General features: G+C 33.2%; 18 protein-coding genes and 1 pseudogene across 26 annotated transcripts; 6 read left to right on the top strand and 13 right to left on the bottom strand.

Annotated features, from left to right (window-relative positions):
* Nucleotides 1-7: 7 nt before the first annotated feature.
* LOC11417762 (TITAN-like protein) lies at nt 8-3423 on the bottom strand. Of its 2 annotated transcripts, none has more exons than XM_039830519.1 (8): nt 3369-3423; nt 2247-2584; nt 2032-2158; nt 1803-1886; nt 1569-1701; nt 1377-1450; nt 988-1036; nt 8-721 (listed from the first exon to the last, which is right to left on the bottom strand). In XM_039830519.1, the coding sequence occupies exons 2-8, from the start codon at nt 2555-2557 to the stop codon at nt 282-284; spliced, it is 1218 nt and encodes a 405-aa protein (XP_039686453.1). In that variant the 5' UTR covers nt 2558-2584; nt 3369-3423; the 3' UTR covers nt 8-281. The 2 variants fall into 2 exon arrangements, with proteins under 2 accessions (XP_039686453.1, XP_039686454.1); XM_039830520.1 differs by having other exon boundaries at nt 9-721; nt 988-1033; nt 3369-3422.
* Nucleotides 3424-5056: 1633 nt separating this feature from the next.
* Nucleotides 5057-8314, bottom strand: LOC25486599 (TITAN-like protein). Its single transcript, XM_024776994.2, has 7 exons — nt 8268-8314; nt 7145-7482; nt 6930-7056; nt 6466-6784; nt 6274-6347; nt 5885-5930; nt 5057-5619 (listed from the first exon to the last, which is right to left on the bottom strand). The coding sequence occupies exons 2-7, from the start codon at nt 7453-7455 to the stop codon at nt 5180-5182; spliced, it is 1317 nt and encodes a 438-aa protein (XP_024632762.2). The 5' UTR covers nt 7456-7482; nt 8268-8314; the 3' UTR covers nt 5057-5179.
* A 1814-nt stretch (nt 8315-10128) lies between these two features.
* LOC120578181 (TITAN-like protein) lies at nt 10129-13198 on the bottom strand. The gene is made up of 5 exons (XM_039830518.1): nt 13174-13198; nt 12051-12388; nt 11836-11962; nt 11371-11689; nt 10129-11252 (listed from the first exon to the last, which is right to left on the bottom strand). The coding sequence occupies exons 2-5, from the start codon at nt 12359-12361 to the stop codon at nt 11131-11133; spliced, it is 879 nt and encodes a 292-aa protein (XP_039686452.1). The 5' UTR covers nt 12362-12388; nt 13174-13198; the 3' UTR covers nt 10129-11130.
* Nucleotides 13199-14758: 1560 nt separating this feature from the next.
* On the bottom strand, nt 14759-15844 carry LOC120578180 (TITAN-like protein). The gene is made up of 2 exons (XM_039830517.1): nt 15705-15844; nt 14759-15438 (listed from the first exon to the last, which is right to left on the bottom strand). The coding sequence occupies exon 2, from the start codon at nt 15428-15430 to the stop codon at nt 14999-15001; it is 432 nt and encodes a 143-aa protein (XP_039686451.1). The 5' UTR covers nt 15431-15438; nt 15705-15844; the 3' UTR covers nt 14759-14998.
* On the bottom strand, nt 15176-18134 carry LOC120578179 (TITAN-like protein). Its single transcript, XM_039830515.1, has 5 exons — nt 18085-18134; nt 16962-17299; nt 16747-16873; nt 16286-16604; nt 15176-16167 (listed from the first exon to the last, which is right to left on the bottom strand). The coding sequence occupies exons 2-5, from the start codon at nt 17270-17272 to the stop codon at nt 16046-16048; spliced, it is 879 nt and encodes a 292-aa protein (XP_039686449.1). The 5' UTR covers nt 17273-17299; nt 18085-18134; the 3' UTR covers nt 15176-16045.
* A 3477-nt stretch (nt 18135-21611) lies between these two features.
* Nucleotides 21612-26955, bottom strand: LOC11418341 (ubiquitin-like modifier-activating enzyme 5). 2 transcript variants are annotated; one of them, XM_003595373.4, is made up of 14 exons: nt 26747-26955; nt 26483-26551; nt 26278-26391; nt 25134-25262; nt 24659-24727; nt 24390-24542; nt 24272-24308; nt 23774-23856; nt 23436-23510; nt 23161-23235; nt 22885-22971; nt 22675-22790; nt 22446-22492; nt 21612-22000 (listed from the first exon to the last, which is right to left on the bottom strand). In XM_003595373.4, exons 1-14 carry the CDS (start codon nt 26834-26836, stop codon nt 21861-21863), a joined length of 1284 nt encoding a protein of 427 aa, XP_003595421.1. In that variant the 5' UTR covers nt 26837-26955; the 3' UTR covers nt 21612-21860. The 2 variants fall into 2 exon arrangements, with proteins under 2 accessions (XP_003595421.1, XP_039686448.1); XM_039830514.1 differs by having other exon boundaries at nt 26483-26513; nt 26747-26943.
* Nucleotides 26956-30031: 3076 nt separating this feature from the next.
* On the bottom strand, nt 30032-32021 carry LOC11423097 (uncharacterized). The gene is made up of 4 exons (XM_039830516.1): nt 31666-32021; nt 31576-31630; nt 31351-31455; nt 30032-31248 (listed from the first exon to the last, which is right to left on the bottom strand). Exons 2-4 carry the CDS (start codon nt 31621-31623, stop codon nt 30724-30726), a joined length of 678 nt encoding a protein of 225 aa, XP_039686450.1. The 5' UTR covers nt 31624-31630; nt 31666-32021; the 3' UTR covers nt 30032-30723.
* A 1901-nt stretch (nt 32022-33922) lies between these two features.
* LOC11425586 (TITAN-like protein) lies at nt 33923-38573 on the bottom strand. Of its 3 annotated transcripts, none has more exons than XM_039830511.1 (8): nt 38351-38573; nt 37591-37928; nt 37376-37502; nt 36912-37230; nt 36720-36793; nt 36331-36379; nt 35643-36064; nt 33923-34514 (listed from the first exon to the last, which is right to left on the bottom strand). In XM_039830511.1, exons 1-8 carry the CDS (start codon nt 38438-38440, stop codon nt 34491-34493), a joined length of 1443 nt encoding a protein of 480 aa, XP_039686445.1. In that variant the 5' UTR covers nt 38441-38573; the 3' UTR covers nt 33923-34490. The 3 variants fall into 3 exon arrangements, with proteins under 3 accessions (XP_039686445.1, XP_039686446.1, XP_039686447.1); XM_039830512.1 differs by having other exon boundaries at nt 36331-36376; XM_039830513.1 differs by having other exon boundaries at nt 37591-37922.
* Nucleotides 38574-58665: 20092 nt separating this feature from the next.
* On the top strand, nt 58666-60206 carry LOC11422326 (F-box protein At5g50450). Its single transcript, XM_003595366.4, has 3 exons — nt 58666-59039; nt 59130-59292; nt 59385-60206. Exons 1-3 carry the CDS (start codon nt 58894-58896, stop codon nt 60108-60110), a joined length of 1035 nt encoding a protein of 344 aa, XP_003595414.1. The 5' UTR covers nt 58666-58893; the 3' UTR covers nt 60111-60206.
* Nucleotides 60207-63726: 3520 nt separating this feature from the next.
* On the top strand, nt 63727-66691 carry LOC11437763 (uncharacterized). Its single transcript, XM_003595364.3, has 4 exons — nt 63727-64057; nt 64249-64497; nt 65220-65298; nt 66570-66691. The coding sequence occupies exons 1-4, from the start codon at nt 63821-63823 to the stop codon at nt 66659-66661; spliced, it is 657 nt and encodes a 218-aa protein (XP_003595412.2). The 5' UTR covers nt 63727-63820; the 3' UTR covers nt 66662-66691.
* LOC112419482 (uncharacterized) lies at nt 66659-68538 on the bottom strand (annotated as a pseudogene).
* Nucleotides 68539-70135: 1597 nt separating this feature from the next.
* On the top strand, nt 70136-70913 carry LOC11439255 (auxin-binding protein ABP19a). Its single transcript, XM_003595362.2, has one exon. It carries the CDS (start codon nt 70171-70173, stop codon nt 70798-70800), a length of 630 nt encoding a protein of 209 aa, XP_003595410.1. The 5' UTR covers nt 70136-70170; the 3' UTR covers nt 70801-70913.
* An 8168-nt stretch (nt 70914-79081) lies between these two features.
* Nucleotides 79082-81115, bottom strand: LOC11444981 (1,4-dihydroxy-2-naphthoyl-CoA thioesterase 1). Its single transcript, XM_024776572.2, has 3 exons — nt 80732-81115; nt 80217-80408; nt 79082-79531 (listed from the first exon to the last, which is right to left on the bottom strand). Exons 1-3 carry the CDS (start codon nt 80870-80872, stop codon nt 79379-79381), a joined length of 486 nt encoding a protein of 161 aa, XP_024632340.1. The 5' UTR covers nt 80873-81115; the 3' UTR covers nt 79082-79378.
* Nucleotides 81116-82140: 1025 nt separating this feature from the next.
* LOC11438171 (protein SET DOMAIN GROUP 41) lies at nt 82141-86868 on the bottom strand. 4 transcript variants are annotated; one of them, XM_003595359.4, is made up of 5 exons: nt 86037-86868; nt 85916-85961; nt 85037-85140; nt 83461-83559; nt 82141-83283 (listed from the first exon to the last, which is right to left on the bottom strand). In XM_003595359.4, the coding sequence occupies exons 1-5, from the start codon at nt 86754-86756 to the stop codon at nt 82276-82278; spliced, it is 1977 nt and encodes a 658-aa protein (XP_003595407.2). In that variant the 5' UTR covers nt 86757-86868; the 3' UTR covers nt 82141-82275. The 4 variants fall into 4 exon arrangements, with proteins under 4 accessions (XP_003595407.2, XP_024632338.1, XP_024632337.1 ...); XM_024776570.2 differs by having other exon boundaries at nt 85037-85137; XM_024776569.2 differs by having other exon boundaries at nt 85916-85958.
* A 3622-nt stretch (nt 86869-90490) lies between these two features.
* Nucleotides 90491-92970, top strand: LOC11440286 (uncharacterized). Of its 2 annotated transcripts, XM_024775609.2 has the most exons (5): nt 90491-90881; nt 90971-91021; nt 91098-91231; nt 91482-91588; nt 92382-92970. In XM_024775609.2, the coding sequence occupies exons 1-4, from the start codon at nt 90624-90626 to the stop codon at nt 91567-91569; spliced, it is 531 nt and encodes a 176-aa protein (XP_024631377.1). In that variant the 5' UTR covers nt 90491-90623; the 3' UTR covers nt 91570-91588; nt 92382-92970. The 2 variants fall into 2 exon arrangements, with proteins under 2 accessions (XP_024631377.1, XP_003595406.1); XM_003595358.4 differs by lacking the exon at nt 92382-92970 and having other exon boundaries at nt 91482-91882.
* Nucleotides 92971-93242: 272 nt separating this feature from the next.
* On the bottom strand, nt 93243-95496 carry LOC11441252 (1,4-dihydroxy-2-naphthoyl-CoA thioesterase 1). Its single transcript, XM_003595357.4, has 3 exons — nt 95229-95496; nt 94849-95040; nt 93243-93562 (listed from the first exon to the last, which is right to left on the bottom strand). Exons 1-3 carry the CDS (start codon nt 95367-95369, stop codon nt 93410-93412), a joined length of 486 nt encoding a protein of 161 aa, XP_003595405.1. The 5' UTR covers nt 95370-95496; the 3' UTR covers nt 93243-93409.
* Nucleotides 95497-106061: 10565 nt separating this feature from the next.
* LOC11443695 (agamous-like MADS-box protein AGL29) lies at nt 106062-106625 on the bottom strand. Its single transcript, XM_003595354.1, has one exon. The coding sequence runs from the start codon at nt 106623-106625 to the stop codon at nt 106062-106064; it is 564 nt and encodes a 187-aa protein (XP_003595402.1).
* Nucleotides 106626-107191: 566 nt separating this feature from the next.
* Nucleotides 107192-109756, top strand: LOC11443297 (malate dehydrogenase 2, peroxisomal). The gene is made up of 6 exons (XM_024777530.2): nt 107192-107509; nt 107994-108050; nt 108292-108320; nt 108717-108806; nt 108898-108981; nt 109267-109756. Exons 1-6 carry the CDS (start codon nt 107470-107472, stop codon nt 109309-109311), a joined length of 345 nt encoding a protein of 114 aa, XP_024633298.1. The 5' UTR covers nt 107192-107469; the 3' UTR covers nt 109312-109756.
* Nucleotides 109757-118978: 9222 nt separating this feature from the next.
* On the top strand, nt 118979-120019 carry LOC11441690 (uncharacterized). The gene has a single exon (XM_003595349.4). It carries the CDS (start codon nt 119145-119147, stop codon nt 119379-119381), a length of 237 nt encoding a protein of 78 aa, XP_003595397.1. The 5' UTR covers nt 118979-119144; the 3' UTR covers nt 119382-120019.
* The last annotated feature ends 20665 nt before the right edge of the window (nt 120020-140684 follow it).

Below are 140684 nucleotides of genomic sequence, written 5' to 3'. Positions count from 1 at the left end.
CTATATTTTATTGATATCATCCTTCTTTAAACCAACAAAAATTGTTTGGAGTAGCCAAATAATATATCAATGGGGTAGCTACATACAAAACTATACTACATTATTCAAGATTTTTTTTTTCTTTTGGGGTAGCAAATGCTACCCCATTGATATGAAACCAACCGCCCCTGACTCTGCCCATTTTGCAACCCATATACCAAACATGCCAAGCTTGGGCTCGGTCAGGCACAAAGCAGACTGGTTTTGACAGACAGTTTTGAAACAAATCAAACCCATAATATTTAGAATGTAAAACGCACCATTCTTTTGCTAACATAAGGTTGTATCTTGATTGGCATCTCAGGTTGAGCTTCAACATTTGACAACTCTTGTTTCTCCTTTTCAAATTCTTTTCTGGATTCTCTTCTGCTGCCAGATTGCCAGACTCTACCAAAATTAGGAAGCCAGCTGGCATCACATTCGTTCCTCACAGTCTCTCCCCTCTTTTCCATCTCCATTTCAATCTTTCTCTTTTCTGCCCAAGCAGCTCCAACGCGTTTAGGATTCAACTTTTTGTGCTTCCCTGACTTGTTTGAATGGGAGACAAGGTCTCCTAAAACAGGCTTCGGATGCATCTGAACTCCCTCAGTTGTTTCAAACCAAGGCGGAGGTGCTCCAGAATGAACATTTCCACCACCATTTTCAGCAGGCACAAAAGAAATCCGAGTGAGCATTTGTATACCTGAAAATGCAGAGTCATTAGTAGACAATGCATCATGCACACTAGTTTACCATCACATTCACAGCCTCCTCAATGTTATCTATCTAAGAGCAAGTCATAATGCCACAGAGAACTTTTTTTTCTGCATTCAAGTCTTCAAATATTTTGCACATAGGTGCAAATGCAATAGTGCTATGAAAAATTACATATTCAATTGGCACATGCTCCCCAACTTTATAGAATTATAAGAACTTAAGAAAAATATATAGTTATAGATAGATGAACACCTTGCGGACCACTCTCTCCGCTGACCACTTTACCATTATCAAGAACCTGCTATATTCATAAGAAATGCAATGCCTTTATCAGTGTTTAAATTAGACATTAGAAAGCTACAGAGCAAGAGGGGAGCAACAATCAGAATAATGTGAAAATAGAAATTAGAGATTATAAAATATACAAGCATGCATTGCGAGAAGCAAACTATAATCCTTGATCATGAAGACAAGAAAATTTTAGATAACTTTAGGAAAAACTTTAGATACATTGATCTTACAAACCAATGAAATCATCAACCAACAATTGCTGAAAGTCTGAAACTCAATAGTTAGATTCTCAAGCAGAAGAGTCAAAGCCTAAGAAACCCTCCCCTCTTCCCCCCAACACATAGACTTACCGCTTTATTACATGAGTATCCATCACTTGACCATTGTCCACTATTATAAGGGAGTTTGTGACTTCTCCGTTCAGCTGAGACACAAAGCATAAGCACACGGAAGATAAGTCTCAACTTTTTAACAAATCCCGCAAGTGACCGATAATTGTAAAGAATAAGGAATGACATTTCCAATAGACAGGGTAAGCATACCTGCAAAATCCTGCAAAGCAAGGGTATTCGCACTGGAGCATGCTTCCGAAGGTAAAGAAGATTTACCAATATCTAAAAGGCCGGTATTTCCAACTCCAGAGTGACCTGAAGAGGATACCTGATACTCATTTGTGTAGCAGTGTAAAGGCAAAACAACATTCGAGTTCACAGAATTGGAATAAATATTATTTTTAAAACTATCAATATTTTCATTGTTCGATTGATTATGGATATCACTTGAAGGTCCAAAAACTGCTCCAGGACTTTCCTCACTTTGCAATGAAGCTTCTTTTTAAGGTTTGCGCACCTCTTGTCCCACTGCACTAGCAAAGAAATGACAAATGATGAGCAAATGCTTTTTTGTAACTTAATGAGCAAATGCATTCTATATAATGAGTTATTTTATATATAAAAAAAAAAAAAAAAATCCCCTAAAAAACAGACATAAGATTTTATATGGCACCTTTGCAACGTCATTATGAGAAACTGTAAACACATCCAGCTGATCCACTGTGCCACCATATTTCCAAAAGAAGTGCTTCAAATTATTCACATGTTTTACACTTGCTAGGTGACGAATCGCATTTTCACTGCCTCGAGAACAAGAGAACGTTCATTACAATTTAGCTAAAGAAAACCTGGACAATAGTTCATAAATTGAAAACAAAAAATTGATACCAGGCAAAAGAACTGGAGTGCTCATCGATATCTTGGTCACAGAAAACACACCAGAAGCGATTGCCGGAAGCAAGTTGAGGAGTAAGAGGAGAAGGTGTTTTGAGGAAGAAGCGAACATCGGAGAGTTTGTTTTTGAAGCGAGAGAGGAAGGTGGAAAGGGATTGTTTGTGCTTAGGGAAATACTTGTGGCGAAGACCTTGGTCATGATTTATTTTGCAAACCTTGCAGAACTCAAACTCACTTTTCTTCTTCTCCTTTGTGCCTGTTTTAGGCTTGGCACTCTTGCTCTTGTTCTCAGATTGCTCCCTCATTATAAATGGATTCTCTTTCGGCTGTCCCTACGAACGAAAACACCATGGTGAATTTAACTTATCATTCACACTTTCTCATGTAGACAAGAATGTCATTTCAATGGTTTGAATGGTAAAGTAACAATGACAATAAAGTCCCAAATGGCAGAGTCTATATTGGGCAAGGCCGCACTACTCAACCAGCCCAACATTAGCCATGGGAAGTGCTCGTAAAGCCTAAAAGCTGATAACTCCAACAGCCAGTTACAAAATTAGAAAAACAGATAAATATTGAACTATAGATGCAATTATTGCAAGCTTCAGCACCTTACTTATTTACTATGGGTTTAATTTTGAGTTTTTTCTAATTAAAACTCGAATGGACTATAACTTTTTTATTTTTTCATATGGTGCGACAACAGCAATCAATAACAACAAGAACACCATTCAAAAAATAAATAAGAAAATAACAACAACAACCAAGCTTTATCCCACTAAGTGGGGACGGCTACATGGATCAAATTATGCCATAATGTTCTATCATAAACCATATTATATAGTTTTTCTAGGTCTTTGTCTCTAGTGATCTAAATATCCTCCATCTCATATACTCTCCTTACTGCAGAACATACAGGTCATCTTTTCTATTGTATGTGGTACCCCAACCATTAAACAATTCAAAAATGATGAGTAACCCAGTACATTGGTTTCATAAGAAAAGTTGAAGAAACAATAAGTGTGTGAATAAGGGTAGTATCAGAAATTGAGCAAACGTATTCAACTATTCATTAAACAACAATGATTTGAATAGGAATCAGATTCTCCCAGGCACCTTTTTCAATCGTAAGCCCCTCCCCTCTCTTTCTTTCTGCGACGCAATTCAATCATTAGTGCGTTGCCTTTTGAGGGGTGACCATCGCGGTGGAATCGCATGCTACAGGAGAAGGGAAGGAAAATTCTAATTTATTAAAAAAAAAAAGGAAATTTAGAAGGAATTCCTCACAGTTTCTGATACACGGACAACTCTGGTGTGTTTTCCGGCCAGGAGAGTTCACTGTGACTCCAATTTGTATCTGATGCAATGCAAGGGCGAAGCAGCACACAGCTCCTGAGTTTTGTGCTTTTTCGATCAGATTATCTCAAATAAACTTTTGAGTCGCTATTACTGGGTTACTCATCATTTTTGAATTGTTTAATGGTTGGGGTACCACCTAGTCTAGGGGTGGACAACGGGCGGGTTCGGGTCTGAAAGCTCGACCCAGCTCAACCCGCGGTTTGTGTGTACAGACCCATTTAAGCTAGCTTTTCTTCTTCGGTTTGCACGGGTTCGGGTCTTTCGGGTTGCGGGTTTACGGGTGGGTTCACGCGGGTTGAGAAGATTCATAATAGAAATTTGAAAAAACAGTAGCCTCACCTCAGATCTACATCATTCATCAACCAACAAAACATCAAGAAGAAAATGAAAATTGAAATAAAAACTGAGATTTGAGAAGTAAAAGAAGATGCAGAAGAGAAAAGAGGAGGGACGTAGTCAAAAGAAAAATAAGGGAGACTAACAGAACATGGTGTTAATGTTTGAAGAAAAGTAATTGATACTGATGGAGCATGGTGGTGGTGAAGAAGCCGTGAGAGAGATGATGTTTTGCTGTAACGTTTCAATGGAAAACATAAAAGGAAATAACTACAAAGTAAAATCCTAGTAGTAAATAAAAATAAATGTGATATAAAATAGTATTGAATTGGTCAACCAAAGGTGTTATTATATTGCTAAAAAACTTGCACCGCAAATGAAAGTAGTTATTACTCCCTAAATGCATTTGATTATCATCAATTCCCATAAATTATTTGTATTCGCGGGCGGGTTCGGGTACCCGCGGTTGAAGTTCATCTACCCGCATCTGCCCAATTAAACTCTTAAATACCCGTGTTTATAACCCGTAGACCCGTTAACCCGCTATAACCCGCACATATCGGGTTGTTTCCTCCGGTTTTTTGCGGGTTGGGTCGGGCATGGTGGTATGATCAGTCTGAAGTTCATCTACCCGCATCTGCCCAATTAAATGCATTTGTTTTATCTGTATACAATTGATACCACCATTCTAGACATGGTGGTATGATCAGTCTGAAGTACTCTGCAAAACGGCGAAGCTAGCACAATATTTATGAGGAGGCCAAATACAAAAAATATATATATATTTTAAAAACTAATATATTGAACTTAATCAATAACGATAACTTTTACTTATATTTAATGAAACGACAGTAAAGAAAATAAAATCTAACAATAATTATTTATAAAAGTTGTGCTCTATGAAGTTTTAAGTCAAATTTATCTATAATTGATACTAAACTAAATAGATTATCTATATTTTATTGATATCATCCTTCTTTAAACCAACAAAAATTGTTTGGAGTAGCCAAATAATATATCAATGGGGTAGCTACATACAAAACTATACTACATTATTCAAGATTTTTTTTTCTTTTGGGGTAGCAAATGCTACCCCATTGATATGAAACCAACCGCCCCTGACTCTGCCCATTTTGCAACCCATATACCAAACATGCCAAGCTTGGGCTCGGTCAGGCACAAAGCAGACTGGTTTTGACAGACAGTTTTGAAACAAATCAAACCCATAATATTTAGAATGTAAAACGCACCATTCTTTTGCTAACATAAGGTTGTATCTTGATTGGCATCTCAGGTTGAGCTTCAACATTTGACAACTCTTGTTTCTCCTTTTCAAATTCTTTTCTGGATTCTCTTCTGCTGCCAGATTGCCAGACTCTACCAAAATTAGGAAGCCAGCTGGCATCACATTCGTTCCTCACAGTCTCTCCCCTCTTTTCCATCTCCATTTCAATCTTTCTCTTTTCTGCCCAAGCAGCTCCAACGCGTTTAGGATTCAACTTTTTGTGCTTCCCTGACTTGTTTGAATGGGAGACAAGGTCTCCTAAAACAGGCTTCGGATGCATCTGAACTCCCTCAGTTGTTTCAAACCAAGGCGGAGGTGCACCAGAATGAACATTTCCACCACCATTTTCAGCAGGCACAAAAGAAATCCGAGTGAGCATTTGTATACCTGAAAATGCAGAGTCATTAGTAGACAATGCATCATGCACACTAGTTTACCATCACATTCACAGCCTCCTCAATGTTATCTATCTAAGAGCAAGTCATAATGCCACAGAGAACTTTTTTTCTGCATTCAAGTCTTCAAATATTTTGCACATAGGTGCAAATGCAATAGTGCTATGAAAAATTACATATTCAATTGGCACATGCTCCCCAACTTTATAGAATTATAAGAACTTAAGAAAAATATATAGTTATAGATAGATGAACACCTTGCGGACCACTCTCTCCGCTGACCACTTTACCATTATCAAGAACCTGCTATATTCATAAGAAATGCAATGCCTTTATCAGTGTTTAAATTAGACATTAGAAAGCTACAGAGCAAGAGGGGAGCAACAATCAGAATAATGTGAAAATAGAAATTAGAGATTATAAAATATACAAGCATGCATTGCGAGAAGCAAACTATAATCCTTGATCATGAAGACAAGAAAATTTTAGATAACTTTAGGAAAAACTTTAGATACATTGATCTTACAAACCAATGAAATCATCAACCAACAATTGCTGAAAGTCTGAAACTCAATAGTTAGATTCTCAAGCAGAAGAGTCAAAGCCTAAGAAACCCTCCCCTCTTCCCCCCAACACATAGACTTACCGCTTTATTACATGAGTATCCATCACTTGACCATTGTCCACTATTATAAGGGAGTTTGTGACTTCTCCGTTCAGCTGAGACACAAAGCATAAGCACACGGAAGATAAGTCTCAACTTTTTAACAAATCCCGCAAGTGACCGATAATTGTAAAGAATAAGGAATGACATTTCCAATAGACAGGGTAAGCATACCTGCAAAATCCTGCAAAGCAAGGGTATTCGCACTGGAGCATGCTTCCGAAGGTAAAGAAGATTTACCAATATCTAAAAGGCCGGTATTTCCAACTCCAGAGTGACCTGAAGAGGATACCTGATACTCATTTGTGTAGCAGTGTAAAGGCAAAACAACATTCGAGTTCACAGAATTGGAATAAATATTATTTTTAAAACTATCAATATTTTCATTGTTCGATTGATTATGGATATCACTTGAAGGTCCAAAAACTGCTCCAGGACTTTCCTCACTTTGCAATGAAGCTTCTTTTTTAAGGTTTGCGCACCTCTTGTCCCACTGCACTAGCAAAGAAATGACAAATGATGAGCAAATGCTTTTTTGTAACTTAATGAGCAAATGCATTCTATATAATGAGTTATTTTATATATAAAAAAAAAAAAAAAAATCCCCTAAAAAACAGACATAAGATTTTATATGGCACCTTTGCAACGTCATTATGAGAAACTGTAAACACATCCAGCTGATCCACTGTGCCACCATATTTCCAAAAGAAGTGCTTCAAATTATTCACATGTTCTACACTTGCTAGGTGACGAATCGCATTTTCACTGCCTCGAGAACAAGAGAACGTTCATTACAATTTAGCTAAAGAAAACCTGGACAATAGTTCATAAATTGAAAACAAAAAATTGATACCAGGCAAAAGAACTGGAGTGCTCATCGATATCTTGGTCACAGAAAACACACCAGAAGCGATTGCCGGAAGCAAGTTGAGGAGTAAGAGGAGAAGGTGTTTTGAGGAAGAAGCGAACATCGGAGAGTTTGTTTTTGAAGCGAGAGAGGAAGGTGGAAAGGGATTGTTTGTGCTTAGGGAAATACTTGTGGCGAAGACCTTGGTCATGATTTATTTTGCAAACCTTGCAGAACTCAAACTCACTTTTCTTCTTCTCCTTTGTGCCTGTTTTAGGCTTGGCACTCTTGCTCTTGTTCTCAGATTGCTCCCTCATTATAAATGGATTCTCTTTCGGCTGTCCCTACGAACGAAAACACCATGGTGAATTTAACTTATCATTCACACTTTCTCATGTAGACAAGAATGTCATTTCAATGGTTTGAATGGTAAAGTAACAATGACAATAAAGTCCCAAATGGCAGAGTCTATATTGGGCAAGGCCGCACTACTCAACCAGCCCAACATTAGCCATGGGAAGTGCTCGTAAAGCCTAAAAGCTGATAACTCCAACAGCCAGTTACAAAATTAGAAAAACAGATAAATATTGAACTATAGATGCAATTATTGCAAGCTTCAGCACCTTACTTATTTACTATGGGTTTAATTTTGAGTTTTTTCTAATTAAAACTCGAATGGACTATAACTTTTTTTATTTTTTCATATGGTGCGACAACAGCAATCAATAACAACAAGAACACCATTCAAAAAATAAATAAGAAAATAACAACAACAACCAAGCTTTATCCCACTAAGTGGGGACGGCTACATGGATCAAATCATGCCATAATGTTCTATCATAAACCATATTATATAGTTTTTCTAGGTCTTTGTCTCTAGTGATCTAAATATCCTCCATCTCATATACTCTCCTTACTGCAGAACATACAGGTCATCTTTTCTATTGTATGTGGTACCCCAACCATTAAACAATTCAAAAATGATGAGTAACCCAGTACATTGGTTTCATAAGAAAAGTTGAAGAAACAATAAGTGTGTGAATAAGGGTAGTATCAGAAATTGAGCAAACGTATTCAACTATTCATTAAACAACAATGATTTGAATAGGAATCAGATTCTCCCAGGCACCTTTTTCAATCGTAAGCCCCTCCCCTCTCTTTCTTTCTGCGACGCAATTCAATCATTAGTGCGTTGCCTTTTGAGGGGTGACCATCGCGGTGGAATCGCATGCTACAGGAGAAGGGAAGGAAAATTCTAATTTATTAAAAAAAAAAAAAAAGGAAATTTAGAAGGAATTCCTCACAGTTTCTGATACACGGACAACTCTGGTGTGTTTTCCGGCCAGGAGAGTTCACTGTGACTCCAATTTGTATCTGATGCAATGCAAGGGCGAAGCAGCACACAGCTCCTGAGTTTTGTGCTTTTTCGATCAGATTATCTCAAATAAACTTTTGAGTCGCTATTACTGGGTTACTCATCATTTTTGAATTGTTTAATGGTTGGGGTACCACATAGTCTAGGGGTGGACAACGGGCGGGTTCGGGTCTGAAAGCTCGACCCAGCTCAACCCGCGGTTTGTGTGTACAGACCCATTTAAGCTAGCTTTTCTTCTTCGGTTTGCACGGGTTCGGGTCTTTCGGGTTGCGGGTTTACGGGTGGGTTCACGCGGGTTGAGAAGATTCATAATAGAAATTTGAAAAAACAGTAGCCTCACCTCAGATCTACATCATTCATCAACCAACAAAACATCAAGAAGAAAATGAAAATTGAAATAAAAACTGAGATTTGAGAAGTAAAAGAAGATGCAGAAGAGAAAAGAGGAGGGACGTAGTCAAAAGAAAAATAAGGGAGACTAACAGAACATGGTGTTAATGTTTGAAGAAAAGTAATTGATACTGATGGAGCATGGTGGTGGTGAAGAAGCCGTGAGAGAGATGATGTTTTGCTGTAACGTTTCAATGGAAAACATAAAAGGAAATAACTACAAAGTAAAATCCTAGTAGTAAATAAAAATAAATGTGATATAAAATAGTATTGAATTGGTCAACCAAAGGTGTTATTATATTGCTAAAAAACTTGCACCGCAAATGAAAGTAGTTATTACTCCCTAAATGCATTTGATTATCATCAATTCCCATAAATTATTTGTATTCGCGGGCGGGTTCGGGTACCCGCGGTTGAAGTTCATCTACCCGCATCTGCCCAATTAAACTCTTAAATACCCGTGTTTATAACCCGTAGACCCGTTAACCCGCTATAACCCGCACATATCGGGTTGTTTCCTCCGGTTTTTTGCGGGTTGGGTCGGGCATGGTGGTATGATCAGTCTGAAGTTCATCTACCCGCATCTGCCCAATTAAATGCATTTGTTTTATCTGTATACAATTGATACCACCATTCTAGACATGGTGGTATGATCAGTCTGAAGTACTCTGCAAAACGGCGAAGCTAGCACAATATTTATGAGGAGGCCAAATACAAAAAATATATATATATTTTAAAAACTAATATATTGAACTTAATCAATAACGATAATTTTTACTTATATTTAATGAAACGACAGTAAAGAAAATAAAATCTAACAATAATTATTTATAAAAGTTGTGCTCTATGAAGTTTTAAGTCAAATTTATCTATAATTGATACTAAACTAAATAGATTATCTATATTTTATTGATATCATCCTTCTTTAAACCAACAAAAATTGTTTGGAGTAGCCAAATAATATATCAATGGGGTAGCTACATACAAAACTATACTACATTATTCAAGATTTTTTTTTTCTTTTGGGGTAGCAAATGCTACCCCATTGATATGAAACCAACCGCCCCTGACTCTGCCCATTTTGCAACCCATATACCAAACATGCCAAGCTTGGGCTCGGTCAGGCACAAAGCAGACTGGTTTTGACAGACAGTTTTGAAACAAATCAAACCCATAATATTTAGAATGTAAAACGCACCATTCTTTTGCTAACATAAGGTTGTATCTTGATTGGCATCTTAGGTTGAGCTTCAACATTTGACAACTCTTGTTTCTCCTTTTCAAATTCTTTTCTGGATTCTCTTCTGCTGCCAGATTGCCAGACTCTACCAAAATTAGGAAGCCAGCTGGCATCACATTCGTTCCTCACAGTCTCTCCCCTCTTTTCCATCTCCATTTCAATCTTTCTCTTTTCTGCCCAAGCAGCTCCAACGCGTTTAGGATTCAACTTTTTGTGCTTCCCTGACTTGTTTGAATGGGAGACAAGGTCTCCTAAAACAGGCTTCGGATGCATCTGAACTCCCTCAGTTGTTTCAAACCAAGGCGGAGGTGCTCCAGAATGAACATTTCCACCACCATTTTCAGCAGGCACAAAAGAAATCCGAGTGAGCATTTGTATACCTGAAAATGCAGAGTCATTAGTAGACAATGCATCATGCACACTAGTTTACCATCACATTCACAGCCTCCTCAATGTTATCTATCTAAGAGCAAGTCATAATGCCACAGAGAACTTTTTTTTCTGCATTCAAGTCTTCAAATATTTTGCACATAGGTGCAAATGCAATAGTGCTATGAAAAATTACATATTCAATTGGCACATGCTCCCCAACTTTATAGAATTATAAGAACTTAAGAAAAATATATAGTTATAGATAGATGAACACCTTGCGGACCACTCTCTCCGCTGACCACTTTACCATTATCAAGAACCTGCTATATTCATAAGAAATGCAATGCCTTTATCAGTGTTTAAATTAGACATTAGAAAGCTACAGAGCAAGAGGGGAGCAACAATCAGAATAATGTGAAAATAGAAATTAGAGATTATAAAATATACAAGCATGCATTGCGAGAAGCAAACTATAATCCTTGATCATGAAGACAAGAAAATTTTAGATAACTTTAGGAAAAACTTTAGATACATTGATCTTACAAACCAATGAAATCATCAACCAACAATTGCTGAAAGTCTGAAACTCAATAGTTAGATTCTCAAGCAGAAGAGTCAAAGCATAAGAAACCCTCCCCTCTTCCCCCCAACACATAGACTTACCGCTTTATTATATGAGTATCCATCACTTGACCATTGTCCACTATTATAAGGGAGTTTGTGACTTCTCCGTTCAGCTGAGACACAAAGCATAACCACACGGAAGATAAGTCTCAACTTTTTAACAAATCCCGCAAGTGACCGATAATTGTAAAGAATAAGGAATGACATTTCCAATAGACAGGGTAAGCATACCTGCAAAATCCTGCAAAGCAAGGGTATTCGCACTGGAGCATGCTTCCGAAGGTAAAGAAGATTTACCAATATCTAAAAGGCCGGTATTTCCAACTCCAGAGTGACCTGAAGAGGATACCTGATACTCATTTGTGTAGCAGTGTAAAGGCAAAACAACATTCGAGTTCACAGAATTGGAATAAATATTATTTTTAAAACTATCAATATTTTCATTGTTCGATTGATTATGGATATCACTTGAAGGTCCAAAAACTGCTCCAGGACTTTCCTCACTTTGCAATGAAGCTTCTTTTTTAAGGTTTGCGCACCTCTTGTCCCACTGCACTAGCAAAGAAATGACAAATGATGAGCAAATGCTTTTTTGTAACTTAATGAGCAAATGCATTCTATATAATGAGTTATTTTATATATAAAAAAAAAAAAAAAAAATCCCCTAAAAAACAGACATAAGATTTTATATGGCACCTTTGCAACGTCATTATGAGAAACTGTAAACACATCCAGCTGATCCACTGTGCCACCATATTTCCAAAAGAAGTGCTTCAAATTATTCACATGTTCTACACTTGCTAGGTGACGAATCGCATTTTCACTGCCTCGAGAACAAGAGAACGTTCATTACAATTTAGCTAAAGAAAACCTGGACAATAGTTCATAAATTGAAAACAAAAAATTGATACCAGGCAAAAGAACTGGAGTGCTCATCGATATCTTGGTCACAGAAAACACACCAGAAGCGATTGCCGGAAGCAAGTTGAGGAGTAAGAGGAGAAGGTGTTTTGAGGAAGAAGCGAACATCGGAGAGTTTGTTTTTGAAGCGAGAGAGGAAGGTGGAAAGGGATTGTTTGTGCTTAGGGAAATACTTGTGGCGAAGACCTTGGTCATGATTTATTTTGCAAACCTTGCAGAACTCAAACTCACTTTTCTTCTTCTCCTTTGTGCCTGTTTTAGGCTTGGCACTCTTGCTCTTGTTCTCAGATTGCTCCCTCATTATAAATGGATTCTCTTTCGGCTGTCCCTACGAACGAAAACACCATGGTGAATTTAACTTATCATTCACACTTTCTCATGTAGACAAGAATGTCATTTCAATGGTTTGAATGGTAAAGTAACAATGACAATAAAGTCCCAAATGGCAGAGTCTATATTGGGCAAGGCCGCACTACTCAACCAGCCCAACATTAGCCATGGGAAGTGCTCGTAAAGCCTAAAAGCTGATAACTCCAACAGCCAGTTACAAAATTAGAAAAACAGATAAATATTGAACTATAGATGCAATTATTGCAAGCTTCAGCACCTTACTTATTTACTATGGGTTTAATTTTGAGTTTTTTCTAATTAAAACTCGAATGGACTATAACTTTTTTTATTTTTTCATATGGTGCGACAACAGCAATCAATAACAACAAGAACACCATTCAAAAAATAAATAAGAAAATAACAACAACAACCAAGCTTTATCCCACTAAGTGGGGACGGCTACATGGATCAAATCATGCCATAATGTTCTATCATAAACCATATTATATAGTTTTTCTAGGTCTTTGTCTCTAGTGATCTAAATATCCTCCATCTCATATACTCTCCTTACTGCAGAACATACAGGTCATCTTTTCTATTGTATGTGGTACCCCAACCATTAAACAATTCAAAAATGATGAGTAACCCAGTACATTGGTTTCATAAGAAAAGTTGAAGAAACAATAAGTGTGTGAATAAGGGTAGTATCAGAAATTGAGCAAACGTATTCAACTATTCATTAAACAACAATGATTTGAATAGGAATCAGATTCTCCCAGGCACCTTTTTCAATCGTAAGCCCCTCCCCTCTCTTTCTTTCTGCGACGCAATTCAATCATTAGTGCGTTGCCTTTTGAGGGGTGACCATCGCGGTGGAATCGCATGCTACAGGAGAAGGGAAGGAAAATTCTAATTTATTAAAAAAAAAAAAAAGGAAATTTAGAAGGAATTCCTCACAGTTTCTGATACACGGACAACTCTGGTGTGTTTTTCGGCCAGGAGAGTTCACTGTGACTCCAATTTGTATCTGATGCAATGCAAGGGCGAAGCAGCACACAGCTCCTGAGTTTTGTGCTTTTTCGATCAGATTATCTCAAATAAACTTTTGAGTCGCTATTACTGGGTTACTCATCATTTTTGAATTGTTTAATGGTTGGGGTACCACATAGTCTAGGGGTGGACAACGGGCGGGTTCGGGCGGGTTCGGGTCTGAAAGCTCGACCCAGCTCAACCCGCGGTTTGTGTGTACAGACCCATTTAAGCTAGCTTTTCTTCTTCGGTTTGCACGGGTTCGGGTCTTTCGGGTTGCGGGTTTACGGGTGGGTTCACGCGGGTTGAGAAGATTCATAATAGAAATTTGAAAAAACAGTAGCCTCACCTCAGATCTACATCATTCATCAACCAACAAAACATCAAGAAGAAAATGAAAATTGAAATAAAAACTGAGATTTGAGAAGTAAAAGAAGATGCAGAAGAGAAAAGAGGAGGGACGTAGTCAAAAGAAAAATAAGGGAGACTAACAGAACATGGTGTTAATGTTTGAAGAAAAGTAATTGATACTGATGGAGCATGGTGGTGGTGAAGAAGCCGTGAGAGATATGATGTTTTGCTGTAACGTTTCAATGGAAAACATAAAAGGAAATAACTACAACGTAAAATCCTAGTAGTAAATAAAAATAAATGTGATATAAAATAGTATTGAATTGGTCAACCAAAGGTGTTATTATATTGCTAAAAAACTTGCACCGCAAATGAAAGTAGTTATTACTCCCTAAATGCATTTGATTATCATCAATTCCCATAAATTATTTGTATTCACGGGCGGGTTCGGGTACCCGCGGTTGAAGTTCATCTACCCGCATCTGCCCAATTAAACTCTTAAATACCCGTGTTTATAACCCGTAGACCCGTTAACCCGCTATAACCCGCACATATCGGGTTGTTTCCTCCGGTTTTTTGCGGGTTGGGTCGGGCATGGTGGTATGATCAGTCTGAAGTTCATCTACCCGCATCTGCCCAATTAAATGCATTTGTTTTATCTGTATACAATTGATACCACCATTCTAGACATGGTGGTATGATCAGTCTGAAGTACTCTGCAAAACGGCGAAGCTAGCACAATATTTATGAGGAGGCCAAATACAAAAAATATATATATATTTTAAAAACTAATATATTGAACTTAATCAATAACGATAATTTTTACTTATATTTAATGAAACGACAGTAAAGAAAATAAAATCTAACAATAATTATTTATAAAAGTTGTGCTCTATGAAGTTTTAAGTCAAATTTATCTATAATTGATACTAAACTAAATAGATTATCTATATTTTATTGATATCATCCTTCCTTAAACCAACAAAAATTGTTTGGAGTAGCCAAATAATATATCAATGGGGTAGCTACATACAAAACTATACTACATTATTCAAGATTTTTTTTTTCTTTTGGGGTAGCAAATGCTACCCCATTGATATGAAACCAACCGCCCCTGACTCTGCCCATTTTGCAACCCATATACCAAACATGCCAAGCTTGGGCTCGGTCAGGCACAAAGCAGACTGGTTTTGACAGACAGTTTTGAAACAAATCAAACCCATAATATTTAGAATGTAAAACGCACCATTCTTTTGCTAACATAAGGTTGTATCTTGATTGGCATCTCAGGTTGAGCTTCAACATTTGACAACTCTTGTTTCTCCTTTTCAAATTCTTTTCTGGATTCTCTTCTGCTGCCAGATTGCCAGACTCTACCAAAATTAGGAAGCCAGCTGGCATCACATTCGTTCCTCACAGTCTCTCCCCTCTTTTCCATCTCCATTTCAATCTTTCTCTTTTCTGCCCAAGCAGCTCCAACACGTTTAGGATTCAACTTTTTGTGCTTCCCTGACTTGTTTGAATGGGAGACAAGGTCTCCTAAAACAGGCTTCGGATGCATCTGAACTCCCTCAGTTGTTTCAAACCAAGGCGGAGGTGCTCCAGAATGAACATTTCCACCACCATTTTCAGCAGGCACAAAAGAAATCCGAGTGAGCATTTGTATACCTGAAAATGCAGAGTCATTAGTAGACAATGCATCATGCACACTAGTTTACCATCACATTCACAGCCTCCTCAATGTTATCTATCTAAGAGCAAGTCATAATGCCACAGAGAACTTTTTTTTCTGCATTCAAGTCTTCAAATATTTTGCACATAGGTGCAAATGCAATAGTGCTATGAAAAATTACATATTCAATTGGCACATGCTCCCCAACTTTATAGAATTATAAGAACTTAAGAAAAATATATAGTTATAGATAGATGAACACCTTGCGGACCACTCTCTCCGCTGACCACTTTACCATTATCAAGAACCTGCTATATTCATAAGAAATGCAATGCCTTTATCAGTGTTTAAATTAGACATTAGAAAGCTACAGAGCAAGAGGGGAGCAACAATCAGAATAATGTGAAAATAGAAATTAGAGATTATAAAATATACAAGCATGCATTGCGAGAAGCAAACTATAATCCTTGATCATGAAGACAAGAAAATTTTAGATAACTTTAGGAAAAACTTTAGATACATTGATCTTACAAACCAATGAAATCATCAACCAACAATTGCTGAAAGTCTGAAACTCAATAGTTAGATTCTCAAGCAGAAGAGTCAAAGCATAAGAAACCCTCCCCTCTTCCCCCCAACACATAGACTTACCGCTTTATTATATGAGTATCCATCACTTGACCATTGTCCACTATTATAAGGGAGTTTGTGACTTCTCCGTTCAGCTGAGACACAAAGCATAACCACACGGAAGATAAGTCTCAACTTTTTAACAAATCCCGCAAGTGACCGATAATTGTAAAGAATAAGGAATGACATTTCCAATAGACAGGGTAAGCATACCTGCAAAATCCTGCAAAGCAAGGGTATTCGCACTGGAGCATGCTTCCGAAGGTAAAGAAGATTTACCAATATCTAAAAGGCCGGTATTTCCAACTCCAGAGTGACCTGAAGAGGATACCTGATACTCATTTGTGTAGCAGTGTAAAGGCAAAACAACATTCGAGTTCACAGAATTGGAATAAATATTATTTTTAAAACTATCAATATTTTCATTGTTCGATTGATTATGGATATCACTTGAAGGTCCAAAAACTGCTCCAGGACTTTCCTCACTTTGCAATGAAGCTTCCTTTTTAAGGTTTGCGCACCTCTTGTCCCACTGCACTAGCAAAGAAATGACAAATGATGAGCAAATGCTTTTTTGTAACTTAATGAGCAAATGCATTCTATATAATGAGTTATTTTATATATATAAAAAAAAAAAATCCCCTAAAAAACAGACATAAGATTTTATATGGCACCTTTGCAACGTCATTATGAGAAACTGTAAACACATCCAGCTGATCCACTGTGCCACCATATTTCCAAAAGAAGTGCTTCAAATTATTCACATGTTCTACACTTGCTAGGTGACGAATCGCATTTTCACTGCCTCGAGAACAAGAGAACGTTCATTACAATTTAGCTAAAGAAAACCTGGACAATAGTTCATAAATTGAAAACAAAAAATTGATACCAGGCAAAAGAACTGGAGTGCTCATCGATATCTTGGTCACAGAAAACACACCAGAAGCGATTGCCGGAAGCAAGTTGAGGAGTAAGAGGAGAAGGTGTTTTGAGGAAGAAGCGAACATCGGAGAGTTTGTTTTTGAAGCGAGAGAGGAAGGTGGAAAGGGATTGTTTGTGCTTAGGGAAATACTTGTGGCGAAGACCTTGGTCATGATTTATTTTGCAAACCTTGCAGAACTCAAACTCACTTTTCTTCTTCTCCTTTGTGCCTGTTTTAGGCTTGGCACTCTTGCTCTTGTTCTCAGATTGCTCCCTCATTATAAATGGATTCTCTTTCGGCTGTCCCTACGAACGAAAACACCATGGTGAATTTAACTTATCATTCACACTTTCTCATGTAGACAAGAATGTCATTTCAATGGTTTGAATGGTAAAGTAACAATGACAATAAAGTCCCAAATGGCAGAGTCTATATTGGGCAAGGCCGCACTACTCAACCAGCCCAACATTAGCCATGGGAAGTGCTCGTAAAGCCTAAAAGCTGATAACTCCAACAGCCAGTTACAAAATTAGAAAAACAGATAAATATTGAACTATAGATGCAATTATTGCAAGCTTCAGCACCTTACTTATTTACTATGGGTTTAATTTTGAGTTTTTTCTAATTAAAACTCGAATGGACTATAACTTTTTTTATTTTTTCATATGGTGCGACAACAGCAATCAATAACAACAAGAACACCATTCAAAAAATAAATAAGAAAATAACAACAACAACCAAGCTTTATCCCACTAAGTGGGGACGGCTACATGGATCAAATCATGCCATAATGTTCTATCATAAACCATATTATATAGTTTTTCTAGGTCTTTGTCTCTAGTGATCTAAATATCCTCCATCTCATATACTCTCCTTACTGCAGAACATACAGGTCATCTTTTCTATTGTATGTGGTACCCCAACCATTAAACAATTCAAAAATGATGAGTAACCCAGTACATTGGTTTCATAAGAAAAGTTGAAGAAACAATAAGTGTGTGAATAAGGGTAGTATCAGAAATTGAGCAAACGTATTCAACTATTCATTAAACAACAATGATTTGAATAGGAATCAGATTCTCCCAGGCACCTTTTTCAATCGTAAGCCCCTCCCCTCTCTTTCTTTCTGCGACGCAATTCAATCATTAGTGCGTTGCCTTTTGAGGGGTGACCATCGCGGTAGAATCGAAAGTTTATTTGAGATAATCTGATCGAAAAAGCACAAAACTCAGGAGCTGTGTGCTGCTTCGCCCTTGTATTGCATCAGATACAAATTGGAGTCACAGTGAACTCTCCTGGCCGGAAAACACACCAGAGTTGTCCGTGTATCAGAAACTGTGAGGAATTCCTTCTAAATTTCCTTTTTTTTTTTTAATAAATTAGAATTTTCCTTCCCTTCTCCTGTAGCATGCGATTCCACCGCGATGGTCACCCCTCAAAAGGCAACGCACTAATGATTGAATTGCGTCGCAGAAAGAAAGAGAGGGGAGGGGCTTACGATTGAAAAAGGTGCCTGGGAGAATCTGATTCCTATTCAAATCATTGTTGTTTAATGAATAGTTGAATACGTTTGCTCAATTTCTGATACTACCCTTATTCACACACTTATTGTTTCTTCAAATCTTCAACTTTTCTTATGAAACCAATGTACTGGGTTACTCATCACTTTTGAATTGTTTAATGGTTGGGGTACCACATAGTCTAGGGGTGGACAACGGGCGGGTTCGGGCGGGTTCGGGTCTGAAAGCTCGACCCAGCTCAACCCGCGGTTTGTGTGTACAGACCCATTTAAGCTAGCTTTTCTTCTTCGGTTTGCACGGGTTCGGGTCTTTCGGGTTGCGGGTTTACGGGTGGGTTCACGCGGGTTGAGAAGATTCATAATAGAAATTTGAAAAAACAGTAGCCTCACCTCAGATCTACATCATTCATCAACCAACAAAACATCAAGAAGAAAATGAAAATTGAAATAAAAACTGAGATTTGAGAAGTAAAAGAAGATGCAGAAGAGAAAAGAGGAGGGACGTAGTCAAAAGAAAAATAAGGGAGACTAACAGAACATGGTGTTAATGTTTGAAGAAAAGTAATTGATACTGATGGAGCATGGTGGTGGTGAAGAAGCCGTGAGATAGATGATGTTTTGCTGTAACGTTTCAATGGAAAACATAAAAGGAAATAACTACAAAGTAAAATCCTAGTAGTAAATAAAAATAAATGTGATATAAAATAGTATTGAATTGGTCAACCAAAGGTGTTATTATATTGCTAAAAAACTTGCACCGCAAATGAAAGTAGTTATTACTCCCTAAATGCATTTGATTATCATCAATTCCCATAAATTATTTGTATTCGCGGGCGGGTTCGGGTACCCGCGGTTGAAGTTCATCTACCCGCATCTGCCCAATTAAACTCTTAAATACCCGTGTTTATAACCCGTAGACCCGTTAACCCGCTATAACCCGCACATATCGGGTTGTTTCCTCCGGTTTTTTGCGGGTTGGGTCGGGCCGCGGGTCCTTGTCCAACCCTAGCTATATTATGGCATATAGATTATTATTATTATTATTATTATTATATAATGTATCAATTTATTATATTAATTAATGAGTTAAAAACACATACTATTTTATCATAATCGTTAATGTATGTGACAACATAAAAAAAAAAATGCATCATTAAATACTTTTTCAAAAAATGTGAAACAATTTCCCTGATTCCAAACTCCAAAAAAAAAACCTAAAAAACAAGGTATATAAATTGAACTCTAAAGTAAAAGTATGTTTGTTTATTTTTTGTCTTTTAGTTTATGACGATTGGCATCTTCAAAAGGGAGTGCATTGAGCTTGGCGGCATAATTCCATCTCTTTGCTTTTTTCTTTTTTTTTTATCTAAAAATTATAAGTAGATTTGAAATTGTGATTGTCATAAAATAAAACGACACTAAATTTCATGTCTCGGTAGCATAAATTGTTATTTTACATGCGTATCCAATCAAATCATATCAGATGGATATTTTTAAAAATATGAGGGAATCAATCTAAAAAAGAAGTATCACAATGTAATTTGATTGGATACTTGCATAAAAAAAATTGTCTGGTATGAAGGAACCCAATCTAGAGAAGATGTATTTGTCCCAAAAGATTTACACGTGTTATAATTTTACTTTTGGGACAAAAAATCTTCTCTGTAGTGATTAGGAAAAAATGGATTTAAAGAACATAACGGTGTGTGTTTGGGTTACCTTTGGATAAAATTGATTATGACATAATTGATTATGATATAACTGATTTTGAAATAATTGATTTTGAGAGAATTGATTTACGTTTGGATACAATAATGCAAAATTGATTAAACCCACTAAATGTCATGTGGATATTTTTGATCAAAATTGTTTTTAAATGTATAATTACTAAAATAGACATAGCTAAATACAAATAAGTAGGCATGGTTCAATGTAGATCAATATTAAATGTAGATATATTTTTTAATTTAAATAAATAAAATTTCTATATATTAATTTAAAAAATAAAAAAATACGATCATTAAACCAATTTTTTTACAATTATTTGTTCATATATTTTATATTTTTTTATAAAATATATTTAAGTTAAATAATACTAAAGTTAGTTGCCAAAAATGATTAAAAAAAAAATATATATATATATATATATAGCTTAAAAGAAAGGTAAAAGAAAAAATACAGTAAATCTGAACGGAAACGCCGTAAAGGAAAATCCAAAACTTGGTAACTCATAACCATAAATATTTTCTGGAAGCTAATTTGGTTCGTTAAATTTGGTTCATCAAATCAAATTAAATACAAAGCAAAACGGAGAATTGATAAAGGACAATAAAGGAAAATAATAGGTTGTAATAATCAAAATATAAATTTTATTGGAGAATTGATTATAGTTAACTCAAAAGTTAAGAATTGTAACTTCACCTAAAATTGCTTTTAGAGATGAGAATTGATTTTGAGAAGTTAAACCAAACATGTTGGAATCGTTAGTTTTCACTTTTGAAACCAGCAGAATTGCTTTTAAAGGATGTAGAAGATTATCAGATCTGTTGCGATTATATTTGTGATCGCAATTGTTGAAATTTGGGGGCCTAAATCATCCTTACAAAACCGGCTTGTAAGGTGTGGATTGCCTCCTCTTTATAAACTCTTCTCAAGAGTCTTGTCTATCCGATGTGGGACTTGGGTTTTTCCCAATACACCCCCCTCACGCCCAGCACTCTTTGGGCTTGGTGCGTGGATTGCCTCCTCTTTATAAACTCTTCTCAAGAGTCTTGTCTATCCGATGTGGGACTTGGGTTTTTCCCAATAACAATCAATGTAGAAGCTAAAGCGTTTATAAACATATCATTTCACTTCATTTGGTGATCTCTATGAGTTCCTATATGGGTTCAACCACTATTGCTGGAAGCCAGAGTTAAATCCCTCAAAGTAACAATGTTATAGTATGGGTTACTTTGATTACTATGAGGTGTCTCAAACTATTTATTTTTGTTAAAGATGTCAAGGAATGCAGCTGCTGTGCTGTGGCTGCAACCCTCGATGCACAAAAATCAAAGCTACATAAAGATATTCAACAAACTTTAGTGAAAAAATTTAAATGTGAAATTGCAAGCTTCCTTTTTTGGGTGAAGATTGCATGTTTCATTGTAGTCGTCAATATGACAATATGGCCAAATAATTTTAACATGTGAATCGGACAACTTGTATATCACTTCCAACAATCTAAACGAAGCAAAACAGTCAAATAGAAGAGTTGAATCCAAAAATTATAGTTAAACCTGCTTGCCTTAAGTATTAAAACTCAAAAGTTTTTCTGTAGATAATTTAAAAAACCATAACTGACAACACTATGCAGAATTAATTGCTTCAAGTTGCTTTCGTAGTTCGTCAAGGTCATCATTGTCATTTCTTGGAGCTTCTCGAGTGACTAGGTTCTGAAATTCATCCGCAGTAGGAAGTTCATGAGTGAGACCTTCAGGAAGGGCATCTGTAATAGATTTGGGGACAAGAGGTTACTAGTTTAAATACTAATTGTAAATGAATAATAGAATTAAAACAAATCTAGAACCCTTCAGCAATAAAAGTAAATGTTTCTTTCTCCAACAAATATTGTTAAGAAAAACTAAAGAGACACGAAAGACACATGAACTGGCAAAATGAATAACTGTTAGTGATGTTTGCTTTTGCAGTGAAGGTGCAATACAAAAGCATCATATTTCCTGAAAACATTTCCATGAAGGAGCTAGATGAAACAAAAGTCGCTTGACCAAGCCCATGTAGCTCAATAGAAAGAATTAACCAAACATCAAGAGCTTTAGAGTCAGTATTGCTAATAAGCGTTAACGAACTCCACCATTTCAGTTTACTTGTCGTAAAGGGCAAACCCATTAAGCTTATCAATAGGGTACTTAAGAATATAGTGAAGTAAATACCTGAACTTTTGGTATTGGCACCATCTGGCTCACAATCATCAACGACGCTGAAAATTTTAACAAAGCCACCAGTAAATGTGAAGGCTAAAAAATTGTATGACAACAACACTACTTGATATTTGATGTTGATCAGATTAATGATAATATTCATTACATCTATATAGTATATCACACAGCTCTTAAGTAAACAAAACTAAGTATATGAACGGTAGAAAAGATCATTAAGCACCTTATATTCCATTCGTTATCATCGTGCAGTGGACCTTCTTCAATTAATGGTCCTTCAGCCTCCAATTTTGCTTTTGCGGCAGCATCCCTTGTTGGCTTTGCAAGAATGTACTCGCCCTACGAAACATTTATAGTTTCAATAAGCACACAGGATAATACATGACTTCAATCATAAAATCATGTTCAACGTGGACTTAACTAAATTCCTTACCTGTCGTTTTAAGCAAGCTGCATTTGAACATTGAGGGTTTGGCTTCATTTGCATAGTTGGGAAAAAATCTTTAAGAGAGTTATATCCCTACATACAAGAAAACAGAAACGGGATGTCATCATAAGGCTATTATATTCCTACGAATCATGGTGGTCTCATCGGGTTCCTCTTCAAAGAATATATTCCGCAATCTTTTGAACAAAAAATGAAGGAGTAATTTGCAATGCTCAACAAAAAAGAAAATAAATGGTGTTCAAACACTAGTGCAGTACTTACCAAATAAGGAGAGACTTGACCAAAACCTAACAAGAACTTTAGTGTGTTTTGGACAAGAAGCCCAGCAATAACCCCCTGGAAAGTCAAACAAAATTTCCTAAGTCCATAGAACATAGCCATCAAAAAGTATACTCATATTCTCAATGTTAAAGAGACATTAAATAAGCCACTAAAAATAATAAATGGCATGTCATGCGAGTATAATAATAAGACTAAAAGCTTCGGAACAATATTAACTTTAATAGTAAAAAAAAGGATATAGAATTAAAATTTACCATGGTAGTTGGTAAAGATGCAGCACAAACCCCTTCACGCTTGAGTGTACGCTCATCAATCCCAGATGCTACAACCTAAGAGGAAAAACATAATCATATGTTTCATGTATTCGTACATACTGCATAACAGTTACCTATTGTCCGTAAGTTAGATGTAGTATGCATGAACATATCCGGATACATAGTTTGCTATTAAAAAAATACAATAATATAGTCCACATATGGATGACATTCTGAAACTTGACAACATATGACTAAGTTAATTAAATCCAATCCTTTGAGGCATTCCACTGTCAATTGTGAATAATACCCAATTTCAAATAAAAAAACAGACTTACAAGAGGAGGAGCGCATGCAAAACAGGCCGTTTCTCCAGGAATAAGTAACTGAATGTGACCAGAAACGGCATCCTCGGAAACACCTGTTTGAATTTTTTTCGCATGAGTTTCAGTATAAGTATATTTTCATAGAGACGTATATAACTGCCATCAAGAATTAGCAATGCATAATCCTAGTAGAATGCGCAATCACAACTCTCTTTGTATTCGATAAGTAATGCACCCTGAGATAGTACCGAATACTCAAAAAAAAAGAGTCAATGCCAGCTAAATGTACACAGATGCATCCACTTGTCAAGGTCTGGATACTTTCAAAGAGGAAGAAAACATCTGTCAGTTACAACTTCATTTACATTGTGAATTGTCTTAAAGAAGGGTATCTGTTCTAGTTTTAAGACTAAATTATATCACGTTATTTTCACATTACTTTTCTGCACACGTCAATAAAGATGGTTAAGGGCCAATTTTAAGCATTTTATCTTTACTAAGAATGCTCACCTGACTCCATCCATGTCTGGCTCAGTTCATTACAAGCCTGCAGTGTGTATAAGAAGTTAGTTACACACAGCAATCTCTTAGCAGAACTGTAAAGAAGATAAATGAAAACTTAAAATACCTGGTTAACAGCCATTCTTGCTTCATAATTATCTACACAGCTTAAGACAAGGTCCACACCGCTACCTTGTTTATCAGGACGAAATGACTTATTTTTCAAAGATGACATAAAGGTTTCAAAACCATCCACTGTTGTGATATTCAGTGTAAAGCTCTAAATGAAGAGAAAGGGTGAATATATCAGCATGCAAAAAATACTAGATTCGTCTTTGTAACATGGTAGGCATATGGAATGAGTCACAGAGGATGCAAATATTAAAATATACTTACCTCAAGCACAACATCAGGATTTATATCTGAAAGTGTTTGTAGAGCTGCATCTGTCTTTGTCATACCAGCCTGAAAGCCAAAAAATACACTTTACTTTTGGAAGCCTATATATATAATGTAGTCAGCACATAAGTCTAGATCAAACTTTTAAATTGTAATTTTCTGCGCGAACTATGAAGTATGAAGAGAAAATTTGTGCAAATGAATACTTATATGACTTCTCGTTCAATTTAAAAGACATAATGCTTGGAAATAATAAAAATTTATACAAGAATCACCGCCAAATTCTTCTCCTATTAAGTGAGATTTGTCACATAGATCAAACAACACCATAATATCCGATCAAATTCCGAATGTTTGTAAATAAAAGATGTATACAATTTTTTGGTTTTGCAAAAATAAACATATACAACAACAAAACCATCATATCCCGTTCTTATTTTGAAGACAAGAAAATGAAGATTTGAGTACTCACTTGATCAGGACGAAAGAAGAGCCTATTCATGTTTGCAAGTTCCACTTTGTCATAATCATACAACAAAAGTCGACCAATACCACATCTTGTTAGCATCTCAGCAGCTACACTTCCTACACCACCTATTCCCTGTGATTACATAAGAATTACCAAACGTGAGAACTTATTACCAAAATGTGAAACAGAAACCTAAAGAATTTGTAGAAAACCCTAAAATAGTCAGAACTGCCTGTTCTCCTAGCTTGGTGTGATTATATCTCCTTTATTAAATGTGGGAAGTAAATAGTCAAACCTAAATGCTCTAAAGTATAAATAAAACTGGGATCTCCAGCAATCATACACACAAGTTTGACTAAGAATACAACAACAACCACGCTTTATCCTACTAAGTGGGGTCGGCTACATGGATTGAATGGCGCCATAATGCTCTATCATATACCATGTTTCTATCCAGCTCATTAACCTCTGGATCTTTCTTAATAGTTTCTTTTATAGTTTATCTAGGTCTTCCTCTGCCTCTGCTGGTTTGACTACTCTTGATCTGATATACATGCCGAAACAACCTAAGTCTAGTTTCCACCATCTCTTTCTAATGTTGTCATTTCTAATTTCTAATCATATTCTATCTGGGCTTACTACACATCCTACGCTTAATTTATTTTCGTGTTGGTTCTTGACAGCCCAACACTATGTCCCATACAAGTTTGACTAAGGATACTCGCCAACAAAGTCTTCTCTCCCAAATTAAATCATAATCAAAAGACAATATCGCAGCAATGGTTAACAAAATACAAAGCAACATACAAATTTATAGGTCCACATATCCAATGGCATATAACTCTACTTTCATTCAAATAAAAATCACCGTAAATAAATAAATAAGATTTATAACAATGTAGCTCATCGCAAGTTGTCTCCCAGATTAAATTAGAAATTCAATGTACTTCTTCAATAGTAGAATTTTCTTTTCATTTCCAAGAGTAAACATTTAAAAAAAAAAAAAAAAAACAGTTTTTACTTTTTAGGTATTATGATTGCTCCGGTGATAGTGAGTGAACAGTTTGCTTACATGCAAATCATTATTATATCACAAAATTAATTCTATGGCAAGCAAGTAAAGGTAGAAGAGGAGATTAGTACAGACAACTATGGCAATGGAGAAATCCCTTATCCGTTCGTAATTCTCTACAATTCCCATTCTCTGAAGCGCCATAAGTCGACTGTAGGGATTGTTGTCTACAACCTCAGCACTCATATCCTGCTCAACACAGTAACAACAATTCAATTCAGCAAAAACTTCAAATGCATCAAATGAAAAATGCTCCATCACAACACAAACACACAAGTACCTTAACTTTTGTGCGGCGAACAGGTTGAGACCTAACAAGATCAGCAATATGTTCAACGTGTGATTGAATCTTCAAATCAAAAGATAGAAATCGAATCAAGTCAAGCTAATTCTAAGCAGAAATCATTGTACATTATAGATAAATGTAATTATCATAGAAAATCAATTTAATTTTGAATTTCATTACAATAAAAAATGCATGCAGAATTGGTTGGATCATGGATAATTGAATAATTGAGAAGAAGAAGAAAAAAAGTGGAATTACCTTAAGGAAGGCATCGCGAAAAGATGGATCTGGAAGGGATTGATTGAGAGATTGAAGATCGGTGATCAAGTCATTGAGCTCGATCTCCATCTCTCAATGTTGAATTTGAGCAAAACCAAATGCTTAATTGAAACTGTAGTTGAATGTTGAAACGTGAACTGAACCAATTTTTTATTCCTTCTCCGACAATGTAAGTATTGTAGCGTATATCTTCTTCACTCGCGTTAGTAAACGGCAAATTACGTTCATTTTACTACGGGCCGAACCGAAAAAATGAACCGGGCTTGACTGTTAGTTGGGCTGTCTTAACAAACTCTGTAAGCCCAAATGTGTTGACTCTTTTACTATCTTATAAGCCCAAATGTTGAATCGAGTGATCCTTCACGACCACCACTTCTCACCAAAAATTTGAATGGGTATCAAGAGTTGAAGACTATAGAGGAAAGAAGGCGAAGTTTCTTAGATTTTCTTTTAATAAAAAAATTAAGTATACCACATAATGTATTAATTAAAAAATTTAATTAGTATATTTTATCGGTGTATAATTAGTTTACACATACATTCTTTTTTTGAACGAATTTTACATGTACATTCAATGATGTGTTGCTAAGTCGATTAATAGATACACTTATGTAAAATAAATGTATACCGACAGAACATACTAATTAAATCATAACTTCTTGACAAAAAAAAAGTTTACACTTACCCTTATAGTGCCTCTACCAGGAACATCATCAAAAGCGACCTTCTATGAAATTTTTCTTGTTCCACGTGAAACTACTGTAATAATAAATTGTAAACAAAGGTGAAAAGGATACACCCTTTTTAGTGTTTTGTTGTGTGTTTATTTTGAGTCTATCCTTTTAAAAAAATCTCTTGATCGTTCAATTCCACACTAGTTAAAAACAGTTGCATGGATCGATTATAAATATGTTTTTTGAAAAACTCCTTGGTACACATGGGTGTGCGAAATTTCATTTTGGTAGAGCACATATGTGTATTGTAAAAGAAGAAAAGTAGTTTTCACTTTTAATCAATTTGCGATGCCTTTTTCTTTTTCTTTGGAATCAAATGGTGAGGCTACAATCGAAGTTATTGCAATGCATAGTTTTTGCTTTGACTCTAGAAACTACTAATACATGTTTGATACAATCATACCTCAATGAAGGTGAGTGTAATTTACCATGATTATTAAGATGAAATCACGTTCAATTGACACAAACGTGTGTTTTGGTGCACCCACCATGCAACCAAACAAACACTAGGTTATCATGTATGTTTTCTTCTATCCACCTCATAAAAAACATAAAAACTACATTAATTCCGCACACACATATCCATATTCCAAGGATTATATATTAAAATAACCAATCAAAGCATATAAATTTTATATAGAAAAACAACAAGCCTTAAACAAAAGTGTATACTAACCTCAAGAACACTTGAGACATTAACTCCTTCATGTTTCACTAAAATCCGATTGTTCAATCGAAATTGTCTAGTCATTGTGATCATAGATCTTGCGGAGATGTTTGCAAATGCCTCCTTGCAGCGGTTTGAAATCATAGTCGTTCTCATGTCATTAAACATCTTGATGAAAAAAAATATAGGAAGTTAGAAAACATAAGTGTGTTGAATATTTTAGTTACAATGAATATGAAGAAGATATGCCTCTTTCAAACCAGATGTAGCCTCAAACAAAACCAAAACCGCTCACATAGCCCGGACGTTCGCCCAACTTTTCACTCCAAGAAACAACGTATCGTCAGCAAACTGAAGATGAGAAACAGACATGGAGGAAGACGCCCCGACTTTAAAGCCTTCAAAAATATTTCTCACAACCACGGACTTCATAATAACATTCAACCCCTCAGCAGCCAACAAAAAAAAAAAAAAAAAGGGAGAGAGGATCTCCTTGGCGCAACCCCCTCTCTAAAGGAAACTCGTCAGTTGGGCTGCCATTAACCAAGATCGAGGCTGCTGCAGTCGAGACACATTCCTTAATCCACTTCCTCCAAAGAACAGGAAACGACATCCTCTCCATGACCGCATCCAGATACCCTCAGTCAACCGAGTCGTACGCTTTTTCAAAATCCACCTTGAACAACAAAAGTTCCTTATTAAATCTGGATGCTTCATCCACCACCTCATTTGCAATCAGAATTCCGTCAAGAATCTGTCTATTACGAACAAAAGCTGACTGCTCTTCCGACACCACCGTACCGATCACTTGGCGCAATCTATTAGCAAGAACCTTCGCCAAAACTTTATAAATGCTTCCCACCAACGAGATCGGTCGATAGTCATTCAATTTCCGAGGGTTGTCAATTTTAGGAATAAGCGCAATAAAATTTGAATTAATACCCCTTGACAATTTCCCATTACAGTGGAACTCCACCATAAAGCGCAAAATATCATGTTTCAAATCAGCCCATAATTCCTTGAAGAAACCAAAATTCACCCCATCCGGACCTTTTAAAACTATCACAATCCCACACAACTGCCTTAACATCTTCAGCTGTAAAAGGTCGCGTAAGGCCCCACCCTCCGCATTCCTCAGAGTCTGAAACGGCAAGTTGTGCAAAGCTATTCTATCCATCCCACCTCTCTTAAAATGAGTCGCAAAGTGGGAAAAAACCGCTTGACGAACGGATGAACTCCCTCCACCACAGCCCCATCAACAACAATGGATTGCAAATAATTATGGCGACGACGCCCCAAGAGCACGGAGTGAAAATACTTAAGAGTTCGCATTTCAATGTTATTTTGTCATTCTTACATTTCTATTTTGGAGTGTTATTTTGTGATAGATTTGACTTTTTAAAAGTTAAAAAATTGTTGAATTCAATACAAACTTTCTTGTTTTGGTTTCCTTAACCATTGCCCTAAGGACACACTTAGCATCACCATTTTTTAAAATACCTCTTTCACTTTATGATGAAAAAAGTTTAAAACTATTTTAATATTGATGTTTTTAAAAAAAAAAATAGTTCAATAGAACTATCAAAATTGTCGTTTCCAATAAACTTATAAAAAAATTAATCGTTGCACGCGTTATATACCTAGTTTGATCTAATCCAATCCATATTATCCCACACATAAGAAATCAATGTCACTTTTGCATATAAAAATATTAACTAAAGTCAATCCATCACATTAAAAAAGAGAATTATCTAAGAGCTTGATTTGATTACTACACATTAAGCATAAAACAAAAGAGCATACCAAAAGATAAATTGCATTTTGGTACATTACAAGTTGCACTATGATGTTTACAGTAAGACATAAAATAAAAAGTCTTGAAAACTATTTAACTGATAAGAAAAAATGGGGTTTGGTTAAAATAGACAAACCAATACCTCAATTAATTAAACATAAAAATACAAACAACCCAGATGATTTTGGAATACATATGCATCCAAAGCAGTAACTAATAAGTGGTATTCTATTTATATGTGCTAATTTATTCATTCTACAAAGTACGACAGGGAAATTCACATCTCCTTTCTGCAGTTCAAACTTCAGCTGTGTGATCCAATTAACATTCATTCAACTACCTGAGATGAAGCAGCTGATGTGTCAAAGGATTCCTTTCTGACTAAAAGACAAGTGATTCTTGAAGGATTGGAATTAGTATTACTGGAATGAGTGTTGTTATCAAGACTACAGATCACAAAATCAGGGCGGTGAAGCGCGAGATGCAGCCGATCCTTTCCAACTACATAAGCAGATGCATCAAGCAGCACATGCCAATTGTTCCTGTGAGCCTCTGAGATCCAATGCATTGTTCCACTAGCATCTGCTGGATAAGAGAATAAGCCTTTTGGACTGATTTTACACCTCCTCCTAAAGTTTTGACTTAACTGAGACCCTTTAATCCTCAAGTCCAACCAAGTCTTTGGTGCTGGGATTACCTTTGACTCCTTAAAACAACCAAATTCCTTTATAAAATCTTCTTCTTGATCAAGAATGGTCATCTAGTAGTTTCCCTTAATAAAAGGGTAACTTTCTCCTACCAACATCATAGCATCCTTGTAGCTTGGAGTGAAGAGAACAAGGTATTCGTCATCTGTCAAACCGTAATGCTTCAAAACCTTATTTTGAGCTTGAATTTCGGGGATAGATATGAAACTTCCGGTAAATGAGGATTTCTTGTTGAGAATATCAAGTAACCTTGATTGCTCTAGTTGAATCTTGGCCCTATCAGACTCAGGTAGACTACTACCAAATGTATATGAAGAAGAATCTCTAGGACTTGGAGTCCCTCTTGGTGACTTTCCCTTTTCATCTAACGGTTCTTCATTGATGATAAAGGTAGACATGTCTATCCCATTTCCATCTCCTTCAATCAACCTTGAATATTCTGGATACTTTGCTAGAACATACTGTTCAACATATTCCATTTCTTTTGGTGTGATTGGACCTGACCATCTAATATCGAATTCGCGGATAGTTGATATCGCTTCAGCTATGATGTGAGCTGGAATCATTGCATGTCCTTTCTGTTTTGATACAATTCACACCATTTTTCAGCTTCAATTCAATTGGTACAATAACACAATCTCAACCAACAAACAGAGTAAAAGTTGGAACATCATAGTTACCTTTAAGACCATGCTGTTTGATTTGCAACTTTCTGCAATTATTTTATGTGTTGCACCTTTCTTAATGTCCTTGACTTCATTTTCTACAATCTCCGGATAAGTTACCTAACAAAGATTTAAGTGTATGTAAACTTCTGAATTATTGAAGCTTTAGAGGTTGAAAAAAAAAACATCATATAAGGACAAACTTTAACTGAATATATCTTTGAATTGTGACAACTTTACCTCAGATCCTGCTTCTGAAATTTCATGCTCCTGGCTATTTGTTCCCATACTAATATTTATCTTCACTTACAAAAACAAAAAAGATAACTACTTTTCAGTGCCTAATACCTTATAAAATCTTGGGTAGAAGACGGAAAGATGACCCACAAAAAAAGGTCTACTTTTTTACAAGCCCTGTTGAAATCAGAAGTGGGTTTTGGAAGGTTGACACAATCATGTGAGGATCACAAAATTGAACAAAACAAATACACATAAACAAGAAACAGAAGGAAGATGTTAAACACAAGACATGTCCTAATCAAAGCTTACTTCAGAAACTATTTAATCGAAGATGTGAATCTTATTGCAAAGTAATCAAGAAACAATGGTTTTGAATTGGAGTTGATGGTGAAATGGTGGTAATGGTATCTTCCTATTGTCTTCCTTAACCACGGTTTGCACAATATTCTCCAGATTATTCGTTTGGAGTATTATTAATTATTGGGTTTTTCAATTTCAACACTCAAAAACTAAAGCTTAATTATAATTTGAACCAATTAATTATTCTTAATTATGCTAGGCTTAGATTATTGAGGTGCAGCTATCGATTGGCAACAGCATCACCGTATTTGTTTATTGGCTATGCAACGTCCCTCTGGGAATTATATATTCTTGATGGAAAATGACCATTATAGAATCTTCATGAAATGTCAACATAGTGCTTGGCCTTATTTTGAACACTTTTTCTAAGCATATTTTACAAGCATATTTTGATGAGATTTTGAGTTAAATTTAATAACTATGAACTGATTTAGATGAAAATTTTCTAACAGTAATAGTCATCTTATAATTCACACCATATATTATATGTACATACATTTCATTGAGAAATTTTTATATGGACATTTACACTTTACAGGTATTATTAATTTATTATTATATACTTTTAGCATCTAATCACATTACTGATTTATTTTCTTTGAATTGCAGGGATTGGATATTCGACAACCTAAACAACAAATTTGCAGGAGCACACAAAAAAGGTTGGCAGACCACTTTCATGGTGGCGTGTTGGTACTTATGGAAGTGGAGGAACAAAAGCATATTTGAAGAAGATTTTCAGCGTCCAAACAATCCAACAAATGTTATTCTCAAGATGGCAATGGAGATTGATAGTTGCGAACAAACACATGTGACTGGATGGTCTCATCAAATGGACACTATTTTGATTGGGTGGAAATGGCCTCAGGATGGTTGGGTCAAGCTCAACTGTGATGGTGCGCATAAAAACTCAATTAACCTTTTCGAATGTGGTGGCCTTCTTTGCGATAGCAATGGCATTTGTTTGATCGGTTATGCTCATAAAATTGGAGCTTGTGATGCGTTTCATGCAGAGATGTGGGTCATGTATTTGGGTTTGGAGCTAGCTCGGGGACGGGGGATTACTCACCTTCAAGTTGTAAGTGATTCCAAGGTGTTGGTCGACATGATAACATGAAATTGCAATATTAATGGGAGTGCTCCTACCTTGATTCGGCGCATCCGTGAGTTTAAAGACATGAATTGGCATGTTTAAATTAACCATACTTGGCGTGAAGGCAATAGAGCAGCCGATTGGTTAGCTAACTTTAGTTTAACTTTGAACGCTTTTGACTTCCATGTAATGGAGACTCCTCCGAGGGAGCTTCAAAATATTCTCTTTGATGACAGATCCGGCGCTTGCATGCCTCGGAGTGTTTGTTTAGTTTTGTAGTTTTCTTTTTGGACTTTTGCCCTCTTTTGTACAAAAAAAAAAACTTATTATTATATAAACAATTATAAAAAAAATCTGCCAATACAATTTAAAACAATCTTCTAGAGATGATTATGCCATATAGAGATGCCTTCAAAAGAATAGCAGATTAAGACAAGGACAACATGATTACTATAAAGGTTTCAGTATAATTAAATAAACATTAACGTAAGGAAAGGAGCAACCGCACAGGGGAATGATAGATTAATATGAATTGTTGAGGTGCCCCATTAAAAAATTACTTGCATGATGGAATTGTTTTAAACTTTTTAGAGCTCATTATTTCCTCTTAAGATAATATTAAAGATTTCAGAATATTTGTTTCACATTAGAAAAGTCAGTTTTCCAAAACAAAAATAACTCAAACTTTTCGAAAACAAAAACTATTGAGCAATTGGAAAATCTTAATGCCAAGTCTTCTTCATGCTTTATGAAATGACAACAGTTCATGAACTACATGGGTCGGTGTTTGAAAATGACCCAGTAACCCCCCACAAGTCTTCTTCCAGCTTTACTCAAACACCAAACAAAATCCTAAAGTTTTTAGAATGAACCAATCTTAAAGATGCGTGTCAATGCCCAAAAAAAGAACATCTTTAAAGAGAGATAAGTGCAGTTTAATTTCTCAAGCTCAGTATTTTGTATACTACTATGAACACATTGTCCTATGATCAAAGTCACACTGTTTGGCAAAAATGAAACATTCAGTAATTGCACATACGTTGTGCCGATCAACCTCTGGTGCTATAAAGCTACCATCATGGCATGATTCAGACAACAGTCGGACCTATTGCAGGTCATTTATAGGCAACTATAACCTTGTAGTCAAACTAGTTGGTAACGGATAGAAACGATAACATGAAATGTACAATGGATTCCCTATTATCACAATCATTGATGCAGACCAACAACCCTCACCCATTGCTTAATGAGTGTACATGTTTTACTGATCCATTGTTGTGGTTGTGGGTCAATGCTATACAATGACTGCAGTTTTCCCCTTAGGATCAACATGAACTCACAATGTTTCATTGTGTTAGTTCCATCAAGTCTCCAATGTTAAAGATGCTGAAATGCGTATATACATTAAAGCTGATTCCCCGAACATGTTTGCCGCCAGAAATTTCACCCACTTGCATAGTCATTAATCGCCACCATTATCCATCCGCTGCAAAGAAAAAGGGAACATGTTCAAATATTTACAGATTGATGAATGATATATGCACATATATGAAAATAATAACTTAGAGGTGCATTGCAGAGGGAAAGGCCTAGACAATAGATCAGCAACTTGGATTGAAGTTACAGCTATAAAATTATACGCATATTAGCAGCATTTCTTTCAAATTTCACCCTCAAAATTATGTATTTTTGTCATGAAGCCACTCTAGAGACAGGCAACAAACTGAGTCATAAGGATCAATTCTGCTAAGGAAACTTTTATGCTCTATTTTTTTTTTTAAAAGATGAAGAATCCAAAGAAATCATTAATTATTCATTAAACAAACACAGAAACTAATTACGTTAAAATTCACAACAACAAAAAAAAAAAAAAAAAAAAAAACTGTTAATTTAAGCTTTAAACAAGCCAGACATGCTAACCTAGTAACCTGCTATCAAAATATATTTGTTTCTTAAAGAAAGTTTTACTGACTCTGTAAGTTGTCTCATGGTTAGTTAGCCAGAAACCCCTTTCAAAAATGTTTTATCTGTATACAATTGATACCACCATTCTAGACATGGTGGTATGATCAGTCTGAAGTACTCTGCAAAACGGCGAAGCTAGCACAATATTTATGAGGAGGCCAAATACAAAAAATATATATATATTTTAAAAACTAATATATTGAACTTAATCAATAACGATAATTTTTACTTATATTTAATGAAACGACAGTAAAGAAAATAAAATCTAACAATAATTATTTATAAAAGTTGTGCTCTATGAAGTTTTAAGTCAAATTTATCTATAATTGATACTAAACTAAATAGATTATCTATATTTTATTGATATCATCCTTCTTTAAACCAACAAAAATTGTTTGGAGTAGCCAAATAATATATCAATGGGGTAGCTACATACAAAACTATACTACATTATTCAAGATTTTTTTTTTCTTTTGGGGTAGCAAATGCTACCCCATTGATATGAAACCAACCGCCCCTGACTCTGCCCATTTTGCAACCCATATACCAAACATGCCAAGCTTGGGCTCGGTCAGGCACAAAGCAGACTGGTTTTGACAGACAGTTTTGAAACAAATCAAACCCATAATATTTAGAATGTAAAACGCACCATTCTTTTGCTAACATAAGGTTGTATCTTGATTGGCATCTCAGGTTGAGCTTCAACATTTGACAACTCTTGTTTCTCCTTTTCAAATTCTTTTCTGGATTCTCTTCTGCTGCCAGATTGCCAGACTCTACCAAAATTAGGAAACCAGCTGGCATCACATTCGTTCCTCACAGTCTCTCCCCTCTTTTCCATCTCCATTTCAATCTTTCTCTTTTCTGCCCAAGCAGCTCCAACGCGTTTAGGATTCAACTTTTTGTGCTTCCCTGACTTGTTTGAATGGGAGACAAGGTCTCCTAAAACAGGCTTCGGATGCATCTGAACTCCCTCAGTTGTTTCAAACCAAGGCGGAGGTGCTCCAGAATGAACATTTCCACCACCATTTTCAGCAGGCACAAAAGAAATCCGAGTGGGCATTTGTATACCTGAAAATGCAGAGTCATTAGTAGACAATGCATCATGCACACTAGTTTACCATCACATTCACAGCCTCCTCAATGTTATCTATCTAAGAGCAAGTCATAATGCCACAGAGAACTTTTTTTTCTGCATTCAAGTCTTCAAATATTTTGCACATAGGTGCAAATGCAATAGTGCTATGAAAAATTACATATTCAATTGGCACATGCTCCCCAACTTTATAGAATTATAAGAACTTAAGAAAAATATATAGTTATAGATAGATGAACACCTTGCGGACCACTCTCTCCGCTGACCACTTTACCATTATCAAGAACCTGCTATATTCATAAGAAATGCAATGCCTTTATCAGTGTTTAAATTAGACATTAGAAAGCTACAGAGCAAGAGGGGAGCAACAATCAGAATAATGTGAAAATAGAAATTAGAGATTATAAAATATACAAGCATGCATTGCGAGAAGCAAACTATAATCCTTGATCATGAAGACAAGAAAATTTTAGATAACTTTAGGAAAAACTTTAGATACATTGATCTTACAAACCAATGAAATCATCAACCAACAATTGCTGAAAGTCTGAAACTCAATAGTTAGATTCTCAAGCAGAAGAGTCAAAGCCTAAGAAACCCTCCCCTCTTCCCCCCAACACATAGACTTACCGCTTTATTACATGAGTATCCATCACTTGACCATTGTCCACTATTATAAGGGAGTTTGTGACTTCTCCGTTCAGCTGAGACACAAAGCATAAGCACACGGAAGATAAGTCTCAACTTTTTAACAAATCCCGCAAGTGACCGATAATTGTAAAGAATAAGGAATGACATTTCCAATAGACAGGGTAAGCATACCTGCAAAATCCTGCAAAGCAAGGGTATTCGCACTGGAGCATGCTTCCGAAGGTAAAGAAGATTTACCAATATCTAAAAGGCCGGTATTTCCAACTCCAGAGTGACCTGAAGAGGATACCTGATACTCATTTGTGTAGCAGTGTAAAGGCAAAACAACATTCGAGTTCACAGAATTGGAATAAATATTATTTTTAAAACTATCAATATTTTCATTGTTCGATTGATTATGGATATCACTTGAAGGTCCAAAAACTGCTCCAGGACTTTCCTCACTTTGCAATGAAGCTTCTTTTTTAAGGTTTGCGCACCTCTTGTCCCACTGCACTAGCAAAGAAATGACAAATGATGAGCAAATGCTTTTTGTAACTTAATGAGCAAATGCATTCTATATAATGAGTTATTTTATATATAAAAAAAAAAAAAAAAAATCCCCTAAAAAACAGACATAAGATTTTATATGGCACCTTTGCAACGTCATTATGAGAAACTGTAAACACATCCAGCTGATCCACTGTGCCACCATATTTCCAAAAGAAGTGCTTCAAATTATTCACATGTTCTACACTTGCTAGGTGACGAATCGCATTTTCACTGCCTCGAGAACAAGAGAACGTTCATTACAATTTAGCTAAAGAAAACCTGGACAATAGTTCATAAATTGAAAACAAAAAATTGATACCAGGCAAAAGAACTGGAGTGCTCATCGATATCTTGGTCACAGAAAACACACCAGAAGCGATTGCCGGAAGCAAGTTGAGGAGTAAGAGGAGAAGGTGTTTTGAGGAAGAAGCGAACATCGGAGAGTTTGTTTTTGAAGCGAGAGAGGAAGGTGGAAAGGGATTGTTTGTGCTTAGGGAAATACTTGTGGCGAAGACCTTGGTCATGATTTATTTTGCAAACCTTGCAGAACTCAAACTCACTTTTCTTCTTCTCCTTTATGCCTGTTTTAGGCTTGGCACTCTTGCTCTTGTTCTCAGATTGCTCCCTCATTATAAATGGATTCTCTTTCGGCTGTCCCTACGAACGAAAACACCATGGTGAATTTAACTTATCATTCACACTTTCTCATGTAGACAAGAATGTCATTTCAATGGTTTGAATGGTAAAGTAACAATGACAATAAAGTCCCAAATGGCAGAGTCTATATTGGGCAAGGCCGCACTACTCAACCAGCCCAACATTAGCCATGGGAAGTGCTCGTAAAGCCTAACAAGATCAGCAATATGTTCAACGTGTGATTGAATCTTCAAATCAAAAGATAGAAATCGAATCAAGTCAAGCTAATTCTAAGCAGAAATCATTGTACATTATAGATAAATGTAATTATCATAGAAAATCAATTTAATTTTGAATTTCATTACAATAAAAAATGCATGCAGAATTGGTTGGATCATGGATAATTGAATAATTGAGAAGAAGAAGAAAAAAAGTGGAATTACCTTAAGGAAGGCATCGCGAAAAGATGGATCTGGAAGGGATTGATTGAGAGATTGAAGATCGGTGATCAAGTCATTGAGCTCGATCTCCATCTCTCAATGTTGAATTTGAGCAAAACCAAATGCTTAATTGAAACTGTAGTTGAATGTTGAAACGTGAACTGAACCAATTTTTTATTCCTTCTCCGACAATGTAAGTATTGTAGCGTATATCTTCTTCACTCGCGTTAGTAAACGGCAAATTACGTTCATTTTACTACGGGCCGAACCGAAAAAATGAACCGGGCTTGACTGTTAGTTGGGCTGTCTTAACAAACTCTGTAAGCCCAAATGTGTTGACTCTTTTACTATCTTATAAGCCCAAATGTTGAATCGAGTGATCCTTCACGACCACCACTTCTCACCAAAAATTTGAATGGGTATCAAGAGTTGAAGACTATAGAGGAAAGAAGGCGAAGTTTCTTAGATTTTCTTTTAATAAAAAAATTAAGTATACCACATAATGTATTAATTAAAAAATTTAATTAGTATATTTTATCGGTGTATAATTAGTTTACACATACATTCTTTTTTTGAACGAATTTTACATGTACATTCAATGATGTGTTGCTAAGTCGATTAATAGATACACTTATGTAAAATAAATGTATACCGACAGAACATACTAATTAAATCATAACTTCTTGACAAAAAAAAAGTTTACACTTACCCTTATAGTGCCTCTACCAGGAACATCATCAAAAGCGACCTTCTATGAAATTTTTCTTGTTCCACGTGAAACTACTGTAATAATAAATTGTAAACAAAGGTGAAAAGGATACACCCTTTTTAGTGTTTTGTTGTGTGTTTATTTTGAGTCTATCCTTTTAAAAAAATCTCTTGATCGTTCAATTCCACACTAGTTAAAAACAGTTGCATGGATCGATTATAAATATGTTTTTTGAAAAACTCCTTGGTACACATGGGTGTGCGAAATTTCATTTTGGTAGAGCACATATGTGTATTGTAAAAGAAGAAAAGTAGTTTTCACTTTTAATCAATTTGCGATGCCTTTTTCTTTTTCTTTGGAATCAAATGGTGAGGCTACAATCGAAGTTATTGCAATGCATAGTTTTTGCTTTGACTCTAGAAACTACTAATACATGTTTGATACAATCATACCTCAATGAAGGTGAGTGTAATTTACCATGATTATTAAGATGAAATCACGTTCAATTGACACAAACGTGTGTTTTGGTGCACCCACCATGCAACCAAACAAACACTAGGTTATCATGTATGTTTTCTTCTATCCACCTCATAAAAAACATAAAAACTACATTAATTCCGCACACACATATCCATATTCCAAGGATTATATATTAAAATAACCAATCAAAGCATATAAATTTTATATAGAAAAACAACAAGCCTTAAACAAAAGTGTATACTAACCTCAAGAACACTTGAGACATTAACTCCTTCATGTTTCACTAAAATCCGATTGTTCAATCGAAATTGTCTAGTCATTGTGATCATAGATCTTGCGGAGATGTTTGCAAATGCCTCCTTGCAGCGGTTTGAAATCATAGTCGTTCTCATGTCATTAAACATCTTGATGAAAAAAAATATAGGAAGTTAGAAAACTTAAGTGTGTTGAATATTTTAGTTACAATGAATATGAAGAAGATATGCCTCTTTCAAACCAGATATAGCCTCAAACAAAACCAAAACCGCTCACATAGCCCGGACGTTCGCCCAACTTTTCACTCCAAGAAACAACGTATCGTCAGCAAACTGAAGATGAGAAACAGACATGGAGGAAGACGCCCCGACTTTAAAGCCTTCAAAAATATTTCTCACAACCACGGACTTCATAATAACATTCAACCCCTCAGCAGCCAACAAAAAAAAAAAAAAAGGGAGAGAGGATCTCCTTGGCGCAACCCCCCCTCTAAAGGAAACTCGTCAGTTGGGCTGCCATTAACCAAGATCGAGGCTGCTGCAGTCGAGACACATTCCTTAATCCACTTCCTCCAAAGAACAGGAAACGACATCCTCTCCATGACCGCATCCAGATACCCTCAGTCAACCGAGTCGTACGCTTTTTCAAAATCCACCTTGAACAACAAAAGTTCCTTATTAAATCTGGATGCTTCATCCACCACCTCATTTGCAATCAGAATTCCGTCAAGAATCTGTCTATTACGAACAAAAGCTTACTGCTCTTTCGACACCACCGTACCGATCACTTGGCGCAATCTATTAGCAAGAACCTTCGCCAAAACTTTATAAATGCTTCCCACCAACGAGATCGGTCGATAGTCATTCAATTTCCGAGGGTTGTCAATTTTAGGAATAAGCGCAATAAAATTTGAATTAATACCCCTTGACAATTTCCCATTACAGTGGAACTCCACCATAAAGCGCAAAATATCATGTTTCAAATCAGCCCATAATTCCTTGAAGAAACCAAAATTCACCCCATCCGGACCTTTTAAAACTATCACAATCCCACACAACTGCCTTAACATCTTCAGCTGTAAAAGGTCGCGTAAGGCCCCCACCCTCCGCATTCCTCAGAGTCTGAAACGGCAAGTTGTGCAAAGCTATTCTATCCATCCCACCTCTCTTAAAATGAGTCGCAAAGTGGGAAAAACCTGCTTGACGAACGGATGAACTCCCTCCACCACAGCCCCATCAACAACAATGGATTGCAAATAATTATGGCGACGACGCCCCAAGAGCACGGAGTGAAAATACTTAAGAGTTCGCATTTCAAGGTTATTTTGTCATTCTTACATTTCTATTTTGGAGTGTTATTTTGTGATAGATTTGACTTTTTAAAAGTTAAAAAATTGTTGAATTCAATACAAACTTTCTTGTTTTGGTTTCCTTAACCATTGCCCTAAGGACACACTTAGCATCACCATTTTTTAAAATACCTCTTTCACTTTATGATGAAAAAAGTTTAAAACTATTTTAATATTGATGTTTTTAAAAAAAATAATAGTTCAATAGAACTTTCAAAATTGTCGTTTCCAATAAACTTATAAAAAAATTAATCGTTGCACGCGTTATATACCTAGTTTGATCTAATCCAATCCATATTATCCCACACATAAGAAATCAATGTCACTTTTGCATATAAAAATATTAACTAAAGTCAATCCATCACATTAAAAAAGAGAATTATGTAATTTTATGTAGTATGGTGCGTTTATTTATTCAAAAAAAAAATTGTAGTATGGTGCGTTTATAATTATAAATGTATAGTATGTACTAGTTCACACAAAGGCCGTTGGCTATGTGTGGATATAGCAGAAACCAACAGCAGAATGAAAGAGTAGGTGGTGGACACACCAAGAGCAAAGTGTTGAATGGGAGCAAGCCATACCCCATCTCATGCAATCTAACCAAATCTCACAAGAACAAGTATCAACCATTTTTTATTTGGTTGGTATGATAGATTATCTTTTTTCCCATCTTTGTTTCCTCTTAGAAAAAAACAGATATGTACTTGACAACTTTCAGCCTTATCCCCATGTATTGCAGTAGTCCACATCAGTACTGATGGTTAATTTGCTCTATTATATAAGGTTGAAAAGCTAAATCTCAATTGGTAGAGGAGAACACGACTTAGGAGCCCACAACACAAATCAATATGTATGTACCACGAATACGGTCCACTACGCAATTTTCACGGCAAAGAAAATAATTAGTCCTTCATACGCTACCTAACTCCTCTCCCTCCATTTTCGTTGTTGTCAATTTTAGTGTTAAAAAGTTCAACTCTACTTATAATAATCTAAGAAGTTTATGCTAAATCTGCCCAACCACATAATTCAGTGGGTGCATCACTTCCTGAAATAATTAACAATTTATCTTCGTTCTGCCGGACATATGTTGTGTATCAATTAGGCAATTGAATAATATTTTTCTCCTGCTTATTTTTGGTTACATTTAAATCATGATGTAGTTGAAAATACAATATTTTGATTATAATTATTAAAATTATATTCAAAAGCTAGTATTTATTCTAGAGCTAATCTATTTAAGGTCACACACCGTTTACACTCACTCGCTTAGTCCAATAATATTGAACTTGAGAGGGTGTATTGGAAACAGACAATAGTTTTGCATAGAATATAGATGAGACTTTGTTAGTTGAGAGGCTAATCATCATTTGGTTTGCATGTGTTTGAATTATATGGAGAAAGAGTCCTAATGTTATTTTTCGCTCAAATCAAGGTTTGGTAGATTAACTAATTGATCACATAACTAGAATTTCTACTAATTAATGATACGAAAAATCGGCTATCTAATTCTATTTTTCGTGTTAAAATAGAAATATCAATACGGAGTGCCTACATATATAGTAACCATCTTTGGTTGAGGCTTTAGAGCCATTGATATTGAGTATGATTGGAAGGTGAATGTGGGATTGGTGTTAAATGAGTGTAGCCTTAGGTATCATTGTTTCTTGCTAGTTAATGAGATAAGCATTACTCTTTTTTTTTTTTAAAACTCAGTATCGATCCAAGAATCGATTAATTTGAGAGGACCAATCTCACCGCCCACTTGCGGGGGCCCTGTTTAAAGCCAGAGCAAGCTCTGTATAGACTTAGTCCATCAAAATTGACACTAAAAGGAATCGAACTTAAGACCTTTGGAGGAGCAAACTCCAAGATCTCAAACCAACCACTGGGTTATAAGCATTACTTATTGTCTCATATTTTCTGTGAAGTCAATAGAATAGTTTGATAATTTAGCCAAATATGATTTACATATGGATAATTCTAGTTAAATTTCTGATTTTATTTTACTTTTTGTCTCGCTTCCTCTATTGTTTGTTGATACGAACCGTTGTCATTGAATAAATATAAAAAAACGAGCATTGTCATGATTTCTAGAGGCTTTTAGTTTTTTTTTTTTTCCTTTCTTCTGTGTTTGGTGATGGTCTTGTCATCCTTTTCCATACATATTAATACTTCCTAAAGTAAAATTTCTAGTAGATTTTTTCATATACGTCACTTATAATTTTATGATGATCGACGCTATTTTTTTTTGTCCTAGTATTTTAAGGGTCTCTTTCTCTAAAGATAATCTTATTCTATGCATTATCAAACATTAAATGTAAGTATATTTTCAGGTTAAATTCAACTTTAGTTTGTTATGTTGCAGGAGATTCTAACATCTTCTGCTAGATTAAACCCCGTTGGTACTGTAGACACTGATTTATTTGGGCCATATCAGAAATTGTACTATTGGAAATATACATATGGCCACATAGGATGATTGAGATGCTGAATAATAATCAGATAAATGGTCGGATCGATTTTTTAATTTGGAGCTAGGGATGGTTAGTAATATGATGTGAAGTGATATTCACGCAAACGTAGCTCCTTACACAATTTCAACTATCACGCATCCTTGTTTTAACGAAAATGTTATCGTACCATAAAATAATTATATCTTGTAAATTTATAGAAAAAAATGAAGACAGAAGTTTGTAAAAACAATTGAATTTAGAGGAAAGACGTCTCATTTTAATTTTTTATTATGAAGGAAAAAGGAAAAGATAAATGTAATTACTATTTTGAAAAGCAATATTGTCTATATACAGGAATTACTCAATTGCTTGGTTCCTATATATAAGTGTATAACTTAATAAAATATAGGAAACTTGTTCTCTATTTGATTGAGAGATTATGATTAATTTGTCAAAAGATAAATTATAATTAATTGGTTTGATAACTCTGGAGGTATTGTAAACAATTTTTAGGAAGGTATCTAGTCATGTTTCACTGTCTTTTCTATGATATTATTTGCACTATCTTGATACGATAAATACAGAGACTTTGAGAATCAAATTACTGGCAAAATTGCTTGCGTCGTCCCTTAATTTAATTTTAAGTTACGATTTTTTCATTTATATTTTTTCATGTCATTTTTGTCCTTTTGATCAATTTGTATGATTTTTTTTAAGATTTATATATATGGTTTTATTTCGATGAGTTTTTAATGTTAAAGTGGATTGAAAAATGATAAATGACGAAATCGTTATCTAAAATTAAGTTAAAAAACGATGAATATAACTTTACCTATAGTATTTATACACCTACAAGATAAGATGATTAAATATAATTATACATTTTTGTGATATTTCTTTATAGAGCCACTTTATAGTTATTAAACCCAATGATAATTAAGGCTTGTTTTAGAGGATAATGCTAATTGAGTTTGATTCATATTAACTGTTTTTTTTTTTGTTGCAAACATCCAATTAAAATTGAAAATTGTTGCATACATATGTTGTTTGGTTGAGAAACACATGTAAAAGACAAAAATATTCTTCGATAGTTAACTGCCGAGGAAAAATAAAACCGGTTGCAGTTAACTACCGAGAAAAAGCAATTTTCAAAAAAAAATTAATAATCCTTCGGCACTTAAGTACCGAGGAGTTGTTTCTGGCCTTTTAATTACCGTTTGTCTCTCTCCTTGGTCTCCCTCTTTTCTTGTCTTCTCCCATTTATTCTAGATAACTAGAGGTTTATTCAATCTAATCAAATTAAATATTGAGTTGAATCGGTGGTTGTAATAATTCACTTTATGTGTAACATGAATTGCTTTTTCTCACAAACAATCTTTCCTTCATACTCCACCCACTTTGCATTTTGGAAAAACATCTTTTACAAATATTTACATTAATTTATTTTGGATTTCAATTCATGTACCTTCAATTTGTGTGATATTTAGATTGCATATGTCCATGTAAATTTAAGGCTTAATTACATTTTTGGTCATCTAACTATTTAGTTGGTATTGGATTGGTCCTCTAACTAAAAATTAATTTATTTCGGTCTTCTAAGTTTCTCACCGTTACTACATTTAGTCCTTTCTGTTAGTTTTATTCAAATAAACGTTAGGGTTTGTGTTATGTGGGTCCTCTAACTTTATTTATTAGCATCATTTTGGTCATATTCCTTGTTAAGAATTATGATTAAATAGTGACCGATATTATTGGTAACTGTTATGGTTCATATGTATGTGTGAAATAGGAGGTCAGGTACCCATATAACACAAACCCGAACGTTTATTTGAATAAAACTAACATAAAGGACTAAATGTAGTAACGATGAGAAACTTAGAGGACCAAAATAAATCAATTTTTAGTTAGAGGACCAATCCGATACCAACTAAATAGTTAGAGGACCAAAAATGTAATTAAGCCTAAATTTAATTAGCATTTAAAATTCTTAAACTTTAAGAATTCACCAAAAAATAGTTTAAACTTTAAGAAAATACATTGCAGACGCCTACAAAAACAAAAATAATGGAATAATTATTGAAATTTTAATTTTTGTGCGCCTCACATGTTGCATATGGAGATTGATAATTGCTAACTTACCTATAACATGATAATAATAAATAAATAAAAACTGGAAGAAACAATAGTTGCTAACTTGCCCATTAGACTTGATTTTAAAAAGCTAGAAACAACTCCTCGGTACTTAAGTGTCGAAGGAGATTTATTTTTGAAAATTGCTTTTCCTCCGTAGTTAATTGCCGAGGTTTTCCTCGGTAGTTAACTGCAACCGGTGAAAAATATTTTCGTCTTTTACATATGTTTCTCAGCCAAACAACATGTATACACATCAATTTTCATCAAAATTAGTGATGGTGGGGTTGATGCTTAGGGTTGAGGTTGGAGAAGGACGGTTTTGACACAAAAATATTCATTCATTCTATATGAAGAGCGTTTATTAGTGGAATCACAATTTAGTTTGAAAATCACTTAGTTAAGTTTGTGGTTAATGGGGAGAATTCTTATTTTTGGGACGACCCTTGGATTGTTGAGGTGTCTCTTTGTGTTCGATTTGCGTGCGTCACCTGTCAATATTAATTTGATGATTAAGTTTTCACATCAAACGAGTACAAGGAGTTTGTTATGGTGTGACCAATATAATATAGTCAATATTTATTATAGTCTTTATTCGGCACCTTTGTAGACTGAACCAGAAATGAGCAATCAAGTTTCTTCACAATTCGAATAACTTGTTTAGCGTGCAAACCAAGGTGATTGTAAACTACTCCTACAAAGTTTATGGCCGTGCCATAACCACACTAATTTAGCTAGCCAGATATCGATCATATCGAAGTGCATAAATGTTACTTTTGAAATATGGTACCAAACACCTTTGCGGAATGCCTCAATATGAGAAACATTTAGCACAGACACACCCAATTTCTTACCATTTGGGTATGGAGAAAATTAGGTGACCATTCTTTTGTATCATCTCATGCCCTTTTATAGAGGATAGATCCATGCCAAAGGATGTAGTATAGTACTAGTACTGATGGAATCTTAAATTAAAGTGACCCATGCGTGTGAATAGTAGTTTCCTTGCCTTGTTTATTTTACCTTAATGAACAACAACAACAAAAAGTTGATTGGCTCAAGGTGGAAATACTTAGAAAGAGTGCATCCTCTCAAAATCATTTTGGGAGTTTTTTCATTTTTTTTCCACATTTTTTATGTTTGTTCTTATGGATGGATATAATTTTTGTTTAAATAAAAGGAACATATATACACTTTCAATGTGTAAACTAACTCTACACTGACGTCTAAAAAAATATAGATATATGACGAACTATATATCATTTGACGACGATGTAAAATTATTTTAAACCGTGTGCAATCTCCATTAAACTTTAGAAAAAATATGGGAAAAAATTGTATGAACTCCTGAAATGATTGGAGAGGATGGATAGGTTAAATAGAGCATTCTAAGTTGCTTTTGCATCTTTAGAAGCTCACAAATCAAAGCATGCATGTGGAAGCAATTAGTGGTGTAATTATGGCTCCAAGTATTTTATATCACTTACACACATTTTGATAGCATCATTTGGAAGGTGGCAAAGTTCCCTTCACAGTTCACTCTTTCTCTCTTTGTCTTAAGCGTGCTGGAAGCAAACAACTATGTGGGGTTCGTTAATCAATCTATTTTTAGCACAAGCCCAACTCATCTCTTGCATTTGCATTATTGACTTTGCCTTAGCCCTTAGCCCTTAGCCATACGCATTTTAGATCTATGACTGAGGGAATTGGTAAAAATCATATCAGTATAGGGTAATAAAATATTGTTTTGGTGTACCACAAAATTTTGAGTTTTTATAGATTTAGTCAAAGTTGCTAATTTAAGAAACTTCAGTTCAATAGGATTATAATATTAATTTTATGCATTTAAAATTGTAAAAATGGGAGAGTCCCACAAGAAATATAGAAAGATAAATTATATTTGTGAGTTAAGCAGCTTAGGGATGAAACTTCTCATTGGAGTAAAATTCTATATATCATTTTCAAAATAATTAAATTTCTCTTCCCACTTTTTTTTTAACCAAATAAATGGAAAGAGAAGTTCCTTCGCCTCCATTTTTTCAACTTTTCTCTTATTATTATATACCACACATCATATTTATTTTAGATTATTTTTTATTTCTCTTTTAACAATTTTCTAACGTATTTCTCTCTTCTCGCAATTAAATAGTTTTTCCTCTCATTTTCCTCATTCTCTCATTCGCTCCCTTCTTCACCAAGTTTTATCTATCTAAATTTTAAAGAGAAGATCAAGAGAAATATGAGGTAGAATTTACTTTGAAAGCAATTTATAAGTATCACGTAGAAGCACAAATTTGCTCATATTGGTCGACACAGCATACTTATTATAAAGCATTCACTTTTTTTAATATAAAATCCTATAACGTCCTTCATGTTGTATGCTCCTGTTTAACGTTTATTCACATAAGACGACTCAAAAAGTAAAAATGGAAGGAATGGATACTTAACAACACGCAAGACGGCAATGATAGCATGAGAGGGTTCATGTTATATACATCAATCTCTCTAAGAAAAAATGTTATTTTTTTTATTAACCTTCATAAAATAAATAAAGTTTGACTTAAATTTGTTCTATTCAGATGTCGAATTTGGGTTATCATTAACAATATTTTCTCCTTTATGAATCGTTAATTATGTGAGTTCAATCCTTTGATTAGAAAAAAAAATATTATTAGTAACATTCTACATTTATATATATAATGTATCTATCAACCGAGTTAAACTCAATGACGATACCACATAAATGTTATTTAATAGAAGAGTATATATTGACCCCATCAAAAAATGAATATTGAAAAAAAAATTGGTACGAGTCGCATAACAAGTGTTGCTAACATTTTTTAATTTGTCCTTGTGTTGCACCTCTTTTTTCATTTGTCAAAAAAAAAAATTAATTAATTTCTCTCCCCCATTAAGACTTATCGACTTTCTTTGGTATAAATTTTTTTGTGAGAAAATACATTCCATGACTCCATGATATAAATCTGCTCATTTTCTTTCTTCTTGTTAACATCTTCTTGTGATTTTATTTTCGATTTATTGTCCTAATATTATTTTTTTATATTTTGTCCCACTCGCACACCACGGATGAGTTAGCAATTTTGCAAGAAAAAATAAACAATAATTGACGCACACAACACGTTTTTGTCCGGAAAATGATTACATGGCGGCGGGGAAATTGGCAAGCATCCATTGAATGTGACCCCGAAATTACGAACTTATAAATTTAGTGTTTCATGGAAAGAAAGAAAAAAAGTGAAGGTTCATTTGTTATGGATGATTTGTTTGTGGATATTTGTAAATGATGTAATCAATTCATGTTTTATAGTCAAGACGGTTTTAAAGATCCTCTTATTGATGTCGTGAAGTTTTTGATCTATAATTAAATAAAATATAATTAAGGATTTCTACCGATGGAGTATTCAATCCTTCCTCTGTTTTGAGCAATGTTATTTGAACATCAATTTGGTTGACAATCATATTGACAATTATATTTTTACAAAGAAAAGTATGTGTTGGCACAAAAATCAAAGCAATAGAGAGAGAAAGGAAAAATATAATCTGAGTATGAGAGAGAAAGTTGTCACAAAAGTTGTTAGGAAATAGATGTACAAATATTATTTCTCTTAAATTTTAACACTATTGTCCTCATGAGCTTAACTCATTTCGTAAGGGATGATGTACAATATGTGCAGGGGTCAGGGTTCGAACCCTAGACACCTCACTTATTCATCTTTAAGGTGAATTTCTCTAGCTACTAGGCTACTTAACAAAAAAAAATTAACACTATTTTTTTTTTAGGGATTTAAATTTTAACACTATTGTAATTTGATTTCAATTGTTTAATATATTTATATTTTGGTCTCTTAAAAAAAAATTTGGTGTACCTTTCTGAATTTAATTTCCATCCAAGAAAAAAAATAATAAAAAAAGAATATTATATAATTTTTTCATTGGATCCTTTGCATATGAAAGATATTTTTTATACCTTTATAAATCTTAATTTATTCGTTAAAATTATCGAAATTGTTAGGCATGACACTTTCCCCTCTTATGAGTCCATCCATCTAAAAAAGAATATATGATTTTTTACCTTACAATTTCATGATGAGATTTATTAATTCAACAAATTATAATTGTAAGGATATTCGATTGTAGGAATGTGAGTTCTAACATATTATTATACGTACAAAACAATTTTGATGTGAAATTCATGGAAGCGACTTTACCTCTATATATATATAATCTCCATTACAGTGACTTGGTTATTATACGTCAATCTTTTACGCAGCCTTCCAGCTTCGTTTTGATTGACCAAGAAAACTACATGGCACCTTAATTATTTAGCAACACAAAGTCAGACGTGAACCTTACTTAATTATTATAGTACTCCCTCCATTTTTTAATACTCAATTTTTTAATAATGTATTCGGTCTATTATATAAACCACATATATCATTGATTGAATGAACTTAAAAGTTAAAATTTACTTATATTAAAAAACGGAGGGAGTACTAAACAACGAATGACGATTTCCTTTTACTAAGAAAAACTCGCAAACACCAAGCATCAAGTGTAGGGTGTTTCTTGTCCCAAAAAAAAAAAGAGTTTAGGGTAACTAGACCATTGACCCGTGCTAACGCACGGGTCATTTTAAGAAGTAAATATTCATGTAAAAATAAAACAATGTAGTTCGCTTGAATGTAAAAATTGTCGTGAATCAAAGCATAATGTCAATTACGATAGACTTTGTTATTGTTCCATAATTCTAAGACGCAATTTCTGTTACTTTAACATAACATATAATTTTAAAAGGGAAACTGAAGTTCGTTGACATGCAAATAGTTTCAATCAGTAAGAAAATGAATAGTACACAAAAAAGTCCTACACATTCCGGAAAACTTCTTTGTAGACCACATTTGATGCAACATCGGTATAATCGCCGTCCTCGTCATTAATCAATATTTTTAAACCACCCCTCGAACAATACGTGTGAGTAAGATATGATGGTTGAACAATAAAGAGTATTACTTATCACGATAAGCACAAAATAGTGGAACAAAATTAGGAAATGCCCAACATTTTAGGATAAAGATTAATATGAATAAAATGAAATTAATATTTTTGATGAGGCATTTTTTTTACTTAAGAATTGGCATGTAAATAGGGAGGGCACAGAACAAATGGATGCACTTGAAGTGGAATAAATTTAGGAAATGCCCAACATTTTTAGGATAAAGATAAATACAAATAATATGAAATTAATATTCTTGATGGGGCAGTGTGTTTGACTTAAGAATTGACTTGTAAATAGGGTTTAGGGGCACAGAACAAATGATTAAGATAGTTGACTCGGGTGAAATGTAGTAGTTACTTGAATGAGAGGAATTAGGATTTTTAGTTTGTTTCCACCCAAAACATATTTTAGAGATGTGGATGAAATCTCTTACTTATTTGAATGAGAGAAATAAGGATTTTAGTTTGTTTCCACCAAAAAGTTACTTTAGAGATGTGGATGAAATCTCTTGGTTACTTGAATGAGAGAAATTAGGATTAGGATTTTAGTTTGTTCCACCTAAAAAATATTTTAGAGATGTGGATGACATCTTTAGTAGTTACTTGAATGAGAGAAATTAGGATTTTTAGTTTGTTTCCACCCAAAACATATTTTAGAGATGTGGATGAAATCCCGTAATTATTTGAATGATATAAATAAGGATTTTAGTTTGTTTCCACCAAAAAGTTACTTTAGAGATGTGGATGAAATTTCTTAGTTACTTGAATGAGAGAAATTAGGATTAGGATTTTAGTTTGATTCCACCCAAAACATATTTTAGAGATTATGATTAGTAATTGTTAGTAATAATGTTACTAAAAGTGTCACCAAAAGGTAGTAATTGTTACTAATAATGTTACTAAAAGCTATGCTATTAAAATGTTTCAATAACACAACAATGCTACTAAATATAGTTTGAGGAGCACAAACACAAATATATAAATCAAAAACCAAAGCAAGCAAGGCTAAATTATTTATAAAATTCAAGGGACATTTGCTAAATTCAAAGACAAAAATAGATGCTTCCAAAACTCTAAGAAACTAAAACTTAAAATTCAAAGTGGAAAGGTGTTGCACAATTTATCTAAACATGGTAAATAACATAAAGGTAGATGGTATCATGTGGCCCAACCATCGGAGCACCCCCTCTGATCTTCACACCTACATGAAAGTTGCTTGAAAATTCATCTTGTCCAGAAGAAAATGCATAGGGGGATCAAAAACCGGGTAGGGGATACTCTTGTGAAACCTATCAGTCAACTGTATATCAAACTGTCCGTCACCAACAAAAACCAAGGTAATCCAGGCACCAAGATCGATTCCGTAAAAGTCACGAATCGCTTTCCATCCCTTTGTGAGAAAAAATGTTTTGTTTACTTTGTCGACCAATATTGCATAGCGCCCAATTTGATCTCCAAAATCACCGCCAAACATGTTTGGCAAGCATACTGCACCCTAAAAAAATAACAAACAAAAACATCACAAACGTTGATAAAATAGAATGCAAATAATTAAGAATAGGTATATTTCACAAAAAACACATACATCATCAATGTCATATTCAACGATATATGATTTGTATTTCAGTCTCAGCTTGTTGATTGCTTTGTCAAGATCGTAAAGAGAGTTTTTCACCAACGGACCTACAAAAGATTAAAAGGGATTGAAAGAAGGGTTAATAGGTCTTTACCCCCCCTGTAATATATGTCATTTCCGGGTTTTCCCCCTGTAAAATTATTTTTTTGATTTACCCCCTTGTAATTTTTTTTTGTTTTGATTTACCCCCCTAATAGGCCAAACAAAAACGAAAATTTCTTGAAAAAAAAAATAAAATTAGTTTTTGTTTGGCCTATTAGGGGGGTAAAACAAAACAAAAAAAAATTACAGGGGGGTAAATCAAAAAAAATAATTTTACAGGGTGGAAAACCGGAAATGACCTATATTACAGGGGGTAAAGACCTATTAACCCATTGAAAGAATGATTTATACTTTACAACAGCGAGGAATAAGAGCAAAAGTCTATATATTTAGTATAAACCAGAGTGGAATGAAGATATGGTTACCAGTGAGGCAGTGGTATTACAGCAAAGTCTGAATGTTTATGGAAGCCATGTTGATTAAGAAATTTCAGTTTAAGAGAAAGGTATGGTTTTAGAAAGAGATTTCGGTTTAGGAGAAAGGATTAAAATATATTGGTGAGGGTTTGGAGGAGGGGAGTTAGGAGATATGATTTATGGAAATCAATTAGATAGGTTTTATGAGGAGTGAAGTTAGGAAATCATGGCTAGGGTTTGGAGGAGGGGAATTAGGAAATATTGTTAGGTTTTGAAGGAGGGAAAAGTTGCTAAAATATTAGGTTAAAATTAGGGAGGATGGGAGTTAGGAGATATGGTTTATGGAATTCAATTAGATAGGTTTTAGGAGGAGTGAAGTTAGGAAATCATGGTTAGGGTTTGGAGGAGGGGAATTAGGAAATATGGTTAGGTTTTGAAGGAGGGAAAAGTTGCTAAAATATTAGGTTAAAATTAGGGCAACAAAGCTTTGTTTAGGAATAAGAAGATATATTCAATAAACTTAATTTGGATATTTTTTTTGAGAAAGTTAAATTAGTTCATCCACATATCTTGAATCATTAGGTCTCGAATATATTCAATAAACTTAATTTAATGGTCTAGAATATAAACAAGGTTTTCATGATGAGCAATTTAAAAAATGCAATTGCTTTTTTCATTATTAGAGATAATGTGAGCTAATTTTACTTATATAAGATAAGATAGGATGGAGTATGTATTTTATATAAAGAAATACTAGATTTTTGATCTATACTCCGCTCGGGTTTATAGTAAAGGGATTGATATACGAATGATAAAATGCAATATATGATAGATAACGGTTAAAAAATAAATGTGATAATACATAGTTGACAAAATAAAACACTTCATAAAATGTATGAAATCTGAAAATATTATAAAAGAAAATTCGGTAATCGTATCAGATGCAATTTTTTAGATGGAATTTATTAGGTTAAATAATTGCAAACCCAATAAAATAAATGAACGAAAAAAAAATTAGATTAAATTGCTGCAGACTTAACGAAAAAATTAGATTAAATTGCTAAACCATGCAACAATCACGCTGTAATGCAAATTTTTCTTTAGTTAGGTGGCTTTGGCTTATTGATCTATCCTTTCTTTCTTTGGTTCACGAATCGTATTCTATGTGCTAAAATTTTCATTTTTTTTTTGGTACAAAAAGGGCCAAAGCCCATAAAATTTTCATATATTAATTCACTTATCAATATATAATCGGAAGCTTAGATCAAGGGAAGTACTTGTCTTGTTTTCTACCAAACCGTAGGTCGAATATTTCCATGTTTTTCTGGTGGGACTGTATAGTGTATAGGAGAGGAAAAGGATTTGTGTTTCACCAACTTCACACCTTCAGAGCTTATCCAAATCTACATTAATTCTATAGGGTTTATCCAGATCACAGATAGAAGGGGAATCATTGGCCCCAAAAAAAAAAATTAATCATTAATTTACTTTACTTCAATTCTTTTCTTCCGCATGTCCCCACTCATGTACATATAAAAAATATCTATACATTTAACTTATTTTCCAAAACTCTTTCCTGCCTGATCCCAACTTGTGCTTTTATTCCATCATCAACTTGCGTTATGCGTAGATATGTGAAAGTTCATATATATAATTAATCAAATACTATAAAAGAGATTAATATTGGCTTGGGACAGTAGTTGTTCGTGTCATATATCTTCATTCCAGGGTTCACCTACCATGTTAAATCCATTAATATTGTTTACTTAAACGTGAAAGTTCGATATATCTATTATCATGTGTATTTGCTTTGATTAATTTGGCCAACTAGTCCACCATTTTATTTGGTTTGTTGAGTAAACTTGTACAATCCATTTGATGGTCACGGCAAGATAGATATACTATTAATTAAGTTTTTTGATCTTAAGGTAACAAAATAATTAAGATAACTCAATATTGTTTTCTCTATCAAATTAAAATTTTATCCTTGAAAGTAGGGTGGAAATAGGCAGGCCGCTCATCAAAGGCATAATCCAGCCTACTCAAAATTTGATCCGGCCTAATTCGTTTAGTAAACAGAATGAGTAATGCTAACAACATTTTCTTTTGAATAGCCTCTATAATATTCACTCTCTTATTGGTTTAAATCATTGTAGGTCTGCACTTTGAAAATTGAACTCACACTATGTGATGAGACATACATTGATTTCATCTAATAAAATAGTGAATGCTGGAGAGAGTGTTAAAAAGTGAGCGCTGTTAGCATTCCTCAAATAAAATATGCTCAAACTTTTTAAAAGTTCATTAATTTAAATAAATCAGGCTAAAGCGTATAGAAAAGTTCAATAGGTCTATCAAGTCGGCCCATATATGTGTAATTACATATATTGCATTACATTAATAAAAAATTATCTAAAAAATTAATAAATTTTCGGTTCCTCCGTATTTCCATCACCGCGATTTATTTAATTTTTTGCATAATTTTTTCACCACTAAGTTTGGATTTTCGATGAGGTATAAAATTCTTCATATTACTCTCTAATTTCAATTCCAACAAGTACGCATACGTTTTAGTATTACCTTTTTAATCGCTTGTTATTGTCATTCTTATGTCTTTTCAAATTACAAAACGAGGAACCTATTAACAACAAAAAATAAAATAAGGCAATAGGTCATATATGCTTGTCTCTCTAAAAAAAAGGTCATATGTATTTTTTTTTAGGAACTTTAAAAATGTTGCCAATACAAATTAAACATTTTGAATGAAATAAGGATTATTTACATGTTAGTAAAATATTAGGATATGAATTTGTACTAAAAAATAATATTAGAATGTGAAAAAATTATATTTTAAAATAAAGAAATAAAATAGATGTCTCGTAATTATGACTCAGTTGATAGTATTATGTTTCGAGTCGGAGCTCAAACATATAAATTTTATATCTTCACATTCAAACGTATTTCTTCTAGTCACTATTATAAATAAAAATTATTATTTTATGCTAATTTAATAAATAATATATATGGTTATAACGGATCAAATACATCACTTATTAAATGATTTAAAAAATTGAGTTTTACTTACAATATCATAGAGAGTATAAATTTAACCACTACATGACTATAAAAAATTAAATTTCTCAAATGAAAAATTCAACCAAAAACGTATTGGTTCTCTAAAATAACGAAACGTATAGTGAGCAGATCCCATTACATCGCACTATGTGGAACGTTCCCACATCTCCACTCCGATGTTTGACCCGGTTTGAATTTAGGTAGACTGGATTTGGGAAGTTCAGAACTTTGAAAGCTTATTGAGCCATCATTACCCTAAGTTACTTAAATACTTTTTATTTTAATAAATTTTAGGTGAGTTGGGTCTTTTATTAAATTTTGAAATGTATAATTTTGATCTTAAATATTTTAAATAATTTATTAAAAAAATATATGAAAATTTAATATTTCGAAAGTATTTATCGAAATAATCCAATAATATCTTGTATATTTTTATGTTGAGAAGTTAATTAACTCATCCAAATTGACATAAGGGAATCAAACCTAAGACCTCGAGGGAGAACATACTCTCGAACTCTAAGTCAATACCACCAAACCAACCCAAATGTATTGTAGCAGCTTATATGTTATAGTTTGTTTTTGTATATTAATATAAAGATATATATGGTCAAAACATTTTATATGAAAAATACGTATTTTTTAAATTATGTCATTTGAAATGGGAGTATATGAAGAGAGAGACTTCAAAGGTTGTGTCCATGGATACTTACTTTAATGAACGAAGCAAACACTCGCAAAAATGTATATATTACGTGCAACACCACCCTCTGGCCGTGCTTGGGGTTCAGGCTTGAGTTGAGTTAGATGATTCTTTTATTACTCTATAATGTTAATTTAATTAAATTTTTAATATTATATCAAAGTGCTTTATTAAAAGAGCAATGATATTTGAACAACCATTTGGTACAACCTTTATGACAATTTTTTTTCTTTTTTCTTATTAGTCAAAAATACTGGAGAGAGAAAAAAGAAGAGAGAGAATAAGATGATAATGTGAGTATGAAAGAGAAAGTTGTACAAAAGTTATACAAAAATGGTTGTACAAATATCATTTCTCTTATTAAAAAGCACGTTTTTGTGTCTATCAGATTCAATTATCTAAATCTTTACGGTCTTATCCGCGCATTCCAGCTTGCTTCCCAAGTTTAATGAACAGTTTATTACATTATCTGATTCGAGTTATCCCTGCCCTTAAGCATATCCCAGATCAGTTGCAAATTTTCTCTATAAATTATAGAGTTCATATAATTCAATCGCACCGAAAAACACTTTGAGTTATCGATCTCTTCTCTCTTAGCCTGTGTTAACGAATTGTTTGTTTCTTCTATCTTCTTATCGTGATTCAAACCATTAAACTCTTTTGTTAATCTTTTCAAGGTACTAACAATCGGATTAGTATATTCTGTGGTTCTATGCCAAGTATATGCTGTGGTTACTGGTTAGTTTATATCAATACCACTAAAAAATTGATTATTATTCTCTGTCAATGTTTATAATTATATACTGACTAATTAATTAAACTCTACTCCTAAAACATACTCCATTCGTTTCAAAAATAAATGTTGTTTAACCAATTGCACATATACTAAGAAATTGAATAAAGTAGTCAAATGTCATAACAATTTTATCAAATTATCCTAATCAACTATTGGTTTATTTTTCATTAAAGAAAAAATAATACTTTGAAAATAGTGTAACAATTGAAAAGAAAATGTTTCAGTGTTTTTCATTAAATTATGCTCAATTGCTCACGCGGGCGGATAGTTTTAGTGTTTACTATTAAGAAAAGGCAAATTCTATTGGTTTGTTTGAGTGTATTGGTACACCAGATCAATAAATTAATAGTTAAATATGTTATTTTTTGAAGAGAAAAATTGTTTTCTATCACCTTTATTTATAATAATTAAATCTTATTTAGCAAAAATGTCGATGAAATAAAATTTAATTTTTCTGAATTTATAGTACTCATAATAGAGAATTTGGATTATTTTTTACAATAAAATGAAAAAAAAAAATAGTATGATTTTTATAAACAATAAAATGATGTTATGAAATGACATTTTCTAAACTATAAATATTAATAAATATCTCTTTATTTCTTCAAAATAATAGTTAATTTAAAAACCGGTACACCATAATTTTCCTTAAAAAAAACTTTATTTTTCGTTAAAAAGAAAGTAGAATAAAAAAACACTTTATTTGAAGTGGATGAAATGTTCATTTGATTTTGGGAATATGAAATGGGGAACTTCTATGGTACACTCACAATTTTGAGTGTACCGATACTTTTGTTTCACAAAATATATAAATTAAAGATCACTTTAATGAAATAAAAAGGTATTTGTCAATATTTATATTTTAAAAAATATCATTTCATAAGAAAAATCATCATTTCATTGTTTATAAGGATCATATTACAAAATTTACATTTTGTCATAAAAAAATCAATATTCATTGTTATGAGTAATAAAAATTCTTAAAAATTAAATTTTATTTCGTTGAAGTTTTTGGTATATAAAATTTAATTAGTCGTCAATGATAGAAAATAATTATTTTTTTTCAAAAAAATAATTCATTTATTAATAATTTTACGACTTGGTGTACGATACATTCAAATACCATGGAATTTGTCTATGAAATGACGTTGCGGAATAGTAGAATAAAAAAAATGAAAAAACCGACGGTTGGGAAACGTGGGTCCATTATCATAAGGTTTTGCCGGTCTTGAAATACAAATATAAAGAAGCAACAACACTTCTCACCTCACCTTTCGCCTCCGTTTCATCTTTTGACAGTTTCATTCATTTGTCACATATATATATACAGACTCCTCTCCTCTCTAACCATATTACTCATATTATTTGCAGAGAGAGCATCTCTATCTATCTATCCTATCCCATAACAAGAACACATCAAAGATACAAAGAATCTCTCTCTCTCTCTCTCTCTCTCTTCTCTCTCAAATGCGAACAACACCATCATGAGAAGACCAATGAAACACCCACACAAGAAGAATCACAATCAAGACTTCTTTGAAGATTTTCCCGATGATATCGTCGTCTTTATCCTCACCAAGCTCAGCTCTACTGCCTCTTCTCCTTCCCATTTCTTTAACACCCTTTTAACGTAAGTTCTTTCTTCTTCTTCTTCTTCTTCTCCCTAACAAAACAAAACCCATTTCATTCCTTTTCATATTCATTATTTTATTTAACACAGATGCAAGAGACTGAACCGTTTGGGTTTTCATCCTATGGTTTTATCGAAAGCTGGCCCAAAAGTACTCGCCATTAAGCCCAAAAACTGGTCTGAGAACTCTCACCATTTTCTTAAACGCTGTGTTAACGTCGGTAACGTCGATGCTTGTTATACTCTTGGAATGGTCAGTCACTTTTTTTTCTGGGTTTAGAAAATGAAAATAAAAAATAACTAATCATTATTTATTCATTTGTTTGTTATTTTTTCTTGGAATAGATCCGATTTTACTGTCTACGAAATCGAAGAAGTGGAGTATCTCTAATAGCCAAGGCGGCGATGAAGTTACACGCGCCGGCGCTATACTCACTCGCGGTAATTCAGTTCAACGGAAGCGGAGGCACTAAACAAGACAAAGATCTACGTGCTGGAGTAGCACTTTCTGCACGCGCGTCACTTCTCGGCCATATCGACGCGCTTCGTGAGTTAGGCCATTGTCTTCAAGACGGTTACGGCGTCAAACAGAATGTCACGGAGGGACGACGGTTGTTGGTTCAAGCTAACGTGAGAGAGATTTTACTAGTCTATCGCTTTCTTGAGTTAGCGTCACCTTCACGCGCTGGTTCTTGTGAAGGGATACTGAGTCGCCTGAGTAACATGGCGGTGCCGTTGATAAAAGAGAATAGGTACAACGTGAAGGTGCCGGAGGTGCATCCGGTGAACTGGTTTTTGAGAGAGTGGTTTGAATCGGGTTTAGGGATTCTGGAAGATGGGTTGAGGCTGTGTGCGCATATCGGTTGTGGACGGGCGGAGACGCGGCCGCATGAGTTCCGGCGGTGTTCGGTTTGCGGCATAAGTGGTGTGATTTCTGTATGTGTACAGCTGGTACAAATTTTTGTCTTGTTTTCCAGTCTGAAAAATTACTTGAAACTTTGTTATTACTTGTTAGATGCAAGTAAAATATCAGGAAATGTTAATTCAAAAACTTGTTGGTTAGCTAGCTAGGACTTCATGCATCACAAATTAACTGCTGTTTTAATCTATAAAAAATGTTTTAAAATACTAGAAGTACGGTCATATTTTATTTTTAAATTATTAATATTTACTTTTGGTCAAAACAAAAATGGTACTATACTCGTTTATACAGCAATAACGAGATGATAAAATCATTATAAACTAAAACAAAAGTAGAGGTACTGATTATGACATTCAGCTTAACAATTTCGACATTTTACAATTTGAGTTAGGACTTTTTTTTATTTTGATTAAACTGACATTTTAGTTTTCTATCTTTTGAGAGTGAAAGATACCAGTCTCTTATTTTTTTTATGATATGAGAAGTCATCCTATTTTTTGGAGTGTACATCAATCATTTGAGATTATTTCTCTAAACATAGTTTTGGGTTTTTTGCAATTAATATATACATGGTCATTAATTATAACTTTTGGTAACAAATATGGAAGTTGTACAATTGGTTTTTTTTTTTAGGAAAAAGAAAAAAAACATGGGAATAGTCGTATTTATGACGACGCAAGCAGTATTTAGTCGGAAATAAATACGGTAGCGTTATCGTGAAGAAAGAAAACAGGAGCATTAGATGGAAAACAAAGAGGAAATTAAATAAACGAGTTGTATTATTTGAACATTTATATATGTTGATAACTTTTGTGACAATCAAAATTTTACAAAGGAAATGAGGTAGTGATACAAAAACCAAAGCAACAGAGAAAGAAAGTAAACAGATAATATAAATATGAAAGAGAGAGAAAGTTGTAAAAAATAGTTGTTCAAATATCATATATCTAAATAAACGTTGTACTAAGTGTATAATTTTGTAGCGATAGAAAAGGATTGCAAGGGAATGACATAAAGTGGGAAATCTAAAAGCATATTGTCCAATGGTGCTTGTGTCTTGTGTCATCTTATTTGTTTGGTATCTCTTATTAAGTGGAAAGTGAGTAAATCAATTAGCTATTTTGGTTAAAGTTAGAGGCGACTTAACCACGAATTAAGGTATATAGTGCACACTTATTTTAAAAAGTATATAGTGCATATTTGAATGCTTTAAATTTGATGGGTTTTTATTAGAATTAGTTTTGCATTATTCAAAATCAAAACGCGTAATCGTATAAATGGGGTACAACTCTAATACAAAGATATTTATAATGAGACAAATGAAGTCTATATTTGTTGGCTAAAAATCTTATCAGCTTAAAGTAGCGACCTTTTCATCCCAGAGGAAAAATAGTACTAGTGAAATTCACTTGTGGGTGCCCTACTCATGCGGATTGCGTGAGTTTGGATTTGGTGTGGTGCATCATATGTAATGCATGTGGTGGATGAGAGTGGCATGCATGATCCGTATAAAATACCAACCAGACCACTAACCACGGTTCTACCAGCAGTAGTACCTTGCAGTGACGTGGGTACGGTACATCACGATTCATGATACTTTTCAAAAATGGGCTTTGTTTGGACAATTATCGATGTTGTTGTTGAAAAGCCCAATATGACACAGCACACATGTGCAGTGCGCAATGAGGCAGGTTTCCAGGTTAGATACGTCATTGTTGTTGTCTCCACACAACACAAAGAGCCTATCTCTTTCACTCATGACGATTTCGATGGTTACTAATGCCCAAAGGTTCACATCAATTGCATTTCAAAACTACTCTTATTATAGTCGTAAAAAATATCATTAAAATATCATGGAAAATAATAGGATCTCTGGAATATAAGAGTCTTCCATTAGTATATGTCTATTTGCTTGACTTCTTGTACAAAACTCTCCTGCAATTGATTGGAGATAGTTATTAAATATGTTTTTGTTTTAGTTCCTACAAAAGATGTTGATATTGAAATTTGTTAATATTTATTGTTGTAGTCCTTAATTAAAGAGATAAAAATCAAATACTCTACCAATTCCAAAGACCAATTTCAACATTAATAAATTTTGCATGGATTAAAACAAACATTAAACTTGACCAAAAAAAAACAAAGCATTAAAGATCAAAATAAAAAAGTTGTATGTTAGCAAAAAAATAAAAATATAAAATATTTATCAGGACTAAAAATCAAAATCCTTTTTATTCCAAAATTATAAATAAATCAAAGCTCTTCGTATTATTAGAGGTCATTTGCATATTAAAACATATTTATATTATATCATAGTAATCTTAAAAATTCAGAATTGAAGAGCTTAATAGGTTATAGGTGTACACACTTAAAAAAAAATCTTTAGCCCCTAATTTTAAAATTTTAAAACAATAGAGATGTTTGGTAAATTTAAATTAATTAACTCTGCGAGAAATACTTAAAGACTTAAAATGCATTTTTTATTTCCATATTTTGACCAAAAATAATTTTTAATTATTCTATTCCTAAAATTGAATTTTTGGTCCCTCAATTACAACCATTGGATTTTTTTTGTCTCCATCACTGTTTATGATATTTTTTCATCAAGATATTTTTTCTTATCATTAATGATGTGATGAGACTAGCTAGTGGTGACAACCTTTTCAAAAAACAAAAAAGAGCAATGATATTTTGACATCCATTTAAGGACAACTTTGTTTTTCTCTCTTCTTATTGGTTAAAAACAATGGAGAGAGAAAAAGGAAGAGAAAGAATAATAATATTTTGTGAGTATGAGAGAGAGAATGTTGTCAAAAAATTGTTACAAAATAGTTGTACAAATATCATTTATCAACAAAAAATGGTTGCGACAATTGAGTCTATTTATCCATCATCTGTCAAATCTATCATATTTTATATTTTAATTCATTAACTCTTTGATAAATGAATAAATCTAATTCATCCAACTATTTTAAAAAAAACAATGAATTTTTTTTGTTAAGCAAGTTTAATACTTCATCTGTCCCTAATTATAAGATTCTTTTGAGAATTTTTTTTATCCCTTTATATAAGACCCCTTGTTATTTCCAACTACATTAATTATTTCTTTACATACATGTCCCTATTTATTATACATATTTTTCTTCAATCAGCAATAAATAGCATATGGAAAACATAAACTAACTCTCTCTCTTAAGGATAAAATTGTAAAAACAATAGTGATTAGAAATAACTTTAATACAAATATTCACTTTCTTAATTCTCGTGATTTTAGTAAAAGGGTCTTATAAAATTAGGGACGGAGGAAGTACTTAAGAATTCATTGTGAATGTCTGAGGTTTAAACACCACACACCGTGTGTGTGTGTCTATATATATATATAAGGATTTGCTAGAACACACCCACTTATTTTTGTTAGAAGGTGTGTTATAGCAACATATACCTTAATGTGTATTTATTAATTTTTTAGTTATAACTTGCTAAAACACTCCCACATAAAAACTAGTGGGTGTGTTCTAGCAAACCCTATATATATATATATTTTATAAAAATATTTTTTTTGTAAAAAAAAAACTCAGAGCCAATGACAAGGTGATACGTGTCTAGGAGTTAGTTTTTTTTTAAACCCTAACGAAAACCTAACAAAAGAGACCAAAACGAGACTAAAAAAAACTTAAATAGTTAAGCAATCTTCTTTTAATCAAAGACCAAAGTGATACCACCTAAATATTTAAGGGATAAAATAGCATTTCAGCCTAAATCAATTGCAGCAAAACCCTTTGCTTTTTACTTATTGCCCGCTTTTACTCGGAACACAAACTAAACCCTCCACCCTCGGTGCGCAACACAGGAAGCAAACATGTCGAACTCCGGCGACGCAAATGCAGCAGCACAAGAGCAAGAACAAGAATGGGCGACGATGGCTCAAGCATGGCTGTGCTCCTTCCCGGAGCCCAAGGAAGTGACCATGGCGGAGGTTGAAGCTTGGATCGACTCTAACCTCTCTTCTCTCCCTGAGGGTATCCAATCCATGCCTCACCCAGATCTTTGCCATAGACTCATCTCCATTCAAAATTGCATGAGACTCCCTAATCAGGTCACTATTTCATTCTATTTTCAATTCTAATTATTCATACTTGTTTATCTAGCACCGACACCTCTAATGGAAGATATTTCTTTCAACTAATCATAACTAACTTTATAATATGCGATTAATTAACTTTTTAAAGTTTTACTGTTGTCTGTATCCGTGCGTCGTAGATAATCATTCATTTCATTCTTATGCAGGAAAAGGAAGCAAATAATGTTGATGTTCCTCATGCACGATTTCAACGCACTGATCAATGGCTTCCTGTGTATGCTTGGTTAGAAACATTAAACAAGGACGAGGTAGTTAAGTCTAAGGAAATTTCTGAGTGGTTAGAGCAGAACCCTGATATCCAAGAACAGTTATGCTCCAGGCATACTCGTTATCACTTGATGCATTATGTAAAAAAATGCCATTTCAAAATATTGAAAAGAAGACAAAAGGGGAAGGTATAGCTTTATTTTTCGCTTTTGTTCTGATTCTTAAGTTCAATCGATAGTGATGAATAATGATCTAGCATGCCATTGTAAACATATCCATATAAACATCAAAACCATATTTATAATCGAGTGTGCCTTCAACTTGTATCTCCCCTGGTATTTAGCAGAATGCTGTGATTATTTCTCGTTCTCTCTTAGGAGTCTGTTTGGATCGACTTATTTATGTTAGTGACATAACCATCTGTGAGACTATTTGGGAGAACTTATGGAAACAACTTATAACATCAATAAGCTGATTTCAACTTATTTTCATAAACTCTCCAGTATAGCTTATGAAAACATCTTACAACAGCTTATACAATAACAACAAAGTCTTATCCCACTAAATTGGGTCGGCTTACAATAGCTTATACTTTATATAAAAACTATTTGACTTTAATTTATTTTTTGTTATAGAAATAGCTTCTACATATATGCTTACATGATAAATGCTTATGCATTTATTTTTTGTTATAGAAATAGTTTCTACATATACGCTTACATGATAAATGCTTATGCTATAGCCTATAAGTGCTTATTAAGTTGTTCATCAAAACATGATCTAAGTTTAAAGCAAACACACACCCATACAACATCAAGGCCAGTTTTATATTATAGATTATCCAAGATATTTGTCTGCTTTACATTGCATCGTATATATTAACATTATTGTTACACCTTTACCTGGACAGGGTTTAGAGCTGCCTGGCAAAGAGTTGTCATTAAAAGTTCAGAAAGATGTGCCAATGAAACGCCCAGCCCCACTTCCAAGTATGCTTTATTCATCTTACCTTCTAAAATTTTACATGGTAGTGTATAGAAGAACGATTTTCAGTTTCACTTCTCCAAGGTTTCACATTTCTGTGAATTAGCTGCAATGTGGGAGCACATTATTTGAAACTATTTTATGGGAAATGGAAGGGAATATAAAGATTATATTATCAGAACTTCTTTTAGAATAATACATTTGTAAATTACCATGTGTAATCAATCTAATTTTGTGCACGTATTATCAATTGAACTTTCTTTCTAATAACTCGTGGTTTGAGCTACTTTTTCATGCACAATTTCTATGTTTTTGTTACTCTCCTGTGGCATTTCCAGCCTTCTGTTTAAGTCTGTGAAGTGCTGTGGGGTACTGTTCTTTGGTTTTTGGTTTGTTCCTTGTCTGGGGTAAAATCTGGATGGATTATTTGTTTAAGATTTAGTTATACTTTTGTGATGAGTAACTATTGTTAACATCTCTATCATATGACATATTTTCCCCTTGTTTATGTGCATTGGATTTTTTTTCTCAAGTTCCTGTTATTCGACAGATATGCTGCCTGCAATTTTGCGCTATTCTATGCAAGTAGTTATTTACACATGTCCATATAGTAAATCACTTATGTACAATTTAAGTTTCAGAATTTATTCTTCCATGCTACTCTTACATTTTGGGGAATGTTATTTCAAATTCAAAAGAGAGAAATAATGTGATTGAAAGAAGTTTATGTTGAAGATAACGAGTTGCAGGATATTCCTACTTGCTACCATTTACATACCATGTAAAGGAACACACCTATGTCAATTCCTTTAAAATAAAAAAGGCTCAATTTTTCTTCTTCTAAACTTGTACCAAAATGGGAATATCATGTATTGCCAATTTCACTTTTCCAGGAATATTTGCGTGGCTAAAAGCATTAACAATTGTTATTTCTATTATGGTAAACTATATAAAAAAGTTATTACATGTATTTACTTATATTTCATACTTAATGAAAGAAGCAATAAACTATTCAAAAAGTTCAGAAATTTCTGTTATTTTAATGTACTTGTTTCTGAATTTTGATTTCAGTTTCGATCGTTCCACCGTGTTTTGAGTAATATATCTCTTATTCTATAAATGTAAGCCGTTTAGAAAATTGTGTTTTGAATCACACTGGCTCCATGGGTGTTAGGTTAATGTTGTCACTAGTACTTTGTAATTATAGGTTTAGTTTAATGCTGTTACCAGTACTTCATAATGATATTTTATGTTTTTTCCCCTGTAAAATTTGCAGGTACTCCTGTAATCAATCTTCCCAGAGTTCCCAAAGATAGTGATTTGTTCTTGGCCAAAAAAAATGAAGCCTATCAAAAATATCAGATGTAAGTGAATTAACAGATTATTTCTATATTGCACCTACTTCTGAATCAAAATAAACAAAACCTTCAACGAGTCTAGGTCACCAGCAAACAGATAACAAGAATGAACAACCATAACAAACAAGGTTCATACACAATTGAACCAATTGAGTGAAACTTTTATCACTCCATCCATTTTTTGTCTTCAAATTAAACAATCTTAACACAGCTGACAACCGGGAAAACTTCGTGCATCCTGGGTACAAAGGTTGTTCCTTATATTTACGTAAATTATCATACGTACATGTGCTTTCTTGAAAGATTCTTCTCCAACATTACGTATCATGTCTTCAAGTCTATCATCCATATCTACACTGCCTTCCTCTCTTTGGGATACACTTGGCAACATAGTTTCACCATGCCATATCCATTGGGTATAATTTTGACAAATCCCTACCGAAACTAGATGGCCCCTAATTTCTTCCTTACTAAGTTTTGGGTCCCGGTTCCCACAAGAAACACAAGGACAAGGAAAAAGTCCCTCAGTGTTAGGAAGATTCTTTTCAGCAAACTGTAGAAATTCAGTCACTCCATTATCATACTCAGCACTTAACCGATAAGCTTTCATCCACCTACGATCCATGACTACGTTCTGAAAATTAACACATACTAAATTAAAGAATATAGGTTCTTTTTGGTTCAATTCTAGTTCAATATGCATTCTCTATTTTCATCATGCACGGTCCATAGGTTCTCTGTTGTTGTGTTTGGTTTGCTATAGTAGTATTGTTTCAATTCTAGTTCAAAAAGCTAAACAATATAATAATATATAACAATAGCTTCAAACCACTCTAGATAAGAATATGACAAAACCAACAGGATGCACATAATGGACAAAATAAACTGAACATCAATTATCTCAACATCAAACTACTTGTTCTACTAGCTAGACAAGAAATATAATGTTATCTTGTTGAAATACTAATCGTTCTATTGAAGATCAAACTATTGGAATTACATGATTGGAAATAATTGTGTGTTTGATCAAGTTATTCAATTTACATGATTACAAGAAATTATGTATAGAACCTAATTTTATAGGACAATCTTGAAGATCCGTAAATTGAATATAGCTTAACTGATGAGCTGAAATGTCATGTAAAAAAGGCTTATTAATTCGAACAATTGAAGAAATATCTATAATATTCATTACCAATATCTAATACTAGTATTCTATTAGCGCACTAAACCAAAAAGGATCATTGTTGTTTTTTATTCAGCTAATGGACAACAAAATTTCAGTAGACTATACACTAGGATAATATTACTATGACTGTACACTATGCATACAAACCACTTTCAGCTCAACATTATCACAAACACCTCTTGTGCACAAATCAGAATCCAAAACCCCAACACATAATATAACAAAACGGATCCAGTTTTTAATGCATCAAAGTGAACCCATGAGGCAAATCAAATACACAGAAGCACATACAAGAGAACCAATGAGGAAAATCAAATCTAAAGTGAAAATTTCGACTGGAATAGAAGACAAATGAAAGAGGAAAACAAGAAGGAAATAAAATTTGATGTGGAGGAAATTAATACCTGGTAGAGGTGACAGTGATGAAGAAGAATCCCGATAACCGTAACGGCGGCTTGAGACACAGAGAAGGAGCGGTAGTGACCGGAGATTGCGACGATAACGAAGTTCGTGACGGTGAGGCTGGAGATCGTGATCGACGATCCTGATCGTGACTGGATTTCAAGGATTGGTCTTTTGTGTGAGAAGATCTGACCGGATTTCAATTTTAGGGTTTGTATGATTGGGGAAAATGAAATACGCGTGTTCAAAGATAAGGGAAAAGAAAAATTGTTAGTGTGAATGGCTTTTTCCTTCGGTCAGTATATCACAGAAGTGAAATATGTTTCACTAAAATAACGAAAATGCCACCATATTGCTTTTTGCCCTCAGCTATTATTCCCACCGAAGGGAAAACATGTTGTGAAATTCCTATTAATTTCGAAAATGCCACCATGTTCATGTTTCCAACAGGTATATGCCCCACTGATGTGGAATCTCCATTTTCTAGTAGTGTTAGGTGGCTTCTATAGGCTTTTAGAAGCAGCCTAAGGCGACGTCTTTGAAGTGGACACACTTTGGGCCTAAAAGCCCATCTGAAGGGCGTTTTGGGCCTTATCAAGGGCGATGAGGCCTTCTAAAGTGTCAGAGAGTCCTTCTGGAGGTCTCTGGGATCTTTAAGAATATTATGACGGTCCAAAATCCAATTTTATTTCAACATAGTACATCTATCTTAGATATGGGCTTATGTCAACTGATAGCGGGTCGATGATCTTGATATTGGACCTGGTTGCAAACTACATATCAGGCCTATATACAAGAATATGACGGTGCAATATATTTATACAAAAATATAGTGTCTTGCATCATTATATATATATATATATATATATATATATATATATGTGTGTGTGTGTGTGTGTGTATGTATGTATAAAAAACTATCGATGAATATTAACTTGTACTTGACACGGACCACTGACATTAGTATTTTATAAAGATTTTATATTATTTAATGTTAGTAAAGGACGAAGAGACCATTCTATCAAAATAATGAGGAGTTAAATATAACGATGAAAGAAATAAAAAAAAATAAAAATATATGAGTTATGTAACTAATTGTAGGAACCGTAAGCATAAATACTTTTTCGGTTTTTTGTAATTTCATATTTTTTATACCACCTCCCTTTGTAATTATAAGACTCTTGCAATTATTATTTGTCTCTTTTTATAAGACTAATTTCAAATTTTCATTACCTTAATTATTTATTTACTAAGACACTCGTAATTATGTTGCATCATTTTTTCGGCAATCTCAAATTAGTACTTTAATTTAAAATATAACCAATTCTTTTTCATAAAGGATATACATGTATAATGAATACTAAATTTCAACAAATATAATATCACGTCCAACTTTTTTTATTCTTGTGATTTACTCAAGGGGTCCTATATCTTGGGGTTGGGGTAGTATGAATTATTGAATTAACAATTTACCCACAAATAGTTTTTATGTATTGTACAATTATTTCAAGGTCAATTATAGACTAGTTTTAATTATTTATTCTTGGTCAATATGTGACCAAAGATTTATGGAAAAAAAATAGTATATGGAAATAATAATGATGGTTTGAATAGTATATGGAAATAATAATAATAATAATAATAATAATAATAATAATGATGATAATGATAATAATGATAAAGAGACTTCGTTACATTGTACCCAAAAAAATGGGTCGGCATGATGAGAAAAATATATGGAAATTAGAATTAGAATTAGATTTGTTGACCAGGAACTTGATTTAGAATTTTAATATAAAATATATGTGAATTATGACTAAATGATATCTTTTACGTTTTGTCCCCTTCGTACCTCTATAAATAGTTAGACTATTCCAACATTATCTCATACCAAATGCAATAATTAGTAATCATCATCCAATAATAAGATGAAGATTTTTCATATACTTTTCCTTTTCGCTTTTTTCTCTATCACTATTTCACATGCTTCTCTCAATGATTTCTCTGTTGCAGATTTAAAGGCTCCAAACACTCCTTCAGGCTATCCATGCAAACCCCTTTCAAGCATCACATCGGATGATTTCAGCTTTCATGGCTTTGTAGCTGGAAACACCAACAATTCATTCAAACTTGGAGTCACCACCGCAACTGTCACCAATTTTCCAGCCCTTAACGAACTTGGAATCTCATTGTTGCGGATGGACTTAGACCAAGGAGGATTAGCTCCAATGCATACTCATCCTGATGCAACTGAATTATTGTCGGTAGTTGAAGGTGAAATTACTGCTGGATTTTTGACACCAACTTCTTTTTATTCCAAGTTGTTGAAACCAGGTGATATTATTGTTTTTCCACAAGGAATGTTGCATTTTGCAGTTAATTCTGGTAAGGGAAAAGCTACTGCTTTTGGTGCTTTTAGTAGTGAAAATCCTACTACTCAAATACTTGATATTCTTTTGTTTGGCAATAAGTTGCCTTCTGATTTAATTGCACAAACTACTTTACTAGATCTTGCTCAAGTGAAGAAATTAAAGGCTCAATTTGGTGGAAGTGGGTAGAAATATAAGGATTTATTTTAATTTTTATGTGTCATCTACCAAATATTAAGATACTATATGGTTCGACAATGTAGAAAATTACTTATAATAATGAAAAAATAATTTGAGTCATACATATCTCTCTCTCTCTCACTAAATTACTAACAAATAAATACTAAAATTAAGTATGATAGAATAAGTTATCATTATCACTTATTATTAAAAATACAAATGATGATTAAAGGCCTCTTAGTATTTCTTAGAAAATGTTAATTTGATGCATCAATCAAATGGCCTTTCACATTTTAATTATCTATTTTTTTTTATCTATTTCCCTCTCTGCTCTCTTGCGCCGCACCATTCACCTCCTTTCTTCGAACACCGCCGCTACCCACTTCAAAATAACATCGCCGCTTCACTCAACCTACCATTTCCACCCACTCAAAATAACATCGTAAAGGTAATTTTGGGATTCAAGTTGGTTTTAAAATCCCTTTAAGGTCTGATTGGGTGTTTATAGGTCCACACCGATGTATGGTTCTAGTTCACCTTAAACAGTGGTAGTTATGTTAGCCACATCGCTGTTCATTTTACTGCTTTTGATTTGGTTACAATAAGGGTTGATGGTTTGCGTTGATTTGAGTTTTGATATGGTTTGACGCATCTTCATAAACCATGCTAGGTTGTTTTAAATCCATTGTCGCCTTCCTTTCTTTGGAGGTGGTTGCGATACTGTTGTTGTTGGACCCGGAATGGCTGTTAATTTGCTATAGATCATCGCAGCAACTGGTTGGTGTGTGTGGATTCGTTAATTACCGTGTTGGTGGTCAAATCCACTCCCCACTCTCAAGAATCTGTTTGTGTTTCGTATCCCCGTCATCATTTTGGTGTGTTTTGTTTTAGTGTACATACTATAAATCAATTTCCTATATAGCACCTGATGTATTATTTGGGTTCAATTTTTTTCTTTAAGTATATGGTATATAATGACTACTACTTTTCTGTAGTTTTATAAGGCAAATATCATGTTATACTATTATGTATAATCAAATTACAAGTTGTGTTTTGTGTTATTCTTTATGTAGAATACTTTTACATTTTGAAGGAAAAAAAATAGTCTATGACCCTGAAATGTGAAAACTTTTGTTTTGCCTTACTTTTACTGTTTTTTTGTAGGAAATGTCTAATTATGAGAAAAAAGTGAGAAGAGAGAACATTGTAATTTTTTTTTTCTTTTTTATAACAATATATAGGGGGAGAGAGAAATCAAATAAAGTAAATTGAATCTATTATTTCTTATAAAAGATGTTCTTTCCTTTTCTTCTCTTGCTCGGTTAAATAGAAAGTGATAAAAGTGATTTTAAAAATAAAACCATCCGCATCAATGTTCTTTTATTGAATTTAAAAATAAAAAAATAAAAACTTTCTTTTTTGGATTATAAGTGATCGAGTATACACATGTTTTTTCTCTCAAAAAAGTACACATCTTTTGAATAAGCAATCATCATGTACGATCTTTTTTTAATAATAAATTTCAATAAATTCTTTAAAAAAATAAAATAAATATCAGTATATGCAAATAAATTATGTGCCTGTGATTTGTGAGATATTTTTTATATCTTAATATATATATAGGAATAATTTGTTTTTTCGACTGTTATTTTTATTGTTAATTTTTGCCTCAGTCAATAATTGAATTTGTTCCTGATATCTCTCATTTGAAAGAAATTTAGAGTATCACCTATAGTAATCTGATATTTCTCATTCGAAAGAAATTTAGAGTATCACCTATAATTGGTCTAAACATGAAAATATTAAATCCAATAAAATAAATATTTTATTGATCAACAAAATTATCTATATTTTATTTTAGTTAAGAACAACTAAACTAATTAAAATTATTTTATTTTATCTAATTTTCTTTAATAGTGTACGTAGCAAAATGAAACTGTGAGAGGAGAGAAGAAGTGTTTGCTTGCAAAATAAAAAGTAGTTCTAAGTGAGAGTATAAGAGAATATCAATATTTTATTGATGCAAATCATAGCTTTCAAGACGGAAATTAAAGGATGAATTAAGTCAACTAATTTTAATGGAAATATATTTTGCATTTATTGACAGGAAAAATAAGAAACATGTGTGATAGATTATTAATTTTAAAAGGTTATATATTTAAAATGTATCATTATCTATATAATAATACATCTTAGATTTTTTCATTAGTTTTTCAATAATTTTCATTAAAAAGGTTTATATTGTATATCATATAAATCAGTTTTGATATCTAAAATATAAGTCATGTATAACTTTAAAATTTAAATTACAACAACATTATAAGGACTCGCGGCCAAAAAGACGGAAAAGAGAGGTTCTTTAAACCAAGTTTTCACACAAGATAGATATACAAAAGGTAAGAAAAAATTGTAACCTTCCTATTCCATTTTTATTTTTTGGTAGCCGGGGTTTTAACCCCAAATTTTTCATATATTATGAAAGTGGCTACTGCCAAAACGAAGAAAAGAGGGAGAAATCATTATATGCATTTCGTCCCTACAAATATAGGTCATTTGAAATTTCATCCCTGAACTTACTAATCCTTCCATTTTGCCCCTGCAAATATTAATCATTTGAATTTTCATCCTAATCTCATTTGATTAGTGACGTGACATGTCATTAGTGGATGAATCAACAAATATCATGTAAATTGACCTTTTTTTCTTATTGTTTCCAGACATGTGCAAAATTACCAACTGACCCCTATCTTCTTCCTTCATTCTCCTTCTCTTCTTCCTCTCCCCCTCCCTCTCCTTCCGCTTTACCACCACCACCACCACCCACCCACCCACCCACTCCCATTTCCACCTCACTGTTCGATTTTTTTCTTCTTCCCTTCTTCATCATTGCACTCTGCTTCTTCCAAATTTCCTTCATTCTACATAACAACAAACCCAACATCCTTCATTCATTCTTTCAACCCAAATCTATTTCCATTATTCCTTCATTTTTGGTTTTTTTTTTTTTCATTCCATGGCTGCAAAAGAACTTTACATTTCCACTCACTAATTTATTTTCAAACAAAACATCATAAAACAACAACAACAATACCCTTATACTCATCTCAATCTGTTTCTACCCAACAACAACGAAACCTCTGTGAACCTCACTTTCGAACCATCTCTGCCCCCCACACACACTCCACAATCTCCCACCGAATTCACATCCAATTCATTGCTGAAAGATTCCAACAAAAACTTTACAACATCGATTATATCCATTGTTGCAGCTTTGTGTAAAACAAAATCCACTGAATCGTTAATTCTGCATCCATTAGCTACAAGAAGCTTCAAAACATCGAGTTTCCCTGTTTTGATTGCAAACAGAATAAGCGATTTACAATTTGAATCTCTAAAATTTACATCTCAATCGGCGACGATAAGACAAGGGTATTGCTTGGTCTGAAAAATCTTCATCTTCATCTTCCCTCTTATTTCATCTTCATCTTCCCTCTTATTTCATCTTGTGTGTGAAAATCTTCATCTTCCCTCTTGACGAAAGAGCAAACAGAATAGTGGTATTGCTTTGTGAAGATGAAATAAGATGAAATAAGAGGGAAGATGAAGACAAGGGTAGTTTGGTCTTTTTGCACGTGTCCATATTCATTAAGGGTAAAAATGTCTTTGCAACTGTGTCTTGCTTATGTGTCCTGACACAAACCCAATCACCACTTGCCACATAGGCATCACATTGCTAATCAGTGTCCACCTCATCAAAAAAATATAATCAGGATTGATTCTCAAATAATTAATATTTGCAGGGGCAAAATGGGAGGATTAGTAAGGAAGCAATACAAGAGTTTCTCGAGGGGAAGGAAAAATTAAAATTTCTTATATTCTCACTTAAAATTTAAGTCACTCAACCAAGTTAATCCACCCTTAAGAATGCAACAAACCACATAAACCAAGTTCATATGCCAATTTTAGAAAAAAGATATGCATATGAAAGAAAAGGGTGTGCCACGTGACATACCTTATTTGGCCAATGTTATATAATATCAGTGGTACACAAGTGCTATTCGATGTAATTTAATTTTGATCCACATGCCAAAACATGGCCTCCACGTTTTAGAAAAAATACTAGTTTTTAATTCCAAATATCATATCCAACACTACTCAAGAACATGTTCTTGTCCCCTCTTACTACCTTCGAAGCTTCTAATTAAGCATGTATTATCTTGTTTGTAGATGAATTTTACAATAATCATAGCTCCTGTGATAATTTACCGATAAAATATCTTTGCCGTTTTTTAAACAGTTTTTGTTATAAATTTTTGAAAAGTTACAATAAGATTAAATTATCATTATATTCAAGGTTTAAATGCACTTTTGGCCCCCTATATTTGTCGTGTAGCCATTTTGATCCCCTAACGAAAAAAATGCAATTTTTACCCCCTAATTTTGCCTCGTGTAGGGAAATATGCTCTTTTAACCCCTTATCTTTACAAAAAAGTTGTGTTTATGACCCCTTTTTTGGGACATGTGGCGGCTGCTCAACATAGTTGGAAAAACTAGGGGACCAAAATTGCATTGCTTTTGTTAGAGGGTCAACATTGCTATAGTGACAAACATAGAAGGCCAAAAGTGCGTTTAAGCAAATATTCAACATATAAAATCCTTGGGTTAAATTTTGACGACAATGGGAGTCCGACAAAATTTAAACAACAAGTATATATTGTTTGGTTTATCAGATTTTAACATAAATTTATTTTAAGGCTCTCATAGAGCCAAGAGTTTAAATTCACTTTTAATGTGATCATATACGCTTAAAATAATTAGGAAGTCAAATGGAAATGTGTACATGATCCTATACAGTCGAGATACCGATCTTTTAACAAGAAACAAACAACTCACCAAGCATAGCATAAACATTTTCTTTTTCATAGTTTGGAAAAATATAAGAGATCATACCCTCGTTGAAAATGAAATCAATGTATAAAAACTATGATCAGGACATTTTTAACAATCGAGCGCTATGATCTCTTATAAATACTAGTCCTCGATTGAAAATTTAAACAACGGGCACACCTTGCATATTTCTCTTCAAAAATAGCAAAACCTAGTTTTAAAAATCCATAATCAGGACATTTCATAAAATCATTTATTAATAAAGTATTAAAAAAAAAAAAAAAAAAACTTTCTTATTCACAACATTGGCAAGGCCGCAAGGTTACATCTAAACCTACCATCAACTGATAGTCCAATGATAAAACACACACAAAGCCCTCAAATTGGTCTTAAGAAAATTGATGTTCATACTTCATATAAGGCTAAAACAAACCTGAAAAAGACGCAAATACCCTTTCAGTAGTTAACTGTCATTGGTTTCATTGGTTGTTAATTGTCGATTCGATCCTACTCATATGCAGAAACAGAAGCATCAATTTTTCATTTCAGTTTCATAATTTTTCCAAAACTTCTCCAATTCCTTAATCCTCTCCTATTCCATTTTGACGAAATTCAAGTGAATCATCTCCACAAAAACTTAAGTAGTATTAATATTTATAATCATAATGTTAGTTTGAGAAGGTGTCTCAGGTTACTAGAGTGGAGCTGATGGCGGCACACTTAGGTGTGCCACAGATTGATGCTGTGAAAAATTGCAAGGATCAATATGGTGCTTAGATTAGTTATAAGACGCTGAACATGCTTTATGAGGACCACCTCTCTATTGCTATTAGATTGAAAGATGCACAGACGATGGAGCAAATACAAGAGAGGGATAGGCGTATGGATGCTTGTGTGAATTGTTTCCTCTTATATCCAGTTGGATGTTTGTTATTTGGTGATAAATGAAGGAAAATCAAATTACAGAATAAACAGCAGAATAAATTTTTTTGATTTTCTTTCCTTGGATCATTACGAATTTGACATGAATCAATGATTCGATCGTTACCTCGAAGTGTGGAATCTGGAATCACGATCACAACTAAGCAAGTTCCAGAGCCTGTAGCAAGTCCACACAAACGGTACTTCTCCAAGTCTCGGTGCTAGCCAAGGAATCAGAAATTTCAGAGAACTAAGGTTTCTCAAAAACCGTGTAACTCTGACTTCAGCACAAGTGTTCTATTTATAGAACTTCAAGTGTGTTATGCAAGTCAGATTTCACTATTGGGCTTTCGTAAGCCCAATAACGAGTTTAGTCTTTTGCTAACTAATTAGCGTTATTTACTAAACGTACACATCATATAAGTCATACTTATATTTCTCTTTTTACCGTTCTTTTGTGTGTGACCACATAGGTTCTAGTCATGTTGGCAATAATATTAAAACTAAATTTAATATTATAAACAATAAGCGGTATCTAGCAACACATTATTGCTACCCAAGTGACAAGAATGTCAAGTGATATGACGAAACTTTTTCGATGATAATATTCATGTGTACAAATACTCCTTTGTCCTCATATCTATATTGATCACAAGGCATAGATATTGTCACCCTTGTATAGATCAATATTTATAGTTCTTTATCCCGAAATATACTGAATAATGAATAAGTCCAATATCTCATATTGACTTAGTTCGGCATGACCATGCAACTTTACAGTCATATTTCATCAAGAGGCATAAAGATATATCTCATGTTATAAGGAGGGACAAATCCTATCTAGGACACTCATGTCCCTCAGCATGATTCATCAAGTACCCATTAGTCAACGTTATGATTATCCTTTTACACACAATGTTAGAATGACAATAAAACACTCAAGTCCACATCTAGGGATCATAGTGGTTTCAGGTCTAAGAGTGATATACACTATTATCACTGTGAGAATATCATATGACATTTTCATAAAATACTATGTAGTATTCTCACGGTGGGTCAATTCAGAATAAATGTTACTCCTAATATTTATACATATGTATAGACTTAATATCTAATATTTATGACTCATGAGATGTGGTCATCAGTCTACATACATAATAGTCTCGACGCTTATTATTATCCCAATTCATATTAAAGCTTGACTACAAATACATTTAAGAATAGTGTTCTTTATGTTAATGTAATCTTATGATTAAGTCACACTTAATATATCATTACACGAACTATCTATTCTAGGAACTTTATTAACATTACAACAAATATTATAAAAGAGTGTCATATATTATTTAATAATAAAAATCATGATACATAATATAAGTTTAACATAAACTATTGACCGCTAGAACTTACACCACTAACACTTGTGATATCATGATGTATACATACCTCTTCAAAATAACAAAATTGGCAAATAAGCCCTTACACAAGATTGGACCTTCAAGGATTCAACGTTAAGCTTGGGGGTATGTTGACCTCACGGTGACATTGAGAGAGGAGTGGAGGAGGACTATCAAGGTTCACATTCTAGTTGAGCTATTGCTTTTTTCATTTTATCCATTTTCTGCGTGCTGTATTTTTTTTTTACAAAAATGTTCATGGAGTATTTGATTTTATAATTTGAACACAGCCCGGATGTATTCAGATTTTATAATCGAAACTACCTAAAACACAAAGATGGAGGTTAGAATGATTAGTATGGTTCTTAAACTAACTGTCAATGTTACAAGCATGCTCAGTATGGGTGCCGATACAGTTCAAATTATATAATCCAAATTGTTTATCTCGAATTGTATAATTCGAAAAGAGCAAGGAACAACCTTGTTTTTTTGGGATGTTCAGATTATAAAATTTGAATTGACGAAGAAATCATTTTTCCACCCCAAAACAGTAGAAAACTCATTTCGAATTATAGAATTCGTAAATCTCATAGACATTTTCTGAAAAAATATACGTAGGACACGAGAGAAGATCGTAAGATGAGAAAAATAATAGTCTTCTAGTTATACACTTTCAGTAAATATACGACTTCTAAGACCCAAAATCTTGAGGCCTTGAGCCCTGACTTTGACGTCTTGAACCTTGGGTCAGCTATATAACTTATAATATTCTAGTTTCTCTCTAAATTAAATTTCATATTTACCTCATTATCAACTTTCAGTCACTTTAAAATATCTCTAATCCTTTATAATACCCTTTAAATCAATGATGTAAATAGAAAAGAAATAGAAAAATAATTCTTGTAAGCACCAGATAGTCAGTTGTATCCACTATATGTTATAGCATTTTGATGTGGTAATCTTTTTATAGATTACCGATCACATTGCAATTGCGACCTGATGTGGTCCACAAATTTAAAGCCTTGGTATGCATGACATCCTAGTCTAAAATCTTATTGCTTCAATAAAAAAAAAAAAAGGTAATATGGTGCACTAAAGCTCCTGCATACGCAGGGTTCGGGAAGGGGTCCACTATTATTGGTATATTGTACGCAGTCTTACCCTGTTTTTTATACAAGAGGATGTTTCAAGGACTTGAACCCGTGACCTTTCAGTCACATGAAGAGCTACAGTAGTGAAAGAGAAAAAAAAAGAGCTACAAAGTCTTACATGAAGTACATCTTGAATTATGATTCGTATATAAATGATGTCTCCTTAATTTGCTATTCAATCCAATCCAATCACTATTGAATTTAACTTAAAAAATGTAATGACATCAATATTTACAGTTTTGCATACTTCTTCAGCATATTGGCAGCTTCTTTTGCATAATCTGGAACAGGCATGTTGCTTTTAAGAGTTACTCTAGAATATGCTATCAATGATCTGTTTTGTGAGTTTGAAGGTTCGATCTTCCAGATTTTCACATCCCACACCTGCAACAGGATCGAAGTGTAAGATAACGATCATATCCACCCAAACAATTCTAACCCCAAAAAATGTAAGCAAGTAAGAATTTCAACACAACATTCGGAGTAAACAATGAGATGATTCAAACAAACGATTATCCTCAAGTCATTAATGAACTTCAGTTAAAGACGAATTGTTTAAAGAGCTGAGCTCAAATCATGATCGGTATAATCATTGGCCATGTTTTACTTACTTAATAGTCGGACATTGAGCTCCTTCCCTTGTAACCAAGTACCAAAATAAATATGAGATGATTTCTATTAAAATTACAAAAATATCTTTGAGTATGTCTTATATTCTGTTTGTTATTATTATGCACCAAATCACCAATAAGCTATGAAGCACGAATACTATTCAGATTAGGCGTCATGTGTCGTGTTCGACACCGACACGATACTGACACATATAATTACACTGAATTTAAAGATTTTTCCAAATTATTAGCAGTGTCAGTGTCTTGTTCAGTGTCCATATCCGTGGTTCATAGCCAATAAGATAATTTATATAAATGGTAACCATAACCAATTAGTGATTGTCTTCAATTATCTAGTGTGCTTCACATAAAGATAAATCGTTCGGAAAAACTTGAATACGAATTCTGATTTAAATAATTGGTCAGACTTTGAGTAAAATATAAAGAGGAGCACTTTCCTGAATGGTTTTGGCAACACTTAAAGGGGTTGCTTCAGCATAGATCAAGTCACCAAGCATTGCTGATTTCAAATGATTGATGCTAAGTTGAATTCCAGCAACTCTTTTATACCCACAAGCAACATGTGCTCCAATACTTGCAAGAGCTTCAGCTATCACTGCTGATACCCCTCCATGAAGCACACTAAAAGGCTGTAACATCCAAAATCAAATCACTCCTAATTACCTACTTTTTCTTGTTCATATATATATATATATATATGAAAAATTAATATAACGAACACTGACAACACAGAGATACATATACGTCGACACTCATAATAATTTGAGAAAATAACATAATTCAATGTAATGATATGTGTTAGTATCGCGTCGGTGTCGGACACGTTGCATATCCTGCACAGGATCATGCCTAATCCAAGGAGTATACATGCTTAATTTTTCAGGAATCATATCAAATAATTGTTATAAGAATTAAGACAAAAATACTATGCAAACAAAGGGTTTGACCTGACCTGGCAACACTTTTCAGTGACTTGAAGATGGCCAGAAACTTTGTCTGATGACACATCTTTAAACTCAAATCCAAATGTATGAAGGGGTAAATCCAAATCAGCAGCTTTTGGTTTTAATGATGATGATTGATGGTCCTCCATGATGATTTGGGGATTCTATTATGTAACTGTCTGTGATATCTCTTGTTGTAGTTGTACTTTGTTGCTTTGTAAAGTGTGGTATGATTAATAATTGAGGAATCATTCAAAGTTGTTGACTAAAAGGGTAATTTAGGGATTAAAGGAAATCAAAAGTGATTCTTGGCAAGTATTTGGGGTTGGTGGGTCAGTGGGTGGATATTTGGTGGAAAATGGAACCTTGAGGTATAAACCGTGTCTCGTGAGGTACACCCTCCGGTCACTCATTTAATTATCTACTTTTTAGGTTCATTCATTTAATGATGTATGTGGTCTATAATAAAAACTATGTGCATCATTAAATGAATGAATCTAAAATATAGATTTTTGCTTATATTAGTGACCGGAGGGTGTATAATTTTAGGGTTGATTTGCGAAAACAATTTCCTTGGTTTTGATTCACTTGATTGAACTATTGAATTAAAAGAATTAAAGACCCAGGTTTTTTTTTTTTTTTTTGTCAAGTAGCCTAATGGCTAGAGCTCACACAATTAAATTGTGGAGTGTCTGGGGTTCGAACCCCAGCTCCTACATATAATATGCAATATCCCTACCAACTGAACTAAGCTCACGGGAATTAAAGACCCAGGTTTAAATCTGGTAAAAGAGGAAATATAACAACTCACATATTAATATTTTTCATTAATAAAAAAAAAAAAACTTTGTAAATAAAATTTAAAACAAATTATTAAAACTAGTTTATGAATATTTGCGATCAAAAAGCCTTTTCTTTTTTTACAAAAACAAATCATTTTCTTTTTATAAATTCATAAATTTTTAATATTTGCACTTGTATTCATCAAAACAAGAGCGTTTATGTCATTTGTCTCATTATCAAAACATGAACATTTATATCATTTGTCCCATATAAAAGCTGAACTGTACACTAAGCATGGACATTATATAGAAAAATAGAAAACATTTTGTCAAGGTAATATGAATAAAACAAAGGGTTAAATGATACTTTGTCATTTGAACGAGTTTTGCTTTATCGTATAAAAAAAATATAATTGGGATTACAACCTTGTAATTTGAAGATTCTTTGATTGAATCTTTAAATTACAAGGTTGGAATCCAAAAAAAATCGAACTGAGTAAACCAAATTTTGTCCAAATGACATGGGGTAAGCACCATTTAACCTTAAAATAAAACTGGGGTTAACTCCTAAACTAACTCCCAACACTTATGATGCAATTACCAAAATTTTGTCATCTCATAGCTAAAACAAACCCTTACAAATAAAACTTCCATGTTGATTTCATCTTGATAAAGAAACCATAATCAGTTATAGAACTAAAAGGATCAAAGAATTTGAATTCATGTTGACACAAATTTTTCACAAACTGGCATACAGATCTCAAAATTCTTCATGAAAATAAAAAATCATTTTTATGATCTAGAATATTTTGAACCTGAGAAACCAAATGGGAATGGGGACCATAACATATACAAGCCAATAAACCTCCATATGTTAAGCAATGTACCCCAAGCTGAAAAATATGTGTTACTGTATGATCATTGTAATCTTGTTCTCCACGAAAACCAATGCTATTCACAGGTTCATGTGTGTAACACATACCAGTTTTGATATCATGAGCCCGAACATCTAGTGAATTTTGTTTAGACATTACCCAACCGAAATTGATAGGGTCCTTGCATGATTTCAAAAATTGGCAACCATAGACAAGGAAACTCCAAACATTACGAGTAATGTCTGAGACAGAATGAATGAACTCATTTGATACATTCTCAAAATCTTGACTATTGATTTGACCATTTAACATACATGCTCTAAAAGTATCCATTAATGACCACTTACAGCATTTAAATTTTGTGTCAGAAGCAAGGTTTGAAAGGACCAAATCAACATTAAGAAACTTACTCCATCCTGAACTTCTGGTAAGAGTTAACAAAGATTCACCAGCTCCTATCCAAAAATTAGCAACTGATGCAATAAGTGATGATTCAGAATTGAAAAGATGATGAGCTGCACCTGCCAGTAACAAAAAATATGCAGCACTGGTCCTGCTCATATCAAAAGCTTTCGATTGGTTAAAATCTATTTCAGAATCTCCAGATAATAAATCACTAGCGCGGACTTTATATGCTGAAGCTAGTGTCATATAGCAATTTAGAGAGAGGTGGTGAAGGGGATGCAGCGTGAGCTGAGAATGTGCTTTTCCTTCTAGCTGCTCGTCTACACCTTCAATGAGAATCTTCTCGAGCTTCTCACAACAAGATACAGAATCACCAACCGAAAGGTACTCTGATATAACATCTTCAATGGAATCGGTCAATCTTCTATCAGTCATGTCTCTGAAGAACTTGTAATTGGAACGTAAACCAGATAAATCTCCACAGACAACGCATATTTCCTGAACAATAGTACAAAATATTAGTTTCACTTCTAGGCGAGTCACGAATATTTATCAGAAAATTCATATTACAGAGAGCATATCTGGGGCAAACAAATCCGTTATTTTGACAAATTCCATGAAGTGTTTAATGAAAAACTGGCCTAACTAAACTAGAATATCAACTCAAAGTCTTACTTGCAATATATGATCCACGTATGTGAAGAGCAGAGAGCTACAACGTTGGCAGCAACAAATAAACTGATACTTAGACCATAGTTCCGATTGTCTCGTTCCCTAAAAAGCCAAATACAAATTGAGACTAGAAGCTTGATAAAATATCAATAAAGAAATGAAAGAACTCAAACAAGATCTGAGAAAGAAGGAAAAATTCATAGGAGACAAACTTTTGTGAGAAAAAAGAGTACGATTTCATCTAATTTATGAGGATACATTTATGTTTATAATTTAGCAGATAACTATCCTTTTAGTTGACAATTTCCTACATTCATAAATGGGCAGGCAGAGGATGTCTTGAAATACAATGACAACAGGAAATTATATGTAATATATGCTACATATCGAGTGGATGGATAGATTTTGTATTAAAAGGAAATTATTGCTTTTCAAGATATATTCTTTCCAAGGGGATACTATACAACAAAGAAAGATAAACAAAACTAATATCCATTGAAAAAGAGATAAAGTGGTTTCTCAGTATGGCGCACAAAAACATTAAAAAAATGTTTTCATGTCCAAAATTGAGACAAGTTACAGGATAGTCATGAACACACGAATTGTGACTCGTACATCACTGTAAGATACTAGCATCATTAATTTTCTCTACCATAATATACAGGATTCAAACCAACCCGTCCTTGTATTAATAATGAAGGAAAACCTAAAAGTAATAATGCAAGACAAAGCAGCAAAACCACAACTTCATTTATCACTGTCATTGCTCATTGGCCATTGCTACAACCTACGGACATTAAAACACAGAGGACATAACATAGTCATTTACATTGTGAAGCTTCCCATTGTATGGCAACAGGGGTGTCCAAGATTCCAAGTCTAAAGTCATGAAATTAAGTCAAAAAAATGTTGCATGGACATTTATATACACTGCATAATACACTGCATATATCATAAGAACATCATATGTTGTTATTACCACTTACCAAATTGATGGTTTATATTATATTTTAGTTTTGAAGAGACAAATGAATTTATTTATGAGCATAATCCAAGCACAAAATGTGCAAGTAATGACAAAAAGTTTATACAAAATCTGTATAAATGCAGCAAATACCAAAACCAAAACCAAACCATTGCTCCTACACATAACCATGAACATCAGCATCCACTCCAGTGATAGAGAAATCATCTAGCAGAACAAAACTAACCAAAATAGGACTCAAAGATACACATACATCCAATAGCATCATGAGCCAATTGATAAAAAAATTGATATACCATAATCCAAGGATTTAATAAAACCAACTCCAAAACTCACTTCAGCTAGTAAATCTGATATGCCATTGTAACATTCCATCTATTCACACTGTTGCTATTTCTGTTTACCACAGCATATAATTATTCCTTTGCTGCTTGGTACTATCAGAATGTTAAAAGATTATAAATTCAATGCATAAATTCAACTCATCTAGCACTTTCCATACTTTCTCCTCTTCCACTCGTATTTGTTTGTTTATCACTCTCTCGGTTCCTATGCATGAAAAAATAATACGAATAACATAAATTTGATGCATACCTTTGGCTGCAAGAGGTCGGTATATGCTACAGTGACCTCTTCCCCCTTTTTAATTCTCTTGATACTCCTCACAATCAATTTTGGACCAGAGATCTCCCGTCCTTCTTTTTCATGCAAAAAAATCACCTCAATTAATTAATTTTTACAAAACCAAAAATCTAAGCATATCATCAGATAGAACAAAGTTGTGTAAACATTTAATTTGGTCCATCGAATATCACTCTCTCTAATTTGGTCATAAACTATAGACATATAATGAATAGTCCCTAAATTATTCTCAATTCATCAAGTTAGTCCACTAGTTACTTTTCAAAATAGGAGAGAGTGGAAATTTAAGACCAGGGCCCTGTTTGGATATACAGCATATTTGCAGCTTATAGCACAAGCACATACCATGATAAGCACTTATGTATAAGCTATTTTTACAGCAAAAGATAAATAGAAGTTAATTTTTTTTTCATGTAAGCTATAAACTATTTTCATAGGCTATCTTGTGAAAATAAGCTCAAAATAGCTTATGAAGAATGTCATAAGCTGTGTTTATAAGTTCTCGCAAACAGTCTCATAAAACCTATGTCAGTAGATAAACTCAAATTAATCGATCCACATACTAACACATTAATAAACAATAATAGCTTATGAAACTCTGCAACACACACGCTTTTTTATTGAAGGTGTTTCCGATGTCTGACACCGACACAATACTAACACATGTGATTACACAAGATAAATTCATTTTCTCAAATTATTATCAGTGTTGACGTGTGAGTGTCGTGCTCGTGTATGTGTTAATGCATCACAAATATGAATTGTTTATTATAAAGTCCTAACTAATTATGTAGCAAATATAATATAAATGTAATAAAAAAAGAAACAAACCTTGTGCAAATTCACTACTGCTACCAAAAACACCAGAATCTATCTGCTGCAAAACACAAACAATTCACATCATGTTAGAAAATAACAGAAGCAAAAACTGCACAAAAGTAGCAAAAATTACTTGTGGTTGTTTAGAATTTTGAGTGAATGGAGCTATGCGAAGCTTGGATTCACGAGAAAGCAAAGAATTGGAGAAGGAGAATCGATAGCAAGCATTGGGGGAACAACTATGATTAATCCAAGAGAAAGCATGTTCAAAAACCGCAATCCCGAGTGCGCATCCTTCGTTATCATGCACCTCCACGGCGTTGGTTAGCACTGCACAAAGAGCAACAGTGGCCTCCTCCAGAGTTCCACCGTCTTTGCTGCAACCGTTTTGCTTTTCTATTGCGGTGGCCATGGTAAGTGCTCCGAGGCGGACAGTCTCAGCCACGTCGTCGTCATTTTGAGATGTTAGTAAATGACGGTTGGTGAGTAAGTGATTGAGGCGAGTGGAGCCATGGGAGTGACGGTGGAGAAGGAGACGGAGGGCGGTGCGGAGGAGGGAAGAGGTGGAGGAGGAAGGGAGGTGGTGTTCGGCGGAGGAGAGGGGGATTGAGGAATGGGAGGTGGAGCAGTGAAGGGAGCAGTAGTGAATGGGGGGATTATTGGGATTGGGAATGGGAATGGGAGGTGGAGTTATGAGAGAGAAACATGAGGAGCAGTGAGTGTGGAGATGGGTGTTGTGGAGAGAGAAAGAGAGTGGAGTAAGTGGTGGGGTTATGTCTGTTGCTATGTTTATGTCTTCTGTGCTTCTCATCTCCATCTCCATCTCCATCTCAATTTCCATTTCCATTTCCATGGAGCAATGTTAAAGATGAGAGTTTGATCCCGAGTATTCCTACGAAATCTGGTAGCTTATGAAACAACTTTGATTTTGTATCAATGATGACTCGTGTTCATCTCAAAGGATTGATTTGATATTACTCTAAGATTTTACAATGGTTGATTTTTGCCTTAAATAGGTCTTTCATCCTGCAAATATAGGTCATTTGAATTTTAGTTGCTAATCCTTTCAATCTGTCCCTGTAAATATAGATCATTTGAATTTTCGTCTCCGAAATTACTAATATGTAATTAGAACCAAAAGTCAAATTATTAATATTTGCAGGGATAAAAGACATATTTAAGCAAATCACCTCGTCCAATCATCACTTGCCATATGGGCACCACGTCGCTAATGACAGCCCACCTCGGCAAAAAAAACTTAATTAGGACCAAAAGTCAAATGATTAATATTTGCAACGACAGATTGGAAGGATTAGTAACTTCAGGGACGAAAATTCAAATGACATATATTTACAGGGACGAAAGACATATTTAAACTTTGATTTTTTTATTTTTCTTTTTTTAAAATAATTTTACAATGGTTGATATGATAATAAATTATATAATTGAAAGACAAATTTTCTTGTTTCGACGCAATTTATAAAAATTTGCTTCATTTTTTTATTTTATCAAAATAGTCATTATGAATAATATTTTATTTATCAAAAAATTTGATTACCATGTCAGAGGTTAATGTGGAAGCTGACTTTGAACACCATGTCAGAGGTTAATGTGATACATCAACATTATTAACGATGAGATTTGACGAAGAAACTAAATTACTTGAACATTATAAAATTTAGAGACGTTCTAACTACCTCGATTAATTCAGAGATGAATTGATCAATAGGTGAAAATTTAAGGATAAACAAATGTATTCACTCCGATGAACCCTTTTCTAATTTTAAAGCAAGGAAACTTGCGGGTATAATCGAACCTAAGAAGTATTTCCTCATTTTAAGTTGGGGAAAAAAATATTGTTACTTTCATAATTTTTATTAGGAGAATGTTAATCGGTACTCTCGGGACATTGGTTAAGAAGCTAAGAGATGTAAGATTTTATTAAAAAGTGGTGTAATAATTAGTTCATCAAAAGTAACAGTTTATATTTCCAAAATAGTTTTTCTACTTTTGGATTTTTTAACCAGTGCCCGGGGCACTTATTAACAAGACCCCTTTTATTATTACCTTTATAGCGTAAAATTTTTAGACTTAATTGTAATTTTGGTCCCTCTGTTTTAACTATTTTGTAGATTTGGTACCTTATGTTAAATTTTAACAGTTTTGGTCACTCCATCATATTTTTGAACTAAAAGTGATGAGATGTGTTTTAAATGACATGGTATATGATCTAATGATGAAAAAATCAACCCATCTGGGTTGCCCTAGTGGTTGGCTTGGGATCTTGGAGTGCGCTCCTCTCAAGGTCTCAGGTTCGATTCCCTCTAATGCTAATTTCGGTGGGCAAGTCCATACAGAGTCTTGCTCTCACTTAGAAAGGGGGCCCACAAGTGGGCGGTGAGATTGGTCCCCTCGAATTAGTTGACACTTGGATCGGATATCGAGTTTTAAAAAAATGATGGAAAAATTCAACATTGATGAAATCGTAAGAAACTTCCTTAAAAAAAATTCATTTAAAAGTTTAAAACATGTCATTTCACCTTATTTTAGACAAAATATTTCATGGATACCAACGCCTCAAATTTTAAAATAGGGACAAAATCAACAAAATAATGAAAATAAGTTGATCAAAAGTACAATTACGTTAATCTTTAATGTTTTATGAGTTGCTTATGTTATTTCTATTTATTAAAACAAAAATGATATGCACTGACCGTGTAAAGCAAGATCACACAGTCATCTAATAGGAATGTCCCACATCATTTACTCATAAGTTGTTTTATTTAATTTATAAAAAAACCTAAAATTAATTTTGCTATTTTTCCTAAGAACTGAACGATGGGAATTTGATACGTGGATATGATTAACCAAAAAACAAAGATTGTGAAGAGAGTGGAGATTAGCGATATTCCATACCTTCAATAAGAAACGGAAGGATGCAACAGAGAGTTGCAGTTTCGTTTGTCGTGAATCAAGTACAGAGCGGTTATGAAAATGAAGGAGAAAGGGGAACTATGTTGAGGCACGAAGGAAAAATAGCAAAATTAATTTTAAGATTTTTTTATAAATTAAATAACACAACTTATGAGTAAATGATGTGGCACATTCCTATTTGATGACTGTGTAATCTTACTTTACACAGTAATCTTGCTTTACACAGTCAGTGCACCATAATTAAACTCAAATGATATTTATAAACAACTTTTAAACAATCATCTTTCTTATTCTCTCTTCTTTTTTTGTCTATATTGTTTTTATCATTTTATCAACAAGAAGAGTAAAAAATTCCAAAAATTGTAATTGGTTGTATAAATATGGCTAAAATATGTTTTTGGTCCCTGTAAATATGGCTCATTTGGGTTTTGGTCCCTGGTAAAAAAAAAATTGAAATCAATCCCTGCAAAATTTTTTGTTTTTTAAAATAGTCCCTATGTCCAATTTCTTGTTTATTTGGGACAATTCAGTCTATGTGACAGATGCTGACTGTGTAAAGTTGGCCACGTGTCGTCAAGGTGGCAATTATGTCATTTAACATATTTAAAAAACATTTTTAGAAATAAAAAATACATAAAATAATTTTTGATTTATTTTAATTATAGTTTTCAATTGGAAATTAGAGTTTGTATATATTCTTCATCCAACCCCATTCTTCAACAATGAATTCAATCACTAAAACCCAAAAATTCAACACGAAAAATTGATCCAAAACAATGTCAGAATCATTCTCTCACAAAAATTTTATCTTGAAATTTGGCCTTAGAAGAGAGGTAGAGTGAATTGGTTGCTGCCTTGCATTTAAGGGTTTGTGTGAGAATCATTAGCAGGTCAAAATTAACTGGACGGTTAAATGGTTCGACAATAAAAAGAGGTTTGGGTTCATCACCCCTTGTTTCACCATGCTGTCGTAACACCGCCGCTGCCACTATAGCCTCTGTTCGGTAACAGAGGCTATAGTGGCGCTTCTTCTCTCTGAATATGAAGCCACCACCACCTTCAAATACTCAACTCGAACCTGAAAAAATTACCCAGAAACAGTGATAGTAGATCTGCAGGTTTTGAAGATGGAGAAGCAATTGATGGAAGGAGGGTAGCAACTGAGAACAATGAGGATGTATTTTGATGAATTTGATTTGGGATCTTTGTAATAGTGAGTGTATGAATAATGGGTTGATTTGAGAATGGAAGAATTGTTGTTGTGTTGTTGTGGATGTTGATGCCATGGAAGGGGAAGAAGAAGAAGTTGAGATAAATGCAGCAAAACAAGAAGAGGAAATTAATATAAAAAAAAAGAAGAAGAGGAAATTAATAAAAAACAAAATATTTATAGATTTATTGATTTATTTTATATATATTTAACTTAAATTAAAATCCACTTGTACAAAATGATACAGTCAACATGTGACATCTAAGCAAAAACTTGCCAAATAAGCAAGAAAGTGAGTCTAGCGACTATTTTTAAAACAAAAAAATTTGCAGGGATGGATTTCAAAAAATAATTTTACCAGGACCAAAACCCAAATGAGTTATATTTGCAGGGACCAAAAACATATTTAAGCCTATAAATATTAATTACTTTCAAATTGGGAATAAACGGTCGGTCTATCCAAGAAAAGTACTACAACCAATTACCAGAAAATCGTCCCCCAAGTGCCGATTGCAAGTGATATTCCCTCTCAATTGCAAGTACCTGAATTTTGCCAAAATCATAAACTTAGAATCAATGTTACTTCGAATGCAACTACAATTACTACTCCCACCAAAATACACCCCCCCTTCATCTTCACGCACCCTATGCTCCATTCGAGTCACAGCATCAGCCACCTCCCCGCCGCAGTCAATCTCAATCCACCTGACACCCAATTCGCCGCCTTCGCTGTCGCAATTCACAACCACATCACCCATTTCGCCGCCCGGAAATGCAGTGTTTCGCCCCACCCCTGAATTGGGGCTTCTCTCTCACGTATTCGTTTTCTCCATGGTAAAACACAAATTTCATCTTTAACAAATTTTTATTTCTTGGTAGTGAATTTTAATTTCTTTTCACACTTCTTTTTTTTTATTTTGCAGGTTTTTGGTGCATTATTCTCCGTGGCTTTAATTTCCATTCCAACCTTAATTGTAGGTTTTTTGTGTTGCAATTTGTAGAATGATTAATATAATCTTCAACTAATTGTTATCTATGTTTGTTGCAAAGGCTTTTGGAAGATTAGGAAATTCAGTGAAGAAATTGTCTAAGGTTGTTTCGGAAGAGGTACCTGGAACTTTATCTTCTCTCAAACTTTCTAGTTTGGAGCTTAGTGATTTGTCACAGCAATTAAACAGTCTCAGGTAACACATAATTCGATCACGGTTTATTTATCACCGACATTTTATATTGATGGCGTGTCAGTGACTAGTCTGAACACGAAACCATGTTGTTACAATCAATTATATATATTTTTAAAAATTATTAACCGATTCTATGTGTCAGTGTTGTGTCTTGTGTCTGTGCTTTGTAGATTCAGGTTGCCACTAGCTTTGGCCATTTTTGTTAAGATGTTAGTCTATTTCTGATTATGTTGTTGTAAAAATATTTTAGGCATATAATTCCTGGTGTTGGCATTGGAAATAAGGATAGAAGCACTATGAGATCGAGATCCTTTCGCAAGAAGAAACCATCGTCCTAACATTGCAAACGATGCCTAGGTGTGTACTTTGTGAGCATTTTTGTTTAGGAAATTATGCTTCTTTGGTGAATTAAAATTGCTTAATGGGTGTAAAACTGTATGCCCTTTTGATTTGCATGTAATTTACAAGCTGTATACTGAAGTATGATCATATCACAATAACCCTTTGGCGCTTTTAAGCTTTGAAGCTATATATTGATCCTGATAATCAGTATATTATTGGCAATGATTGGGTGCACCTAACATGTTTGGTGTGGACCATTCTAGGAGTATTAGATATTGTAGTATATATGTTAATTTTCATGTTTATATATTCCATTTTGGTGTTAATATATTCCATTTTGACTTATTAAAATTTTTTTGTTTAATTAACTATATTATAAAGAGATAATTACATTGACATCCCATGAGGTCATTTAAAATGTTACTCACATCCCTTCTATATTTTAACTTAACACTTACCAGTTACCTCCCCTTCCTTGACGTGAGTTAAGCTGCCGTTAGCAAGAAAAATGAAACTACCATTTTAACAAAACACTAAAAACCCTCGTGTCTTTTCAAAGAAACAATGCTAAGAACCTGTGACAGCTTTCTGTACAATAAGTATTCATACTTTAAAATATCTGTTTTTTTTCTATGATGTCCAGCCCAAACCTCAAATTTCCCTTACCACATATCCAATCTTTTCATCCCGGTTTCCAAGTTTTTTCATTTGGAACCTACTAGAAAATGGATTTTGTTTCACCATGATTCTTGCTCTGCACACTGATAGGTGTTAATGTGTTAAGCACTTAAGCTAAAATTTTGAATAGGTACTATTGTGTAATGATATCGAAGTAATTCAGGGAGATGCTGAAATATCTTGGTGAAAAGAAGGAAATGGCAAATTCAATGGGAGTTGCTTCAGCAATATGGTGTAGCTTTCTACGCACCTCTCTTCTTTAAGGATTATATTGTTTGAGTGAAAATGGTGGATTCAACAATGATGGATTACAAAAACAAAAACTAACGGAAAATTGACAGTGTTAACCAAAAAGGGGTGTGTTTGTATATTTGATAAAAACTTAAGGGAGATTAGTGTAAGTTTTAACTTTTAAAACTAGAAAGGGTGTATGTGTCATATTAATAGACATCAGGGAAGGCGAGTGTAATTTTCCCTATTATAAATTCACATAAGCTATCAAGTCCATCAAGCCCCAAGGATTTGTCTAGGGTGAGGAGTTTGTGTAGCTAATATCAAACAGGGTTTTAAATTTTGGTTGCAAATGCGGCTACTACAATCACAGACATTGCTACTGGTGTGGCATGCATTTATTTTTTATTAGCGTCGTCAACCATTATAATTTATCACTTATCTTATATTATTCAAATATTTTCTATTTCCTCTATAAAATCTCATTTTATATATACACATATATATCAATTCTCAATGACTTAAAAATATCTTAAACCCTTTAAAACACTCTCAATCAATGATGTAAAGAGAAAGAAAGATAGAAAAATAGTTCTTGTTAACCCATGGTGGTGTTTGGATGTAGTTTTCTGTGAGTACCAATCACACTACAATCGCAGCTCGATGCGGTTGCAAACATTGCTGCAACCGCAATATTGCAGCCGCATCATGAGATGCGGTCTGCAATTTGAAATCTTGGTATCAAGCATGCATGAGGTCCTAGGTTTAAATCTTATTGTCTCCATAGTACCCCAAAAAAAGCTACAAAGTCTATTATTATAATGTACATCTTGAATCATGATCTGTAAATAGATATGGCTCCTTTGATTATTTGTAATTCCATTCAAGCAGTATTGAATTTCACTTAAAATCTGATTATATGAACATTTACAGTTTTGCGTGCTTCTTTAGCTTATCGCCAGCATCTTTTGCGTTATCTGGAACAGGCATGTTGCTTTTAAGAGTTACTCTAGAAGTTGCTATCAACGTTCTGTTTTGTGAGTTTGAAGGATCAATCTTCCAGAGTCTTACATCCCACACCTGATACAGAGAAAGTTGTTATAGTATGCTCTTTACTTACATAAGAGACTCAACAATAACATAGTTTTTATGGTGGCTAATATTGTTTTGGTATTATAAAAAGTCACAAATTGGCTGTAAAATATAATAATGCACAAAGTATAAACTAAATTTCATTTATTATTGTAATATTTTTATTTGAATGGATAAAAAAACTCCAAAAAATAATCAATGAAAACAGTATAAAATGCAAGTTGAAGGGTATGTGAAGTGTTTGCACGAATATGTCAGAAACAACATTTGTGGTCAACACAGATGCACAGAGCTATTAATTTGTACTCGATTATAGGTCGAAGGTTGATTGAATTTTTAAGAAGCACGGTGTCAGATAAGAGCAGCTTTAGTGTATGATCTCATATGAAGACAAAATTAATTATTTTAATTTATTTATTTCAATTATTAAATTTTGTCTTTTAGTGTGCCATGTGGCGTGTCATGATTGATCAATGTGGCACACTGTTAGGTTTTTTTTAACTTAGACTTAACAAAATGACTAAAATCAAAAGTTTTACAAACTGCAAGTACCAACGCCAAAGAAAAAAAAGCGCATGAACCAATACCAAAATTAGATAAAAGTGCATAGACCAAAATATTTAATCCATTAATTACTTCTTTTTTTTTTTGACTAAACCATTAACATTCTTATTAAAACAACTATTATCCGTTATTAAATTTCCTACTTGCATTGAACGGTTTGTGAAGAAAGGAATAAATGATCAAACTCCACAAAAAACAAAGGGAAAATGACGTAAAAAGCAAAAGCCAACAAAACCGATAATTTTGAGATAAGACCTTATCCACCCAAAGAAATCCGACACCAATGATAAACGTCAACAATCGAGTAAAATGTGGAGGATAATTTAAAGAGAAAAACAGTAAAGAAAAAACAAGTCTAAGTAAAAAGAATCAACACAACATTTTGGAGTAAACAATATATCTAACTATGAGACGGTGTCACCGTGTATTGTCACACCGTATACATGTAAGGTCTGAAGTTTGAACCCAAATACAACAAAAAGAAGTGTCACCATGTACTTTCATTTGTAACTTCATAGACCAAACTATTTTAACCAAAGGAAGACACATTCTGTAACAAAACTAACCATCTGAAGACATATAGGATGATTAAATTAACAATGCAAATGAAAATATAATAATTTGTTTTTTCATTGAAAATTCATATAGCTTTAAGCTGCAAATTTAATTATATAATTAGTGATAATATAATAAGAGATTAAGATGAACACCTGAATGGATTTACCAACAATTAAAGGGGTAGCTTCAGCATGGATAAAGTCACCAATGACTGCTGCTTTCAAATGATTGATGCTAAGTTGAATTCCAGCAACTCTTTTATATCCACAAGCAATATGTGCTCCAATACTTGCTAGAGATTCTGATATCATTGCTGATACACCTCCATGAAGCACCTTAAATGGCTGCAACATTCACATCAAAAACCATATAAAATTAAAAATCAATCATATAATTAATCATCCTTTCTTGTTCATATACATAGATAGGAAAATTGAAATAAAAAAAAAATGTATGAAACATTATAATAGAACAATAAGAAACCATAGAAATAGTCAAATAATTGTTATAAGAAGCAAAAACTAGGGTTGACCTGGCAACACTTTTGGGTAAGATGAAGATTGCCAGAAACTTTTTGTGCTGACAAATCTTCAAATTCAAATCCAATTGTATGAAGGGGTGCATCCAATTCAGCAGCTTTTGGTTTTCCCGATGATGATGATTTGTGTTCCATGAATGAATAAAAATAAAAGAGAAATTGAAAAAGGGTATTCTATGAATATATGAATATAATTTGTGTTCCCTATTGTTCATAGATTATGTTATGTAGTAGTCATCATTGTTGACAAAATGGTCAAGCTCATTGAAAGTTCGATGCTTTGTAAAGTGTTGGAGGATTAATTTATGAATCATTGTGAGCCGTTGATTTTAAGGGTATTTTAGGGATTAAGAAAAAAATGAAAGGTGATAGTTTGATGGTAGGTAAAGTCTTTTAGGTTGGTGGATTGTTGAATATGGAACATTGAGGCATAAATGGTGGTACTCACTTTTAGGATTTGGATTTAATACACTAACTACTTCATGCACTTACTTGTTTTGATCGTCGGATCTGAAATCGACGGTGGAGATGAGTCAATAATGAATTTGTGATGGTGTAACGTGAGTGAATGATCTCAAATCAATTGTCGAGATAGATTAATGTGTGTAATTGCTTGTATTTAATTGTTGTATATAAAAGATTATTGATTGAGTTGAGTTACCTTGATGAGTTTTGAATTTAATGATTAAATGACTTAAGTCTCTTACTATTTGAATTAATTCATTGTTTGTTTATTAATATTTTTTAAGGCAAACAAAAAACTAAATGAATGCTTTTAAGTTTTTTTTTTTTTTTTTTTTTTTTTTATAAAAGGAAAATGATATCCATTCATTAAAATTGATAGAATATATAAGATATAATAACATGATCAACATTGCAAAAAACGTAAATGAAGAATATGCGAACAAATTCACAACACTCAAGTTAATAGCATACAACGGTAAAATGTCTACAAATAATATGATAAATCTAAATCACCAGAAATTGATTAAATTTGTGATTAACTGAAGTTGGTCTTTCAATAAGAATCAAACGAACATCACAACAAGACACAAAATCAAACAACACGACACAATACGACGAACAACACAATGTTGCACTTGGACGACGAAATCACAAAAGAAGATAAAAAAAAACTTAATATATGTGGAAATCACTTATGTAGATCGAAAGAAATGCGAAAAAAGATGCAGGAGGGTGATTCTAGGTCAAAAGATAACCTAAAATCATCCTCTTTGATGAGTGGAAGAGAAAGATAACTTAGAGATAAGTTGGAGTTTCTCTCACTAATAAACTAGGGCCGGTTAGAATGAATGTATTTAAGTTGAGCATTGAATTTTTCTCATATTGATCACCCCTAGTATCCCAATATATAAAATAAATTAAAAAGGAACATCATTAATTGAAAAAAAATATTTAATTTTTTTTGAAGAAAAATTATTATTTTTTATTTTTTATAGTAGTTTTTAGTAAATATTTTAGATATTTTACTTAATTAGTGCCATAATCATCTTATATATTAAAGTTAACATGTAAGCCCTAATTTTAACCTAAACCCTATTGCATAATTTTACTACCCTATTGCATAATTTTACTGTTTTAACCCTAATGCTTACACCTAATCTCCTATTTTCATGAACAACCCTAATGCTCACACGTATCTTCTTATATATTAAAGTTAACATGTAAGCCCTAATTTTAACCTAAACCATATTGCATAATTTTACTGTTTTAACCCTAATGCTCACACCTAATCTCCTATTTTCATGAACAACCCGAATGCTCACACCTAATCTTCTTATCTTCTTATATATTAAAGTTAACCCGTAAGCCCTAATTTTAACCCTAATCTATATAAACAGGTGGAAGAAACATTTCAACAAACAGTTAAAGAGTATCATTTACGGTAAAGGCCAAATATTCGATAAAAGGAAAATTATTTAAATAAAACATTTTACATCTTCTTATATATTAAAGTTAACATATAAGCCCTAATTTTATCCTAAACTCTATTGCATAATTTTACTGTTTTAACCCTAATGCTCACACCTAATCTCCTATTTTCATGAACAACCCTAATGCTCACACCTAATCTTCTTATAAATTAAAGTTAACCCGTAAGCCCTAATTTTAACCCTAATCTATATAAACAGGTGGAAAAAACATTTCAACAAACAGTTAAAGAGTATCCATTTACAGTAAAGGTCAAATATTCGATAAAAGGAAAATTATTTAAATAAAACATTTTACATGTTGAGGTTAAGAATGAGCTATTTTTAGGTACATAATATAACATTAACATATAATTTTAACAAAAGAATGAAGTAACATATTGTCAAAAATAAAATAAAAAAAGATGAAGTAACATACCAATAATTTAACATTGACATATAATTTTAACAAAAGAATGAAGTAACACACAATTGATAAAAATTAATATTTTTAAGGTGAATAAGCGTGGTGTCTGAGGTTCGAATTCCAACATCTGCATATATTTGGGACCACATATTTCATTCTCTTTAATATGCATTGAGATTTGTTTTTGTCTACTACATCTACAATGTATATGACCCGTGCGGCAGCACGGGTGGAAAGTCTAGTTGATTTTAAAAAATGAGATCCCAATTTTAAATGCAATATCTTGCGTCAAAACTGTTTTTTGAAGACAAAAAAGGTCGTATAAAAAATTATAATTTTGAATTGAATGAATAATCAATTTTTCAAATAACCTTTTTTTAAGGGTGGTGAAATAAAATATTATGTATGAAATTGTGCGATGCTAAATATGACTAAAATGTTTTTGTATGAAGGTAAGAATATGTATCGAGGAGGGGTAATTTTAGGTCTTTTTTTATTTTTTATTTTTATCTAGAATCACACCTTTGCATTTTTTTTTCATTTCTTTCAATGTAAATAAGTGATTTTCACATATATCAAGTGTTTTATTTTGTATTTTCTTGTAATTTCGTTGTCTGAGTGCAGAATTGGTTTTGTGTCTTGTTGCGATGTTTGTTTAGTTCTTATTGAAAGATCAGCTTTAATCAATCATAAATTCAATAAATGATTTGGGCGTCAAAATTGCCGATCTGGAAGCATGAATATTTTGATGATTTTGATTTTATCATATTATTTGTAGGTATTTTGCCTTTGTATGCTATTATTAACTTGGATGCTGTGAGTTTGTTTGCAGATTTATCATTTTTCTTTTTTAGCGATCTTGATCATGTTATTGTATCTGATATATTATATCAATTTGAATGCATGAATATCGTTTTACTTTTGTAAAAAAAAAAGTGTGTTACACATTATAATAAAAATTTTGTATTTAATAATTGAGAAATGTTTTTTCCCCTCAAAAAAATTTAAGAAATGTTTTATTTTTTTGATAAACTAAGTGAAGTAAAACATCAAAGAAAGGTCCTCATGAGTTTAACTCAGTTGGTATGAACCATGCATAATAATATGCAAGGTCTGGGGTTCGAACCCCGGCCACCACGAAGAAAAAAAAAACATCAAAGAAAGACTTAGACATCTCAAGTAAGTTGACATCCCCAAAGAACTTCTATCCTCTTCCATCTACTAATAGTTTATATTAATAAAAGAAAAAAATATTCCGGAGCCAAACTCAAACCCTAAAAAAGAGAAAAGCAAGTAAAACTAAGAAAAAGCAGAGAAGAAAAATGGCCATAAAGGAGAAAGGTGTTTCTGAACCCCCTTGGGTTTACATCGAGTCTTGCAGGAATCAACTTTGTTGAGCTGTTTATTCTTCTTCGTCAGATAAAGAGTAAAAGGTTCGACTGATTCATTGTTCTTCAAAGTCAACCCACGACGAAGCAATTCAAGGTCTTTCTGCATCACATGACAACATTGAGGATTGTTAATATTTGTCATCAAGATTTTGACATTCTGTTGAGGATTGTTGAAATTCAATAAGGAAACTTGCTTTAATTTTTTTAGGTTTATTTGTTTTTATCTTTGTAGATTGGGTTTATCTTTCTATTTTCTATTAGGTTTGTTTTCTGTTTATCTTATTTAGTTTTATATTTTAGTTTTTTATTCCTTTTTATTTTTGTTTTTATTTTTCTCATCTTATAAAAATCTAAAATAGAATACTACTCATCCTTCTTAGAAAGCTCTACTAAAAAGCATTCGAGTTTTGTTTCATGTGTGGTACAGATTTGGGTCCTTTAATCAAGAAATCAACAAAACTGAATGAGCAATCTGGAAGTCTATCCCGATTAGCACAAGAAGCACTCAAGGCAATAGTTGTTCCACTTTCATATTTAAGTGACTTCTGATCGTCTAATGAATCAGATATGACTTTTGAAATTCCCATATATTGGCAAAAGAATCATATACTACCTCCGTTACTTTTTAATTGTCACATTTTGACATTTTACACAAACAAAGATAATCAACAATTGATATTACTTTTGATGCAATAAGCTATATTTTTACTATAATGACCTTATTCATTTAATATCTCATTTCATATATTTCTCTCTCCGCAATAAATAACTATGGACAATATTGGTAAAACAACATTTAATGTTGCATTGAATTTGAAAGTGACAGTTAAATAGGAACAAAAAATTTCTCAAAAAGTGACAATTAAAAAGGAACGGAGGGAGTACAAAAGATATGAGCAACAACACAATTGGACCAAAAAAAAGTATTTTTGGAACCTCCCTTATTGGAAAAACAAATTGTTTGAGACATGATTTTGATCTTATGCACGTTAAAAATACTTTATGTGACAATATACTTCATAGCGATGAATGTCTTAGGTAAACAAAGTATAATGAGAAGGCTATGATTGACATGCCATTGAATTGTAAGAGACCAGAGTTAGAAATTCTAAGTCTTTAATTAGAGTTTGTTCTGTTTTGTAATTGTTTACACTATTAATTGTATATCATGTGTAAAAAAACTCTTTCATTTGTGATCGAGCATTTTAAAGTCTCTTGCTTATGTGCTTGAACATAGAAAGTCTCTTGGTTGTTTCCTTGAGCATTGGTAATCAGTTGTGATTATAGTGAAAACCATTGAAAGTGTAAGAGAACTTGACTATATATATATATATTGAGAGAGAGACACACATTATAAGTTTTATGTACCACGGGCAAAGATTTTTATGTAACTTTTTACGACATTATATGAAAAAAATTATTCCAATAGACTTGTACCGAATGTGTTGATCTAGATGTTTAATTTGGGGCAGTTATAAACTAGAATTTTATTTATTTTGATCAGAAGTTATAAACTAAAACTTTTACGATGTAACTGTTATTTTTTTTATTTTTATTTTTTTGGTAGATAAACGAAATGGCAAAGCCATTATAAACTCACACACATAAGTGGAGGTATGTAAACTAAACATTTATTATGGTACTGATTAATTAAATTTTAAATTTTTTTGACTCCGTTAATTAAAGAAGTATTTTAATGGTATCATCTAATAAATTTTACTAGTCATAGTCTTTGTTACTCCAGAATACTAAAAAAGTATGCGAAATTCAAAAACCATGTGGCTAGTCAGATTATTCTTAATCAGGATCCAATTGGACACGAGCCTCCACGCAAAATGAGAGACTTTTAAAGGACCCAATTTGTTTATGATGGACATAATGTTTAAATATTGACAAACACACCAAATCGTAACAAGTAATAAAGTTGTAAGTTTATCGTCTCTCCGGAGGTTGTCGTTCAACTCGGTAATTACCGGAACATAAGTGAAAGTAAATAAAAGTAAAGATATGAAAAAGGTTGCAGGGTTATATTGCTCTGCCCGATATGAAAATAGGTTGGTTTGATTCAGATGTGTAACAACGATTAGGAAATTCTTGAATCCCCCATTCGTCTTTGTTGAATTTAACTCAGTAAATCATCCGTTCATGTTCCACCTATTTGATTTAAGAAGATAGAGTTTAAAACTTTATGATGTATGTGTGGAAGTTAATTTTAATATCCTTGCAATTCAGCAAGTTATAATTGTGGGGTTCCCTTAAATATGTTTTAAAAACCCTAGATTCATACTTGGATTCCATAAAAATAATTTAATTTAGAAAAGAAATTTTACTTCTTTTAGGATCGTACAGAAACAAGGGATGTCAATCCTATTATCCATCTATGGATCAATTTTCAAGATTACTGATTCTCAGTTGAAAAAGCATTAGAGACTAGGCATATTTAAAATTAAATCTGACAATCGAAATATAAACTAAATGAAAAACATTATTAATACTATCAAACTAATAAGAAGAGGTTCATCGTAGATCCCTAATCAACAAGGTTCAGTTGCATATGGCAACTGAAAGCATTACAAAACAATGGAACATACCCTAGAAAGACTGGTCTTAAGTGTATAGTCTCTTCAAAATAAAGAGTATCTTTAAGATCACAGTACCTTTAGAGGTATAATGTCCTTTCGAATATTAAGAATGATCTTCAAAAATATATTATTCTTCGATTCTTGGAGAAGTTAGAGGTTAGAATGGTGGTTGAATTACCATAACATTTCCAAGTGAATAATTTATCTCAATTCCATGTTGAAATTGGGGAAATTAGGGTCTAACTCATCCTTACAAAATCAGTTTGTGATGTTAAAATTTAGATTGGTCACAATACAATAGCAGAGTGGCTATAGTACTGTAACACCCAATATTTGAGACATGAACTTATGAAATTCTTAGTGAAAAAAAACTAATAATTTTTTTTTCTTATAAATAATAAAAGTGATTAAATAATCAAAGGTTTTAAAACAAATGAATAAATAAGTACTGAATAAATTTAAAATTATAAATGTAACAAAAAAAAAAATTAAAATTATAAATCAGAGTTGTTTTACATCGAAATATAAAATTCCTAAAAATAAGGATCTTATCCTTTTCATTATCCAAGAACACACCCTAACTCGTCATAACTTTAGATGCTTGTGAGAACTCATGCCAAGACGCACCAAAGGTTCACATATCTCGGAGTCTTCAACCGTAAGTCGTGATCATTATTTGATTCCAAAATACTGAAAAGAGTCAACTCCAAACAACAACAAAATATACAACTAATTATAATGTGTGTGTGTATAATGTATTTCAAGTCTACTAAATATAACAACGCGACATGCAACTAACACAAATATTAGAATGAAGTACACCAAATGCCAACACCCAAAAGACACTTTCAACAAAAAAAAAAAGGCTTAAACATGTCTTTAGCCCCTGTACTTTCATCAGATTTTGTCATTGGTCCCTACACTTTTTTTTGTTTGGAATTGGTCCCTGCACTTTGTAAAAATACTGGTATTGGTTCCTCTGTTAACTTTTTGTTAAAAAAAAACACAAAACTATTAGTATTAGTCCCTGCACTTTGTAAAAATATTGGTATTGGTCCCTGCACTTTGTAAAAATATTGATATTGGTGCCACATGGTGTGAAATGATTGGGCCACGTGGCACTTCGTTAGTTTTGTGTTTTTTTTAACAGAAAGTTAACAGAAGGACCAATACCAATATTTTTACAAAGTACAGGAACCAATGCCAAACAAAAAAAAGTGTAGGGACCAATGCCAAAATCTGATGAAAGTGCAGGGACCAATGACACATTTAAACCAAAAAAAAAAAAATACCTGACCCCCTAATGATTGACCTTTATGTCAATGCAAATGATTCAGATATCACATCCCTTTTAGGGCAACATAAATTTTTCGTAGATATTTGTGGGCTTTAACCAATTATGAACACCCCCCACCGTAGCTCCAACTAATACTGGAAATGAGTCGAGTTGAATCGAACCCGTCTGAGGTTGGCTAGACTAAATATGAAATGATTTGTGTCAAATTTGAAACAAACCTTTTCTTTTAGCTCGAGTTTGACTCATTTAAAGTTCACGAGCAACTCAGTTCAGCTCGTTAGGTTTAACACATTTGTTCAAATCTAAAGAAAGATCCAGTGTGCAAACCCTAAAATTTAAAAAATTGGACCAATATTCTTATGAAAATTGTATTTGACCAGGGGTGGATGCTTACATAGGGGAGGGGTAGCCATGGGTACCAATTTTTTTTTTTTGAGTGAATAGGTATATATTTATATTTACTTACCCTTAATAATATACATTCATGTACCCCAAGTTTTATTTTAAGTGGAATAATCTTTTTTCATCCTTATTTAGTTTTCGGTCGTATTTCGAATTATTTGATTTTGTTGTATAGGAACCAGAGGAATAACACTTAAAACAGTTAAATGATAAATAATAATAATCTTTGGTTTATTTAACAAATTAAACAAGATAATAGTAGACCCACACCCCACCACACAATTAATAAAACAAGGATAAGTGGATACACACTTTTTTAACTTTCCAGTTTTCACCAACACAGAAGATTACAAATAATATAAAATGTTTTTCTTGCAAATAGTATGGTTATTTACATTGAAAAGGACATTTCAAGTCATTTTAGCTAAGATGCAACTATGGATGAATTTGAGTTTTTGAAGGGTCTTCGAGTTCAATTTTCATAAATAGTTACTATTAGTTTTTATTTCTTTTGTTATAGTTTTTTTTTGTACAATCCGCTATTCTACCGTGACTTTTTTGATACAATTTGTTATTGCTGCATTTTTGGTATAATCCATTATTGTTTAATCAAGTACGTATATTTTATGAGAATATTTTATATAAGTAATACTTATTGTGAGTATTTTTTTGTCTGTCTAGTTAGATCAGTTTAATTTTTTTTTATATGTAACCACCTCATAGAAATATTGCTAGCTTCGCCATTGGATTTAACCACCCTACATTTTATTCATCTGGACGTCAAGGGTCAAAATCAAAACAATTCACGTGTAGCATTGAGCTATGCAAAAGCATCATCGCAATTCACGTGTATTTAACCACCCTACGTATTTTTTTTAGAGGAACTGATTGGGTAATATGTTGTTGCATTTGTTCGGTTATTTGCAGGTTTTTTTCCTTTGGAAGAAAGTTATTCCTGTTCCTACTGTATTATCTGCTGTTTTTTTTTTTTTTGAGCAAATTATTCTAAGCTACTGAATTGTTCTTTTCGTTTATTTTATATACATATACCTATAATCCAATCGACTCATGAACCAAACGAGTCGAATTTTATATAGTATAGTTCAAGTTCAGCTCATTTAATTAACAAACTTATTTTTAGTTCAAGTTTATCTCATTTGGTTCATGAAGCAAGTTCCACCAGTTAATTGTCGAGTAGAGTTCGGGACTATTTTTGATTTGTCTCATTTCATTGTCAGCCCTAACTCCAACCAATTACAGACACCACATACTCTCGAGGGTAAGAAAACAACGAGTCTCAACCAATTATGAACACTCAAAACAAAACGACAAACCCCAACCAATTACGGGCACTCAAGACTTAGGGTTCCAACCAATTATGGGCAGCACACGACGATGAATATATGCATGTAATACATGGTTAATTAACTCCATAAAAATAGATCAATTACACTGAGTATCCAACTAAATTAATGGTTGTTCTAACCACCATCTAGAGACACAGATTACATCAACAATAATTTCGACATACAAAATATGCAAGACCACAATTGAAGCATGAAAAATAAATTACACTCACAAGAAAGCAATACAAAATAAAGTTCATATAATAACTACACATAAAAATCAAGTTCATATAAGAAATACTTAAAAATGTTCAAAACATCATCATATCATGCTATCAACAAGTAGATACATATAAAAAATAAATAATGGAGCGCCATTTTCCTTACCTTATCTTAGCAAAAAAAACTTCTCTTCAAAATTAGTGTTTACATAGTAATATGATTGAATGCATTATGCGAGCTCTCTATTTATAGGAAAAATTTACAACGAAACTTTGGGAACAAGTAACTCACATGTTACTTTGGAAACAAGTAACTCACATATTATTTTGGGAACAAGTAATTCAAATATTACTTTCGAAAGAAGTAATTCACATACTAGATCTAATATAAAAATATCTTAAATTAAGTGCCAAAATATATCAAATTGAGATAAAAATATATTATATTATGTACCAAAATATATTTCATATCAAATACCAATATATATATATATATATATATATATATATATATTTTAAAATAAGTACCAAAATATATTAGATTGCATACAAAAATAGTTTAGAATATTTTAGATTTCATACAAAAATATTTTAACAAAACATTGGAACTAAGAAAACACTTTTTATTAATGATTAAATTAATTATTTAATAATATTTTTAAGTAATAAAATATATAAATATATATTTTGCTCTTTAGTGCTTAATTCATTCACGTAATTATGTATCATTTAGAGGTACACCCCCACTATATAAACACTACTAATGTATGTATGTTATATATGAAACTTCATTTTTTGCAATTCACACTACTAGTTCTATCCAATATGTTAATTTGTGTTTAGTCTTTATCCTATTAAAGCCTCCGTATCGATGTCATCTAGTTTTAGTTTTTTTTTTTTTTTCCGTTTAAATAAACTTCTCCTAAATATTTTGCAAGAAAAAAAAAAGCATTTTTTTTTATAAGGATCGATACTTTGTACCAGCATTCATTACAATAACACAAAAAAACATGCGTATGGACAAATCAATAGTTGATTCACCTGAATATATAGAAACACCTCAATATATAAATAATTTCGCATGGGAAGAACAAAACATAAATTGAAAAACAGACGAAACTGGATCAAAAATAAAATATAAAAAAACCAAAAATAAAATTTAATCATCAAATTAACAAAACCAAAGGTCACACATAAGTTGAAATATCACTATTATTAACATAAGTACTCTTAAGTAGCAATGTTTAAATTTGGATGCAAATTGGACTTCTCTGCTTGGCTTGCTGCACGTAAATTATTCTTGAAACTGTCCAAAGAATTTTTGAAGTCTTCAAGAGATGCTAAATCCATATCATCAATAGAATTATTCCACCAATCATGGACATTAAAATCACTCTTTTGTGACTCAGTGACTTTGAGAGATTTCAAATTATCCTCCTCTTCTTCAAGTTTTTCTTGAAGTGCTTCATATTGAAGCCTTAGGGTTTTAGCGATGTCGTCGTCTTCTTTCTTCTTTTTCCCATCCTCGACCATCATACGTCCGGTCAGAAAACGTTGAATGACAGAGTCACAGGGGTAGCCACATGCATAGAACTTGTTCTTGTTTGGCGATTTGACGATGATTGCAGTTTTTGATTGGCATAGAATAGATAGCTCTATTGCTTTGTTGAAAATTCCGAGTCTGCGTTCTTTTTCATCTAATTTCTTGATTTCATGCATCTTTCTCTTCCGTGTGTTGTTGAGTTTTGTTCCAGCATTCTTTCTCTCTTCAGACAGTTCACAATTCTTATTCATGTTTGTTTCATTCAACATCACTGATGATGAATTATCTGATAACATAGATAAACAAAATTAAAATAGGGTTAAGCTCTAGGGCAAAAACCCAATCACTCACTTTCAATAAAATTTATTGGAAAAATATATTAAAAAACAAGAACGAAAGAAGGATTGTACCGTAACCCATGATCTTGAAGAAGAAAGAATCTTGACACACAATGCTTATTCAGACAGAGAAAGAAAGAGGGAAACAAGAACGAGGGAAAGAAAGATAGAAAGTTGAGATAGATAGTTCTTAGAGGCTAATGTGGTTAAAATCTTCTTATATATTAAAGTTAACAAGTAAGTTTATTGTTGCCCTAATTTTAACCTAACCCTAATGCATTAATTTTACTGTTTTAACCCTAATGCTTGATTGTGTCATGTTTAACCTATTAATCCTATTTTTTTGTTGAAACAAATCGGACCTAATCTCCTATTTCCCAATTAACCTAACAAAACACCCTACTTTTCATGCAAAGCCATCTCAACGAAACAAACTTATTTTCTTTCCTTTTGTTCTCTCTCTCCCCTCACACGGCCATTTTTTTATTTAATCAGAGAAAGTCACCCCATTTTCAGACCCTCCTCTCTCTATCTACGATTCTTCTGCATCTCTCCCCCTTTTCTCTCACACACTTTCTCCCAAAACCATGACTGCTTCTTCTCTCTTTCTCCTCCAAGCCTCCCTTATGGGTCACGATCTCCGATCTCTTTTTTCCATCTACCAAACTCTGATAGCTCTCTCTCCATTATGAACACAGATTGCCGCCGAAAAATTTATTTGTCGCACTGATCCACGCACATCTCGCCGACTCCGCAAATGCCGCCGCAACAACAAATGACCTTCGTAATTGTCACCGGTAACTCACTTTCTCCCACCGATTCATGTTTCATGTTCATATTGATTGTGTGAATTTTGCTAATTTTGAATTTGACATTAGGGTTTGAATTATAGTTTTTCATTGATTTTGTGTAAATTATCATTGATTATCAATTACAGTATAGCCAAAATGGTTTGATTATCAATTTTGTGTAAATTTTGCTAATTTTGAATTTGACATTAGGGTGTGAATTTTGTGTAAATTATAGTTGATTTTGATATGTGATTGTGTGAATTACAACTTTTTCTTCATTGTTAGAATAGTTTTTTTTTTCTTTTTTTCATTGTTAGTTTCTGTAATCGTTACTTTCTCTGTGTTTCAGTCTCAATTCAATACCTTGCAATCATGCTACTTCTTTGTTTATGTTCTTCTACTTGAATTATGGATGAATTTCTGAACGTTTTTTTATTTTAATTCTTACCTTTTAATGTTCTGAACTTTTTGTTTTTTTTTTAATTTGTAGGTTCTAATGAAGGTCCACACAGTTATAGTTACTTGAATCAAGAGAAAAAGAGCACAGGTATTGAACTTTAGTGTCCAAAATTGATAATGAATGTTCTAATGAATCTGAACGTTTCAAGGTTCTAATGAATGTTCTGAATTTTAATATCACACCATTAGTTGACTCTTTATGATTGTGTTGTCTTTCTTTCTTTCTTTTGTGTAGGTTTGATTTGTGATGTCTTGAATTCCTCAATGCAAATGTGATAACACTTAACTATTGAAGATTTTTAATTTTAAGACTCCCTGTTTCATTTCAGATATGATTCAGTATTTATACAAATTGGATGTACGTTTCCTTTCTAAATTTGTATGTTTCTGATTTTTTGTCAAGACATATTCTTTCCTAAATTTTATCAAGACGTATTCTTTCCTAAATTGACGAGAAATCTGAAATGTAATTTGCATTTGGTTCTGAACATCATTTGCTTAACACCATTTTTATAATGATTCATTTTGCTTTGAACTTTTAAGCATGTTAACTGCTTTGCTTCATATGTATTGAGTTGAATTATGGATGAGTTCTTTTTTCTCCATCATAAGTTGACATAATTATTGAAAATGACACAATCATAAGTATATAATACTTTTGTGGTAAGCATAGCTTTCCTCTTCTATCTCATAATTGAATTTCCTTCTTACTATAATATGAGTAAATGCGGTGTACTTTCCTTTTCTCTTGCAGGCAGAGGTACTTGGTGTTGATCCAAGAGAAGTTGATGTTCCTGTGGTAGGAGGTCATGCAGGAGTCACAATATTGCCTCTTTTATCACAGGTTTTGTAAAGGATACTTGATACTTCCTTACTTAAAAATGATGACATCCTTAAACAAGTCACTTAACCTTCTTCAAACTTGGTTTTTAAAGGCTAAGTCTCCCAGTAGCTTCACTGCAGAAGAAACCGAATACCTGACAAATCGCATTCAAAATGGTGGAACAGAAGTTGTTGAGGTAATGTTATATAAGTAATAAGTTTATCACCTAATATGTGATTGGAGTATTAGAAGGACAAACTTCTTAGATATCATGTCCTTGAACCTATGTTTCTTTTTTTTTTTTTTATGGAAATCTGAACAACCCCTTCAATGCCTTGACCATGAAAAGTGATGTATAGAAAAGTTTTGAGCTTTAGTTATGAGATGAGGCCTGTTTTTGTGCTTGCTCATAATGTTTTGCTTTGCATTTTACGACGTTTTTGTTTGTTACTTATGGTTGTTGTTTTGGTTTTTGTTTCAGCTTTGGCAAATATTCATGAGAACAAGAAACAACCACAAGATGTAGAGTCAATTGATGGAGGAATGTGAGGAAGGTGATGAAGGGATGAAGGACAGAAATGTTGATAAGTTAGTTGCCTATTATAGTTGGCTTGAAAAGCCATGTGAGATTCTTGAAGGGAAGGAAGAGAAAGAGGTAGTTGCTGGGTTGGATATATGACGCTATATAACGTGAGTGTAATTTATTAAGATCTGATACTGCACATGCCCGTCATAGTTTGAGAGGTATATATGTTTCATCTTTTTGTTGTTTGCTTCTTTCTCTAATATATCTATAAGATCTTGATATATGAGTCTCAAACGGAAAACTCGAAGGCATTTTGTGTTATTGTGACATTGAGTTTTTTATATTTGGTGTTCAGAAGAAGATTATATTTCTGAAAGTATATCGTAGTGATTATGTACAGTTTTTTTTTTTTTTTTTTTTTCAAATCTAAAATCAGCCACAACGATAGACAATTATGTTGTGTACTGTTCCCTTTCAGAATTTTTTATTGGTTGGAGTAAAATGGACGTTATTGATAAGTATATTACTACTTTTTATTAGGTTGTTGCTAAGTATTTTAGTCGAAACTGGATTTGATTGGATTTGGAATGACGTTAATAATGGTATAAAGCAGTTGAATTTTTTAGGCCGCTTTATAGGAAATTCTGTTATCGTTTTATGCATCATTTTTTGTAAAAAAAAAATTCATTTTACAATGTAATCTGCTAAGATGTGTCATATATTGCTTTTTATAGCCTATTGTAGACTTAGGACCTATGCTAATTAAGGAAATTGGTTATGAGTTATATCGGTATATAATGTTGATTGATGCTGCACTCAATCAATTTGAGATCATGGTTCATAAGAAGAATGACAAATTATGTTTAACTCATGGCGTGAATGAACTTAACAACACTTATAATTTGAAATTTGGTGAGGATTACATTGGTATGTGTTCACCCAAGAATTTTTGTGATTATTGTTTATGGACATGATGTTGAACCTAGATTTTCTGGTATTACTGCATCAATTGCTTACCACTATGACCCACAAATTTTAATTATTCCGTCGTCAAATGGTTGGATTCATCTGCTGTTAGCTCTTGATTTTTGGTAAGTAATGAAATTTAAGTTATAATATAATTGATTTTTTTTCCCTGTACAGTGTGTTTCTTATAAGTTAGTTTTAGTTTATACTTATCCATGCTATTATACCAGAACTTTTTTTTCTTTTTAAATTAGACTTTCACTTATGATGGATTAACTGTATCATCCACAAGGGTTGCAAAGATTTAGATTTGATTGATGATCCGGTCATTTTTTGAGTATGCTTTTGGAGTTTGATCCTGAGAACAAGACTACCAAATTTGGAGGATATTGGAAATGCTTATATGCAAGAAAGCTATAGTGCACGGGAAAGTGGTAAAGATTGGATCAATTGCTTTGGGGCTACATTGGACTTCTTTACATTACATTACTAGAGTGATTGCTTTCATAGAAATCAAATTAATATTTAGTACCGTTGTTATTTTCATCAGTTTTATGAACTATCATGCAAGCATTGCATTCTTTTTGTTTGTTTTTGCGTTTGACAATGTTAACTTATCTTTAAACAGATAACTTTGTCTACAATGAATATCTATTGTTAAAGTTATCATGTTTGATTATTTTGAGTTTATAAATGCTAATGAAAAGTATATTTTCGTTAACTTAAGTCAGATTAGTTCTATTCATACACTACAGCTACAATATCGATGACTATGGGCCTGTTTGTTTGGGTATAACCAAACAAAAATAAAGTTAATTTTTAGCTCTTCTTTTTCGCGCCATTTTGACATATTAGCATTGTTTAGACTACATAGTGGCAGCCAGACACTTAGCTTATTGTTAACTGCAAAATTAAATACAATAAGGCTAACATGAGTATTTCTGCACAGTAATTTAACAGTCACATTTATTTAAATGTGACTAAAGTTATATGTCTTGATTGTAGTATGGAGTGTGGCTCAAAAAGATTAAGCTATAATATATAAAGGGTTGGCTTGATAAATGTGCAATGTGCATTCCGCAATGATGCTTTAGTGTATGGCAACTTCCAATCTTCATTTGATGCTATCTATTACCATGCGCATGTGTATCTGTATATGCAATAGTAACATGATTGTCGATATTTGTCTTCGTGTGAAACATTTTGGAGAATATTTTTGTTTGATATACACTCTAGAGAACCTTTAGTTGAGAAAAACTTCTTTTAAAGAAACTTCTTTGAGAATATTTTTGTGTGAAAATTCTTGAGTCATTTTATAACAATCTTCTAATATGGTATATCACTTTGCAAGTTGTTTAAACCGTAAACATGGACCTATTCATATAAACGTATTATATGATGTGTAACTTATTTGCGTATGTTTTAACTGGTCGGACCCGTGCGACGCACGGGTCGATTGTCTAGTATTTATAATACTTAGGTAGGGTTTAGTTTGGGTATGGGCTTGGGTCTCGCATCTGTGCAAAATTACCATACTATCCCTTCCCCTTTTATTTTTTAACAAGTGTCCTTTTTTCTTTTTTGACAAGAAGGGTCCTTTTTTCTTAACATTTTATTTTTGTTCAAAAACAATTATATATTTTTTAATATAAATCTTTAATACATTTTTCTTTGATATAAAAAGTCACCATTTCTTTGCTCATTGTTTTTACCTTATTTTCTACAAATGAACCATTAAAGAGTGTTGTTCGAAACTACAATTCACACATGAGAAAACTTTTTGTCACTAATCAATTAGTTTTGACATAGTCGGAAGCGAAGGATAGCAAGCGTTAAACCTATATTAAAAAAACAGACAAGATTGCAATAGACAAATCTGTGAAAAAAGGGTTCTCGAATTCACTAGAAATTGAAAAAACTCTCTAAAATATTATTGAATAAAAAAATATCTCTCTAGTTACAATTGAAAACCTCTTTTCATTACAACATTACAGAGACTTGACACAATACAATAACATTTTAAACAATTCAATCAAACAAAAATTATAATTTTCACCATCATCCTACACAATTAAAAGACAAAATCAGTACTATTTTAACAAACCATTCACACATCGCATAACCATTGTTAAACAAACCTTTGGCAGAGGGAAGACATAGAAAGGTCTTCCTGGGTTATTGACAGTGTTGGCTTTTCTTACAATACAAATTCTAGGACGCCAACATTGAAGCTCTCTCACATCATCATTGTACATAGAGCTTGAAGAGGAGAAAGAGCCGTTGTGAATTTTGCAATTTTCTGAAAATCAATAAATTTGGTCCTTGGCAATTTTCTGAAAATCAATCAATTTGGTCCTTGGCAATTTTCTGTAAATCAATCAATTTGGTCCCTGCTTGCGTGACATTTGACGTGGTAAGCCTTGTAAGAAGTTAATAGTACATGTCACCTCCGTTAACATACAAACTTAACGGAAAGACTGATTTGATGGACATTTGGTAAATTCGAGGACTAAATAGATATTTCGCAAAATTCAGGGACAAATTTGGCTGATTTTTAAAAATTTAAGGACGAATTTGAGGTATTAGTCTATTTAATATTATCCGTTAAGTTATATTAATTATTTAATATTGTGAAGAAATGACCATTATAAATAGGTGTAGATTTTTCTTTTAAGGAGAAATAATGGTAGGTTAGAAAATGTATTTTATTTTTTACATGAAATCATAAAAGTTAAGCTCATTGACTCTACCAAATAAACCATATAAAAATAAGTGCATTTAAATAAGTGCATTTTATAACCTACTTGTCTTTTCCCTTCTTTCGTTTGGAAGCCGTCACCAAAACCTTAGTTTTTTCACCTTCATCCACTAAAGAGGGGTGATTTTGGGTCAATTTTTAACACAAAATCACCCCTCTAACTCGTTTTTTTTATTTCCCTTTTATTGAAATAAGTGATTTTCATATCTATTTCATTTTTTCTTTCGTGATTTTGTCGTCTTAGTGCGACATTGTTTTGTTCGTCGTCTTTGTGCGACGTTGTTTGTTTTTTTTGTTTTGTTCAGGTATTTGTTCGATTCAGATTGTCAGATCAGCTTCGATCCAGTGCATATCAAATCAATGACTTTGGAGTTGTCAACGTTGCAGATCCGGAGACATGGATATTCCGGAGACTTAAATATAATCATATCTGTAGACTTTAGTACTTTGCAGTTTTATGCTATTAACATGGATGTTGTGAGTTTGTTCACAGATTCAAACTTTTTGTTTTTAGCAAATTTTCATTGTATCGATGCACTCTATCAATTTGAATGGATGAATCTCATTTATTTTTGTCAAAAAAAAAAAAGTGCATTTTATAACCTGTATGGTAATTAACATTTCAAACGATGACTCTCAAGCAGATACAAGTGATATCGTTGTTTTGGAACAACAGGATGTTCCAGAAGAGGAGCAAACTGAAGACTCCAATATGATATTCTTTCTATTCAAAGAGGTTCCACTTAAACTCCCTGTGGCCGAGGTTGTTGAGAATGTGGTTGATAATAGTCGCAATAATTTGCCAGTTGTAGAAACATGTAAAGATAACAGACATAAGAGATCGGTGGATGACCTCTTTGACTATCTATGAAGTACGGATACGGACACGGACACTGATACACCGTCACAGTTAATAATTTGAAAAAATCATATAACTCGGATTATAAGTATCGGTGTCGGACACAACACGTGTCCAACACCAAAACACATCTAATCCGAAGAGTGTCTGTGCTTCATAGCTAACTATTCACCCCATTTTTCCAAAAAGAACTTGAATTAGCTCAAAAATTGATGAGTGATGAGAAGATTGATCATGAGGCCCCATTCACTACTTACGTCACAAAGAGCTAGAAGAAGAAAAACAAACTCAACCTAGTTGCCTACCAAACCAGCTCCTGAGGTTTACCCTCTCCCATTCCTCAATGAATTTTCTCTATTGGATTATTTAGGGTATCGCCGTTGGTTAAGAATTATGTTGGACGAAGATTCTCCAAGCACTCTGCTGGCTTTTAGAGACCACTTTTGTTTGTCGATTTATAATTTTTTGTAAGGGAAGTGCTATATAGCACGATACCTAAACAACAAGAAATTTGACGACATGCATGTTTAGGTGATGGCAGAAAAAAGCAGCAGTTTTACAATAAGTAAAAAAAGGAAGAAAAAAAACGCTGATATGAGTGATCCAATGACTTAAAACAGTCGTGTGGTTGTCGTGCTTGTATGGCATCGTGCCAACAAGCATTTTCCTTTTTGTAATTTGTTTTCTTTTTTTTGTTTTTCTTTTCGAGAATTTTGATTTGGTCCCCCTTTTGTCTATATTTATCCCTTTTTTATTATATATATTTTTATGGATATTAGGCGGCATGAGATGACGGTTATCTGGAGGTACCAACTTAGTTGGGATGTTTGTGCTTCCCTTTGATGCTGCACCTCCGCCTATTTCCTAGCTTATTCAAATACGAAAATTAATAAATTTGAAAATATATATTTTTACTTTTATCAAAGTGAAAATATCATTTTTCTAAAATATATGTGTTCTTTCCCGCACACAATTTCTATTAATTAGCAAAGCATTTTGAGAGAAATATCTACAATACTATATTGTTTTTTTGTTTCAATATATATTCCTTTTCTATAAGTGAGACAATATGCTTCAAGCTTAAGCTTGGTCTGGGTGGACTGAAAGTGTCTGTGCAGTTATGTTAAATAGTTAGGCAATGTTTCAATATTATGTTTAGCGATGATTATAATATACAAGAAGCCAAAAGGAATAGATACGATAAAGTGTACCTTTGTATCTGATCAAACTTGAATAGTACAACATGTAAGCATACAATAATACCAAATGTACTCTTCCAGTCCTTATGGATCCTTCATGATTAAGTTCTCATAAAGGCAAGACAGCTTGAGAGCACACTCAAATTAAAAGAAATTGGGGTGGGAACTTTCTTAGAAGATATGAATCGATGTTAAGTTCACACACATCCAAACATAGATGCTTTTGTATTGCACAAAGATTACCGCCCAAGTATAATAATATATGTAGGAAAGACATCAAGTGAGACGGTCTACGTATTATTGTGATTTGGGATATATTAGATGACCGTATATTTGATCAGATCAAATATAATCCTTACATTTTGATAATGTTAACTATTGCCATAGGAAAAAAATTATACTAGGGAGTATGAAAACTTTCAACTTTTAATTTTTTAACTAATGCCTCACGGACACTAGTTAACATGACTTTATATATCGTTGCATTTTTTTCTCCCTTAGTCCATATGTGCGCTAACCTCATATCATGTCTCCGTATAAATAATTGTTTCAGTATACAAACATGAAACACGAGTAAAAAAGTTGAATTGTGTTGGTTTTGGATTTCCAAACTATTGTATTTGGATTTTCAAATTCTACTTTGAAAGAGAATATCTACCGAAGTTGTTATTAGGTTGAGTCACGACCAGATCGCTCTCTTTAAGACGTTTTGTGGCACTACCTAAAATTGTGCAAGGAAGACTATCAACCATGCTGCCTCCAGGGTAAAACAAGTCCAACTACAATTGGGCGGTTAACTATTGCACTGTAGAAAATCGTTCGAGATTTACACCTTCAATATGGTATTAAAATCACTCTTTAATACTAAAATCACTCTAATATGGTACTTAACCACTCTATTATGCTGTTTATACCATTTAAATAAATTGTTATCACCATTCTAACATTTAAGTTCTCTAAATTATCAATACGGTGCTACGACCATTCAAATATGGTGATACAACCACTCTGACTTTTTAGACATTATACCGAATAGAGACTAAGTTCTTAAGAACACTCTTAATTCCAAAAGGGACAGAAAAAGGAGATGAGGAGAAAAATAACTCGTTAACAAACCCTGGAGGGAGAAGAGAGAAAGAGTTTTCGACAACTCAATAAAAATATTTAGTGTGATTTTTGAACTAGGTGAGCTCTCCTTTTATAGAGAGTTTTGTAACTAATCTGGATAAACTTAAGAATTAAGTAAACTTAGTAATTAAGCAACCGAAAGATCAACTCATGTAACAAACTACTAATTGGATAAACTAAAAAAGAAACAAACTAATTGGATATGAATGAAGGAAATATAGAAAACTCATTGGATTCTCAATCTTATCAAAATCAACGTGAACTAAAATTATGCGAAGTGATATTTATGAATAAAAAATAATAATTAGTATTATTTTTATCGCACTACTATAGTTCAAAATTTTATTAAAACTTTCAACCTTCCAATTTCCTTCCAACTTCATCACACCAATGTTCCAACAAATGTCAAGATTCACATGTCAAATTTGACTGATTCTAACACTCTCGCAACTTTGGTAAATTTTAACGGACTCAAGAAAGACTCATTTAAATTGCATTCAATTATTTCTAATTTGACATATCTTTATTTGGCTATTAAGAGATCGATTAAACCTTATTCATCTACTTTCTGTATTTGACTAACAATTTAAAATATTTTAAAACGTAAACAATATGCTTAATTGATCTCCCGGTCCCTTAACTTATTTCTTTTAGTCAATTTGGTCCCATAACTCTTAACTTTAACAAAGACATCCCTTATCTCATCTATCGTTAGTCAATATAGTCCATTCCGTCATATTTTTTCAAAAAAACGTTAGTTTTGTACATGTAGGCGTGTCAGTTGTAAAAAAACATGAGATGATATGGCATGTATGACTCAACAGCATATAAAGGGGTAAAAAAGTGAGGAAAAATATTAGGGTTCATATTTCCCATTTTCTTCTTCTCCATCCATCATGCCTCTCTCTCTCTCTCTCTCTCTCTCTCTCTCTCCATCTCTTCTTGCTTCCCCTTCATCTTCTTCGTTTTTCTGCAAGCATGTCGAATCAAGCATCCAAAACACAGTCACGACCTTGGGTACAAGATCAATGTTATAGTTCAACTGGATCCATTTTTAGGAGAGGAACAAGCATGAATGTATGTGTGGAGATTTTTCAGTAATAAGAACGGTGACTGATACTGCTAATCTGAATTGTGGGAAGAAGTCCCGGGATTGCAAGAATTACAGGAATTCATTTGAAAAGGAAATAAGGAATCAGGAGATCAATTAAGCATAAACAATAGTATGTTGATAATATTACACTTCTCAATAATATTTTACTTTGCAAATTTTTACAAAAATGGGCCTATGATTAATATTTGTTGAGACTCAATAAAATTTATATTTTAGATCATATATATAATCTCTATAAATTTTTCTTATTTTACCACTCAACCATGTTTTATATAGAGCTATAACAATATAACGTCCTCCTTTTCAAGGAAGAGCACCTTAAGATAATAACATCAAATTTTTAACACCTATACTTGATGGTTCCATAAATCAGTTACATGTTGCTACCATCTTTTCAAAGTTGAGGTGTCCATCAAAACGACATCATACCAAACTTATCTTGATAATTCCGATCGATGGAAAAGGTAACAAGGAAACACATTGTAACCTTCATTTAACTACCTTGGCTTTTTTGGTCCATTGTAATTTGTAAGAATTAAGAGGACTTTGGGTAGGTAGCTCCAACTTCCCACCAGTTGTTACCACACTTTTATATGTAGAATTGTAATTATAATACTCCCTCCGTCCCAAATTGTATGATGTTTTGGGCATTTCACACATATTAAGAAATGTAATTAATATTGTGTGGGAAAGAGATATTATGAGTTGTTTTACAAAATTGTCCTCAATAAATGACATGGGAAAAATAAATGAAGGAATTGAAAGAAGATAGAGTAATAAATAGTTAAGGATATAATAGGAAAAATAACATTAATTTTTCATTGGTATTGTAAAGCGACATATAATTTGGGACAAATATTTTTTCTAAAATGACATACAATTTAAGACGGAGGGAGTATCACCAAATTTTCATACTGTGGTGCGCGATTTTGAAAATGTCGTTTTTAGTCAATGCTTCTTAATATAATACGAATCAAATATATGAATTTTAAAGCACTGAAAACTAAAAAAAATTGATATTTAGTTCATCCCTTGTTAAAAAAATAAACTTTCACAATAGAGATTTATAAGTTACTAAACATGACTACAAAAAATATTTCAAAATTTTGATAATATACACATGAGTTTGTTTAACAGCAGAGACAATTATTCATGACGAAAAATATTTGGGGAGCCAAAAGTTGTTTTAGAGGGAAATAAAAATGAAATTTCATACTCTACAAGTTCTATCTCAACTGACAAAAATATCAAAATTGTTAGTACATATACCATGATCGAGGTTTGAATTTCGGTCTCGTTACTTATGTGTATGAGTTTCAATAGATATTTATCATTTTATTACATTACCTTCATATTTTACAAACAATACTTAGTTTGCAAACAATAGGCATTATTCTAATTATGTAGGCATTATATTATACAAGAAAAAGAAAGCATCTTTAGACTTTAGTAGGGTAAGAAAGTGCTAGTATGAACCAAAAAGCAGACCAGCTAGGGGAGAAGAACTGTTCCCTGTCAGTTCATAAAGTAGAGGACGAGAAAGAACACACTCATATGCTTCTTTTTACAACCATGATAATTCATAACCATTCTTATTACTTATTACAAAGAATCCATACCCACCTTTTTGCTATATGATGGTAAAACACAAAGTTATGATTTTGCATCAAAACCATGTGCTTTCCCTTCCCACTCTATAAATACCAACAACTCCAATGCCTTCTACTCACACAACCAATACAAATACATTACACAATACCTTATAGTTCAAGTATCATACAAAAAAAAAAAACTAGAAGGGTTTGAAAAATGGGAGCTAAGAGATCATCTTCTTCTTCCTTATGCAATGTATTCAAAGCATGTTTCTCAAGTGGAAACAATGATGAATATTGGGAAGGTAGTGGAAGTGGAAGAAGAATGTTTGCAAGTGATGAAGATAGAGGTTGTTGGGTTGCTGAGCCTGGTATTGATAGGAAAGCTTCTGATTTCATTGCTAGATACTACGCGACTCGAGTTACCGACTCTCAAAGCCAATTTGCTTCTTGAATTAATTGCTTTTCTTCATTGATTTTTCATTGCTTAAATAATTAAGTAGCTATTTTTCCACCCTCATTTACTATGACCAATTGTACTTTGTTCCTAGCTACCTCATTCTTTTGTCCTTCTTAATCCCTTGATGTTCATTATCTGCAGTAATGTCTCGGTTATTTGATGAAGATCAGACGGTTTATATTTTGAATTTATATTCTAAACTCAATTTTGTTACGTCCGAATACCAACCGTCTGAGATTTGTTGAATGGCCGAGTTGCGATGACTATAAGATTCTTTTACTGCAGCACCTTCAAATGCAAAACCATTCTTCTTGGAGCACAATGCCTGACTATGTATTTGTTTCCGCGATACAGCACATAAATCATACTGATGTTTGGCGGAAACAAGAATTCGTTGACGTGCAACTTATCGAAATTTCAAGATATATTGAGATGATTATGATTAAAAGTATGAAAGTATGTCAAAATTATTAGTATTGTCTTGTAATTTTCAAGTAGTTATGTTAAGAAGAGAGTGAGTTTATGTAATAGTCATTACTTGAGGAGTGGATCAGATGCTTGTTATTTCAAATAATTTAGTCATTAATAATGTAAGACTTTATTCTTTCTTATTGTGAGAGATTTGATTTGTACGAGACTGTTTACTGTTTTTAGCAGTATGTAAGTTTATGCTTTTGTTTGCTATTTCAAAAAAAAGTTCATGCATTTGACAGCAACTATTATCTTTTTTTGATAGAATCAGTAACTATTATCTATTTATATTAAAAAAAACCTATTAATTAAAAGTATATGCAAAACAATATGACCTATTCTCTATGAAGCATGGACACTCCTCGAATTAGGTGTGTCCGACACCGACACGCCACCTATAATTACACTGAATTATGTTATTTTCTTAAATTATTATCGGTGTCGGCGTGTCGTGTCCGTATTTATTATGTTTGTGTTCATAGTGGCTATTCTGATATTTATAGCCAGGTCAAGATCTCTAATTTATTCGAAGGATATTTGTTACACTATGCCGAAAAAGCGCTTAGATAGCGCTTTTTTTTTGCTTTAGATAGCGCTTTAGAAGAGCCGTATAATCTTGCACTATATAATGCTTCCATGTTACTATTTATAGCGCTTCAGTGTTAAAAGTGCTGCTAAAGGGCGCTATTTTTTCCACATTTTGGTGTAGTGTTCAACATGGTATTATATAAACGTCCGTGTATTCTGATATGCATAATCTGCAACCACGATCTAAGCTGGGAAATAATAAATTTTGATATTGCCAAAACTGCAACTCAACCACAATTGAAGCTGCATTGGTCATTTTTTAGTATAATTCTCCGCAATATGAAAGAACGTGCTGCGTCCGCAACTATTACTGCAACCGGCGACCACTGGTCAAATTTCTGATTAAAAATATTAGTGCAAATTTAGTTTAGTTTCATGGATCAATTTGTCTTTACAATCATCCAAGTTTTACATATGTATAGTAAGGATCATGTTTAAGGTTGCCAGTTTGGGAGTACTAGATGTACAATCGTATATGGCATATTTTGTCCATGAGTTTTGTTAACGTAAGAGTTTAACTTTGTAACCTAACGGTGAAATTCACGTCTCGTAAGAGAGAATTATAAAATAGTCATTAGTGCTACCATTACCAACAATAATTTGTTCTTCCACATATTTTTTTTGAAAGAAAAAGAAGAAAATGAATTGAATGGCATATATATAATCTATTTTTTGAATGTCTATCTCATTACTTTTATTTTCTTTTTATCCCATCATTCATGGTGTGCATGTTATTGAAGAATGAAGATAGGATGTCCAGTTTAGAGCACAAAATTCAGTTTATAACATTCATCCGGGAGATGGACCTAATTCGGTGCTGGTCATCTCGAACTATCAAGCAGCTTAGGCGCGAGCAATGCGACGAGCCCTAGGAGGAAAGAACAAATTTCATTCAAGTCTTTCCTAACTAACTGTGAAGAGGTGGAATTCTGAGTTGGATTTACTATCTTTAACACAAAATTTTCATGATCGTTATCTACATGCAGATAATCGAACATTTGATGAAACAATAAGCACGCTGCAAATAGGTACAAGCTACTGCAAATAATCGAACATTGGGTTATTTTTCCTTTATTTGAATTGAACGCTTGAACCCAAGGGTTTCAATTCAGTTATGGTCGAAAGTAACATCAGTTTTGTGTCTCAATGGCATGAGAGAAATATGTCCATCTTCATTACTCCATAAAAACTTCCAAAACACGTTAAAACATTTCAGATTTTAAAATCCAAATATGGCACGCCAGAAACTCACAAGGTGAAAAAAGTAATGGCCCAACCTTAACGTTTAAATCAATTGGACTTCACCTTAGTTTAAACACGTTATTCTTCTTTGTCCAGAAACGGTAACTAACAAAAGTTGCATCATCAAATTCCCAAGGATAATGATATCAACCATCAAGAATTAGAAACTATTTTAATGAAGAAAACCATCACCAACGGTTGAATGAAGTCACTAATAAGTGTAAATCAAAGTGAAATGATACCTCAAACGTACAAATGGAACAACATTCCAGCATATTATTCATCAACAAATCAATGTCCATCCGTAGATAAAAACATTCTCAGTTCTTGCTTTTAGTACAAAAGCCACTTTTAGTGCCGGGAATATTGCATAGATATATTCTTTTATGGGCTACACACAAACAACATTGTTAATGCATGTACATAAATGGCATGTCACAATTTGTCGAAAAAAATGGTCTCTTAAACATTACAACTCCGGTTTTCAATTTCAACCGGTCGATCTTAATCAATGGCAAAGATAGTTTAAAGTTGATTTTTTTTTTATCAGAGATGGTTTAAAATTGATTTTGTTATTGCGTAATCTAAGTTTTCTGATCTTAATGCATAAATATGTGTGCTTCTCTTAGATTAGGGAACCCCGTCCTTCACTCTTCTATTATATTACATCGTGCCAAGCACCATTGCGCATTCAGCACAACACTCTATCACCTCTCCGTTATTTCACATAACTAACGCACATTTGCGTGAAACCGAATTCATTGATAACACTATGCCTAGAGCTCTAGACTAAACCTATGTTAAAATTGTGGTGAATTTATCTAAACCATAGTCGTGCATCGTGATTTTGTTAAACTCACCTCAAATCTGAATACACACTAAAACACACTTTTTACACCTCCAATTTCTAGATATTTTATATTTATGTATATATCAATATCTAAATACTTAACTCATGACGTACAATCCACTTTTCTTACATGATACGGTCTAACTCACATATTTTTTTGTTCTTACATATAGGCTTTATAGACTAAAATATGCCCTAGTATATAAGTTGGAGTACAGATAACTATGATTTGACTCAAGTTTCATTTTTTCCCTACATAGCATGAAATTAAACAAATTCATTGGACACTTGAGGATCATATGTTCTCTCATGCAACACTTCAGATTCTTACTTATCACTATTGTATGGTTTTAACCAGAAAAACGTGCATCTCTGCAAACTTGGAATCTGATTTGAAGTTATCTCTTGAAAAAAAACTTGACAATAATCAAATTATGGTGATACAGGTCCTATGTTGATGATCTTATTATTTTGCAAAATAATGCAGTAATTTTAGGCAATGAACTTATATATTTTATTAATATGTTGTCAAACCACAATTTTTAATATGGTATCAGAGCCTCTTCTAAGATTCATTGGGCCACCTACTATCAAGTTTTTGCTATCGGGTCCACGTCCAGATGTCCAGTCCTGAACGTGAGAGAGAGGTGTTAAAGAGTCTCACATCGGACAAATAATGAACTGAACATGTGTTTATAAGTGGGGGCAATCCTCACCTCATAAGTCGATTTTGTGGAATTGTGTTAGGCCCAACCACGATTTCTAAGAGTTATTTAGCAAGAATTGAAATTTTTCCTTTCAATAGGAAAGTTACATAGCACCCGGATGGTATAAAGCAATAAAGTTATTGTAAAAACAGTATTAAGTACTATATAAAGGAGATTAATTGATGTGTTTTGCTTTTAATTTTTTCTTTTATGGAAATTGATGTGGTTCTTGATATGTTGTAGATTAGATCATACATACTCATATTTGATAAAGCAAAATGAATTTAAAATTGGATTAAACTACTATCTTTAGATGTGACATTTTAGATAAGCAACTATGTATTTAGCCAACTAAAGATGGTTTTGATAGTTGTACCCGATTCCGTTATATCTAAGATATGATTGAAAGAAAGAAGAAAAGAGGTATGTATGCAATTATCCAATTAATGTTCACATTTTTATGTGTTTCAAAGGCATCATTTGAATGACTATATGAAAGGAAATTGAGGAAGTGAATGAATCATTCTCATTGTTTGATTCTGAAATATATCAATAATGTTATTGAGCATAATGAAATGAGTCGCACTCGCACCTGAATGCCATGACTATAATAACTATTCCTAGTAATACATATTTTTTAAGGAAAATATAAGATGTATAAAGGATAATGACAAGGAAAAGAATGTCATCTAAGTTGGTATCAAAAACTTAACAATTGTCTATAGTCACAGCCAGGGGTGGCCCTGAGTATGGGCCGAGGGGGCGGCGGCCCAAGGTACCATAATTTTAGGGCACCAAAAAATATATTTTTACTACCTATGTATGTATACTTCTATAAAAAAATGTAAAATATTAGTTGCTGACAAAATTACAGAGGCACTACACAGTCAAAACTAATAAATGACGTTACTAAATGAAATATAAAATAAAATCAGTCAACTACATGTATCGAAAAATATTAATTACGTCCATAATTTTAGCAACTAAACGGATGAGTCATGAGTGAAAAGAAAGTGAATAATCTAATTGAGGCACTAAAATTAAAATAAAGATATTTAGTGTTAAGAATAATAAAGAGTCAGATTTTTTGCATTTGCATATTAAAAGTGTTAATATTTTACCTAGTTTATGAGTCTCTTTTCTTTCTAATTCTTATTCTCTATGACTAACCTCTCTATCTCAATTTGTAAACAAAAACATCTCTTCATCTCAATTATGCAACTATTTAATAGTCAAACGATTTTTCACTTTTGAGGAATCAACATTGAATTATGATCCATGTGTGCTATTTTGATAAACATGTTGTCTTTAGTTAATTAAACTAGTCGAGTGAAACCTAGACTTTCGAACATGGATCCTAGCTTAGAGCTCATCGGTTCACAATTCAAAAATTCATATTTGTGTTTTTCTTGCACAATGTCAAATGAAATGTTTAATAGTCTTTCCATTCATTTATCTTAATCTTATCATTTTTTATAAAACTTTTCCTTTATAAGAGCACCACTTTCTTTATTCGTCCAAGGCATCCAAATTTGTAGGGCCGGCCCTGGTCACAGCCGTCAATTTTAATTCGACCTCTCAAATTTTGCACATTTTATTAAAAAAAAAAAAAAAAACCATTAGAAATTACAACCCAATCAAAGTGTACACACAAAAAAGTTGATGGAAAGTTACAACTCTATAGTCCTGGCTGAGCCAATACATTAAACAAACTTTTAGAAAATTAAGCTACTTAGAAGTCTTAGCCTCGTAGGACTTTTTTTTTCAATGATAGCTTAGTAAGACTTTGGTACCACATAGGTAGCTTCATTGGGAAGAAAATTGCATTGGTGCTTATAAGGTGCTACTTCAAGCCCTTTCTCTCTATGCAAGTGTCGTCTCTTTTTAATATTAAAATATTTAAATATAAAGATGTAAAATTATTGATAAATGATATAAATTTAATAGTTACATCTATTGAGTAATTTTTTTGACCTAATAGGTTGGAAAAATTGAGTGTTTATTATAATTAAAAATATTATAAATAATTTGACATCTCTATTGATTAGAAAGTTACAAAATGAATTGTAATTTGTTCAACCTAAAATGAATACCCTGAAGCTACTTAAAGGAAAGGAAGGAACATGTAGCTTATAATGGACCCTATTGCACCCTATACAATCTCAACATCAATTAGTTAGGAATGGAGGGAATTTATGTTACATTTTGATGTGTACACTTTCTTCCTTTTGATTGTTCAATATAAGTCCATAACATTATTTAACATCTCTCTCAATCATGATGCATTAACAAGGAGCATCTAAAGTTTAGTACATTTTTGTTGCAGGGCAGAAAAAACAAAATGTAGAGTAATGATATTTGACGAAGGTGATGGTGTGTATTGGATAATACGAATGAAGAATTCAACACTACAGTTAACTGAATTTACATGTACCTCGAGTAACTAACTAAGAGGATAAATTAGAGTGATTAGATACACTAAACTAATTACTTCTCTAAACTAGTTACTTGAGGTACAAGCAATCTCAATCAACTATAGTGTTGACTTCTTCATTTTTATTATCCAATAGTGTGGAAGTTAACAATCGTTCTTAATATGAGTGCCCATCTACAAGCAAGTAAACGTAACGATACCAAACAAGCTTTTTGAATAAAAATTTGTGTTTTTGTATGAGGAAAAATAAAATAAAATAATTATAATATATTCCACTCCATTCACTTTTCGAATGATGAAATAAAACTTCATTTATTCTAGCATAAAATATTCAAATGAGGAAATTAAAACTTTATTTCATTTTGTTTCATTCCACCCCATTAAGTTTCATTATGTTGATTTTACACTATCCAAACAAGCTTTAGCCTTAATTATTTTTCCACTCCTATTTATAACATTATTCTCATGATTCTCTAGCCATTATTTAAATTGGAAGAAAAGAAAGCATCTTCAATCTGTAGTGACACACAGTGATAATAGTAACAAAAGCAACATTGGTCACATTACAACCTTAGAGAAAACAGATAAGTGTCACTTCATATGTTACGTGTCACATTCATGCAATCCTTACTTTTGATATGAAACAATAGTAATCTTGTGAAACCATGTGGTATACAACTCTATAAATATGTAGAAAATCAGCTTATACCTCAAGCATCTAAATATCCTTCAAAAACATTAAAGGGGGTGTAGTGAGTAAGTTACCAAGTGTTAAGACTTAAGACTCAATATGGGAGCAAAAAAGTCATCTTCTAACTCATTTACAAGCTTATTCAAGTGTTGTTTTTCGAGTAGAAGTAGTTATGAGCACTTGGAAGGTAGTGGGAGAGGAAGGAGGATATTTACAAGTGATGAAGATATAGGAACTTGGATTGGAGAGCCAGATATTGATAGAAAAGCTTCTGATTTCATTGCTAAATATTATGCTACTAGAGTCACTAACTCTCAAAGCCAATTTGCATCATGAAAATTGGATTTCTACATTGCTTATGATTATGAATTCCATTCTTGCAAGGAATTATTTCCATATTTTTCTCTCTTTTAATTGGACCAATATGGATCCAATAGTTAATTCTTAGGTAAAATAATATGGTCATCAACAATGGGACCCGTTTAATCTACATAAGTTTTTTTTTAGGAACTATATATGTATCATCTTATACTGAGTTTGGAACTTTAGTTTATGGGGAAAAGTATTTTCACTATCTTATATCTTTGCTTTTTGATGAAAATGCTAGTAAAATATTTGAAAATTGATGCCTTAAATTTAGAGGAAGTTTTTGTGGGGTGAAGAAGTTTAAGGAGTTTTTTTCTTTTGCTTGAGTTAGGCAATTAGAAGTGTTTAAACATAAATGTAGAAAGGATCAGGAGCCAAGACACTGTATACAAGTTATCCAGACACTTGAGATGGTGTCTTTTTGAAGAAATGTGTTATCTTTACACAAAAAGAAAGAAAAAAAAATGTAGAGCAGGTGTTTAAGAGTGTGTTTGGATTGAGGGTTTAGGAGAGGAGGGGAGGGTTTAATTTCATTTTTTAAATTACGGACTATATAACATGTTTTTCTAAAATAAATTAAGTGTGATTGAAGTATTATACGACCGTTTATCATTTTAATATGCTAACTTTTTAAAAAAACATTTCATAGTGTCTGTAATTTAAAACTGAGAAGTAAACCCTCCATTCTCTTTCCCTTCTAAACACTCCGTCCAAACACACCCTAAGAATATAAGACATATGTCGTTTGTGCTTCAATTTATTTATGGGCTACTGCTATCTATTTAGAAAATTTCTTTTCCCACCTTTCATTCCTCCCCGCGCCCTCTAAAATCTTCATTTTACTTTGTTTGGATTATAGAATTTGAATTCATTAAGAACACATAAAAGAAGAAAAAAAAAACTTCAATTAAATCACAATGTTCTTCAACAACAACAACATAATTCAACCACATTAATTTCAAAAAACATAATTCAACAACGTAACACAACAACAATAATAATAGCGACAACATAATTAAACACAAACAAGATCATCGATCAACCAAACTAAATTCTTCCTTTTGTCCATCCATACACGCTTTGATTTCTCTGTATGTCCTGAGCCAAATCAAACTTGCCTGAATAGCTTGAACAAATCTCACCAATGTAATATTTAACTCGAACTGTCTCTTCGAATTATAATGAACAAATACAGAGAACACATTTCTTACTCGTCGATCTAGAGTTTTATATGGGTAAACCTATCACATCAATCTGAGTCAATTGACGCCCAACAATACTCAACATTGTCCATCTTTCTTATTTTTCTATGATTAAGACGACAATATTTGGTCTAGTTGATCTTTTAAATCATACAGTGTAATATCAAAATGAATCCTAAATAGATTGGGTTTCCCTTTGTTGTACTAAAATGCAGCTAGAGTAGTGCTCACTTATATTGGATAAGTGTTCTTGGTTCTGATGTATGGATTGCAAATGAACCAAACACACCAATGTATTGAATTTTTTGTTCGTTGTAGACAACAGAAATTGACAATGCATTTTAGACCGCAAAAAATCTTGTATTTAACTGTTGTCAATCTCTGTGCATCAATATATTTACATGTTTCATATTGTATATAAGCCGAACCTCTAAAATGATGGTTCGACTTATGTAATTCAAACCAAGTGTATGCATGCTTTTACAAATTCTTGAACTTGTGTCCATCTTTTCTGAACATAATATGATAATTAAGAAGAACATGATATAACACATAATATTATCTGCAATGTAATGGCTAAGTGATAGAAAATAATATTATCTTAAAAAACATAATTCAAATAAAATTTAAACTAGTCAGTGTTAAGCAAGGTATGACTACATTTACACTTTTTTTTTTCTCCTCATTCTGATGATGCCTTGAGCGTCAGAGGAGTTACCTGTTATGCAGGTTGGTTCCCAACCATCGAATGATAGCCTTTGTTGCATTGGAACTCCTTCATCATACCATATTTCACTAGCACAAGCGTCAAGAATGCATCATCATAAGATATCTAGCCCAAATTCTAACAATGAATTTAAAAAAAAAAAAAGTATTATAAACCTAATTTTTTTAGTAGTATTTTATTCATGATGTCATTGCTCTCAATTTGGGTTTTGTTTCTCACGGTATTCACATTTGCGAATAATGTGGTGTAAACCATATTGATGTATATTCAATCAACATAATGTATACAAGGAGTTTTTAGATTTGGAGGAGCTATACTAGTTCACGATGATGATACTTCTTCGATGAAATTACTAAGAGTTTACAAAGAGATGTAGAAAGGACTCAATAGTATAGTCAATGGAAAATGGTGAAAATATGTGTTGTTTTCCTAGTGGAATGTGTTAGAACAAGAAAGATCTTGTATGATTCCTCTAAGGTTTTGATGATAATAAAAGTATTGAAGAACAATTGGACATACTAATATTTGTTAAAGTGTGCAGGATCATAGAATATATTCATCAAGTATTAAACATGTATTAAAGCATCAGAAGCACAAGAGAAGCTCAAAGACTATGGTAGAAGACCTGAAGAAAGTTCAACCAGCAGTCAACATATTGGATCAGAAGAAAAGGATGTCTCTCAATAGCTAAAGAGATCATCAGACTCTGTGGAGATCACCAGACTCAAAAAACCTAGCCAGACACAGAAGACCCCATCAAACCTGGAAGACATTCAGACTTCAGAAGCACCTAAGTGACCTAGACTCCACGTCATATTTTTCGTCTTCTATGGATGTCCACATCAAAGGATCTGAGCACAGTTTTTTCTTCTTTTGTCCACGTGTGGAAATAGACAAAGAACTTCAAGGGAAATAAGAATGAACATATACTTCCTGTTTCAGCAAAGGATTTTCGAATGACTATCCAACATAATTATCCATATCTAGCAATGGCTCAATATCCTTGATTTTAAGCGTCTCAACGACTCTTTATGCTCTGGCACTCTTCTCCAACGTCTCTTAAATCCCTGCCTATATAAGGATTTAAACACCGTGAATAAGATTAACAAGATTATGCTATTTTAACGGTACCATTACTCTGCCAAATCAAATAGTGCATAAGCACTTAGGATTTTCGTTTAAACTTGTGTATCTTCAAATTCCTAAAATTGATAAGAGTTTGTTCATATATTGTTCAGTTTACACCAATAAATTTGTATATCTGGTGTAAGAAATAGTTTATTTATATTTGTTGTAAACAAACAGAAGTCTCTTGCTTGTGAAGCTTGAGCAACATAAGTCTCTTGGTGAAATCTTGAGCACTAGAAGTCTCAATCAGTTGTGATTGAGCACTAGAAGTCTCTTAGGGTTACTCTTTGAGCATTGGAAGTCTCTTTCATGCATGCTTAAGCAATAGAAGTCTCTTGTAGTTGTCCTTGAGCAGTAGAAATCTCTTGGTAGTAACCTTGAGCAAAGAAGTCTCTTGCAAGGGTGCTTAAGCATTAGGAAGTCTCTTGGAAGAGTCCTTCAGTAATTGTAATCAGTAGTGATTATAATGAATTCCCTTGGAAGTGCAAGGGGATTGGACCACTCATGTGTTGTGGGAGGAACCAGTATAAATTTCTAATGGCTCTCTCTCTCTCTCTCTCTCTCTCTCTCTATATATATATATATATATATATATATATATATATCATCTTCGTGTTCTGTATTCTACTGTACTCAGTCATTGTATCAAAATCTGTACTTATCAGGTTCTGAACAACTTGCAACACTCAGATAAAGAAAACCAGAAAAATCCAACAAAATCCAACCCCCCTATTGTGTTTTTCTCACCTTCAGCATGAAGCCATCTTTATATAGGGGTGCCTAGTTGTAACTGATCTTGTAAAATGCGTCAGGAAAAAAAGGAAGTTATTTATAGATCACATCATTGGTTCTGATTGACAGAGCCATGCTCCTATGCAGTCAAAGGCACTATAACTCCTCTGTCAGTTCTCGAATAGTGCATATTGTGGGTTATTGAGCCTTTATGCTTTGGGCCGGCAATAGGGGTTGATGTCTAGTCCTGAACATCGATGAATGTCCAACTTTGTTATCTTTCTCTATTTTAGCAAATGATATGAGGATAGAAAAATTATAAAGTGTTTTCTTCGTTTCTTGTTGTTTTGTTTGTATTTTTCCTCGTTAATGGAAAATACATCTACTCTTTGAGTCTTTAGATTTTCTCTAGACATGGTGAATTCTTGAAACCTAATTTTCATGCTCTTTTTATTGTATAAATAAAAAACCTAACCAATATGTTGGTTTCAAGTGTAAGTAGTTACTCTACAATCATCAATGGATGGAAAAAAATATTGGGTATACAAGAGATGTGACTAATATACCTAATTTATTAAAATGAAGATGCGGCATCTCCATCTCTTATGATCTTGGACCTTTGGCCCGTTGTTTCTTCTCAGTCTCCCCAACAAATGGTATCAAAGCCTTGGTTCAGTTTAATAGAGCGGGAGTGAGATCTCGCTGTTGGATCCTTGGATCAAAAGTTTGTCTAACAGTGTAGTCAAGTGGCGTGTTTTAGTGGTAACAATTGTTAACGATTTGGACTCAAACTGCACCAAATTTTTTGAATGTTTGGAGCACGTAAGAGTGGAACCTGTAACACCCTCAAACCCAAATACGATATTTTATCATAAAATTAACATATAATTACAGAGGTTCAAGATCTTACTTCACCATTAATCCAAAATAGTCATAAATTAACATAATCATAAAACAGTCGCAACAGAATCAAAACATAAAACAACATAAGGTTATCATCTCAAATACATCAACATGAGAAATTTATGGTTCCTTAAACATTAATCTAACAGATAAAATAAAATAAATCCCCAACACCTCATCATAACACTGCCACTAAGACTCCGAAAGCAAAAACATGAAAAGGAGGATTAGGCCTCAAGCCGTCCTCGAGTACTCACGCTGATCAAGTATCCTCAACCTGCATGAATACACCACGAGGATATAGGCGACCAAACAACCACTGGAGGGTAAGATATACATTCGACATAAAGAAGATATGAACTTAAGCATAGAAATTAGGAATTAAAACATCACAAATGGACATACATATTCATTTCCTAAAATACTATCATTACATGCATTCTTATTCAATCGACAAACATATTAATTCTCAAATCATCGATGTTATACCCTGATTTTGGACCTAAAAATACTCGTTCAAATTTCTTTTCTACCACTGATAATTGTCAATTTACTGTTGTTTTACTTTGAATCTTCACTTTATTTTCATCTGCATATTTTACTGTCTCTGTCTCAAGGTATTTTCAAATCATGGTTTTGCCTGTGTTTTTCTTGCATAGGATCATCCCAAAGTGTCTTTCTTACATTACAAGTCATTTGAAAACTCTCTGAATCATTGCATTGCTTTTCCTGCATGTTATTTCAAAAATCATACAAAAGGGGTATTTTGATCATTTCCTGCAGTGGAACCCATTTTAGTCCCTGTGTTTGTCTTTGAGTCTTTTCGGCTTGTTTTACAAATCATCGTTGAGTCTTTGTTTAAAAACCATTTCAAAATTGTGTCTGAGTCAGTTTGAGTCAGCTTAGTCCCTAGGGGCATTTTAGTCTTTTCCCGTCCAAAATTCGACAGAGAGGTATTTTAAAATACCTCATTGTTGTAATTGGTTCGTTTTAGTCCTTTGTTGGTTTTATTTTAGGTTTCACTTTACTTTTTTTTCCAATTTACCAATTTTAATTGCATTCTGGTCCCTCAAGCAAGTTTCCAGAATTGCACTTTAATCCAAAGCTTTTTAAATTTGCATTTTAGTCCATTATTATTAATTGCAGTTTAGTCCTCAATTTTACATTTTTTGCAGAAGGTCCTTAGGTCACAACAAGTCCAAGGCCGAGCCATTTTTCATACATGTCCAGGTGTCACCATTTCATTGGATCTCAAGTACAAGTGGCAGCTTATAAATAGTGTACAGTGTCAGAGAAATCCACACAGAGACCCATTCAACCAGTGCCACATCACAAACACGTGAAAAACTTCTCTCTCTTGGCAGTTAGGATCAAAACAGAAAATCCACCAAGAACAATTCACAAACCCTAACTTTCAGAACCAAATTTCATCAACAAATTCACCGAAATCGCATCAGTTCTCAGAGATTCATGGATGAATCTTCATCACTGAACTGAAGTGCCTGCAATTCCAGGCGCGAATTCCTCACCGGAGGTGAGAAACTCAAGCACCGATCACAGGGAGAAGAAGAAGAAAAGGAAAAGAGTTTCAAACCGGCGAAGAAGATGAAGAAAGTGAACCGGTGAAGACACCGATTTATTTTCGGTTTCCAAGCAAAATCAACAAAACAGAGCCAAGAATCAAGTTTTTCCGAAGAATCTCGTGAAATCTCCGATTAAAAACTCAGGTAAAACTCAAACTTCATCTTTCTTTCTCAAGAACAGTAACAAAGACGAAACTATGTAGATTTGTAGGAGTTTGAACGGTTATATTCAAAAAGTTGAAAAAACCTAAAAATAATTTTCAAAACCGTATGAAAATTCTAGATCTACGTTGTTTCAAGCCTTGTTTGTGGAAATCAGTGTTAGATTCGTGTTTAGGGTTTAGAGGCGAGTAGAAAGACGTAAAAATTTTGAAGTTCTGGTGAGGTTAGAGGTTTCCGGAAACTGGAGATCTCACCGGAGAAGATGAAGATTCTGGCGGACCTATGAAGGTTCCGGCCAGATCTTCATCTTCCCCGGCCGTTCGTTCATGAGTCTGGCGGAGGAAGTCTGAGAGAGATGAGAGAAGTGAGAAGTTAGAGAGAGAAAGGACAATAGCAAATGAAATAAACCGGTGCTCCCCTCCTTGTATAGGCCAGTGAACCGGACCAGTCCAAGACCGGTCCATTTCCCTTCAATCCTGGCCGTTTGATCTAGGGTTTGATCCCCTGGATCAATCCCGTGGTTCCTGTGCGTCCGGACCCCTTAGGTTTGGGCTTGGGCCTGTTCCCTTTGGTTTAGCTGCGTTTTTGCCGTTTTCTTGCTATTCACACCTTGTTTTCTTGCTGTTTGAACCACCGTTCGTTCTAATTTTCTCGTAAAAATTCCTAAAAAATTTCTGTGTTTCTTGATACATTTTTGACTTTTTTGTGATGTTTTACATGTTATAAAATTGATAAAAAAATATATATGTTGCTTTCTTGATTACTTTTTCTCTTTAGTTGAATTTCATGCAATTTCTCGTTTTTCCGTTCGTGATATCTTGATCTATGGTATGAATGTCCGATGTGCAATTTCATGATGAGAATGTCGCTGTTTGTGTGTGTGTTTCGCTGTTTTCGACATGATTTGTTAATTTCTTGCCTTGCAACTATTGCATTTCTCTTTGTATTGTGGTTATCGTCGTTATTTTACCGTTTATCCTATATTCCTTTGTTTGCTCTCCTTGCCATATTTTCATGCCTTATTTTACTAACCATTTTTGTTCTATGTCTCATCCATTTTATAGCATTTCATCATTTCATTCCTATTCATTCTAATGTTAAGTGGACATGTAATAGTTCTAGGTAGTTTAATTTCCTTTTAATTTCTTGCAAGACCATATCATGTAAACTAGGGCAAAGTGTAAAGGACAATGGACTCTCTATAATGATGTATGTTATCATGGTTTTTGGGTGCCAAGCCATTAATTGGACTTGAACCTTTTGACCGTTGATATCTCTCTTTTTTCTTGGGAAGGGTAAAAGGAGAAAAACCCTTAGATTCTAAGTTCGGGGGTCGGTTTTACTACGGGAAGGTGTTAGGCACCCGGAGTAACTATAGTCCTCTATAGGAGCCGTTTTCCTAAGTTGATTTCTACGCTTATTTTTACTTACTTTTGAAAATGGGAGGTTTATTTAGTTAAGAATGAGGGGAGAGAAGTCGTAAGACTTTTTATCTCTTAGTTGATTTGAAGAAAATTTTAATGTGTTGCTATTTGATTTTTAAAGTTTGAAAATGATTTTTTGAAGAAGAGAAAGGAGGCCTTAAAGGCTTGAGAAGTAAAAATGTGAAGTTTGCCCAATTTTACTTAATAAAATAGTCTAAGTCACTTAAGGTTCATTTAGAATTTTCTTAAGAAAGTAAAAGGAAACATCAAAGGAGTGTTGACTCCAAAGTTCATTTTAAAAAAAAGCTAGAATTATGGAACTTGGTTGGCTTTATGAAAAAAAATATTTTCTAAGTACTCGCGTTCCCTAATCATACATCTAAACGAATGTCATACACCGTGTGTGAGTGTCGGTGCTCGTGTCGGTGTACATCAATAGAGTCCATAGTCCCTTTTACATTGTCCTAGATACATTCTACGGTCTTTGCATGAAATATAAAAGATAACACCTACCTAAATATCACAATTCCGAATGAAAGTAAAAAAAGAATGCAAAGAAAATTAAACTATGTAAAAGAATGGAAATGGAATGCTAAATGATATGTATGAAGTACCAAAATAAACTTGTTAGTAAAAAAAAACATAACAAGTACTAAGAAATAAAAGCATGCAAGATAGCACAAAAAGTTAACAAAATGACATTAAACCCTAAAAACTTAGGTATGAAACCTAATGCATTCTTGGCCTCTAATTCTCATGCTTTAACAAGTTTGGAAAGAGTTTTCTTTATCTCAAGTTATAGCATGGAATTATTGGAAACATGCAAGCATGGTTTCATGCCATATTTTCTAGAATAAACTTGGCATTTTATATCTTTCAAAATATGCATATATTGTTCATAAAATCAAGCACTCATGAACCAAATCAAAACAGCAAATCAACATGAAATTATAGGCACAAATCTCTCATATTAACACATCAAGTAGCTTTTATCACATATTCTCACATCAAGGACAAATGTGTGAAGAAGAATCCATAACAAATAATTCAAAGAGAATTAAAATGCTATGAATTAATTATACAAAAATTTCATAGATCCTTAATGTTCAAAAATGTCATAAAAACACTAAGAAAATATCAAGAAACATGTGATAATTTTTGGAGATTTTTTGGAGAAAATTTTAAGCATGCAGGGGTTCAAACAGCAAAGAAATATGGTGCAAATAGCAGGAAAACAAACAAAAACGTAAAAGATCAAAGCCCAAACCAAAGGCCCAATTCACAAAACTCAGATTGCACAGGAGACGTTAGATTGATCTAGAGGCTGAGAATGAGAGAGTAAAACCGAAAATAAACCGGACCGGTTCAAGTCTCTATATATAGAGGTGAAATCCGGTTTTTTTCATTTTGATACTCCTCTTTCTCTTTCTTCTCTCTTTTTAGAGAGAGAAGCTCCAACTTCTCTCTAACTTTCCGGTCATCCTCTCCGGTTGGCATGGCTTTTCCGGCGCGGCGGACGGCGGTGGCGCCTCCGCGCCGGAGTTCGAAACTGCTCCGATTCAAATTTTTTTTACGTTTTTAAACATCCTTTTTTATGTGTTACTCGAATCCGAGCTTAGATTTTTTAAAAAAAGTTTGAATCGGAGTAGATCTGAGTTTGAACTTCGATGAAACTTTGGAACAAAAACGGAAAAGGAAAGAGAGAAAGGAGTGAAGAGGATTACCTCTTTGTTGCTTTTGGCTCACGAACGTGATTCTTGGTTTTGGCTTGGCTTGTTGCGTTCGAATCCACTGCTTTCTTCTTCTCCTTGCTCACGACACGTTCGTGCTTGCTTCTGTTGCTTGCGTTGTTTCGCACTGGCTTCTGTTGCTTGCGTTGTTGCGCGTTTTTCCTCTTCTTCTCCGATTCGCGTTTTTCGTGATCGTGCTTGAGTCCGTTGCTAACAGCGATGGATTCGCACTGGAATTGCGAAAGGAACGGTTCGATGATGACGATTCAAGGACGAATCACTGAGAACTGCAGAGAAATCTGAGAAATCTGAGAAATCTTTGTTGAATTCTGGTGAATTTGTGATGAATCTGTGTGTTAGGGTTTGGGATTTTTCTGTGTTCTTGGTGATTTTCTGTTTTCTGATCTAACAGAATAGAGAGAGAAATTGAGAAATCTGTTTGTGATGTGGCATATGATGAATGGATCCCCCTTAAAAAATCTGACACTGTTCCCCTTTTATATGCTGCCATGTGTACTTGAACCAATAAAAGAGTGACATCTGGACTGGACCAAAATTTGTGCGAAAAATTGGACCAAAATGCCCTTTGGGGCGCCCCTGCAAAAAAATGATAATAAAAGGACTGAAATGCAATTTTTAGAAACTTTTGGACTGAAATGCAATTTTTAGAAACTTTTGGACTGAAATGCAATTTTGGGACCTTAATTGAGGGACCAAAATGTAATAAAAATAAAATTTGAATAAAAAACGCAATTTGATCAAACGTAAAGTGAAACCAAAATAAAATTGACAAAACGGACTAAAACGAACCAATGGCCTAAATGAGGTACTTCAAAGTAACCTCCCTACGCCGAAATTTTGTGTGAAATGACCAAAATGCCCCTAGGGCTAAAAATGACCTAAACTGACTCAAACAGACTCTGACACTGACTCAGATGCAAGTTTGAAATGAATTTAAACAGGGTTTACTGATGAAATGTTAAAAATGAATTTGAAAAGACTCAGAGACAGTCACAAGGATGAAAATGGGTCCCACTGCAGGAAATGACCAAAATACCCTTCTGTATGACTTTTTGCAAATTTTGAAATAAACTGTAGAAAAAGCAATGTAATGATTCAGAGACACTTTTGAATGACTTACAAGACAAGTAAAGACATTTTGAAAGGTTTTATGCAAGAAAAACAGAGGTAAAAATGTGATTGAAAACACTGCGTAGCAGAGACAATTTGAACTGTGCAGTTGAAATTTGATAATTGACAAAGTTTGAAATGAAATTGGGCCCAGTATTTTTAGGTCCAAAAACAGGGTATAACAATGTATACCGACACAAGCACCGACACGCACACACGTTGTATGTTTACCGCTTAGATGTATGTTTAGGAAACGCAATACTTAGAAAAAATATCATTTTCCCGGAAATAACTCCATAACTCAAACTTTTTTTTCTCTAATAAACCTTGGAGTCAACACTCCATTGTATTTTCCTTTATTTTCTTAATCAAAACTTCAATGAATCTTAATTTCTACTTAGACACTCTTTCTTTAATAATTGAACCAACCATTCACTATTGTCTCGTCTCATGCCTTTACGGCCTCCTTCTCTTCTTCAAAACCATTTGCAAAACTTAAAATCAATCAAACACACAAAAATAATTTTTTGAGAGAGAACTACATGGAATTTTGATCCCTTAAAAGGGTATGTAGGCAAGAGGTCAAAACCTCTCCAAGTCTAATAAAATAAAATCTCAAACATTTTCCTCCCTCCGTTCTTAAACTAAATAAATTTTCTTTTCCATAAATAAGCATAAAAATAAAGCGTAGTCATAAACTTAGGAAAACGGTTCCTATAGAATACTATAGTCGTTCCGGATGCTTAACACCTTCCCGTAACGAAAACGACCCCCGAACTTAGAGTTTCAAAGGGTTTTCTCAATTTTCCCCTTCCCAAGAAAAAATAGAGAATATCAAAGATTGAAAGGTTCAAGCCTAATTAATGACTTGACACCCCAAAATCCATATAACAATCGACACAAGATATAACAAGTATTCACATTTATCACTTTATTCCCAAATCAAACATATATCATTCACAAATCATCTCCATCACTAAAGATCACATGAACCAACATAGTCATGCACAAATCTTCACATATATTCACAAAATCAAATCATGACTCCCACAGAGACTCGTATGTGTGCTATGTTCTAGTTCGACTTTATATGCATAAGGTACCAAATTTTTGGAATGTCGGAGTTATATTACCGATTGATCCCCTGCTTTAGATAATTGAATAATCAGAGATATATTACCCTTTAATCCATCCTGCTTCAAATAGGACTGACCATGATGCATGGATTCAAGCATAGACTAGACAATGCACAACATCATAGACTCATCATTATATAATTTCACACCATTGTATAATATATCACCACACCAACACATCATTGCATTGTCAAATCAGTATATACATACATTAACAATTCATCATCATAATAAGCATCATCATGTTCATCACACCAAATATAACATCAAGAGAATAACATTTTTTCAACTAGTCAAATTGTATCCTTAGATGATGCATCACTTACGCTTAATCATTCAACATTTCATTCACATGTTAATAACCAATTCCTATCATTACTCATCATCTTATCATAAGCATATAGTTGATTGCAATCTAACATGCCACAATTTATTATTCTACAAAGTCTATCTATTTCTTCATTTTGCCTAAGTTGGTCTATCTTTACATATTTCACATAAACCAATCCACATTCATCAATATAGGTTGAAGCACTCATTGATACTACTAACAATCAAGTTTAAGCATTTGAGACCTTATTACATGCATTAGATACCATGAAAGATGGAAAATTGAAGTTTCCGAGCACATAAGAGGTCGCACGATCGTGCTCACTAGGTGTATGGTCGTACCACTCAATGTCGAGTGATCTGCACGGTCCGTGCTTCCCAGGCGCATGGTCGTGCTGCCCTGACAGCAAGAGAAATCTGCAATTTTTCCGTTTTTAGTGTAAAACATCGTTTTTCGATCCAATTCGCATCTAATTCGTCTCAAACACTCAAACCACTTATACCTAATCACTTACACATCATTTCTAACTTAATTCAACTTAAATTCATTTCTTTCCAACACCAATTAATTCAATTATCACTTAAAATCACTTATCGCATAAAAACCTATTTTCACATACAACAACTCACACCCAAACACCATAACGATTAACAACAACAAAATTACACCACATAAACATACCCCATGACATAACAAAGATATAGAACATAGATTGAGCAACATTCATCAACAACTTCATGATTTTCACTCAATTAAGTTAAAAACAATTATACATTAACTTATCAGAACCAAACATAGGTTTTCATGCAACAACATGATTATATCACCTTTTACCTATTCAAAATAACCACAATTAATGGAGCATCAAATTCATGAAAATGCAAGAACAAACATGACTCAAAACCACACAATTGCTCATAGGTTTTAAATGTGAACATAGTCTTTCCCCCCTTACCTCTAACTCCAAAAGCTAAGCCTCATAAGCTCCAATCTTTCCTTCTACGTTAGTCTTCCAAGCTTTCTCTTCTTTTCTCCCTTTAGATTTTCTTTCTTTTTGTCTCTTACTCTATTCTCTCTCTAGCCTCTATTGTGTAAACTTAAAAATAATTTCACAACCCTAATTTGTGACTACTAACACTCTTAAATACTCTCACAAATTGCGCTTGGTTCACTTATCTCATATGGTGCTTAGTCATTATTCTTACTAATAAAAATAACATTACTAATTTTACTACACTTAAATCTTATTTTTACTTTTCATCTCTATCCTATTAATTCTCCAAAGTTACTACTAACCTTATTAAATATTCTTCCATGCATAAATTACTAAAATACCCTTTACTTCTAAATTATCAAAATGGCTTTAATTCCTCTATTACTACTAAAACCAACTAACCCAATAATTCAAATACATCAAACAAGTAATTAATTAATTAAACAATTAAAATAATAATGTTATCATGGTTTTTGGGTGCCAAGCCACTAATTGGACTTGAACCTTTCGACCGTTGATATCTCTCTTTTTTCTTGGGAAGGGAAAAAGGAGAAAAACCCTTAAAAAGTTTCTAGATTCGGGGGTCGTTTTCACTACGGGAAGGTGTTAAGCACCCGGAGTGATTATGGTATTCCATAAGAACCGTTCTCCTAAGTTTATTTCTACGCTTTTATTTTTATTGCCTACTTTTTGAAAAGAAAAGATTTTATTTGAGTGAAGAATGGGGGTGAGAAGAAGTAGAATTTGATTTTATTTCGGCTTGGA

The sequence above is a fragment of the Medicago truncatula genome, chromosome 2 (genome assembly GCF_003473485.1).
Source record: "Medicago truncatula cultivar Jemalong A17 chromosome 2, MtrunA17r5.0-ANR, whole genome shotgun sequence".
NCBI lineage: Eukaryota > Viridiplantae > Streptophyta > Magnoliopsida > Fabales > Fabaceae > Medicago > Medicago truncatula.
Note: the sequence above shows the minus strand (reverse complement) of the source record. Positions and strands in the feature narration are given on the sequence as shown.

What these genes read in the sequence shown, in the direction of transcription:
- LOC11422326 (XM_003595366.4), top strand. Translation starts at nt 58,894, where the DNA reads ATGAGAAGACCAATGAAACACCCACACAAGAAGAATCACAATCAAGAC. An exon ending in TTCTTTAACACCCTTTTAAC is followed by an intron (nt 59,040 to 59,129) that starts GTAAGTTCTTTC and finishes TATTTAACACAG; the next exon opens with ATGCAAGAGACTGAACCGTT. An exon ending in CTTGTTATACTCTTGGAATG is followed by an intron (nt 59,293 to 59,384) that starts GTCAGTCACTTT and finishes TTCTTGGAATAG; the next exon opens with ATCCGATTTTACTGTCTACG.
- LOC11425586 (XM_039830511.1), bottom strand. Translation starts at nt 38,440, where the DNA reads ATGGAGATCGAGCTCAATGACTTGATCACCGATCTTCAATCTCTCAAT. An exon ending in TTCGCGATGCCTTCCTTAAG is followed by an intron (nt 37,929 to 38,350) that starts GTAATTCCACTT and finishes TTTCGTTCGTAG; the next exon opens with GGACAGCCGAAAGAGAATCC. An exon ending in TGCTTTGCAGGATTTTGCAG is followed by an intron (nt 36,794 to 36,911) that starts GTATGCTTACCC and finishes TTTGTGTCTCAG; the next exon opens with CTGAACGGAGAAGTCACAAA.
- LOC11418341 (XM_003595373.4), bottom strand. Translation starts at nt 26,836, where the DNA reads ATGGAGATCGAGCTCAATGACTTGATCACCGATCTTCAATCTCTCAAT. An exon ending in TTCGCGATGCCTTCCTTAAG is followed by an intron (nt 26,552 to 26,746) that starts GTAATTCCACTT and finishes TTTGATTTGAAG; the next exon opens with ATTCAATCACACGTTGAACA. An exon ending in TTGCATGCGCTCCTCCTCTT is followed by an intron (nt 23,511 to 23,773) that starts GTAAGTCTGTTT and finishes TTTTCCTCTTAG; the next exon opens with GTTGTAGCATCTGGGATTGA.
- LOC11444981 (XM_024776572.2), bottom strand. Translation starts at nt 80,872, where the DNA reads ATGGAGGACCATCAATCATCATCATTAAAACCAAAAGCTGCTGATTTG. An exon ending in TCACTGAAAAGTGTTGCCAG is followed by an intron (nt 80,409 to 80,731) that starts GTCAGGTCAAAC and finishes TGGATGTTACAG; the next exon opens with CCTTTTAGTGTGCTTCATGG. An exon ending in GTGTTGCCAAAACCATTCAG is followed by an intron (nt 79,532 to 80,216) that starts GAAAGTGCTCCT and finishes ATCCTGTTGCAG; the next exon opens with GTGTGGGATGTGAAAATCTG.
- LOC11440286 (XM_024775609.2), top strand. Translation starts at nt 90,624, where the DNA reads ATGTTACTTCGAATGCAACTACAATTACTACTCCCACCAAAATACACC. An exon ending in TTTCCATTCCAACCTTAATT is followed by an intron (nt 91,022 to 91,097) that starts GTAGGTTTTTTG and finishes TTTGTTGCAAAG; the next exon opens with GCTTTTGGAAGATTAGGAAA. An exon ending in CAGCAATTAAACAGTCTCAG is followed by an intron (nt 91,232 to 91,481) that starts GTAACACATAAT and finishes AAAATATTTTAG; the next exon opens with GCATATAATTCCTGGTGTTG.
- LOC11441252 (XM_003595357.4), bottom strand. Translation starts at nt 95,369, where the DNA reads ATGGAACACAAATCATCATCATCGGGAAAACCAAAAGCTGCTGAATTG. An exon ending in TTACCCAAAAGTGTTGCCAG is followed by an intron (nt 95,041 to 95,228) that starts GTCAACCCTAGT and finishes TGAATGTTGCAG; the next exon opens with CCATTTAAGGTGCTTCATGG. An exon ending in TTGTTGGTAAATCCATTCAG is followed by an intron (nt 93,563 to 94,848) that starts GTGTTCATCTTA and finishes TCTCTGTATCAG; the next exon opens with GTGTGGGATGTAAGACTCTG.
- LOC11417762 (XM_039830519.1), bottom strand. Translation starts at nt 2,557, where the DNA reads ATGAGGGAGCAATCTGAGAACAAGAGCAAGAGTGCCAAGCCTAAAACA. An exon ending in AGTTTTTGGACCTTCAAGTG is followed by an intron (nt 1,702 to 1,802) that starts ATATCCATAATC and finishes TTACACTGCTAC; the next exon opens with ACAAATGAGTATCAGGTATC. An exon ending in CGGAGAGAGTGGTCCGCAAG is followed by an intron (nt 722 to 987) that starts GTGTTCATCTAT and finishes CTGCATTTTCAG; the next exon opens with GTATACAAATGCTCACTCGG.
- LOC120578179 (XM_039830515.1), bottom strand. Translation starts at nt 17,272, where the DNA reads ATGAGGGAGCAATCTGAGAACAAGAGCAAGAGTGCCAAGCCTAAAACA. An exon ending in CTCATAATGACGTTGCAAAG is followed by an intron (nt 16,605 to 16,746) that starts GTGCCATATAAA and finishes TTGCTAGTGCAG; the next exon opens with TGGGACAAGAGGTGCGCAAA. An exon ending in TGCTTTGCAGGATTTTGCAG is followed by an intron (nt 16,168 to 16,285) that starts GTATGCTTACCC and finishes TTTGTGTCTCAG; the next exon opens with CTGAACGGAGAAGTCACAAA.
- LOC25486599 (XM_024776994.2), bottom strand. Translation starts at nt 7,455, where the DNA reads ATGAGGGAGCAATCTGAGAACAAGAGCAAGAGTGCCAAGCCTAAAACA. An exon ending in CACTCCAGTTCTTTTGCCTG is followed by an intron (nt 7,057 to 7,144) that starts GTATCAATTTTT and finishes TTCTCGAGGCAG; the next exon opens with TGAAAATGCGATTCGTCACC. An exon ending in CTCATAATGACGTTGCAAAG is followed by an intron (nt 6,785 to 6,929) that starts GTGCCATATAAA and finishes TTGCTAGTGCAG; the next exon opens with TGGGACAAGAGGTGCGCAAA.
- LOC120578181 (XM_039830518.1), bottom strand. Translation starts at nt 12,361, where the DNA reads ATGAGGGAGCAATCTGAGAACAAGAGCAAGAGTGCCAAGCCTAAAACA. An exon ending in CTCATAATGACGTTGCAAAG is followed by an intron (nt 11,690 to 11,835) that starts GTGCCATATAAA and finishes TTGCTAGTGCAG; the next exon opens with TGGGACAAGAGGTGCGCAAA. An exon ending in TGCTTTGCAGGATTTTGCAG is followed by an intron (nt 11,253 to 11,370) that starts GTATGCTTACCC and finishes TTTGTGTCTCAG; the next exon opens with CTGAACGGAGAAGTCACAAA.
- LOC11443297 (XM_024777530.2), top strand. Translation starts at nt 107,470, where the DNA reads ATGCCGCCGCAACAACAAATGACCTTCGTAATTGTCACCG. An exon ending in AGTATTTATACAAATTGGAT is followed by an intron (nt 108,321 to 108,716) that starts GTACGTTTCCTT and finishes TTTCTCTTGCAG; the next exon opens with GCAGAGGTACTTGGTGTTGA. An exon ending in GTGGAACAGAAGTTGTTGAG is followed by an intron (nt 108,982 to 109,266) that starts GTAATGTTATAT and finishes TTTTTGTTTCAG; the next exon opens with CTTTGGCAAATATTCATGAG.
- LOC120578180 (XM_039830517.1), bottom strand. Translation starts at nt 15,430, where the DNA reads ATGCTCACTCGGATTTCTTTTGTGCCTGCTGAAAATGGTGGTGGAAAT.
- LOC11423097 (XM_039830516.1), bottom strand. Translation starts at nt 31,623, where the DNA reads ATGGGAACAAATAGCCAGGAGCATGAAATTTCAGAAGCAGGATCTGAG. An exon ending in TTTCAGAAGCAGGATCTGAG is followed by an intron (nt 31,456 to 31,575) that starts GTAAAGTTGTCA and finishes AATCTTTGTTAG; the next exon opens with GTAACTTATCCGGAGATTGT. An exon ending in CAAACAGCATGGTCTTAAAG is followed by an intron (nt 31,249 to 31,350) that starts GTAACTATGATG and finishes GTATCAAAACAG; the next exon opens with AAAGGACATGCAATGATTCC.
- LOC11443695 (XM_003595354.1), bottom strand. Translation starts at nt 106,625, where the DNA reads ATGAATAAGAATTGTGAACTGTCTGAAGAGAGAAAGAATGCTGGAACA.
- LOC11439255 (XM_003595362.2), top strand. Translation starts at nt 70,171, where the DNA reads ATGAAGATTTTTCATATACTTTTCCTTTTCGCTTTTTTCTCTATCACT.
- LOC11437763 (XM_003595364.3), top strand. Translation starts at nt 63,821, where the DNA reads ATGTCGAACTCCGGCGACGCAAATGCAGCAGCACAAGAGCAAGAACAA. An exon ending in GCATGAGACTCCCTAATCAG is followed by an intron (nt 64,058 to 64,248) that starts GTCACTATTTCA and finishes ATTCTTATGCAG; the next exon opens with GAAAAGGAAGCAAATAATGT. An exon ending in AAAGAAGACAAAAGGGGAAG is followed by an intron (nt 64,498 to 65,219) that starts GTATAGCTTTAT and finishes TTACCTGGACAG; the next exon opens with GGTTTAGAGCTGCCTGGCAA.
- LOC11441690 (XM_003595349.4), top strand. Translation starts at nt 119,145, where the DNA reads ATGGGAGCTAAGAGATCATCTTCTTCTTCCTTATGCAATGTATTCAAA.
- LOC11438171 (XM_003595359.4), bottom strand. Translation starts at nt 86,756, where the DNA reads ATGGAAATGGAAATGGAAATTGAGATGGAGATGGAGATGGAGATGAGA. An exon ending in CAGTAGTGAATTTGCACAAG is followed by an intron (nt 85,141 to 85,915) that starts GTTTGTTTCTTT and finishes TGCATGAAAAAG; the next exon opens with AAGGACGGGAGATCTCTGGT. An exon ending in CCGACCTCTTGCAGCCAAAG is followed by an intron (nt 83,560 to 85,036) that starts GTATGCATCAAA and finishes TTGGCTTTTTAG; the next exon opens with GGAACGAGACAATCGGAACT.